This window comes from Lutra lutra, chromosome 1, assembly GCF_902655055.1.
Source record: "Lutra lutra chromosome 1, mLutLut1.2, whole genome shotgun sequence".
NCBI classification, from domain to species: Eukaryota; Metazoa; Chordata; class Mammalia; order Carnivora; family Mustelidae; genus Lutra; species Lutra lutra.
In genome coordinates, this window is record NC_062278.1 from 148,533,550 (window position 1) to 148,677,728 (window position 144,179).

The following is a 144,179-nucleotide window of genomic DNA, read 5'->3' on the forward strand; positions in this document are numbered from 1 at the left end:
ACCCTGAGATCATGACCTGAGCCGAAGGCAGCGGCTTAACCCACTGAGCCACCCAGGCGCCCCATCACCCCCTCACTTTAAACCTGGAGGTGTCTTTGGGTTTAAGATGAGTTTCTTGTAGGCAACATATAGATGGGTTTTGTTTTTTTATCCATTCTGATACCCAGTGTCTTTTGATTGGGGCATTTAGCCCATTAACATTCAGGGTAAGTATTGAGAGATATGAATTTAGTGCCATTATATTGCCTGTAAGGTGACTGTTATTGTATATTGTCTCTGTTTCTTTCTGATCTACTACTTTTAGGGTCTCTCTTTGCTTCGAGGACCCCTTTCAATATTTCCTGTAGCGCTGGTTTGGTATTTGCAAATTCTTTCAGTTTTTGTTTGTCCTGGAAGCTTTTAATCTCTCCTTCTATTTTCAATGATAGCCTAGCTGGATATAGTATTCTTGGCTGCATGTTTTTCTCATTTAGTACTCTGAATATATTATGCCAGCTCTTTCTGGCCTGCCAGGTCTCTGTGGATAAGTCTGCTGCCAATCTAATATTTTTACCATTGTATGTTACAGACTTCTTTTCCCGGGCTGCCTTCAGGATCTTTTCTTTGTCACTAAGACTTGTAAATTTTACTATTAGGTGATGGGGTGTGGACCTATTCTTATTGATTTTGAGGGGGGTTCTCTGAACCTCCTGAATTTTGATGCTTGTTCCCTTTGCCATATTGGGGAAATTCTCTCCAATAATTCTCTCCAATATACCTTCTGCTCCCCTCTCTGTTTCCTCTTCTAATGGAATCCCAATTATTCTAATGTTGTTTCGTCTTATGGTGTCACTTATCTCCCGAATTCTCCCCTCGTGGTCCAGTAGCTGTTTGTCCCTCTTTTGCTCAGCTTCTTTATTCTCTGTCATTTGGTCTTCTATATCGCTAATTCTTTCTTCTGCCTCATTTATCCTAGCAGTGAGAGTCTCCATTTTTGATTGCACCTCATTAATAGCTTTTTTGATTTCAACTTGGTTAGATTTTAGTTCTTTTATTTCTCCAGAAAGGGCTTTTATATCTCCCGAGAGGGTTGCTTTAATATCTTCCATGCCTTTTTCAAGCCCGGCTAGAACCTTAAGAATCGTCATTCTGAACTCTGTTTCTGACATATTACCAATGTCTGTATTGATTAGGTCCCTAGCCTTTGGTACTGCCTCTTGTTCTTTTTTTTGTTGTTGTGAATTTTTCCGCCTTGTCATTTTGTCCAGATAAGAGTTTATGAAGGAGCACGTAAAATACTAAAAGGGTGGCAACAACCCCAGGAAAATATGCTTTAGCCAAATCAGAAGAGATCCCAAATTGTGAGGGGGGAGAAAGGGGATAAAAAGGGGTTCAGAAAGAAAAAAAAAAAAAGAAACTATTAAAAAAAAGAAAGCCGAGGGCGCCTGGGTGGCTCAGTGGGTTGAGCCGCTGCCTTCGGCTCAGGTCATGATCTCAGGGTCCTGGGATCGAGTCCCGCATCAGGCTCTCTGCTCAGCAGGGAGCCTGCTTCCCTCTCTCTCTCTCTCTGCCTGCCTCTCCGTCTACTTGTGATCTCTCTCTGTCAAATAAATAAATAAAATCTTTAAAAAAAAAAAAAAAGAAAGAAAGCCGATAAAGAAAAAATATAAAAAGAGGAAAAATATATATATATATTAGATAAACTATTTAAAAAACGTTAAAAAAGAAAATGGTAAAAGTTAAAAAAAATTAGCAGAAGAAGAGAATAAAAAAATTGAAAAAGAAAAAAAAATTAAATTAACTGCAAGGCTAAAAAATCATGGGGAGAAAGCCATGAGTTCCATGCTTTGCTTTCTTCTCCTCTGGAATTCCGCTGCTCTCCTTGGTATTGAAACTGTACTCCTTGGTAGGTGAACTTGGTCCTGGCTGGGTTTCCCATTGATCTTCTGGGGGAGGGGCCTGTTGTAGTGATTCTCAAGCGTCTTTGCCCCAGGCAGAGTTGCACCGCCTTTACCCAGGGCCGTGCTGAGTAATCCGATCGGGTTTGCTTTCTGGAGCTTTTGTTCCCTGTGCGCTTTCCATAGAGTTCCGGAGGATGGGAATGAAGATGGCGGCCTCCCGGTCTCTGGCCTGGAGGAGCCGAGAGCCCGGTGCCCCACTCCTCAGTGCGCCCTCAGAGAACAGCGCCCAATGACTCCCATCACCCTGGCCTCCGGCCGTGCTCCGAGCTGACCGAGCCTGCGACCGGTCCAAGGCAACCCCGAGCTGAGAGTCACTCCTCGGCTCTGTCTCTGTAGCCGGCTTCCCCGTTCTAATACCGGTAACCTCTGCGACACTCAGACACCCCCGATCCTTCTGCGACCCTGGGGGACCTGAGGCCACGCTGACCCCGCCTGGGCTTCACCCCAGTTAAGCCTCTGGAGCGATGTCCCTCAGTGGAACAGACTTTTAAAAGTCCCGATTTTGCTCCGTTGCTCCGCTGCTCGCCGGGAGCCGACCCCTCCCCCCGCGGTCTATCTTCCCTTCGCTTTGGATTCAGTTTTCCGCCAGTCCTACCTTGCAGATAGTGGTTGATTTTCTGTTTCTAGAATTGCTGTTCTTCTTCTCTTCAATCTCCCGTTGGATTTGTAGGTGTTTGCAATCTTTAGATAAGCTATTTAGCTGATCTCCCGCTACCCGAAGTAGTCTCAGCCTGCTACTTCTCCGCCATCTTGACTCCTCCCTCGGCCGGTGATATTTTTAATCATTCACCGTTATTTCAAGCATTGTCCCATTATTGTTTGTGCAACTTGTTGTCTAAGTGGAGTTCTCTGCCTGGTGTTCATTACCTGCAGGAAAGAGCACTTAGTACCAAGCAGTAGAGAGTGGAAGGGTTATATATGGTCTCTGGCAGGATAAACCATGTCCAGATTAACATCTGATCTGAAATTAAGTATCTCTCTGCATGGAACTTTCAGTGTAACATGATTCCTATTCCTTCTCAGATGAAGCACAGAGAAGGGCACTGCCATTTCTGCTTTGTGCCTTATAGTATGCAGGTTTTGATTCCCTAGCTTGAAAGAAAGATTTCTCTGGCTTTCTCCTCTCTCCTGAATTAAGTACAAACCCTTTAGCCTAGGATTTGTCCATTACTGTTTTTCCAGTGCCTAGAGAAGTGTCTGTAACATAATAGGTACCCAGTAAAATATTTGCCAAATGAATTAATTCAAAGACTTTTATAAGCTTTCTAACCTCCTTCCTTCTTATAATCAAGCTATAATCCGAGTTGAATGAGTTTCTCTCCACTTCCTGAATGCTCCATGTGTTTTTCACATTTTTTTTCTTATGAAATTTCTTCTGCCTGAAATGTCCTGCCGTGAGCTCCCTTGGCAGTGCTAATTGCTCCCATGACACATGACATATACTTCCATTATGACGATCACTATAGACTACCACCAAATTGTAAATACTATCACTTGCATGTTATGAGTCACACATCACCTATAAGACCTTTCAGATCCTCTAGGTCCTTGTCCCTTGATCCAGTCACTGCTGGGTAGACCAATTCTGTGTGGGGTCAGACACACTCTAGGAGGTATTGACCTGCCAGTGCCCCATCTTATACCCATGTTTAATCCTATCTCTTCCCGCACTGTTTTCCCTATGGATGACTGGGCATTAAATACTGTAGGAACTTAGTTGGCTTCCACATTTGCAAAATACAGAACAGGGAGCACTTCAGGCCATATGGGGCAAAACTCATCAATGGAAGACAAAAACGAATATATAATTTTTTCTGGCCTTTCCTCAAGGAAAGATTCTCTTAAAAACTATCATTCAGATGACTCCCAAAAGACTGTCTTGTGAGAACAAGCAATCATTCACATTTGAAGGCAGGTAGTAACCTGCTCTGTAACAAATTCTTTTCTCTTTTCAGTGTTCCACTATGCCTTTCTTTCCTGCTTCTTGAGATTTTACTTTTTAATAAAAATGCACATAAGTCATTGCCATAGGCTTTCACTTCTGGGAAACCCATACTATGCCATAATATGTGTCAACTTACATTGCTAGGAATAAAAAAAAAAAAAAAAAATGGAGAAAAATGTAGCTCCTACCCTGAAGGATCTGACTGGGGAAAGGGAACATAAGCTATTATTATAATTAAAGGTACCCTGAGTAGTAATTGAAATATGAACAACGTACTAAATATGAACAGATGAGCTGACATCAAATTCTGCTAGTAGGCATGGGTTTCAAAGAATCCATCGAGAAGATAACATTGAATTAGCCTTCAATGAATGAAAACCATTATGCTCGGTGGGTTAAGGAAGTGAGAAAGGACAACAAAGCAAGAAAGAAAGTAGCATGAGTGAAGAGAAAAGAGCTAAAAAAGTACTTTACTGACATTTGATGTTTAATCATATTTTCCATTATTTAATTATGAGTTCTTTTTAAAAAAGGAACAGATATTATGCAACTTGGGACAATTTATACTTTCTTTCGTTCATTCAGTAAAAACTTACAAATTGGGGGCACCTGAGTGGCTCAGTGGGTTAAAGCCTCTGCCTTCAGCTCAGGTCGTGATCCCAGGGTCCTAGGATCGAGCCCCGAGTCGGGCTTTCTGCTCAGCAGGGAGCCTGCTTTCCTTCCTCTCTCTCTCTCTGCCTCTCTGCCTACTTGTGATCTCTGTCTGTCAAAAAAAAAAAAAAAAAAAAAAAAAAAAAACCTTGCAAATTGCCTCGCCCTTAATTCTTGCTTAATAGATTGGTGTTGGTTCGGTCTGAGTTCTTTTTTTTTTTTTTAAACATTTTATTTATTTATTTGAGAGAGAGAGAGACAGTGAGAGAGAGCATGAGCGAGGAGAAGGTTAAAGGGAGAAGCAGACTCCCTGTGGAGCTGGGAGCCTGATGCGGGCGGGATTCGATCCCAGGACTCCAGGATCATGACCTGAGCTGAAGGCAGTCGCTTAACCAACTGAGCCACCCAGGCACCCTCGGTCTGAGTTCTTAACCAGCTTTTCCAACCAAACAGTAATATGAATGTCCAACTGCTGTTTGTATCCAAAAGCATATAGATACCCATTGCTTTGATATTTTGACAGGGTTTTGGATTGAACCTTGAAAAAAAGTTTGTGCACACTTCCAAATATGCAAAAAAAAGTCTCTTAAGGGCAGTTGAGAGCATTTATGTGAAGAAGCATCTGTGTGCCGTGTTCCTTCAATGCAGCCAGATGATTCCAATTCTCAGCATTAGGGGGAATGATCTGAAGGATATGGAAGGTCTCAGGGGCAGAGGACGGGTAGAGAAATAAAAATGCCTTGTGTTTATTTCTTATCACCTTAGATCATTTGTAAATTTTTGGATCTGTTTTACTTACTGTTCTATGAATAAAAGGTGTATTATGCAAAAATCACTTCGCCTAACATTGTTGGGCACCTACCATTTTCCAGAACTGTGTTCAATGATTGGACAGGAAAGGCGAGTCAATTTATTCTCCTTTGCCAACATAGTAGATTGTTACAGCTGCCTGGAGCACTGGGATGAGGATTTGCAAGCCAAATTTGGGCTCAGATTTAAAAAGTTTTGAGGTCAGTAAACAATGTCTGTTCCTGATGGCAGTGTGTGTGTTGTAGTTCATTTGTCTCCTATATGCTGTATCCCTGCTCTAGGAGTACACGTTAAATGAAAATGCTGGCCTTCTTAAAACTCATAACGTAGGGGCGCCTGGGTGGCTCAGTGGGATAAGCCTCTGACTTCGGGTCAGGTCATGATCTCAGGGTCCTGGGATCAAGCCCCACATAGGGCTCTCTGTTCAGCCGGGAGTCTGCTTCCCTCTCTCTCTGCCTGACTCTGCCTACTTGTGATCTGTCAAATAAATGAATAAAATCTTAAAAAAACAAACAAACCAAACTCATAACGTAGTCACATTTGTGGGTTATAACCCATACAGTGTAACAAAGTGGTACCCGACTCTGAAGGAATATGTCTCAATAATTCACACTTTGAAAGGCAAGGTTGAAGATCTATTAAGGGAAGCTATTTTTATCTATTTTGTATCTAGTGCTTTCCTATAATATTACATTTAAAAACATTGTTACAGAATACAAAGTATGTGAAAAACATGAAGCAATCCAACCTTCCAAAAGTTATTTCCCAGAGTATTTATTTGTTTTCACTTGGACAGCCTCTGGAATGTTGGTTTTCTTTCTATGTGTACGCATTTGACCTCCCCTAGGAGAATCTGAGCTCCCCAGAGACATGGTCCACAACACCACATTCATTTCATCTCTCACCGCCCATAGGAGAGTGGTTTTGTTTTTTATTTGTTTGTTTTTCAAGGTTTTATTTATTCTTTGAGAGCGAGAGAGAGACAGCACAAGTGGGAGGGGCAGAGAGAGAAGGAGAGAGAATCCCAAGCAGATTCTGTACCCAGTGTGGAGTCCACCGTGGGGCTCAGTCTCACCACCCTGAGATCATGACCTGAGTGAAAATCAGTAGTCAAGTACTCAACCGACTGTGCCACCCAAGCACCCCGAGAGAGTGGCTTTGAATGAATCAGTGAAGAACTAAGGGGACTGAACTTTTTTGCCCCTAATATGGAGTTAGTCAGCCTCGGCAGTTGAATTCCAAAGACTGGGATAACAGAGGTGGTAAGGGAAAAAAAAAAAAAAAAAAAGTTAATTCTGGGGGCGCCTGGGTGGCTCAGTGGGTTAAAGCGTCTGCCTTCAGCTCAGGTCAGAGTCCTGGGATGGAGCAGCGGGGAGCCTGCTTCTTCCTCTCTCTCTCTCTGCCTGCCTCTCTGCCTACTTGTGATCTCTGTCTGTCAAATAAATAAATATAAATCTTAAAAAAAAAAAAATCAATTCTGTTTCAGCCTCAAGGAAATCTCATGTTAGCATTCAGCAAGGTCCTTACCTGCTGCTCCCTTGAACAGCAGTATTTTTGCCAGAGGGCCATTCAAGAACTGAGAGACTTAAATTGATTAAATTTCAGCTGCAGGGCCAATAAAATCGTGGAATACTGTGGTTATACAGGGACAGAGAAAAGCTTATTGAACTTGAACTACATGAGTAATTTAAAACAACAACAAAAGGCTCATTTTCCTTGACAGCAGGCAGAGGAATCCTCGAGCCTGGCTTCTCAGCGTTCAGGTTCACTTTGCCAGGGCCACTCAAGCAGCTTCCTGCCCTTTGTTCTACGCAGAGACTGGTGGGCTGTGTCATGCCTCCTGGCAGGGCGGGCAGGATTCTTACAATTAAGACCACCGAGCTCTCAGCTCAAGAAAGGGCAAAAACTTGGACAAACCCAACAGACAGATGATTGCCTTTGGTTTGATTCCAAATGAGAATCAATGCAGCATAGCAGCTAATGGAAAGGGACGGCGCAAAGCAGAGATACACTGATAAGATAACTACATAATTTTATAGTCATTTGGCACGTGGCCAGGCCAGCAGGAATCCCACAGTAAATTATGATTGTAAGACTGTCACTGCTTGAGAAGCATGTAAAAATTAGCATTTTCACCCAAGCTCAATAAAGGTCCTCCTCCACCACCTCCACTCCCCTCCCCTTCCCATCTCCACATATAGTGTAAGATTTTCACCAATATGTAGAACAGCCCATGTGAAAAGACTCCTTTTTCATGATGCAGGAGTCTATGTGTAAGAGAGGCATGGGATTACTTTTTGAATTCTTAAAGCTTTGGCAAAGGTGGAATAAAAGTCAAAATCTCTAAGGCTTTTAGGTTCATGCTTGAAAAATAATAAAGTCAGGAAAATTTAACACTGAACTTTGGCAAGTTTGTTGGCACTGAGTCAATGAATTCATGCTTTATGATCAAAGAGGGGCTACCCCCATCCAGTTAGGAAGAGTTAGATGGGAATACTCATCTCCCAGTGAACAGGTAGAGTATTTCTGACAAACTAACCTTAGTTGGGGAGATGGAGAGGTAGGTGAGCAGGAGGGGACATATCCAGCTGTAAGAGTTTGAAAGGAGAGAGCTGAGCAAGAGATCTATCTGTGGAACTCACTAGCAGACAGGTTGGGTTAGACTGGAAGATTCCATCACTGGCCTCATTTCTTCTCCACTCTTCTTATGGTGCCTTTGCAATGCAGTTTTACTTCCCTACTGTTTGGACTTTATGCTCAACCGTGAAACTTGCTTTGGCTAATGGGATGTCAGCCGATTTGATGCAAATGGTGAACCATTGCCTGCAGGTTCACAGCAGTCCTGTGTGTTCTGTTCCCCCATTCACCACCTCTGCCTCTTTCCAGCCTCTCTTGGTTACTCCCACATCTTAAATTTCAGAAATAAACAGTTCTTTCCAGAATCTTCATGAGAAAACTCTCTTCCCCACTTGAGCTCGGGAGTTCATAACAGGACTGGATGGTGTCGTGGAGCAACTTCAGTAGGTCCAGAACATCTTTGGGGGGGGGCATTTTGTCACATCTTCTCACATATCCTTAAAAACACAGGTCTTAATGTTGAAGTGAAATCTTCAAAGAGCAGAGTGTCCCACAACAGATCCTGTGGAATCTGAAGAAGGCAATTTTTTTCTGTAAAGGATCAGATAGTAAATATCTTAGATTTTTTAGGCCCTGTAGTCTCTGTCATAACTGTTCAGCTCTGTCTTTGTCGAGAAGAAGTAACTATAAAGGATGCATGAATAAATAGCCCTTGTTATATTTTGAAAAAAAATTTTTTTAAGGCAGTAAACAACATTTGGCAGGTGAACTACAGTTTACCAACACCTGATTTAAAGCACACCCCAGTACTTTAAAAATCCTTGACAGGGCGCCTGGGTGGCTCAGTGGTTTAAGCCGCTGCCTTCGGCTCAGGTCATGATCTCAGGATCCTGGGATCGAGTCCCACATCGGGCTCTCTGCTCAGCAGGGAGCCTGCTTCCCTCCGTCTCTCTGCCTGCCTCTCTGTCTACTTGTGATCTCTCTCTGTCAAATAAATAAATAAAATCTTTAAAAAAAAAATCCTTGACAATTCAAGTGAAACATTTACATTTTAAATGTATACAAGAAAAGTTCCGCAATAAAAAAATATATTTTCTAGAAACTATTTGGTCATTTCAAACTTCTACTCCTCTGACTGTAAGTTAATTTATGCATTTTTACACCCTTCTACTTTTGATGAATTAAAATCTTCATTATTGGGGCACCTGGGTGGCTCAAGTTAAGGGTCTGCCTTCAGCTCAGATCATGATCCCAGGGTCCTAGGATAGAACTCCACTTCAGGCTCCCTGCTGAGTGTGGAGCCTGCTTCTCCCTCTCCCTCTGCCTGCTGCTTCTTCAGCTTGTCTCTCTCTCTCTCTTTCTCTCTGTGAAATAAATAAAATCTTTAAACAAATACATAAATAAAATCATCATTATCAAGTGCAGGTTACCATAAAAGAAAACTTGAGATCTTTGAGATTCACAAAGCAATTCATTAGTCCTAATGATTGTGGCCTCATAAAAATAAAAAACATTTTGAAAGCCATCCAATTTCAGATTTATACATTTTGCCAGTATTTGTTTCACTTTTGTTTGTTTGCTTGACAGCAAGGCGTACTTAAATACTGGATCTGTTCTTGGGGATTTCACAGACTTCATTCCATGATGAAGATGGTAACTAGTTACCATGGAAATGATTACCAAAGCTCCACTGAGTGTGATTTCTGGTGGGAAAGGAGCATCAAGAACAAATGAATTTTTTATAGCACTTTTAAATTTCAGAACTAACCTTTCAGCTGACCCTATCTTATTATCACTGGGATTATCTAGTTATAATTACTTCTGCTGGTAATGAAAAGTTGTTGGATATTCATACTACAGCTGAGCTGTATGGAACACAGAATTAGACATAGCCATAGGCCATATCCTAAATTCAAACCACAGTTCTCTCTGGGGAGAAAGAGCTAGAAGAATGGCTTCTCGAGGTTCCTGAATGTGTTAGATATTTTTGTAAATGGAAGATAGGAAATAAAAATTTGAAAGTTTTCACCTCCTGACATCTGTACCGGTGATTTTCTGGGTAGACTGGTGGAAAGGAAATTGGGTTGGTAATTAAAATTAGTTTCAAGTCTCTGTTACAATATCCCTTTAGACTAAGGTTGCCACATTAAGCAAAGGAAAATACAGGATGCCCAGTTAAATTTTAATTTAAGATAAACATTGAATGCTTTTTTAGTGTCCATACATCCCACGCAATATTATACTAAAAATTACTCACTGTTTATCTGAAACTAAAACTTAACTGGGTATCCTGTATTTTATCTGGCAACCCTTTCTTAGGGAAATCACATACATAATCTTACTGAGCCTCGTATTTTCCTTTTAGGTTAATTTTTATCTAAATACATTCTAGCTTTAATAGGATTTTTCAAGGTTAAGAAAGGCCAGCCATTATAACAACTGCTCCCCACTTGTTAGTGGCTTAACACAGCACATGGTATCTTTCGCTCATATCACATCCAGTGAGTTTCAGCAGGCTGCCTTCCACGTGGTGAATCAGGGTGGTAGATTCCTCTGTTCCTCGCTTTGTCATTTTTAGAATGTGAATCACAATAAAACTAAACAATAAAACACACCTTTCCCGTGGGTAAGATCCAGTCATGGTTACCACCAAGACTCAAGGTGCTAGTGAATGTTAAAACCAATCATAGTGCCAGCAATAAGAAACAAGTTCCATGGGTCTCTAGCCGCATGCCCTCATTTTACTCCTTCATTTACTTATTCATATACCTGGTATTATTTTAGGCACTGGAGATAGAGTAGTGAATGAAATAGATAAAGTTCCTGCCTTTGCAAAGTTCTATTCTAGTGGAGGGAGATAGAAAACAAACCAACAAATAAAATTAAACATAGACTGCATCAGGGGTTCTTGGATACTCGGTCAGTTGAGTATCCGACTCATGGTTGACTTGGGTCATGATCTCATGGGTCGTGGGACGAAGACCCCGTCGGGTTTTGCACTCAGTAGGGAGTCTCCTTGAAGATTCTCTCTCTCTGCCCCTCCTTCTGTCTCTCTCTAAAATAATGAAATAAATCTTTAAAAAAATTATAGACTACATCAGGTACTATGCAGAAGAACTAAGCAATGTACAGAGATAGAGTGTTCGTGTGAGTGACTTGTTAAGACCTCTCTGATAAGGTGATATTGGAGCAGAAACCTAGAAGAAGTGAGAACATCCAGGCAAAGAGGATTCCAGACAGAAGAGGCAGAAAGTGAAAACCTTATGGCAAGCATTCACTTGTGTGAAGAACAGTGAGAAGGCTGGGGGAGTGCAGAGTAGGGTGAGCAAGACTGGAAGTGGTAGAAGTACTGGTCAGAGATAGGCCATTATTAAGAACTACAACTTTTTCCCTGAGATATGAAACCATTGGAGTGTTTTGAGCAAAGGATTGGTAAAAAGTCAAGTGTTTAAAACTTGTGCTGCTTTGTTGAGTATATACCATAGATGGCAAGGCAAGGGCTCAATCACAAAGCTGTTGTAATATTCCAAGTGAGAAATGATAGACTGGTGTAGACACAGTGAAGTTAGTAAGAATTGGATGTATTTTGGTTATATTTCAAAGGTAAAGGAGGGATTTCCTCAAGGCCCCATGTAATAAAAAAGCAAAGACTACTCTGAAGTTTTAAGCAGACCAGCTAGGAGATTAGTCTGACCTTTATTGATATAAACAGTCTATGGGAGGAGCAGGGATAGGGCTTGTGGAGATCAGGAGGTTGGATTTTAAATTAGTTAAATGTGAAATGTCTATTAGTCAGTTGGGTGGAGAAATATATCTGGCATTGAGTGGAGAAGTCGAAGCTGAAGGTATACTTGAGGTCATCACCATAGAGATTGCATTCAGGCAATTAGACTGGATGCAACTACCAAGAGAATGAAGTAGACAGAAAAGAAAAAAGAAAAAAAAAGTCTAAAGACTAAGCCCTGGAACAGTCCAACATTAAGGGGTCAGGGAGATAAGGAATAATCAGCAAAAAGAAAACACAAAAAGGTCAGAGAGGAAGGAGATGATTCAAGGACAAATTTAGTTGGAAGCCAATGAAATCAGACTTTCAATGCTGTTGGTTTGTTGAGGAAGTTGAGAATTCCCAAAGGGTCAGGGATTAAGCAATGTGGACGTCACTGGTGACCTTTCAAGGGCTAATTTGATGGAGAGATGTGGATGAAGGCTTCACTGAAGTTAGCTCAATAGAAAATGGGAGGAAGGTAGAAGCACAAGTACAGGTGACTGCTTGAGCAGTTTTACAGTAAAGTAGAGAAGATTCGTCCTTTGAAGCAACCCCAAGTTAGTCACTAATTTGTTTCCACTGATTCCTCAAAGATTTACTGCATGTTAACTATATAAAAGACATGACACTAGGTACAATGGATACAAAGATAAATGTAATATGATATGGGGCTGTCTGGATGGCTCCGTCAGTCAAGCTGACTTCACCTCCATCTTAGGTCCTCGGATGGAGCCCCAAGTTAGGCTCTGCAGTTAGCGGGGAGTCTACTTGTCCCTCTCTCTCTGCCTTTGCCCCCACTCATGTTCTCTCTATATATAGCTCTCAAATAAATGAATAACATCTTTAAAGACCTACATATACTCCAGTTTGCTGAGCACATGGTTTTGAGGTCAGATCAATGCAAATAAGAGATTACAGAGTGGGGCGCCTGGGTAGCTCAGTGGGTTAAGCCGCTGCCTTCGGCTCAGGTCATGATCTCAGGGTCCTGGGATCGAGTCCCACATCGGGCTCTCTGCTCAACAGGGGGCCTGCTTCTCTCTCTCTCTCTCTCTCTGCCTGTCTACTTGTGATCTCTCTCTGTCAAATAAATAATAAATAAAATCTTTAAAAAAAAAGAGAGAGAGATTACAGAGCAGTGTTAATAGAGGTCCAATCAGAGTGTTGGGAAAGCATGCTGAAAAGTGGCCATGATAAGTCTTGGTGGGTCAGGAAACATTTCATAGAGGCTATGGAGGGATAGATCTTTAAAAGACGATTGGGTTTTATCATATGATTAATGACCTCAGAGCATTCCTGGTGGAGGATATGGCATCTGCAGAAATCTGGAGAGCATGGTTCCCATCCCTAAGTATGGAGGATGTATAAATCTGTCCCCGTGCTCTACTAAAGGCTGGCTTTAGACATACTCCTTAATGTTTGGAATCCCTCCTTCTCCCCACCATGAGCACACCCTCCATACCTCCTCTATATCTTTGTCAGTGCCACTTGAAGTGTGGTCTTCAGAAAATAGCATCAGTATCATGAAGGAGCATTTTAATAGTACATATTCTTGACCCCCCATCCCTGACTGACTGAATCAGAAGTTCTGAGTATAGTGCCTAGGAATTTGCATTTTTACAAGACTTCTAGGTGATTCTTACGGAGTTAAAGTTGGAGAAACAAACTTAGTGTCTTCCTTAACACAGTGCCTACTGAGGCTTTCTCCTCTCTTCTTTGCCCCTCCTGGTACCCACCACTGCAAACACTTGAAATTAGGGAGATGTGTTCTCTAACTGGGTTTCCTCCTACCTTCCAGTCAGAAATGAACCTCTTCTGAGTCCCAACAGGATATTAGCAGATACTCTCAGAAAAACAACTAAGTCAATAACCAAGAATGATCTAGTGTACTGTTCTTCAGGGAGTACTTGCTTTTTAACTATGCTTTGAAAAAAAATTTTTTTTACTAAAAAAAGTTGAGGTAAGAGGTATTTGCCTATACACACAGTAAGCCTGAGAACAATCCAAAATTTAGCATCCCACATCACTGACTGTTGAATAAACCTTGACTCACTCACCAGTTTAATCACTCAACTAGTATGCCTTTACTAAGTACTGGGTTCTACTGGCTGCTGGCAAGAAAAGCACAGTCATTCTTTAAAGTTATAAGGAATTCTTGCTCATTCCTGTCATCTTTCCTGGGCCCATGTATTTGATTTTCTTTTAAGATCATCTAGGTTTAAAATAAGTTTTCTTATTTCAAATACTTCTATAAAATGTCAATTCAGAAGCTGAGCAAGATGAACTTCCATTCATTAAACGGGCTGATATTTCTTGGTCATTTAGAGATGCTTCTTTTTTTTTTTTTTAAGATTTTATTTATTTATTTGACAGACAGAGGTCACAAGTAGGCAAGAGAGACTGTCAGGGAAAGAGAGGAGGAAGCAGGCTCTCCGCGGAGCAGAGAGCCCAATGTGGGGCTCGATCCCAGGACCCTGGGATCATGACCTGAGTCGAAAGCAGAGGCTTTAACCCACTGAGCCACCCAGGCACCCCATTTAGAGATGCTTCTAAAGGGAGATCAGGTCGGCATACTCTGAAAATGTCCCCACCAAATTTGAGGAACATACAGAGCAGGACTAACCTGAGAAGTCCTAGGAGGAAGGTAAACTATTTTCAGAAGCCTACCTCTCCCTATGGTTATCCTTCTGTCCACTTTCTATCTCAAAGCATGCCATACATCTCACAGGTATCCAGAGTTCTTACGTTTCATTCCAAATTACTCTCTGGAAAGTAACAAGCAATCACAATAGCCACCGTTACCACATTTAGTATAATCCAAGTACTGAGTTAAGTGCTTTAGAAATGTTATTTCATTCAATCATTGCAATGGTCCATGAGATAATGATTATCAGACTTACTTTAAAGTCTTAGAAAAGTTGAAAGAAACTTGTCCATGCTTATCCAGATCGCATACTCAGGTCTATTGAACTCAAAAGCCATGATTCATTTCATTTCACAAATGCTGCCTCTCTGACATGTGATTGTGCTGCTTTTCCAGGGGCATCTGTGTTTAATGTAATTTATGATGACAGAATGGGTTTGCACTGCCTTGAAGGGACTGGACATTGATAAACAGGTTGAGGCCACCTGATGCAGGGACCATGGGAGCCTTTTGAGATGACACGATGGGTACATGAGTACTTGCCCTCATATGAAGGCAAGTACTATGAAGGTAAGGCTCACAGGTAAGTGTTTGGAGAAGACAGAGGCATCTTTCCTGCAAAACGAAACCTGCCTGATTTTTTTTTTTTTTAATAAATCAAGGCATATCTGAGAGACTATTAGAAACTATTAGAAACCTCCCTTTTAGAAAGAAGGAATTATTTGCATATATGCAAGTGTTGCAAGAATCCCAAATTCTACTGTTTATTTTGAAATTTTTCCCCAAAGTCTACTGTTTCTTAAAAGAAAAAAAAAAAAGGTGTGTCCCCCTTAAAAGGTCCCTGAACACTCCAGCAGTGTACACTTGCTGGGTATGAGTGAGTCTAAGCAGGTGTGAGATACCCGGGCTTTGGCACACATGTTAGTTATACATGGCATGTCAGATCATGGGAAACAAAGGTTAGACATCCAGGGGTTCAAATCCCAATTCTATAATTTACCAAGTATTTCTCTAAACCTTGGTTTCCTTATCTACATGTGAAGGTAACACATCTTAGGGTTGCCCTGAGAACTCATACCTATAATTCATACATGGATTCTGTGTTGGGAAATTTGATTATACAGGGCAGTAATGGTAGCTGGTGAGATTATGAGCGTCAATGTTGACTGAATCCAGACACCTGTAAGATGCTGAAAATCACTTCTGCATTCTTCTGGACCCAGAAAATGTATACTGTTAGGTTATAGGTAATACTGTGATGTCAATAGGTTAGCACAAAGACAATTAGGATAAGAATGATTAGCACTTTTGAACATTTACTAAAATACCAAGTCCTGTGGTAAACCCTGGACATGTGCAATATCTTATTTAAGCTTCACCATGACTATGTGACCTATTGTTATCCCCATTTCACAGATGAAGTTAATTGCCCCAGATCAGACAACCAGAAAGAGGTGGAGATAAGGTTTGAAAAATTCTATGGATACCCACTTCCCTGATAAGGTCTAAGAGAAAATATGTGTAGAAGTAATCTCTTTATTAATTTAAGGGAGATTATTATTGTCCCTTTCAGTCTTAATGTAGTTCTATAAAATAAACACTGAATATGAGCTCTCATCACTAAGATATTTTCTAGTGAGTAAAAAATCGTTACCTAGGCACTCAGAAAAAGTATAGCGTCATTTTCATTAGTTATATGGGTTGTTGAAAGCTATTACTATGAAATCATTCCCACTCCATTTAAATAGGACAGATTGTAAATGGAAGTGATCTTACTGTCTCCATTCAGATGATATCCCAGTGTTTAGTCAGGGGTAGGAGGTGAGTGGGGAGGGAGAGGGGGTACTAATGGGACCACTGTCTAAAGCTATCCTTTAACTTAGCATTTCATTGGCAGCTGAAAACACACTGGGAAAGCTCTCTGGGATGTAAATAGGTCAGGAGCGGACAGACAGCTTTTCACAAATCTGCCATTTACCTAAGAGAGGCATCTTGTGGGTTAGCCCGGAGGAATTCACTTTCCTGCTTGGTTTGCCACAGAAGGGAAACAGAGCCCTTGCGTTTGCTCAGCTGTGAGATTCCCATGAAGCAAACAGAGGTCCGCCTGGGCATACTATGTGTTTGCACAGCCCGTGGTGGCAGCTTTTTAAGACCCACCGAACTCTGGAAAGCCCGTCAGAGTCCTGGATCCATGATAAAGTAAACAGCGTGCACAGCCATGACTGCCTGGCTGTTCTCATAGCACAGGCTACGGATGTCACCAGTTGAATTAAATCTCAACAAGACCGAACATGATGCATGAGAGTTAAAGTGTTCTTGTACTTGCCAACACATTAGCTGCTTCCTCTTGCAGGACACCGACTCTCCACCGAGCTGCTGGAAATCTGATTATAAGGGCAGACGGAGAAAGATCCACTCTGCGTTCTTCTGAGGACCTTTTCTCGACCTAGTAACCATATTTTCCCTTAAGACTTCAGATCAGAGCACCTAGCAGGAAGGTATCCTGCTAGGTAGGATATAGGGCAGGCAGCACTATTACACAGCCTAGCTTTTCAAAACCACTTGCACAAGTTATTTTCTCAGTTGCCTGGAATAAGTATCATTATTATTATCTCATTTTATTCATTAGACAACTGCTGCTCAGATATGAGTGGTGGAAACAAGGTGCCTATAGTTTTGTCTCTAGGGCCTGCAATCTTTCCACCTTCCTCTATGATCCTTCTAAATGTGTGCTACTCAAGTGTGGGCCGTGGATCAGCAGCGTCCCCATCAGCTGGGCACTTGTCACTAACAGAATCTCAGGCCCTACCCGGACCTCCTGAATCCAAACCTGCATTTTTAACAAGATCTCCAGGAGACACTGAAGTTTGAGAAGCCCTGTGCTAGTGATTTATAAGCATGGCATCTCCTTTCTCCAACCAAGCAATATAATCACACACGTGACATTGACATCATATGTTAAATACCAAAGAGGTAGCAGAGATCATGCCATTTCATGAGCTATCATATGGACTTAAGCTCTATAACTTCATCTTCGCTTCTTGAAAATACCGTTTTTAATACTAATACAACTGTATCCGCAATTGCCCCTTTGCCCACCACCTCAGCGAGGAAATGATGCTGTGTGTCTCTACCTGTTTGGGTAACAATGCCCTTTTCATTAATGTGGCGGATGGGGGCGGGTAGGCCATCTGAAGCTGGAGCCAGATATTCCATTAGGGGCTTTCCAGTTGATGCAAACTTAAATTAAATGTTCAATGCCAAGTCGCCGCTTGTGAAATTGCAGCCCTCCTGCCATATGGTGTGCTGCCTAACAATGGATTATATTTGATGTTCCTAAGACAAATTATCTATTGGAAATCAATGCTATGTCCAATAGCTTTGCTGATAACCAGTTAAATGAGCCCAGATAAGGTCATTTAAATGCCTTGGTTCTTATTCTCCTTGCCTGTAATGTTAGATCAGGTAATCTCTATGTATCTTGTCCAAGTTTCAACACAGAATTGGAATTTTAAAAGTTGCTGAAGAGTTAGAGAGGCTCGAAGAACAAAGTGAATTCACAGGCAAATATCTTTCCCTCCCCCTGCATTCTTTTGTGAGTGGAATCTCCTGGGCCCTTCATTAATTACACTTAAGGTAACTATTTCTTTTCTTATCCTTAGCCTGAAGAGCTTCTCAAAGCTCAGCAGCATAGTGCAACCCAGCCCCACAGTGAAGTGTGTGATGGAATGCCAAGGAGGAGCAGAAGCTCTCCAAGGAATGCACAGTATAATCACAGGGTCAGATGCTGCTAAAGTAGGGTAGGTGGCCCGAGGAGGAGCTTGCTGGGGGCTGGGGGGTGGGGGGATCACACTACAGCAGAAGCCTGGATCCTGAGAAGTAGGTACATTTGCACTAGTCTTTTTGTCATACTATTCCTTTAACGTAAACTCTAGAATAGCCCATTCTCAATTTTTAGGTTCCTCTAGGCCCTTTTATTCTGAGACCTCCGTCTCAGTTTTTTGCCTAAACATGGCCACTTTGTGAACAGACATTTTAGACAAAACCCAGACTCCTGAGGTGAGGGGATGCTGTCCAGCTGGTGCTGGTATCCGAGGGGTCACCTGCCTTGTAACCTCAGATACCTGTCCCCTGGGACTGTCCCTTGTCCCCTGGGGCTGTAACAGAAGGAGTGCATAATTGCATGTGTGTGTGCATGTGTGTGTGTGGGGGGGGGGGGTGGGTAGCGAGCACAGCTAGAGCGAGTTTAAGCAAGAGAACACTAATCCCAAAAGTCCAGAAAACACTGGATACTGTGAAATCTAATGATACTTAGCGTTGGGCCTAAAGCATTTCAAAGGACATTTTTTCTAAATTGAAAAGCTGATGTAACTTTGTTTCAGTTACTGCCGGAGGCTCTGACTGTGCACTCATTTTAGTGAACAGGGGTGGGGTGAGCACGGGATGGTTCCAGTGCAGAGCAAGGATGGGAAGAGCTCAGGAATGCCAGGGTTGGTACAGCAGCCTCAGGAAATGGAGGCAGGGTCCTGGGACCACAGACTGGTCACATGTTCTCAGGCATTCCTGGGACCCCCCATTTCCCAGGTTTGGGGGAGCCCTGGGATTACCTACTGAGAGTCTTTTCAGTGTATAAACAGCCCTTAAGAATGAATGTTGGGGCTGCCTGGGTGGCTCAGTTGATTAAGTGGCTGACTTCAGCTCAGGTCATGATCTTGAATTCCTGGGATCGAGTCCCGTGTCGGGTTCCCTGCTTCACAGGGAAGGCTGCTTCTCCCTGTTTGTATCCTTGCTCTCTCTCGCTCTCTCTCTCTCTCTGTCAAATAAATAAAAATCTTTAAAAAAAAAGAATTTAAAAAAAAAAAAGACTGAATGTTGGTACAGACATTTGCCCATGTCAGTTGTCTTGGAATTTAAAAAAGCACAGAAGTCTCATGATTTTACATGAATCCTAAATGTCAGCCTCCCTTCTGCTCTTTTTTCCCCCAAACCCACAGTAGGAAGGTTGCTTTATATTACCTACCAGTATGCACATGCATGCATATATACAAAACTGAACCAAAGTTTCATGAGATACTGTCTCTCCTTATATGTGATGTACTCACATTTTCCTCCCTCCCTACCTGGTTAGATTCCATTTTGTTTTGAGAAGCTAGCCTATAATTTCTTGTAGGTTTGGAATGGAAGGGGGATTTTTTCATGGGTGCTCCCGGTCTGTCCACTTGGCAGGTGTTTCTGGGCATCGCGTGCTCCTTTCTTGCCACTGTCAGCCTATCTCTGAAGCCCTTTGCAGGCTCTGCTGCTGGGCTTGCTGGAAACACTCTGAATTACAGTATGGTTCAAGGCAGAACTGCTGTCACTATGCTGGTCCCATCAGAGAGATGATGTAGACAAACCCTTGTTCCCTTATCTCTGTTGAGGTCCAGCCCACAAAATAGAAACCGTACCAGTCACTTTAATAAAGAGAATGTAATATAAGGAGTTGGTTAAATTTGTACAGAGGACTAAAAAGTCAAAAAGGGAAACTGGGCCATGCAGATACAGTGACCATAGGAAGCAGCTGCCTGCCCTGCTCCTTCCCAAGGACTGGGGGGATAAAGCAAGGGAATTGGGCTTTTGGGAAGCTTGGGGTTCAGAGCTCTGAAGAGGGCACTGCCTCCAGCCCCAAGGCCTTCAGAGCTTGGAGGAAGTCCCCTACAGACTCAGAAGACAGTTCTCCAAGGTAGCAGCACCAGCCAGCGGGTACTCATATCTTTGGTAAGGGCGGAGTGTTTCCACCACGTGCTGGTTCAGGGGAAAGAAGGGGAACCCAAATGCTACTATTTAAGCCAACCATTGCTGATGGTGAGTCATTGCCCAGGTGACACAGAGGAGACAGCAAAGAGAAAGAAGGAAGCTCTTCTTCCCTTCTCCAGCCTTGCATCCTCCCTGAATTCCTCTAGGACCCCTGTTGTCAGAGGCTAACAAGGAACTAGCTGGAAAAGCAGAAATAAGGTCTCAGCTCCAGTGCCATGGAAGAAAGTAGGGTATGAAGTTAATAGATGATGGCCTGTTCACCAGCATACCCCTTTCTGCCTCATTCCTTAATTTCCTGCAGCACCACCATACAGACCATGTAAGGGTACTAGACCTATAGATGCTCCTCTGGTCCCTTGAACACTTCCAAAGATGGGCCTCCTATTATTTTGAACACTGTAAAGTATCAGAGTGTGAACATGTCCATGGTGGTAGACCACCAAAGCAGGACTGCCAAGGAGTTACCCAAGGACCAGTCTTGAGGCACAAGGGATCATCCATCTTACCCTATGAGAACTGAACTGTTAAGAACAGTTACTGTTAACTTTGGATTTGACAGTTCCTATAACTCGAGGAAAAATAATTCAGCAAAAAGTAAAATTAAATTCTTCTCCAGGCCCCCAGTTACCACAACTGGCCCTTGAATGGAGGCCCAACCTTCATTCAACTTTGTCCTCATAGAATGTCTCCTGTTAAAAAATTCCATAATGTGACACTCAGCCCCCACATTAGAGAAAACCATTGACTGTCATCAGAAAGCCTGGACCTACATTCTCTCTTCTTCTGTCCTCAACTCCCACCAGTATCATCTATAGATCACACAGCTCCCCGTGCCTCCCAGAGTGCGGTTCTGAATGTCCAAGTGAAGTCTGGAATAACACATAGGAACTGGGCTTGAGGCAAAGGGGGCACTGCAGAAGAGAAAGCAAAGTGAGCTTTGACGCTCCAACCCAACAACCAGCTTTTCAAAATCTTTCAATCATGAATCATGAAGTCGAGATATGTCTCCTCATTTTCCTGGCCTGTAAGCAGGTAGCTGTTTTACCAAACACACACACACACACACACACACACACACACACACACACACACACACACCCCACATACATGAGCACAATAAGTTTCAGAGACAATGGAGTCTAGTTCAGTGGTTCTCAACCAAGGGCAATTTTGTCCTCCAGGGGATATTGGCAATGTCCAGAGATGTTTTTGATCATCACCATTGACTTTCAGGGGCTACTGCATCTACAGGAGAGGCCGGGGACACTGCCAGACAGCCAACAATGCACACATAGGCCCAAAAAACAGAGAATGACCTAGCCCAAAATGTCATTAGTGCTGAGGTTCAGAAACCTTGGTCTAAACACATAATATAACTGGTTCTGCCAAGAATCTTTCCCTACAATGACACTAATATTTTATGTCATTTTATAGAGGGAGGTGGGACTTACAGCATAGCAACACCAATCCTCTTTAAAGAAATGTTCCCCATCATTCTGGCTGCCTCTTATCGCTTTCATAGGGTAAGATGGATGATCCCTTGTGCCTCAAGACTGGTCCTTGGGTAACTCCTTGGCAGTCCTGCTTTGGTGGTCTACCACCATGGACATGTTCACACTCTGATACTTTACAGTGTTCAAAATAATAGGAGGCCCATCTTTGGAAGTGTTCAAGGGACCAGAGGACCATCTATCAGGGACGAAAAGTAAGGAGAGTCTGTCCTGGCCTAGGATTTCCCTCCACACTCCAGGAGTTTCTGACTGCATTCATGAGACATCTGTGAAACAAAATGTGCACAAGACATTGAGTTGGAAAAAAACAGTGATCAGAGACCACAACACCATTTGACTCTTACCAAGGAAATCAAGTCTCTCTCTTCCTCGGTCCTACTCCCACAACACGGGATGATTCCCCCAGTGTCGGAGGACTTCAGCTCCTGGCTCTAAAGCAGCAGCACTGTGCACCAGAGAGCACGGTTAAGGCTTGGCAGGACTCACAGAAGGGTCTTCTGCTAAGCCTGCCTGCCTGCTGGCAGTCCCAACATTCCTGAATGTGCCCTCTCGTCCTTGCCAGTATTTCCTGGGCATTAAATCAAGAACATTTTAAGAAGGTCTTGAGAAATAGCTTTGAAACCAGTTCTGAAGAAATCCAAAGCTCGTGTCTCTTTGAGTGTGACATTCACATGAATGAACAGTATCTTGAAGGTATCTGCCTGCCTCTAGAGCAGGGAGGGGCTAATACTGTGAAACTCTGTTAGCTAGCTAGAAATCAGGAGAATCTGGGGAGGAGAGGAGCCATGGCTACATTGTAGCCCCAGGCTGCTGTCTCTTATTTTATTTCTCCAGAAAATAGTTGAGGTTGGGGTGTGTTTTGTATAGTTCCTGTAGTATTTAGTAAAGAGGGAGAAAAATGCCATACTGTAATATGTTCCTTACATGAAGGAATAAATTCTACTTTCTCTGCTTATGGGGTGGAAAGCCTGTTATATACCCTATGGGGTGACTTACCTTTGGCTTAAAACATCTAAAAGGCAATAAATTCATGTTTCATCAGGTGACTCATAGGAAAGGCACTTTCCCCTTCGCACACTACTTCTTGGGTGTGGATCATCACCACCTGAGGGACTTTGAAATACCCAGATGGTAAGTCTGGGTGTGGCCCAGGAATCTGCATTTCAGACAAGTTCCCAGGTGATGTCAATATCGCTAGTCTGGGATCACTCTTTAAGAACCATTATCCTGAATGGCATGATCAGAGATATTGTAAACCAAAGATTATTCAAATGGCTCCCTCCTTAGGAAACATCCGTGGACTCCAGCTACTTACTGAATAAAGTTCATCATCTTAGCACACCTTTCAAGATCCCTTAAAACCAACCCATTTCCCACCACTCCTTTCAAGCTCTGTTCACACTGGCTTATAGAGACACTTCCTTCCCCCAGGCTGTTGGAACCTTGCAGTGTTGTGATTCCTGACACACAATGTTTTCTTCCACCATCCTTGCCTGCATACTACAAATGTTTTAAGAAACAGGCCGAGCATCTCCTTTCCCCCTATCAAGGAGAAACCTTGGTTTGTCACACCCATCCCTCTGCCCCCTCCCCCCGCCCCCCGTAGCAGTTTGCTCCTAACAATAGCAAAGCTCTTCTCCTTTAAACACACACACACACACACACACAAACACCCTGCCTGAGACTTACTTTATGCAGGACAATGTGTCAGGCAGTACAGAGTCAACAAAGCAATGTAGAGAAAAGAGAGAAAGGAGCATGCCCTCCAGCTGGCAGAGTTCTAGTTAAACAATTCGGGTGTGCAAGACACATCACATTTCTGTACTTTTCCTAGTTTTTAAAGTTTAATTAAAGTCTAACATCAAGCTTTTACTGAAATGGAGAAGACATATAAATGCAGGCACTTCAGAGCCTTTTCTTTCTCTCTGGCTCTCCCTAGAATCTGGGAGGTTTCTAGAGAGTCTGGACAGCAGGAGCTGGACTTCTAATAGCGAGTTCCCAAATGCACTGACATCCTCCTTATCCAAGCCTCAGTGGTGGATCTCTGCTTCCATGACAGGCTTGAAATATGGGAATCATCACTGAAGCTGGAAAGTTTCTGCCCAGGGTCCTGCTTCCTTGAAGTCTATTTACCACTTTGTATAACTGCCACCGTGTAGTTCATGAGTCACTGTTGCTCTTGGAGCCCCTAGACACCTCCTTTGTTGAAACCCTTCAGAAATAAGTACAGAGAGCATCTACTTTCCTGGGTAATTTCTATATTGCTTTTTTTCTTCTTCATAAGCTCCCCAAGAAATAAAGAAGATCACCAATAGGCAGCTTCAGACTTAGCTTCTACCAGATTTGCAACCCAAGTGGAGACTGTCCCAAGGAGCATGCTCATTGGCTGACTTGAATCTTATGTTAACCTCTGAACCAATCATTGTGATTTAAGGGATTTGGTGTCCTGACTGGCCAAGCCTGGTAGATACCCCAGCCCTGGAGCCAGAAGTGGGGTCAGCTGCTCACAAGTTTCCTGGTGGACAGTGGGGGAAGGTGTGGTTCCCCAAAAGGAAGGGATGGGTTGTGTCAACAGAAGAAGGAAAGCTGGTCAGACAGAAATATACATGTCTACTACAGTGTGCCAGAACTCAAAGACTGATCAATTTATAAAATCTTGACTAGCAAAAGGGTCATAAAGAGTCAGTCTTCTCTAGGTGCAGCAGATAAAACTGTAATGCACAGAAAATTTGAGAAATTTGCCCAAACTCACACAGTCAGTTAGAAGAAGAATGGTCCCACCTTTGTGTTTTTTGTGCTTCCTGTCTAAGTCCTCCACCTTGGGGGGCTTGCCTGAGCCTGTCTTTCCTGCCCCAAAGTTCAGGACAGGTTTGTTTTACCTCTCTACAGTCCTGCTCTCTTCATCAGGATTGAAGCATTAGAGAGTTAATTTGGAAATTATTTACATGTCCATGCTTGGAAAATCTTCTCCAAAAAAGTAGCAACTAAAAGTACTTAATACAGTGATGGGCATTTCAAATGCTGTTGGCAAAGATGGTTACTTCAAAGCAGAACGTACTCTCAGTCACTACCATCCCACTACCATCCCACTACCATCCCACTACCATCCCACTACCACTGGTCATGGAGTCAACCTCTGCATAGCATCTGTTCTTGTCAAGGAAAACATTGGCATTTTGAACAAGTGGAAAAACATTCATGAAACATTATTATGTAATGTAGTATTTAATAAAATACTATTATATGATCTTATTTATACACAAGTATATGAAGATATGAGAGTATAAACACAGAAACGGAGATGTTTGGAAATATATTTTAAAATGATAATACTGTTGGGGCACCCGGGTGGCTCAGCCAGTTAAGCGGCTGCCTTCAGCTCAGGTCATGATCCCAGGGTCCTAGGATTGGACCCCATGTCAGGCTCTGCTCTCAGTGGGGAGCCTACTTCTCCCTCTGCCTCTGCCATGCTCTCTCTCTCTTGGATAAATAAAATCTTTAAAAATACATAGATAAAATATAAAAATACTGTTTACATTTGAGTGTTGAGATTATGGCTTTTTTTCTTTATACTTTTGGGGTTTTATTTTAGGAAATTTTATCATGAGCCCATATTGCTAACACAACATATGCATGCATTTCCTGAATTTTAAGACATCATTGATTATAAGAGCACCATAAAGTTAACAGCTTCTTAGTTTAAAAAAAATCACTATTATTTTATTACTATATATTATTTTTTTATCCTAACCAAATGTATAATTTGTTCTTGGAGGAAATAATAAAAACGGAGGTATTTTTGTCAATAAAAGGGCAAAGTAATAATATGAGATCATACCTTGGTTACAAGTTAATGATCATTCTCTACACAATGTGGACGTGTCAACATTTTAAAATTTTAGCTTTAAGATGGACATGTGCCATTAAAAATAAACACAAATCACTTGCCAGAGTTATAAATCCACAGACACTGAAATAAATAACCAAAAATGAATATGTTTAAACACTGAAGTCTCTCAACAATGTTCATAGACCCAAACGCCAAGTACAAATAATGTGACAAAAAATGACATCAGCAGCTAATTTCCACTTCACTTCTTCATAACATGGCTGTGTGGTAGTGCACATGGGAATTGCAAAGACTAATGACAAATCACTTATAGTAGCCAAGATCATCAACAAAGAATCTTAACGATATGTACAGAGACCAGAAAATTTCCAAGTCTGATTTTGGGTGCCAGAATTTGGTGCCCTAGAAGCAGACATGAGGCAAGAATTCAGTGTAAGTAGTTATCTGGGAGTTGCAGGGAGCACTAGTCAGCGCTTGGGGAAGTGAAAGAGGGAAGAGGGAAAGGGAAAGAGGGAAAGTGCCCATCACTTGGGCAGCAGGAGCTTAATGCCATGAGAAAACACTGGGGCTTGGAGAACACATACCTTGGAATTACATTCACTCCGGAGAGTTATGGGTTGAACGCCAGTCCTAGGAATTGTGAATTTTCTGACATTTCTCGCTTGCTACTTAAGCTTCTGGATAGAGCAGTCTTCTGTGGTTTGGAGAAAATAAGCCCTCAGGCACAAAGCTGAAGATGTTGATGAGCTATGTCATGAACAACTGGCCAGTCTGAGGCATTGTGGCTACAGCACAGATCGCGCTTGCCATAGGAAGTCCACCTTAGCTCAGGAGTACAGCAAATTGTTTTTTCACCATTTTAAGTATTTCTTACAGCATTCACCTCTTGGCTTTCCATCTCTTTACTCCACTGACCATATCGTCAGTAGTTTTCTGTGTTATAGTCAGCATCACAAATTATCTGGTAGCCACTTCCTGCCAATAAAGATTCAAAATCTCTTTGCAGCAGCTCTGGGCACATTTGGATTTGCTGGTTCACAAACTGGCCGCCGTTCACAAAGGGCAGGGAGAGATAGAAGAAAGGCTGGTCGCTCCAGATTGGTAGGCGGCACGTGGAACAAGTCAAGAAACTTATATATGACACTTGTCTTGAGTGACCACAAGATGAGTAAATGTCCCTACCCACTGCCAGGACCTTAAAAGTTTATGCAGAGGCTTTAATCAATTATGTGTGCTCTGTCATGGGTACCTTGCAGGTAGTCTCCACATCCCACTGTTCTCTCAAGGCCATGTCCTTGAAACAGCTCCCACCGCAGAAACGGTGGGCGGAATGTAGATTTCAAGGACAGAGGAGGGGTCTCCCATTGCCTGGATCCAGCCTGTGGGTCAACCAGCAGTCACGTCCTCTCGATGACCTCCAACAGGATTGCATCATCTATTCTGACATTTTAAAAATGAGTTTCTGCACGATTAATTTCTGATTGTTTTACAGAAGCCTCACTGTCTCGAAGTTCATTCCCCTTTCTTCTCTGAAATGGCCACGTTAAGGTGAGTCAGACCTGTGTTATTAGGCAGCTGGAACTCTGAACCATAGTCCGAGTGGTCCCATATTTTCATCAAGGCACAGTGTTTGAACGTGTATGTATAGATGCAGTGGCCACAGCAGACTTGTCCCAATGGTCTGCAATTGACAAGACTCCCATTAATAACCCTCTGAAGTAAGAAGTAACTATCTTCCTGGGACCGAGAATCCAGCCTGCCCCTGCTACGAAGTTCATTGGCCATTTGTGGCAGGGAGTACAAAACCAAATTTACTTTTCTTTTTGAAAAACATTATTTGAGTCATTATCACTACCTTCTAGGCCCAGACCCATATTCTTTTGTCAAAATAGTTCACTATTACTATACACACACACACCTGGATTTCAGAAATATGTAGCTCAGAATGAAAAGGGGTCAAAATCTATGCAGAGAGAGAAATGTTTTTCTTTCCTTCTTTTTCTTCTTTTTTTAAGTTTTTGCACAACAGTAGTCTTTGGGGAGAGAAGTCTCTTCATCTGGGACTTACTTGGATAAGGCTGAGTGAAACAAGAGACCGGGTGTGATGTGGATATGGCCAGATACCAAGACCACAGGAGTGGGATGAGGAAGGCGACGCTCTGTGTGATAGCAGATAGAATATGAACGCCAGAGCAGTGCAGAGGGAGGGACTGGGGAAGAAATCTGCGAAGGAAAGACGGGAGCCAAACAGATGGAGAGAGGCTGGGACTTGGTGTGGCCAGTGAAATGCCACTATGGAGGAATGATGCTTACTTGCTCCTGAAAAGCTGCTTTTGTTGCTGAAAAGCAAAGCCCTACTTTGGTGTTCTGAACTATGCTGTCCTTCCCCAGAAAAGTCTGTCATGCTCATGCATACTTTGATGTGTTTGAATTCCTTTTAGAGATTTAAAAAAATGAACTGGGATGGAAATCAAGTGGTTGTGGAAGCGGGACAGAGAAAGTATACAAGGTCCAAGGCCATGGGAGGTTGTTGTGGGGCTGAGATTATAAATTCTACCAGCAGAGCCCACAGTAGTCATGCAGTGAGGACTCTGTACCTCCTTAACCCAGGGAACCAAAGATAGTTTAAGCCAGGTGTACCTATTATTAAAGGTCCAAGTGACCTTCAACTGAAATCTGGCCTCCATGTTTCAGTGTGTGTGTGTGTGTGTGTGCGCGCGCACACGCACGCACGCGTGCGTGCTGTTTACCATATGTCTTAGAACATCAAGGCGAACCTCTTTTCTTTAAGAAAACCTGCATAAAAACACATATTATATATGGATGGCATTTAAAAATAAATATGTATGTTATATACTCCTTGGTAGTAAGGGTTATATTTTTGTCACTTTTCTCGAATTATCATGCACCTACCTTTGGCTTTTATTATTTGATGTGAGGCCAATAGCATTGAGGAAACACTGGAAGGGACGAGGAAGAAGAGAGAAGATGGTGGTCTGTTTTAATTCTTTAAACTATATGACTTCTTTATTACAAAATTAGTTGATTCCTAAAAAGAATGAAGATCTTATAACCTTGTCAACATGAAGAGTGTAGAGAGAAACCTAGATGCCAAATATAAGTCCAGTTATGGTGAAGATATTGTCTTGCTTATGGGTAATATTTATCTTTCATCTTAATTGTAAAAATGTGAGTAATGAAATGATACATTTCATAATTTAATATTATGAAACCCCCTTGTTTATGAGGAATGTCATTATTTTTGAACTATTAATAATTCATTGAGTTTTAAAAATTAAGTGGATTATTTATGATAAAAACAGTCTCACATTAATGGAAACAAGGTGAACTCGTATATATTTTGTTGTATGCCTTTCATTAATTAATCGGTTGCTTGGTTTTTTACAAAAGCACACTGTCCATATAGAGGTATAGAAAAGTTTCTAGCATGCCACTTTGTTAACAGTAATTAGTTTAGGGTGGCGAACTTCTGTATCCGTTCCTCAGTTGATGAACATTTGGGCTCTCTCCATAGTCTGGCTACTGTTGATAATGTACTAGGCGGCAAACTTTGGGATGACAATTATTGTTCCTATTTTCCTAATTTTGTTCCAATTTACAGAAGGAGAAAATTGACTGTTTGGGTTTTATCTTTGTTAGGTATGTTTTATTCAAATGTGGCATACAGGAAAATGCCCTGGTATAAGATTTAGAAGATTCGTGGTCTTGTCAATGCTGAGCAATGTAGCAGGTCACCCACCTAAACTTTCTGTGCTCTAGTTTAATCTTTTTCAAAATGCGGAATGACATTCTCAGCTTCCCATGGAAGAAAGAACTGTGCCTAGTTGTGCCTAGTTGTTTCTGTTTTTTTTTTTTTTTTTTTTTTTTTTTCACCTCTTATAGCCCTATTGCTTAGCATAGGAACAGGCTTGTGTTTAATAAGTGCTTGGTGTTCAATACATAATGATCATATGATAATCATCAAATAATGGATAGTTAATATTACTATATAATTAATACAAATAATAAAATGATATAAAATACATGCTTTGTGTCTAATAAATATTTATTAGATGGTTGAATCAAGGAATGAGGCATGAATGGTGTTTTGAATTATTCAACAAAATGTCAAACTAAGGAATAATTATTATATAGCTAGTATTGAACTTCGCCAGTAACCAGATTGTCAGGAGAATCCCTAAGTGGTCATGCCTTAATGGCAAGCAAGGCTGAATCAGCTCTTCTCTGTTAGGACTGCAAGTCTAGATCTAGAAAACTCTAAAGATTTCTCAAATTTCAAGGACTGGGGGCAGAGCGATTGACTGCTTTTATTATTTATCATTTAAATATTAGTGTACAAATAATAGTATTCATTATTTAAAATTTTTATGAGTATAGGCATAAGGAAAAAAGGTAAAAATCATCCATAGTTCCACCACCCAATGATAAATGCTGTAAAGATTTCTGTGTATCTCTGTAGATGTGTGTGCATACATGTGCACATGCAAAAAGGAGGAAGTAGATAAAGAGAATGAGATAGAAGAAGAAAGGAAATACATTTTGTATATTCTTATATAATATTTTTACTATGAAGACAGAATCGCATCAGCTATACCCCCGTTCACGATAATTTTTAAACATCTAATATACCCTAAGCATCTTTCCATCTAAACACTTTCATTTCCATCACATCGTCCTCAGTGATCCCCCTATATGGATATATCTCAGTATTACATTGTATTTAACTGATTCCTTTTAATAGGTGGTTAGTTTATTTCCCATTTCTTGCTGATATAAACAATCTAAGTTGAAAACCCTTGCACATCCATCTGGGCCTCTGATTAACCATCAGACTCTCAAATCCCTTCTTTGCACATATTTCTGTCCTTAGGCAGAGGCTCCTGCCCAGCACTACTGGCAAGCAGGGAATTGAACAGACTTCATGGCAGATGGTCTTCGATGTGTCCATACGTGGGGGTCAAATGATATTTGACTAAACTGAATGGACAATTAAATACAGAATTAGATTGGCTTTTTCCTCTCATCTATTTGATTTACTATCAATCAATATGGATTAAACAAGCAATTCTCATTTTTTATACAGACTTGGCTTTCCTTGTATCTTCCCTCTTTCCTTTCTGTGCATAAGATAGGAAATATATTTGTAAAATAAATATACTGAATATAAATTATAAATATATTGAATTATAAATCTGTTAAATATATGACATATTCAATTAAAAGTACAACTGATTAATTTGTAAATATATAATCTCAATTTTAAAAGCTCTTGAAATTTCTTTACCATTTATGGGGCATACATAACCTCTAATGACTTTCTCAAGGTCACATCGCTAATAGTGGCAAAGCAAAAAATAAAACTCCAGATTCTAAGTTTGTTGTTTTTAAAAGCAACACTACTTGTATTGCTATGAAGACAGGAGATAATGACCAAATTGTACTTAGCTTCAGAACCAAGCTCAGTTTTTATTTTGTTTCACAAAAGTACATGAGTAGCCTTACAATAAGATGTTGCTTAATTGCAGATAGCCTTTGATGTCTGCGGTGTGTGTGTGAATTCCCTTTGTAGGGGAAAAAGAATTTGTCCACATAAAAGCCTTTGTAGCCGAAAAGTGAGACTTACCACTTAAGTCTGGTTCACATCCATCTTTACTCTGGGATGATTCCTGAGGCAACAATTAACTATGTGAACCCAGAAACAACCTTGCTGCCAAGAGGGATTAAATAATTTATGAGTTGCTTCTTGTATTCTAAAACAGGTGACAAAGAAATAACGTTGTGATTTTTAAATTGAAACTAGTGGTTGAACGGGATCCCCTAGTGGGAAATGGGAGTGATTGGTGGCTTATACTCTATGCCTTTCAAGAAAACTGTGTAGTCCTGGGATGAGATAACCTCATTCATTTACTTCTCTGATTAAAAGCACAGTACAACTTCTCTTGTCTTTTTTTATCTTTACTTCTCAAGTGCTAATTAATAGAATTCAGCAGTGTCTGAAGCATAAGGGATATTCAACAAATATTTTTTTGATTGAAGAATGAATGAATATGTGAATTCACTGAGCACCAAGTATGTTCCAGACATTGTTCTATGTGCTGAGAATATAGGACTGAAAACAACAACAACCAAAAAACCCTCCACTTATCAAAAAAAAAAAAAAAAAAAAAAAAACAATAAATAAAAAGTAAAATGTATGGCAAAATGTATGGTATGTGAAATATTGATAAGGGCTTTAAAGAAAAGTAAAACTAGGAAGGTGAAAAAGTATATATGGAGGATATGGATGACATGGAAATTTTAAATAGAGTTGTCAGAAAGGGCCTATCCCTAATATTTGCAGGACTTGGAGCAAGAGTACCAATGATATCCACATGCTATATAGCTAAATATTCTAAAATTATAAATCAAAATAACAAATTTAATTAAGATATATTCCATCCTCTTACTCTGAAACACATCTTTGTAATGACAAATTTGAAAATTATATATAAAGTTATGGTTTTTATATGACAGATAATATCAAACATTACTGGATTTAATTATCAATATGGGTTTTTGTGTGTTTTATTGACTGGCTAACCATGTTTAAGTGAATGATAAAATCAAGATATATGTAATTCATAACATTTGATATGTTTATTCCAACAAATTTGTTATATTTTTCTTCATGTTGGCAAAATCTCTTTGTAAATAATCAAATTTTGACTTTTTAAAAAAGATTTATTTATTTGAGAGAGAGAGAAATCAAAGGAAAAAGAGAGTGCTCGTTCAAGCAGGAGAAGTGAGTGGTAGAGGCAGAGGGAAAGAGAGAATCTGAAGTAGACTCCCCACTGAGACTAAGAGCAGAGCTAAAAGTAGGGCTCCATCCCAGCGTCCATGAGATCATAACCTGAGCCAAAGTCACGAGTCAGAGTCTAAAGTGACTGAGAATATCCAGGTGTCCCAACACAATTTTGTTTTAAGCATCTATAGGATCAAAAATTAAATGTAATTGTATTCCAATTAAACAAACATTTTAAAAAAGATTTTATTCATTTATTTATTTGACAGACAGAGATCACAAGTAAGCAGAGAGGCAGGCAGAGAGAGGGGGGAAGCAGGATCCCCGCAGAGCAGAGAGCCAGATGTGGGGCTTGATCCCAGGACCCTGGGACCATGACCTGAGCCGAAGTAGAGGCTTTAATCCACTGAGCCACCCAGGCGCCCCCAAATAAACAAATTTAAATATTATTTCATCAAAAAAGTAAAATAAATGTAAAACTTTTAAAAATAAAATTATGCAAGTGCTTTTAAAAAGATATTTTACTCAAAAATATTAAAAATATATACTACTTTGATAAGCAAAATACAATCAGAAATCATGAACATTGATTTTACAACTGAAATTTATTTAAAGTTGAATTTTAAAAAGTATTATTGAATACAGAAGAAAATCTTTTAAAATGTTTTTTAGAAAGTAAAATTTCCTAATTCTAACATTCAATATCTGTCTAGTTTATGATGAAAATGAGTTTATCATGTTTCATATGTTTCACCTAAACCCATATACATAACAGATTTAAGAACAAGGCAAGATGGAGAGGAGAAGGGAGTTGAGGGAAATTGGAAGGGGAGGTGAACCATGAGAGACTATGGACTCTGAAAAACGATCTGAGAATTTTGAAGGGGTGGGGGGTGGGAGGTTGGGGGCACCAGGTGGTGGGTATTGTAGAGGGCACGGATTGCATGGAGCACTGGGTGTGGTGCAAAAATAATGAATACTGTTATGCTGAAAAAATAAAAAATTAATTAAAAAAAAAGAACAAGGCAAATTCTTTAATATTATAAATTGCTCATCAACTACTAAGGGCAAGCATTGTAAATATTATGCTAATTCATGAGTATCCCAGAGCCCTGTATCAGAACATAAAGAGAAACAGGGAAATGGATTTTCAACAGTATCAGGAAATGATATTTCATTAAACAAGACAATATTCCTTCCATGTTCTCTGAGAAGAAGGATTTAACAAGTTGATTAAATTATCTTTATCTTTCCCCAATATATTAATCATAACAAATACATAACAAATTGCTCAAAAACTTAGCTACTCCAAACAGCATTTATTATCTCACAATTTGGGTGGCTCAGGAATCTGGGTGTGGTTTAGCTGGATGCCTGCGGCTCAGGTCTTGCACAAGGCTGGATGATGAAGGTGTTTGTCAGGCTGCATCTCAAGGCTCACCGAGGGGGAAGAATTCCATTCCAAGCATACTTACGCGGCTGCTGTTGGCAGATCTCAGGTCCAATCTGTCCAATGGCCGGGCACATGAATTCTTGGCTCTCTCCATAGGGCTGATCACATGTCAGCTGCTTCCTTCAGAGAGATGGAGTCTTGATTTCTTTTTATAATATAATTTCCAAAGTGACATCCCATCACTTCTGTCCTACCTTATGTGTTAGAAGTTGGTCTCCAAGATCAAGCCACATTCAAGAGAAAGAAATTCCATAGGAACGTCAATACCGGAGGACTAGGACTTTTCAGGGTCTATTTGGATGCTGTTGGTCATACCCAATTTCTTCCATGGGTCCAAACCTTCACAGGTGCTGAAGCTTGTACAATTTGGAGACCCTTTTAAACTAAAAGAACACAAAATCACAAACACAAATTAGGAACAAAAGTAATTATTTAGAATAAGAAAATGAATTACAACAACCTATAAATTTAATAAGATGGGCAACTGCAGTAATGACAAAATCTAGAAAAATTAAGTATTTTTACTAATTCACTGCTTGACACTGTGTAATACTTTTTCCTTACATTTTTGACAGTAAAATATGTGATCATTTCTTTTTATGATGGCAATTTTAGTATATATCTTTTTATAGATAGAATATAAAAATAATGTAGTCTTTCGTCTGGCATGGCTGATCAAGATTTATTTTTCATTTTTTGATATTTAGAAAAGTTTTTCTCAACTTTATACAACATTTTATTGGCAAAGTCATCAAATTTGGGACATCAAATTTTAGAAAATATGTATGAAGTTTCTTTCTTGCATGAGCTGTAAGAATTGGAAGATTTTTGAAAAATATTTTATTTATTTGACACAGAGAGAGAGAGAAAGAGAGAGCCCATGCGGGCAGAGAGGAAGGCAGAGGGAGAGGGAGAAGCAGGCTCCCCGCTGAGCAGAGAGCTGGATGAGGGAGTGGAACCCAAGACCCTTGGATCATGACCCGAGTCGAAGGCCGACTCCTAACTAGACTGAGCCACCCAGGTTCCCCAAGATTTTTCTTTATATAGACTTGTTTCTAGCACTGAACATTTAAAACCCTGTTTCTGTCCTATGACCTACATATTTCTTGTGCTAGGTGTCATGAGATACCCTCACTTCATAGTACAACCTCTGGAACCTGGGCTCCTGTGTGGCACAGCTCTGGGTAAGTCAGCACAATTGAACTGGGAGTATTTCTAGAAGCCATTTCTACAATGGTACAACTATCAATAAATACATAACTATGTCAGCAAATTATATAAATATGAGTTACTAAATATCCTTTCAGTTGGAACCCCAATCTGCATCCACTTGATACAAGGGATAATATAATGGAGATGTCAGAGTAGAAAGAGACAGTGGTCTAGTTTTAGTTAAAACAGAGCACTTTTAGTGTCATGTTACAAAAACACGACTGAAGACCTGGACTTTCTGAAACCTTTCCCATCATTTTGAAAAAATCTTGAAGTTTAAGCTTCATTAGTTTCCTCATAAATCCACCTCTGTTCTTGACAAAAAGAAGCCAAGGGGGAAAAGAAATCTATATGGTAGTATACAGAGCAGATCTTTTAATTTTCAGAATTCAATAGAATTGAAGTTAGTCTTGATTTAAAAATGTAGTCACTGTGTGGATCCATCTTTCCTGAGGGAAAGAATAAGGACATGGACCGGCCTGTCCTTCCAGCCTCCTCCAGATTCTATGACCCTGTGATTCTTTCTCTAGTGCATTTGACATCCTTAGTTCATTCAACTGCTGAGGAAGACTCAAAGTTACCCACTTGAACTAGAGGAAGTTTCCCACTGTCAGAAGAGTATTGATAGTGAAGGGGAAGTTGGCTACAGTGCTAAGATCTAAATAATGCTCATGATGATGGCTCCGGCAAGAGGTTCCTGTTCGGAAAGCTGGAGCACCCATCCAGAATGGGGACTCTAACACAGGGAAACTCCTACGTCACAAGTTGGACTTAGTTTTACCTCTGAACCTCAGTTCTTCCTGTTTAATTTTATTTTCATTATTTGCCTCTGTTTAACCTGGTATTAATGGATTATTTCCGCTCAGATGGTACCATACTCCAAAAATAAAGCCTTAACTATAAGGGATAAAAGAATTCAGCCATGACATCTGTCATCGTTTAATTAATTAGAGTGCCTCTAATAAGACCCAGAAGAAGGAATAATATCACATCTGAACACAATTACATTGTATCTGCATGACGGCCTGTACTTAGCAATCGTGGGCTTCCTGTTTCTCCATATGTTACAGAAATATAGACAAATCAGAGCATGCCACAAATCTAATCCGCGTTAGATTATAGGAACCAAACCTAAAGACAGGCTTCAGAATTCAATTTTACAAATACTCAGTGGAGGGGTTTTTGCTGTTCACAGAGGTTAAAATGTCTCAGTGGAAATTGAAGTAAAGTAGTTAGGTGTAGATCAGGGAATTATTTCAATGTTTTGTAACATGATCATTTTTACTAAATCCCAGCTTATGTCCAGATTTTTTTGAACAGTCCACGTTTCAAATTTACTGTTTTATCCCCACAACCCCACCCCCTAGGGAGGTTCACGTTTGTTGCATCTCCGTGACCAAATCTTTGGTTTCGAAAATATGAACGTACAAAAGTTTGGCAAAAGAGAATGCGTGCTTTACTTCCTAGAACGATTTTCTTAATTGCTAAAGCTGCAAAGATAGAAGAAGAAGATAGAAAAGTTGACATAAATTCTGCAAATTAACAGGCAATCTGAGTATGCCTCTCTGATATGAGGATACGGCTTGCTCATCAACAGTGAAACTTGGGAAGAATCTTTAAATCAGCTTTTAAGAAATTCAATGTGGGTTGAGCCAAATGTGTGAATAACATTCAGTACAGGTTGATTTCTGCCGCTACTTTTACTGGCAAACAATGGCCACCTGCCAAAACATGGTCAACCCACACAGCTGTTTTCAATGATTCATTTCCCTTGATTTCCCAACTGACCCATTCGGAAGGAGAACAGCAGGTTTCAAGCCCAGTTGCTAGCTTCATTGCTGCTAGGAGCCCTCCCCTTCAATTGTCGGAGTATTTTAAAAGCTAGAGTGAAGGACAGTTGCCCTCGGGAACCAAGTTGTTTCCACGACTAGAGTGTAAGCAGGCAAGAAAGGTCAAGAAAAAACTGAAATGTTGATTTTATGGTGAGGTTCTCATCATAGCTCTGAATCATTATGTGCCTACCTCCAAGCTTTCTGTCACACCACACCCAGACTTCAGCACAACATTCCAACCATGCTAGCGTTTCCAAAATACAGAAAGTTCTTTGAGCCATTGGTACCGTTGCTATTCCTACTTACTGGAATGTTTTTCCCTCGTCTTTGTTTGAGAACCTTCTGCTACCTCCAAGATGGAACCCAAGTATTACAGTCTCTTGACACTTCTTGTGAACTTTCCAAGGTAGGTTAGCCCCTACATTCTTAATGGGGGGATATTGACCACGACAGGGTGAAAATTTGTTTTCAAATTTTCAAAAAGTTTTCAAAAAGACTCCTACTATTTTTATATATAAAGCACAGATATATATAGAGTACCTAAACAGGCATATAATTTATCTGTGGTATGAAATTTTCATTTTGGGAATGCATTAGAAGAAAATACCTGAAAAAGCTCCTTAAGTGGACATTAATGAAAAAAGTTTGGGAAACCCTGGGTTATAATCTCCTTTATCTCCCTCATATGTACTTTTTAGCCTGAGTCATTGATATTGGATGGTTCGCTACTCATCATTACTGCAGCAGAACCTGACTAAACACGTTTCTAAACACATCTTTCCTCCCACCCAGTCATGGTCATAATGTTCTTGAGAGCTGGGACACTGCCCTGTGTTTCACTGACCTTCAGGACAATGCACAGTGCTGGAATGTAGCAATTACTGGTCGTTTAGCAGTTGTGTCGAGATCATGGCTTCTCAGTCTGGCTCATAACCCACTGTGCTCTAGAAAGGAAGTTTCAATCCTCCTATCTGCAACACACAAAGAAGTGGTGACTAACATTTGAACTTACAGTGTGGGTATGTCCTGTTCAAACATCCAATATGTGCTTTGGCTCAGCCATTGTCTGACATGCTCTATTTCTGAAAGTGATTGTGTACACCGGGTAACCGATGTCTCTATCAAAACATTCTCATTGCAACATCAGCTGAATCAGAAGATGTACTGGGTGCCAGTTTGCAGCTTTATATAATGACACAGATCCCTATAACTGTTTTAAATTACTTAAAGGTTGGTATTGGGAGCCCTCCTTACAATGATTCGTGCATATTATTCTTTTATTTGATATAACTTTTATCAATATCCTACATTAAAATGATGATGAAGAAGAAGGTAATGATGGAGAATAGCTAAGTCTATACAGCACATCCTATGTTCTATCCATTTTGCTAGGTATGTTCCATTCACGGTTCTATAAGAACTGTATTACTCTTTCCTGATTTACAGATGAGGAAATTGATGATTAAGGCAATTAAACAATTAGTCCAAGGACTCACAGTTAGAAGTGGGAAAGCTAGAATTCAAACCCAGAAAAATCAGACTCCAGAGCCGAAGTTTTAAAAAGACTATGCCAATTAAAAAAAAAAAAAAAAAAAACCTGTCTCAAAATTACATGAAGAAAATTCTACATTCTCAAAGTATCTAAAATGATGGTGATGATGATTGCTGTTAACAAGATTAAATATATGGACAAGGCATTTCAATTTGCAAAGAAAGATGAAATCTTGGCTTGGCATATGGGCCTAATATCCCAGTTACAGGTCTATGTATAGAAAATTGCCTGTCCCCACAGGAAGGAGTTGAAACAGATTCTAAGGAAAATATTTAAATACTTTGGAGGATTTGCATAATCAAATTTGTTGTTAGTTACAATTTATAGAAAAGTATGTGTGTGTGTATGGGAGTAGTTGGTGAAAGAAAACAGAGAGGGAAGGAAGAGAGAGGGAAAAAACTAAAAGACCAAGTTCTAGTTCTCCACTCCAGTTCCTTGTATGCAGAATTTTTTTTCAAAGAAGTTGGCTTAACAGTAGAACATCAGGTCCTAAAAAAATAAAAATAAAAAGAACAACCCACATATGGAAAGGAGTTCATGGCTCAGAGACCGTGAAATAGAAGAAAACAAAACAAAACAGATCTTTCCCCTTTCTAGGAGACATCACCTTTTCCCTGTGGCAACATTTCACTTGGCCATTTTGAAAGATGCAGCCTCATTTTGTAGTGTTTCAGAGCAATATGGAGAGAGTGATATTCCTTAAACTTACATGGAATTATTATTACTATTATTATTATTGACAAATGGCTTTAAAACAGAGGGGAAGCATGATAAGAGCAAAATAGAATTCAACTCTTTAGCCAAGAAATTTCTCCCAAATGAAATTTCAGGTTTTATTTTTATCCTGAAAAGTCCTACTCCCCAAGAAGCCCCTTTGTGAGCAAAAACACTTTTGCCTAAGACTTATCACTAAGGCTGGTTTACTTCTACTCATCAGCTCTTTTGTTATCGAAAAAAAACACAGCCTAGGTAAAGGGCTGGTCTCTGGAGTATGACCCACCACTGCTGTGATCTCAGGCAGATGACTTCCCTTCTCTGACCCTCAGTGTCCACACCTAGCAAATCAGGCAATAATGTTTATTTCTCATGGTGAGGAGTTGAATGAGGAAGCATATGTAAAGTTTCAGCTCAGTATTTTCTCCCCTTTCTTCTTCTATTGTAAAATGACTGAATATTGGTTCACTGTCGTTTCTCTATGATTTTTTCCAACTTTATAGTTCTATGGTAGTTGATTCACATCATCAGAAATGTGTTTTACACTCAACTGGCTTCCCTGTTGAGTTTCCTGTAAAATTTTCATAGGTAGTGGGGAACGGGGCAAATAGGAAAGATGGCAAGGGGGAAATATCACAGTATGCTCTCTTGTACGTAGCTGAGCTCTGCTGCTTGTGGGCTGAATTAAGGAAAGCTGCATGGTCACCATTGGCACAGAAACTTTTAAAGTCACTTTGTAACTTCTAGCTAAAGAGATGTTTCTCAAGAATGCCAGTTGGAAAGAGTGATGGAAAGCTGTGAGGGACACAGAAAAATGATACTGGGGGTTATAGAGAAAAAAAGGTCCTTCATTAAACTATTTGTTTAATCAGTGAGCACCTTATCAAACATACCATGTACCTTACATTGTGTAATATTTTCAATAACATAGGATAGAAACATTTTAACCCCTTTTGCAGTTAAGAAAACTGAGGCTCTAAGATGTTGAGTCAGCTAGTAAGCAATTACCCCAGGATTCTAACCCAGTGTGGGGTCCAAATGCTGTCCTTTTTACAAGCTGAATGCCAATGATATATGAACCAGGATGTATAACTTAAATCAGTTTAAGCAAATATAGGGAATGTGTTAATTTCATGAGCAAGTCATCGGAAGGAGTAAGAAGAACCAGCTCTAACAGATACACACACAGTTGGGTTGCCCTCTGCCTTCCCTCCCACTATCCCTCCACTCCCACTCCCACCTGTGCTGTCACTTCCGCCTCTTGTCTATTTCCCAGGGAATGTTAATTTCTTCTCTGCATCATCTTTTCCCAGGTCTGAACCCATGGCCATAAGCAGCTTCAGTGTTGTATCTTACAACCCACCTGGCAAGGGAAATAGATGTCTCCTCTGCCTTCTTAAAGACAAACTATTTACGAAAGAACCCTTATTGTTTTGGTTCAGTTGCATATCCATTTCTGAAACAATAGGACGGCACCTGGATATAGTTCCAATGACTAGGTCACACACCTACACGAGTGACCAGGGGTCTGCAGCTTGGGAATTGGAAATCCCCTACAGAATCACAACCTTGGAGGAGAAGCGGCTCCCCACCCTCACCCCCCCACCCCCCTGAAAAGAAAGGAATTGTTGTTTGGGCCAGATAAAGCAACAAACGACCACTGTCTAAGGAAGGAAAAATCCCGGAATTTGGAGGTGGGTAGAAATAAGTTTTAACTCCATTCTGCTGTTTCTTGAATGTATGACATTGAACTTTAGTCAGGGTGGTAAGTGAGCTACAAAGTAACAAATCCAAGAACAATCAGTGCTAAATAACTAATTGCTAAATGAAAGAATGATAAAGTGCTAAGTAAATGCAGGTCCTCATATCAATATAACTTTGATCTGTGGTGTAAAGTTTTCCTTATCAAGTCTTATGATTTTATAACTACCCCCCCCCCCATCTCACACTGTGGCCATTTTCCCCAGACACTGTATTTAAATAGACTCTAACCTCTGAGAAAGCAAGGATGGCATTTTCTGCATCTTTAGTGTCCTCAGAACACCTGGCAAAGGTCTAGGCACAGACTTGTGTTAATAGCACTTTCTTAAGAAGTACTTTTTAACTTATGTCCTTGAAAACATTTATAGACTTACCACATTAGGAGTCCATACTCAACTTGAGCATTGGTTGTGCTCTAGATGTTCTAGATCCTGGGCAAAAAAGCATTTGAGTATAGAGTGTTAATGTTCACTTCTGTCTAAAATGTGCAAATTAGTGACATTTTATCAATTTTTCTGGCCTAAAGTTACAAGGTTATGTTAAATTGTTTTCACATTCAATAACAGTGTTGCCTTGAAAAGAAGGAATATTATGGATGTTAAGCCCTTGCAACACACTCTGCATTATGAATTCCCATTATTTAATTCTGTTCTTCTCATGATCATTTTTCATGCATTTCCATGTATTAATTATGTTCACACTGATGTTCTGAAATCACCTCAGCCAAGCTCATTATATACTTTGATGGAAAAGCACTTAAATCTAAATGACAATTTACATTTACCTTTCTAAAATAGATTTGTAATGATGTTAAAGACTTTTCCCTAAGTAGGCGCTTATTTTGAAATTCTAATTGAATTTTATATTGTGTCCCACAAAAAATAAGCACAGCATTATTTTGGCTGGGTCTCTTGCCCAATTATTCATGGCTTTGAAACATGAGCTGCTATTTCTTGTCCTTTTGTCATCCGGTAGGAAACCCTCTTCCACAAATGTCATGACCTGTGGGTGAATACCGAAGAGACATAGGCAGTCTGAGGATACCTAAGGCTTATGTGTATTGTGTGTGGAGACGTTCAAGTGTCGAAGGTGCTAGAACACTAATTTGGATGTCAACATTTATTTTGTATGGTAATGGAAGGCATGAATTTGCTAACTTGCATTGCTGATCAAACTCCAGTTGGCTTGAGTCCCTTTTCTTCTGATGACTTTTCAGTAAATCTTTTGAAGAGCTTTCTGTTATTCTAGAATACTTTCTAAATTGCTAAAGTTTGACCCGAAGGAGCTGTCGATTTTAGCCTCCCTCTATCTCTGGGGACTTAGTCACTCCCGCCATGCCCCCCCAGCCACGCCCCCAGCCACGCCCCAGCCACATTCTCCTTCAGTTGCTCTGATGAATGCGCCATGCTTCCTGCTACTTCATACAAAATGTGTTCCTGTATCTATTCTTCCTCTCTACAATGCTCGCTCCTTGCTCTCCTTTCCTGGCTATTCCCCACCTGCTCATACATTCCTGCTTAAATAGTATTTCCTCCAGACCTCCTAGACCACGTGAGAATTTTCAAAGAGCCAGTGTTTTAGTTTTAAATTTCTAAACTTAACCTTTATCATTGCTCCCATACTAATGGACAATTTTTTCTCAAGACTAGCGGGGACCAAGAAGAAAGAGCAGAAAAGCAGGAACATGTGGATTCCTTAAATGCTTTTTGTGTCCTTTTCCCAGTTCTAGTTGCCCAGAGAATGAAGTCAAGGAAATAGGAACTGAAAAGGCAAAAGCTGCAAGGATGGAGCTTGCCAAAGATGAGCCAACGAATTCAATGGCTTTCTTGGGCTATTCTGTGAGTAAGATGAATAAGGTGCTCAGGAACGCACAGCGGGGAAGTGGTCCGAGAAATGACTCCATCCAAGCAAATGATAGTCCTGACTGTCCATGGACTCTCCCCCGGCAGCTCTGAGCCCTGGGTTCCTTACTGTCAGCAGTGGTGCCTCTGGGAGCACTCTCGGTCTCTTATTTATGCTTAGCATTTTTAGCCCATGTTCTTGTCTGTCTTTTATTTTATTTTTAAAGACTTTTATTTATTTATTCGAGAGGGAGATAATGAGAGAGAGAGCATACAAAGAGAGTGAGGGGGAGAAGCAGACTCCCCACTGAGTAGGGAGCCAGATGTGGGACTTGATCCAGGACCCTGAGATGGTGAGTTGAGCTGAAGGCAGACCCTTAGCTGACTAAGCCACCCAGATGCCCTCTCTCTCTCTCTCTCTCTCTTTTTGAAGATTTTTTTATCTATTTGAGAGAGGGATCTGTCTTTATTTTAAATAGTTTACAGAAGTGAAGAGTGCATGTACATGCGTGTGTATATTCCGATGACTACAAATACACTTCAGCTTTATAGTTTTCATATACAGTATTCCATGTTCACAAATGACATTTTCCTACTGCTTCTGAAACATAACGGGTGAGGTCCCCAGAGCCCTGTGAGTAGATAAGAGGAGAGGCGAACTCTGCTGTGTTGAAGACTGACCTCAAGCTACAATTTCCTATCTACCATCCATCCCATACTTTCCTTATTGGCAGCATCCCAGCAATTAATTATTTTTTTAAATTATTTGACGTCTCCTCCCAATAGTCTGTGTACTTCATGATGTTTGGTACTGTCTTTTTTCTTCATTGCTCGAAGAAAGCTCAGTTCCTTCATTGAACATAGCAGATACTGGGTAAGTACCAAATGAGTGAATGAGAGACTCAGGTGGGAAGAGGAAAAGGAGACCACAAAAGCAGATTCTAATTTTGTGTTTCCATTCCAGCTCTGGGCCTCAACATTCTGTGCTCCTGAAAGGCCTCTTACTTTCTTCTTGCTCTTCATGTTCGAATGTGAGTTTTAATTCCCTTATCATGTACTTATTTAAATGCTCTATCACTGAAGGAAATAAGTCATTCATTTTTGCGACTATGGAGGAACCACTTTGTAATTGATCCTAGTTTTCACATTTGGTTAAATCTTGCTGAAATCTGTAGGGATACAAGATCTTTCAGAACAAGTTCTAAAATCTTTGTTGTTGACATTGTTTCTCATACCCAGGTCAGAAAAGTTGATTGTGAGTCGTCATTATTTTATTTGCATATAGTGAAAGAGTCATTCCATATATATTTCAAATAATACAGTGGCCAGGTACTTCTTTGAAATGAAGAGTAAAAGGTAAATACTGTCTTGCACTAGAAAAATTACGTATGACCACAGAGATTCACTTAATGAGACCGCAGACTACACAGTTCGGTTTTCTTTCAAGATGAGGAAAAGAAAAAACAGAGTGAGCAAACAGCATATTACAGAAAACTTCTGATTAGCTGGTGACAGAGAATAATATCATATCACTGGGCTTATTCTGAGTTAAGCTAGTCTGAAACTGCGAAAAAGATAGTCAAAAACATCCAAATGAGTTGCCAAGAGACACTCTAATAGAGGTCTAAAAATTAAGCACAGGAAATGGGTAAACTGTGTGAGAGGCAATGTTCATTCTAGCTGACTGCTCCATATCAGAAGAAGTGCTCTGTGTGAGTGGACAAGGAAGGATCCAGACAGGGGCCAAGAAAGGGCTGTGGGTCACCTCCCACTCTCCCCCGTGGGTGGGCAACTTTGTGCAGTGCACAAACCATACAACCAGAAGCTGCAGCCTTGCTTCTGGTTTTAGCAAGACACGAAACAAGTGGACAGAGGTTGGTGGGAAAGATCCCTTTTGTACCCTGGTACCATCTTTACACATTTATTTTCTTTTAATTAGCATGACAGGCACTTTAACAGAATGAACAAAGACTCAGGCTTTGACATGAGAGAAAACTGCAGGATAAATCCCAAGTTTATCCCCCAAGAGTTCAGTGACCTTTTACACTCCTCTCTGAACCTGGATCACTTTATTTTTTTAATTATTATTTTTCTTTTTTTAAAGATTTTATTTATTTATTTGACAGAGAGAAACACGGCAAGAGAGGAAACACAAGCGGGGGAGTGGGAGAGGGAGATGAAGGCTCCCTACTGAGCAGGGAACCTGATGTGGGACTTGATCCCAGGACCTTGGGGTCATGACCTGAGCTGAAGGCAGACACTTAAGGACTGAGTCACCTAAGCACCCCTAGTCTGGATCACTTTAACTATAATATTGAAAGGATAGTGTCTTCATTAGTAATTTGTTGTAAGGACTAAATTGAGGTCTACATTGTGTCTAGAACACTCTTTGGTATATAGTAGGTGCTCCATAAATCATTTTGCTGCTGTATTATTTAGGGTTTTGGTTTTTTTGTTTTGTTTTGTTTTTAGGGTAGGATTTCATTGGGAGCCTTGTTTAAGGGAAGGACGCTTATCTTGATCTGAGTAAAAAAACAAAGATTGTCTTGTTCTGGGCCACCGTAATAATTGCTGGCAATATATCAACATGTCAAATTAAGTTCAAACATTTCCTTGGAATACTTAACTATGAACAAATAATAATGACGATTGAATGAATTGGAGCTCTTGGTTGATCTCTGACAATACCAAAAGGTATAACAAATTGTCCTTATTCATGAAGCGACCTAGATACCAATGGATCATAAAAATGCAAAATATGCTCATTTCTAGGAAGGGATATAGTCTATGCCCACAGAGGTGTCCACTTGGCTTACACAACCGAGCCAGTGTTATGACTGCTTTTGTTTAAAAATACATATCATACGGGGCTCCTGGGTGGCTCTGTGGGTTAGACCTCTGCCTTCAGCTCAGGTCATGATCCCAGGGTCCTGGGATCAAGCCCCGCTTCGGGCTCTCTGCTCAGCAGGGAGCCTGCTTCCCCCTCACTCTTTCTCTGTGTGCTGCTCTGCCTACTTGTAATCTCTCTCTCTGTGTCAAATAAATAAATAAAATATTTAAAATATATACATATATATATCATAAAAATAAATAAAATTAAAATGTATTTAATCATATCCTCATTTTTTTTCCATGACTTAAAGAAGTTTGTCTCTCTCTCTCTCTCATACACACACACACACAGACACACACATACATGCACACACACACTGCTTGTGTGAAGAGAGCAGAGCACACACATTGCAGAGGTGAGAGGATGTGGGGTTGGTACTTTATATTTCAGTCCTAGCTTCCCAAGTAGTGATTTTGCACATGGATTTCAAAAAATAATTGCATTAATCAAAACTGTATTTGTTCCTCTGCATCAGTATTGATTTCACCTACACTCACCAAATTTATATTCAGTCTCTTTAATTGCCTGCGTCCTACTGCTTCTCCTTTTCCTGGGCTAAGGGGCACCCATGGATCTTCATATCACAGATACACTTAGCCTTGTCCTTTGAAATAAGATGTCTCTGAAACTCAGATACAAAGAAGCAGGAATTAGGTTCATTCTCTTCCTACCTTTGTTTCTCATCAGACTGCCTCCTGACATTCTTTGGTTGACCCTTGTGTTTAATTTACATTTGTTGGATAAGCAAGTGATGATTGCATTCCATTTAGTTCTCCGAAAATGGGTAAATTACCTCATTTTTGCCATGGCATTTTAGACTACAAAAATTAAATGGCAACTCAAATTTTTAGCAGCAACTTAGAAAGCTAATATTAAAATGGTATGAGAGATCAACATTGAGTGTCTTATTCAAAGAAAGAGAAAAAAATAAATAACAAATGTAATAAAGGTTAACATTGCAGAAACATGAACAGAAAATAAACAGTAATTCTCACCTTATTATTGTTAGAAATTATTTCAAAATTTAAAAATTTGAAAAGACAATGCCAGATAAAGATTTGAAATAACGATGACCCAAGACCATGTCAGGTGGGGACTATGTGGTGTGATTTTGCAGAACGGGCGTAATTAATGAGACCCACAGGTAAAGTACACAGTATGAGCCCATTAGATAACATCCTGCACCAGAGCTCAGTCACCTGTAAGACACATTCATCTCAGCTTAGTAAATCCTGGTCAAGATCTTAACCATTTCAGAAATCCAACACTAGTCTTCCAAGTCACCACCAGCAAAATAAAATAAGATAAAACACAAAATAAAATAAAATTTGAAGGCTTTTGAATAAAGTTTGCTTTGAACATAATTCCAGCCAATATTAAATACCCTTGCTTCCCAGTACCAAAGAATAGACCGAAAAAAAGCAACCCAATTTCCAAGCCATACACTGGCAACCGCATCCATATCATATCTGTGATCAAAGTCTTCTGTTGTTTTTGTTTGTTTGCTTGTTTCCTAGTTGCTGGGCCTTTTAATTACCTCAGTGGCCTCTAGGAAACCTGCCAGGCATCCAGCACCCACAGCGCTGCCATCCATTCACCCCTCTCCCTGAAGAACAAAGCCATCTACACGGAAAACATGGCATTGCGCAGTAATGTGCTTGGGAAATAAGTGTGCCCTCTGCAGAGTCTCTTAATCCTTTATTCACTTCAAAATCATGACATGTTATGGCCTCCCTCGAGAGACAATTCCAATTATTTTCACAGTTTATCTAGGTTTCTGGAAAAACCTGTTTGAAATTTGCCTCCTTACCCCATCTCCCCTGACGGTAGGCTTACTAAGGAATGCCTATTGCCTTTACATTTTTATTTCTGAGGAGAAACTGCTCACTGGACGTTTGTTTTCCATATGGCTCCCCGAGAGAGACACACACAAACAGGAAGACTGTAAAATAGAAAAGGATAAATCGGGACACCAAGATAAACATGCACTTCAGTTCTGAGGTCCTGACCTATTTTTAAAAGCTAAGGAAAGAACAAGATCTGTTCCTCCTCCTAAGAAATTCCATGGGAATTCTCTCAGTGCTGTAGTAATGTAGAGCATAAAGTAGCTCTCCCTATTCCTGGAAGGGAAGTTCAGCTTTTTGAATTTCCAAAAGAAATGACTGTCACTCTTTACCTCTCAGCAACTATCTCTTTTTGGTAGCTCAGTGATGGCAGCTGTCAGAGCTTGGACTCAAACACTAGTATAAGCACTAAATGCCCAAGATTCCTTAATTTTCAGAGTTTTCAGTTCAGAATGTTTTGGGAAAAAAGTCAAAAAACAAACAAACAAAAAACCCAGAGTTTGAAAGGTCAAGTGTCCATTGCCTGATTATATAGAATGGCGTCTTTTGGGGAACAGAAACTGGGAATCACTTGGAACATGATTTCATCATCCTGATGGGAATACAATGAAATTTATTCCAAAGAACACATTGAACTGGAGACCTGTCAATTATAGTCAATCCCAGATTACCCATGAACACTGCGGACAGAGAGGACAGAGCCAATGAGATTCCAGGATTATCTGAAACCACCTTTTGCTCCTTTCTTCTTGCTCCCCATGTTCCTTCCTGCCATAGGGTCTTTGAATATGCTGTTCCCTATTGCATACAATAAAGCTGTATCCAAGTTTGCCTTTTCCTTATTTCTGTTCTTGTACATGTGTTTAAGTATAATCCAAAGGAATATATAAAGGATTATAATCCTTTGGATTATACTTAAACAGCAGAAGGGACCTTTACAAATTCAACAACTATTTATGTGGCCAACAACGGGCAGTACTTTCTTGGCATTTGTATAGGAATGAATAAGGTAAAGACTTTGCAGTCAGCAAAGGAGACACAGCCATGATCCTTATTCTAGCTGGGTCAGCGCTCTGGCAGAGGCACGAATGGTATGGGAAGTGACATAACACGGCGGTTAAGAACTGGTGTTCTGGAGCGACACTGCCTGAGTTTAGTGCTACTCTGTCACTTCATAGCTGCGTGACCTCAGACAAGTTATCTACCCTCTTGGGGCCTCAGTGTCATCACCTAAAAAATGCAGTTGATGATCACATGGTATCTACCTCAAATGGTTGCTTTAGTGTTTAAATAAAGTATAAAATGTACTTAGAAGAGCACCTGCATGGAATAGGGTTTGTTCTTCTTAGCAGCACTATAGGAGTTCGGAGGAGTATGTGACTAACTCTACACAGAGACTTTTCAGGAGACTTCGCATCAGACCTACATTTTTAAGAGCACAGCAGTTTAGAAAGCATAGACTTCTCTTTCAAACATCCTGACAACACCGGAAAGCGCTTCCAGATGGCAGAGAGCCAGCTCGTGACAGCTATGTAGGCTCTAAGTCTCAACCTCACTCTTGGCCTCGAGTTCTTTTCCCAACTCTTTGAAGAATTCATTCTTTTCTATTTTGAACAAATGTCACAAAACCATCTCAGAATTCCCTCACGAAGGATCCTCGTTTTGGAGAGAGTATTTTCAACCACAATAACCAAAGGTGTTGCATGGTGAGACATCTGGAATGTGTATCCAAAATTTCCCTGGACTCCAGCTGGGCTTCAAAGGAAAGGAAGCTGGTGACCTAACTCTGCTTGGGACATTCTGGAAGAGGCCACTGGGTCAAACGAGTTAGGAGACACTTGCTGAGAACGAAATGGGTCTGGCTGAACTTGCCATTATTACTCCCTCCGTATACTCAAGTATCTCAGACCATCGACTAATAATTGTAAGTGACTTCTGGTCACATCCAGCCAAAAAGTTATACCTTGTGTATCAAAAAGAAGACAAACCTTAAATTGGTGAGTTCCTTTTTCCTGGATGGTATCTGTGCCATATGATACATGAAAGATTAAAAGAAAACATTCTGAAGGTTGGAGCTGCCTTAAGTTTCTGTAGAATGTAAACATGACAAAATAAACTGAAAACTCCTAATATTTAAAGTGTTAAGCTTACATTGGGATTTAAAGAAATTGAAACTATACATATGCTTTGTTTGGCATAAAAAGCAGCCTTGATAAGAGGGGGAATGGCATAAAGTGATCCGGCCTGGGACAACAGAATAAATGGGAACCCAGTTAGTTCCCTATAGAAATATTCAAAATCAGGGTGCCTGGGTGGCTCAGTCATTAAGTGTCTGCCTTCAGCTCAGGTCATGATCCCAGGGTCCTAAGATGGAGCCTGCTCAGCAGGAAACTTGCTTCTCCCTTTCCCACTCCCCCTGCTTGTGTTCCCTCTCTCGCTGTGTCTCTCTGTCAAATAAATAAATAAAATCTTTAAAAAAAAAAACATTAAAAATCAAAGCAATACTGTGCACTTTTTATATTCCCATAAGCTGATAGCCTTTGAAATTATTTCTGTACATTTATGAACTTTCCCAAATACCACTTAAAATGTTTAAAAAGACTAATTAAAATGTGGCCCTGGGGATGGCAGCATAAAAGTGCATTAATTGTTTTGTGATAAAAAAATAAATAAAAGGAATTTGAATTAGTGTCAAGTGAATGAAGACTTTTGACAAGATAGCAAGTGGTCAACCCAGAGATCCATTTATTTTTCGTTCACTCAAGAAGCACACTCATTAGGGCCCAGTATATGGTAGGGTTTTGTTTTTGTTGTTGTTGTTTAATATAAGGTAGATTTTTAGAGAGAGAAGGGGAGCTCACATGAGCACAAACAGGAGGAAGAGCAGAGGGGGAGGGTAGAGGGGAAGGGAAAGAATCTCGAGCAGACTTCCCACTGAGCACAGAGCAGGACATGGGCCTTGATCACATGGTCCTAAGATCACAACCTGAGCCAACAAGAAGAGTCAGTTGCTTGACCAACTGAGCCACTGGGGGGTAAGGCAGATTTCTTTCAGTCCTCAGGTGCTGTGCCAGGAGGCAGATGAGAAATTGGTGGATGTGACCCAGCTTAAGAAATGCCAAATGGAGACAGGTGCTATGGGGACCCTGGAGGCACCTAACTCAACACAGATGGGACAGAAAGGTGGTGTGAAAAAGAGTCCCGCAGAAGGCAATTCTGAGCTCCTACTCGGCTTGATGGTTGAGGCAGCATCAGTAGAGGGGGTCTTGGGAATGGTCTCCAGGCATGAGGAAAAGCAAAGGAGCCAAGTCCCAGAGCAGTGATTCCAGGACACATTCCAGAAAGAAACAGTTACTTCTGCTGAGAGTAGTCTGGAAATGCAGTATTAAATGCAGGGCGAGGCCAGGAGGTTGGAATTCTAGATCTAGCCTGGGGCCAGGTCTATAATCGCTTTAGGAATGTAGATTCCATCCTTCAGGGCAAAGAGGGCTGTGGAAGAGGATGGGAAATAACAGGAAGGAATGAGAAAGATCCCTCTGGGCACAGTGAAAAAAGAATTGGAGAACAGGACATGGAGAGGAAAAACAGTAGGACTTTTTTTTTTTTTTACTTTAATTAAAATACTATTTTTTTCCTTTGGAATAATGATATATTCACAAATAGCAGCAAAAATATTAGACAGAACCCATGTATCCTTAACCCAGCTTTTCCTAATAGCAACAACTTACTGAACTATACAGTATCAAACCAGGAAACTGACATTGCACAAGACTGTTAACTAGATATAGACTTTACTCAAATTTTGTCAACTTTTGCATATCTGTAGTTTTATGAATTTTTATCACATATATAGATTCATATAATGGCCGCCACAATTACAATGAAATCTGAGTGAGTTTTGGTAAGGACTTGGGCAACAAAAAATGTAGAATAGGGGAGAGATTCAAAAACTAGTTAGAAGATAAACTCTAATAGTTTAGAGCATGGATTCTGGAGCCAGACTGCCTGAAGGCGGTATCCCAGCTCTAGCACTTTCTAGCTTTGTGACTTGGGATGCTGTGTTTCAGTTCTCTTGTCTGCAAAATGAAGATAATTGCAGTGATTTCTAGAAATGTAATAAGAAGTAAGTAAGTTAGTGTTTGTAATAATCATAGAACCTGAGTTGGCATATGGTAAGTGCTATGAATATGTTATCCATTACTGATAAGTAGAATCTAGAGATGGATGGGATGTGAAGGTAAAGAAAAAGTCAAGAAAAAAACAGAACATGGGCTTACGTTAGCTGGTAAATGGCATTGGTATCCACTGAGATAAAAGGATAGATTGGGGAAGAGTGGAGTGGGTAAAATTTGAAGTGTCTTTTTTATTCAAGTAATGAAATACAAGAGTGAGTTCAGTATTCATAATAGAGCTGAGGTTTAGTATAATGTTTGTTTTAAATTTTTATTCCCTACGAAGTATAGCATGAAGATCATCTAGAAAGAAATATATCTTTCCTTCTGTAATAAGTGCTTTTTATATATACAAATATATATATTTAAATTTAAATAATTTCTATAATATTTACTATTATATAACTATGATGTTAATATATTTAATACATTATAATATATTACATATTATAATTTATAATTATATATTATATATTCATATATTATATAAATATAAGTTTATATTTATAAATATAAATATTATATATATTTATATATCTATGCAGAGAATTCTCATCAAAATAAAAATTGGTAACTAAATGTCCAAGAAAATGATCATTTGCTGAAAAAAAAATAGGTACAGCAATGTACTAGAATATTATACAACTATTAAAAATAGTGATAATATATGTATATTTACTAACTAGAAATGAATGCCATAAAATATTCAGTAGAAGAAACAAGTATAAAAATATAGTATTGGTCTAATTTTCATAATGTAGCATGATTATATAAATGTGAGTAGGCATGGAAACGTGTGTATATGGGTGTACATGTAGCTGGAGAAAGATGTTTGAAAGGATACATGTCACATTCCAGAAAATGGAGATTATTTCTGGATGATGGGACCATGCCTCCTTTTTATTTTCATCTTTACTTTATATTGTTTATATAACCTCCCATACATGTTATTTATGATTGGATTTTTTTGGAAACATGAGGTATCTCCTCTTATGCAGAAGTCAATATGTATTTTCTTCGGCAACACGGGCACATTTTTCCCACAGTTGTTTTATAGAGCAGGAAAGACATTTGAATATATAATATGTTCAGAAATATCTTGTATAGGTTAAGGATGTTGAACCCAAGGCCTTATATGTGTCATAAATAGGGAAGTAGCACTCATATTAGTTTTCTATGGTTGCTGTAACAAATGAACACAAACTCAGTGGTTTTAAACAACAGAAACTTATTCTTTCATAGTTTCAGATATCAGAAGCCCAAAGTTACTATCTCTGGGCTGAATTCAAGGACCTACACTCCCTCCTAAAGTTCTAGAGGGGCATTTGTTTCTTGCCTCTTCCAACTTCTGGTGGTCACCAGCATTCCTTGGCTTGTGGCCATCTTCCTCCTTATAAGTTCATATCACCCTACAGTAAAAATCTCCCCCCTCCCTCTCTCTCATATGGATATTTTGATTACATTTAGAGTCCACCAAGATAATCCAGGATACTCTCCCCATCTCAAGGTCATTAACTTAATCCCAGCTGCAAAGACCCTTTCTTGACATAAAGTAACTTTTCCAAATATCAAGGATAAGAACCTGATATCTCAGGGACACATTTTTTTATCCTACTACAACATGCTATCCTAAAAATAAGAATCCCTGAATTTGACATATATTGATTAATATTAACCAAAATGAGATCCTGTTGCCACCACCGTGCCGATATGCATATGGTCTATGAGGTAGCCTAAATGTTTAATGCAAGAGGACAGATCTGACACCTGATTTATAAACCCAGTGCTTCTAGTGTCCAAGAGAGGCTTCAGCCTCTTCCCTTTTCTGAGATCCCTAGTTTATTGAAAAATTAGGAAATCCCAAACAGGGGCCACTGGATGGTTCAGTTGGTTAAGCGTCTGCCTTCGGCTCAGGTCATGATCCCAGAGACATGGGATGGAGTCCCAGATAGGGCTCCCTGTTCTGCAGTCGGCTCTCGCTCTGACCCACTCCCCCTCATTCTCTCAATCTTCATTGCTCTCTCTCTCTCAAATAAATAAAAAAAAATCTTTTTTAAAAAGAAAGAAAAAATGGAAATCCTGGGACACCTGGGTAGCTTAGTTGATTAAATGTCTGACTCTTGGTTTCTGCTCAGGTCATAATCTCAGGGTCATGAGATCATGCCCCACACTGGGCTCTGCACTCAGTGGACAGACTGCTTGGGTTCTTTCTCCCTCTCACTCTGCCCCTCCCCCTGCTCTCTCAAATAAATAAATAAATCTTAAAAAAAGAAAAAGAAATCCCAAATAGCATTAGAAAAATTGGTATATAGTACCTCTACTCCCTGATCCTCCTAAGAAATTCTGCTAGGAGCTCTGTATTTTTGGAATTGGCCATCCAGCTTTCATACCATCATCTTACTCATAACCCAGTACAGTGAGCATTTTCTTTTTGGTCCATTTAATGTCATCCATAGCCAAGGCTGTCATGCTGTCATATGAGACCATAACTAACCTGGCCATTGTGCATCTCCAAGATGCCACAGCTGTCTAGAGTCTAGGAGAGGAAACCATAAACGGGTGAAACTGTGTCCAAGGCATCCTAAATATAGAGCTGAATGAGTACAACAGGAAGCTGAGGATAAGCCAGACCTAGGACAGATGAGGAAGGGACAGAGCATGTATGAGGTCTAGGCTGTTACAGAAACTAAGTTCAAGTCAACAGAAAGTTCAACCTGGATGTTCGAGCAGAGTTGTCAGCTCAGGATGTGAGGTTAAGAGGCAGAACCTGGAGAAAGTTCCTGGAGCTGGAATATCTAACACTTTTTACTTTGTACCCATCACTGTGGCTCAGTGCTTTATACTCATTCTATCACGCAACCTTAAATGACCTTACAAGATAGACATGACGATCTTTATATTACAGATGATGGAGCTGAGGCTAAGAGAGGTAAAGTAAACTTTTCAAAGTTATCTTGGGACAGAGACTAACCCACAAGTGGAGAGGGAGATGTTCGGGAGAGCCAAGTTGGCTCCAATAATTAGAATACTCTTAACTCCTTTCCCTGGGCCTCCCTAAATTTATGTTCAAATTACTACCCAGTCATGCAAAATGGGTGATAATTGGCCATCACACATTGGGAGAAAAGCAAATAAGTGACAAATTAGCTAATTTTGTATCTGAGAATAGAAACAGCCTCTAATTGTGAGCTGTCTAGGTTTGTCCTGGCTCTTTGTCTCCATAGCCACAAACTCTACTTTCTAACTCTTAACCCAAAGGAATCCTATGCACCACTTCCCTATGGTTTCCCTGCCAATAAAGCTGTAGATACTCCTAGAGCGTGTCCCCTCCTCTGAACATTTGTTTGATCTCCCCAAGGCTCTACCCTCTTTGGTTTTCTCAAGTTTCTGACCTGAAATGGTTCTCTTAGCCACGCCAACCCCAACCCTCCCAGGTAGGATTCTACTCCCTCCTTCTAAGCCTCAGGACCTCATGTTCAGCTCTGCCCTATTGTAATCACCCACACCAGCAACGTAGTCCTTCTTGAGGAAGGAACACTATCAAGAACTACCATGGTAGAAAATAGCCCCCACCTCTTTTCCAAAGCAATAGGAAACTCTGTACCCATTGGTCTGTCTCTGCGAGCACATAGGAACTAATTTCTACAATCCTGTTGATGGATAGCAAAAGCAAGGGAGATTTTAAAAGGTCACATCCAAATTTAAATGGGCTGAAAGCAAGAATGATTCCAAAACTCTGACCAAGAGCATGGGATAGAAATGGCAGGTGGAAAAAAAAAAAAAAAAGAAAAGAAAAAAGAAATGGCAGGTGGGTCTCGAGGGGGCTCCTGGGACACGGACAGAAGGCTTTGTGTGCAGTATTTCAGGACAAGCATGTGCAATGGGGTGGGGGTAGGTAAGGTCACTGTGCTGATTTGGACAAAGAGAAATCTAGGACCAAGAATAATGCAAACTTCTTGTGTGACTTCATTCCAAGGTCTGTGGTCTGAGTCACCAAGTAGCCTTTCTGCATGCCACGCTGCTGTTCATCTCTTGTTGGAGGTGAATGCAGTAAGGTTACAGAAATTCTTTATAGGAGCAGAATTGCTACTCCAGGCAAGTGCACGATGAAGTAACACTTCCAGGAGGTGTATATTGCAGGCTTTTTGCCAATCCCTGAAGTATTTTAGCTATAGAACATTCACTGGGGCCACAAGAATGTGTCTGGTTAAGGCCCATTAAAATAGAGAAAAAAAAATGAAAAAACTAAGAATACCTGATCCTCTGAAGAATGTATTCAACAGACAGAACAGTCTATTGGAAGGAGAGTAGAGCCATTCAAAGCCACCTTTGTTAAATCCTTTTGCAGTGTCCTTGTTTTTAATGCAGCCGATGGACGCCATCACATCGTTTTTTATGTTTGTTGGCTTACGAGAAGCACGCCGGCCCACTGACAGCATGTCTAGTGGATATAATTTTGACCAGTCTGTCTTCTTTCTTCCTTAACACAAACCTGAAGGTTGACTTTTTGCCTTTCAAGTCCAGACATTTTTTAAGATGTTGTCATGCCGCTTGAGAACATCCAGAGGAAACAGTACCCCTGGGAGGCGTGCATGTCCTCCAGGCAGGGATGCAGAGCGGTCTCCTTGGAGCACTTGTCCTCTTTGATTGGCCGAGCACTTCTCCGGTCAGAAAGAGAGGGCAGAGGTCTGCGGCCACCATGGGAGCCCCCACTCCCTCAGAGCAGGGAAAAGGAAATGCTTTTCTCACAGAGATTTGGCTGAGAAGTCTCAATCCAAGTCAGGTCGATGGCTGCCACTTTTCTGTTCCCTAAATGCTTCTTCAAAGACAAAAAATGGTCTTATGCTTCTGCCTGTAATTTCAAATTTAAAAGAACACCTGGCCCTTCTGCCGAGGTTGACTCAGACAGCTGGTACAGCCATCGAGAAGCCGAGCCAGGAGCTGGCGGGACTCCAGTGCTTGCTTCCTTCTCAGCTCGCTCCACACTTTCTGGGGGTAATCGGAGTATCCCTACGAGTGAAGAACGGTCTGCACTTTCTTCACCCTTCTGAAGTGCTTACTGTGCTTTCTACAAATGGCAAATAGAGGTGCAAGTACTTAAGAAAGTGTTCTGTGTTCCTAGATGTCTTAGGTGAAAGCCTTTCCTCACGTAATAATGGGATGGCAGCGTGGTTCTCCTGGCTTGGCCACCTCGCTGCTTCAGTCTCACAGGCACAGTCGTGATTTGGGATAAATATTCTCACCCCTGGGTTTTGTTATTTAAACATAGCCCCTGAGCATTGCAAGAATTCTGTTTGGAAAGAGTTCTTGATTCCTTTCACTTCCTGTTTTTCTAAAGTCAGAAACAACCAGTAATTAAAAGGAAAAAAAAAAGTTTCAGTTTCTACTTAAGATGGAAATGATGGCTTCCTCAAATTCCTGCCTCAGAGAATGTTCTGTGAGATTGGCAGCCTGATGCATGCCAGTTTTTCCGGGAGGTTTGAAGAGTGGAATACACTCTCTAGGACAATACCCAGGTTCCGGCATTTTGAGAAAAAAAATATTTTATTATATTTGAATTTTTTTAAAGATTTTTATTTATTTATTCATGAGAGTCAGAGAGAGAGAGAGAGGGAGGCAGAGGGAGAAGCAGACTCCCTGTGGAGCAGGGACTGCAAAGCAGGACTTGTTCTCAGGACCCTGGGATCTCTACCAGAGCCAAAGGCAGCTGCTTAACCGAGGAGCCACACAGGTGCCCCATACCAAGTTGAATTGTTATCTGTATTTCCATCTCGGTCCTCCCGATGGATGAAGACACCCCAGAGAGCAGGACTGTTGATTACTTGACTCATAGATCAGAAAATTACACAGAACCTAGGTTACTGCAGATGGGCACTAAAGTTCTTACATAAAAATAGAAGAGAATTGTAGAAAATATCTCTGGGAATGTCTTATACATACACATTCCCTGGAAAGACAAAGGCAATTGGGATGCTTAAATCAGGAGTCAGCCAGCTACAATCTTTAGAATTGAATCCAGCAGCTGTCTTTATTTTTAATAAAGTTTTATTGACACATAGCCACGTTTATTTGTTTACATAATGTCTATGGCCACTTTCATACCACAACAGTGCTTGAGTGGTTGTGACAGGGACTGTGTGGGCCACAAAGCCAAAGATATTTAACATCTGGCCCTTGATTTAGGAAAAAGGTGGCTAACCTCTGACTGAAGTGGAAAAACAAATGTAGCACACAAGTAAGTAAGTAACAAGTAATTACTGAATGCTTGTCATGTGCTTAATATTATTGCAGGATTTGCAATAGACACGGCAAGATGTATCTTACTTTTCTGAGTAACAGATACTTTAACCGTTTGAGGGCATTGATTTTAGCAGCTGAGCCAGTAAAGAAGAGAAGGCATCATCCATGAGTTGGAGTGAAATGGAACTCGTTGAGATGGGACAGCTGGTAAATCAAAGAGGGGGTGGGCAGAGGGGACAAAGCAAGTGCACAAGTAGAAATTACTTTGAAGGCAGCATTGACAACAGCAACCAAAAGAACACAACCATCCTCCAATCTTTCCCATCCCTGTTTTCCTGGAAGAATAGGGAGGAAGCATTGCATTCTGCATTTTCTGTATAAAGTTCCATAGTATGAAAACTGGAACAATTTTCCTTGGATATTGAATGAAAAGTGATTTCAGAAGGATGAAAAACCTGGTGACAAGTTGCAGATTTTTGATCTCTACCAAATGTAGTTATAATCTTTTTAAATTTTACTGAAGACCAACTATGAATCAAAGGGCCATGCTAAGTGCTTTATATGAGTTACCGTACAGTTTGTGTGGGAACCTTATTATTTCTGTTGTATAACATCAATATCTTCATAGAAACCTCCTAAGCTGCACAGTGTATGAGTCAGAGTAGGCCAGATTATGCTTCAGTAACAAACAGTTCCCACACCTCAATGGCTTAGCATGACATTTATTTATTTCCTTTTTACGTTACATGTTTGCCATAGGTCAGCAGGGGTCACTGCCTTCTGTAGTAACTTAAGGAACCAAAGTGGTAGAGGGTCCATTTTGACCACCTTGCCCGGGCAAAAGAGCATGACAGCATCTCCTACTATCTACAATATGCCTTGTCCAGAAATGACACAAATCATTTTTGCTCGCATTTCATTATCAGGATTGAAACCCACTTCTATCTGACTCCAGAACCCATTATCGTTCTACCAGTGTTCATAGTTATACAATATGTCCATATTAATAAAATACTGTGTCTCCTGGATCTTTTTCACCCAATCTCTAAATTTACACAGGCATGTGCTGACATTTACTCATTTAAGAAATATTTATCAATGTCTCCTAGGAGCCATACATTATCTTAGCTAGTAGGAATGCAGGATAAAACAAAGTGGACATAACCGTCCTCTTGCATTCTACCAGGGAGAGAAAATAAACACATTAAACTGATGACTTAGTAAATAAAACAGTAAAACATGTATGATGGTTGGTGATGAGTGTTACTGAGAAAGTAGGGCCTGGCAGGAGGTAAACAATGCTGGAGGCTAGGAGCTGAGATGCTCCCCCACCCTACACAGCCCTTTAGTATTTATGCCTGAGCATGCCACATGCCCTAGGGATTCTAGAAATCTGCTGCTTGATGGGAACTGATGTAAGAGGCCAATCTGTATTATTTCTGGCAGTCTGCAGTCCCATACACATCCTGAGGCCCTATGTGGTAGAGAAGTGGGGTGAGGAGTTGTGGTCTTTCAGGGACATCTAGTTTTCTGAGGCCCCTTCCAGATAGAGGTGAGGAGGTTGTGGGAGGGACAGTTGTAGGACAATATTCAAAACTTGGACTCTTCTATGCCTCCTTAAATAAAATATAATTGTGGCCAAGAGAATAAGGATCCATAAAGAAAGTCTTCATGGGATATGCTAAAGAGAGGAGGGGGGGTGGCCAGTTTGGAATTTAAAAAAAAAATCTGAGCATGCGCCTTAGGTGCGTGTGAACAGAGGTTAGATCTATGCCAGCTTTGGGCTTGGCTGGTAGAGGCATGCAATATTTCTCTTTATTTGTAATGAATGACATGTTTGTAATGAATTTTCCTAGCCCAAATTTGGCTCCTTGTTTTCCTTTTCCTAAAATAACTCTCCTATTTGCTCCATTCCACTACAGCGCCCTCTGGCCTGTTCAGTGTTTTAAAACCAAATAATACTTGTTACGTTCAGCAATGCCTTTCTCTTTTCCCCTGCAATTTTTCCAACTTGCTATCAATCTTCATGTAAAGGTTTCCAGCAAAGTGTGTGGATAAAGAATATCCTCTTTATAAGCGGCTTTTTCTATTAACCTGGCTCATCCCACCTTGTCAAAACACTTAGCTTGGAGATAGTAACTCCCTCAAAGTCCCAGCTCGGATTTCAATTTGCCAGTGACCTTGGGTGGATGAATCACTTTGCCATCGTGACAAAGAAGGCTCCTTGGGGAATATAGGATTATTCATTTTCTGCTCAGCTACAGAGTCAGAATTTGAGGATTTCTTAATATTTGACCAGTGCCCTGTAGTTGAAAAGAATGATACAGACATCCTATTTGATTACATTGATCAGGTAGAGATATGGGGGAAGCTGGTGTCCAGCACACCCTCAGAGCTCAACATTGTTTCCAAAGACCAGAGCACCACTGTAGCTTCTCAACTGCACCATTTTCTTAGGCCAGCATCTCACCCCCGACCCCCACCCTCTAACCCGCGGACTAGGACTACCTCCCTCTCTCCCTTACCCGCTCTAATCTAATCCACAACGAAAATATGAGTCCTCTCTTACTGAATGCTTATGGTGTGCCAACCACTGTACCATATTGCATAAAGAGTCACAATTATTCACCCCTCTATGTTTCCATGGTTTCCATGACCTTTGCCACATGACTTTGCAGTTCCTCTCTTGGACGTAGGATGTCCCTCCTCTGTTGATATTGGGTTTAGTCATATGACTTGCTCTGATGGGTAGAATATGGTATAAGTAATGTACCACTTCCATGCTTCAGTCTCAAGAAGCCCTGAATATATTCACTTTATCTCTGAAACCTCTGTCTCTGCTATGAGAAAAGACTGAGCCAAGCACCTGGAAAATGAGAGATAGGTGCCCCAGTTACCTGAATCACTTCATTGGTCAGCCAACATCTGGTAAATCTCCTGGCTTGTGAACAAGGCCATCTAGACCAGCCAGCTGCCAGCTGACTACAGGTATGTGGGTGAACCAAGTAACATCAACCAAGCTTGGTACAGGCAGCAGCAATGTCAAGCTCACGCATAGTCTCAGGAGAAATAAGAACTAGTTTTTTTTCTTTTAATCCATGTGTGTCAGGATGTTTGTCATGCAGCAATAGCTAACTGGCAAGCATTTTACAAAGATTAGTTTATTTAATCATAATAATGCTCTTATACAGTAGAGTCTATTACTATTCCCGTTTTACAGGAGAGGAAACTGAGACCCTGAAAGTTTTAAGGTCACACAGTCATGAAGTAGCAGATTCAGGCTTGCAAACCCAAGTGTCTAATAATTCAAAATCTGACCTGTTTCACCATATATCCCTGTGGACCCCCTCTCCTTGTTTGTTTCGCTCTTACTCATTTTGGAAGGGAAGGGCTTCATTCTAACCAACCGAAGTTTGCTAAAAACTCAGGATTTTCCTTTCAGGATGAATTCCTTTTCCTTAGACTCAAAATGAAAGCTTCAGGTAACTGACTTTTCTTGGAGTCTCTGTTGTCTTGTGAAGTTCCTCTGAAGATGGTGCTGGTAAAGAAAAAGACACAGGGCATTTCTGAACAAGTACAGAAACGTTTTTCTTATGGTAATAACTTGTTTATGCAAATAACACCATTGTATACTCTAAAATTGCCTAATGCCCTTTCCCCATAAGTTAACATAATTGGTGGATCCAATCACTCAGTCAGAAATATGTTTGTTCCTGTCCTGAATAACTAATTAAACAGGTCAATACATACATGATTGTCAGGGACAGCTTTGTGAGAAGGGAGAAATCCTTGCTGGAAATTACTTAAATTTCATGTAGGTAGTGACATGAGTTTTGACACATTTCTTTGGACTAACTCCTCTGATTCTCTACAAAGTTGCTTTCAATCCATACACCTTTCATAGAATAGAACAATGAAATGATTATTCTCTATTCTTGTATGATACACATAAGAAATGCTTTCACTCTCTAGAAACATAAATTGGTTTTATTCTTTAGATTTCAATACATAGCCTGTTCTCTTAAGCACTCATCTGCTGTTAATTTGCTTTTCTTATTTGCAAATTCAGAATGAAGACTTCCTTTATTTCAAGCAGTTTTTGTTTTAAACACTCCATAGTTGCTCTTCCATCTTGTTTGAACATTTTGTAGAAGTGCAGACAAGAAGTTTCAACATTTCTAGTGTGTCATGGAGCTTTTCTATGGCTTAAAGAGAACAAGGAAAACAGCTACTATCTCTTTGCTCATAGCCAGTAAATCCGTTCTATTACACATTGCTATAATTACTTTCCAAACACACAGCTGAGAGTGCGAAAAAGTTGAATGCTTGTGATTCAGAATCATTCAGACCCTTCGTGTTTGTTCCGTTGGCAATGACAATTGCATGACATTTTTCTGATTTTTCATTCTATAAAAAGTTGGATAAGTTGACATTCTTCTTCTTCTTCTTTTTTTTTTTTTTTTGACATTCTTCTTTTGACTCATTCTCACAAAATGGGAATGGTTCCTCAATAGGACTTCTTCACAGACTTAGGCTGATATATATTTAAATAAGTGAAAATTAAATACAATTCATTTTGTAAAAAAATACAATTACCAGAAGCTATCTTGTTTAATGTTGAGAATACTAATCTGCCAGATAATCCTGTAAGGATTAGAAGCATGATGTAATTTAGACTTTTTTTTTTCTGCCTCACATTATTACTTAACTTTAAAAATATATTTTGATTCAAAACGAATATAACATTCTTTCTAAGGTATTTAGCTAACACACTCTCTTGTGATGGTAGTATTTTTGTCAATCATTTTCCATTCACTTAATTATTTAAAAGCTCTTAATAATATTTGGCATGTGACATTAACAATTTCCAAAATCATTACTAATTATTGTAGCATTTTATGACTGAACGAATAAATGTACATTTATATGCAAATGACTGCTATGTTTATCATAAAAAGAACATGAGGGGCGCCTAGGTGGCTCAGTGGGTTAAAGCCTCTGCCTTCAGCTCAGGTCATGATCCCAGGGTCCTGGGATCGAGCCCCGCATCGGGCTCTCTGCTCCGCGGGGAGCCTGCTTCCTCCTCTCTCTCTCTGCCTGCCTCTCTGCCTACTTGTGATCTCTGTCTGTCAAATAAATAAATAAAACCTTTAAAAAAAAAAAGGACATGAGAAGCTTTTTCACTTCAAGGTACATCTGAAAAATGTACTTATATTTGGAAGTGAGTATTCATATATGAACAGTGAATTGGAATGCAATTCCTCTCTCTTTTTCTGCTCTGATTATATGCTCTTTAGAGATGATGGTAAACTTGTCATCCCATGGGTCTACCACATGTTTAAGGATACCAGAAAAGGTATGAAATTGCACATGAATTTTCGGGCTGAATCTTTCAAATTCCGATGGTAAGGCTGAAGCTAATGAGCACATTTTGGCTAAATATCCAGGTCAGAGCTAAATACTGATGCATCCCTACATAGTTTCCATTGAGAGATGGATATATTTTAAGACATAGGAGGGTATATTTTCCCAAAACATTTTGGATTTCTCTTTTATATTTGGGTGCAGTTCAGAAAACATTAGATTCTTTCTTCACTCAGTTCCACCAAATTTGAAAGGCAGCAGTTAGCAAATACCAACCATGATTTGGTCTCGTAAATCACGCCCTTTGCCTATGGGTAAAATGACTGACATTCAAGAAAGAACAAAAAGAATGACATAGAATGGAGCATGAAAAACACCCAGAAATGAGGACTTAGGGGCAAGATGAAACAGTTAAGCAAGGCCAAGACCGTCTCAGTCCTTAGGATCTAGAGTTTAGAGTTTGGGCAATCAGACATTTGTGGTCTGGGGTCACACAGGATCTTAAGATGATTGTCTGTGACAAAGTTTGGCAAATGGAAGTAGACCAGATTTGACCCCAATTCTGCCTCCTTGGGCTTGAGTTCTTGGACAGTGATAGGTAAAGGGTACTACCTGGAGCTAAACACTATAGAAATACAAAAAGAGGTGTATTGTGCCATTTTGAAGGGTTAGAAGGATTCTGAAGAAAGTATCTTTAACCTGACTTGTTTGTCTGCAGGCAGGACCAGCAACTAAGTCCTGAAGTGGACATAGATACAAAGGAAATGCTCTGGCAGTTCAATATGCCCCTTTAAATTTTCAAAATTAATTTATTTTGTGAATATTTGGGAGTGTGAATGACAAATTCATATACCAACTCCAGAACAGAAGCCCAAGTTGATGTCACTCAAATTGTCACTGAAACAGTATGTACCCTATATTATAAATCAAGATGATTAAGTCAAACAGAATCTCACGTCTCTGACTTACTAGCTTTTTTATATTGCCCAAATTATGGAGATTCCTTTAATTTCAGTATAGTCTGCTCTGAAATGAGAATAGTAATAGTTTCTGGAATGTTTAAATGAGATAATACATGAAGAGAAGGGTCACAGTTCAGTACAATACAACCTGGAAGGTACATGGAATTCAGATTCTCTATTTCTATAACAAGTACAATTTTTTTTTTTTTTGCCATTCTTATATCCACTGAATGCAGAAGTAACAGTAAACTTTCCAATTACAAGTAATAAAGTTTCTTCTATTGTAAGCAGTTTCGTTCGGGGGTAAAATAACATTAGCATGTGTCTTTCCAAAAGAGCTCTTCATCTCCCACCTTCTTCCAAAGATGGCACCTAAACAGGGAGAGAGTTCACATAGGGAGTCTTCTTCCTCAGTTCTGTGTTTCCTGATGGCTTCTATTGACCCACAGGTGAAGTGCGGCTACTTATGCCTGTTCTCTAGGCATTAGGTCCTGCCTTCCTTGTATCCACTGCAGAAGTGTTCCCAAATGCTGCAACTCATGGGCTGGCCTCTTGGCACCATAAAGACTTGGTTTCCCCACATCACTGCTTTGGTACGACTTCAGCTCTTTCTTATGACACAGACTGTCAGGGATTCAGCAGTCACTTCATTCCTCACCATGACCATCCTCGCAGCCACTGCCCATTTGGTCCTCAGCTTACTTCTCAATGTATCAGGAGCCCATGAGAGGGAGCACCCTATTACTGAGTCTCGGTCTTTATCTTTCCTTCATATCGTCCTTCCAAATCTCTTTCCGCCTCCCATCTGAACAGGTGCTATTTGCTTTTCCTCTCTGAGAACTCTCCCTGAATAGTACCATCCTTGGTGCTTTATTCTAAGGTTAACCCCCTTTTCTTTTCTTGGCACGAGAGTATTCATGACTGAGGTGTACACTTGCGAAGGGGTGCAGAAGAAGGAAACAAAAGGATGATCAAAAATCCATCAAAAGGTATTGCATAAATATTACTCCATCATATGAAAAAGTACTGAGAACATTAATGTATAACAAATAATAAATAAAAGCCATTATTTAAGGTTAAAATAGCACAGTACAGCCAAAGCTCTGAATCTTCCCTTTCTTATAACTCAAGAGGAAAAATCAAGCAAGCAAAGAAATCCAATTAAAATAGACTAGTAGCAGTCATAAGAATATAGAATAAGTTGGTGGCCAGTAAGAAAGATTCAATGTATTAACAATCAGCAAGGCTGAATATGATAGACAGGATTATAAAAGGGCTTCCCAAATTCCCAGCCCCTGATGTACATGCATGCCTCTTATAATGACTCCCATCCCCTTAAGTAAGTATGGGTGGAACCTATAAATATCGTGGAATAGCACACCTGCGGTTAGGTTACTAACCGGCTGACTCAGAATTAATCAAAAGACAGATTACCCTGGACCTGATTTAATCTAGCGGAAGAAGGGGAAGCATCAGAAAAGAGAGCTCCTACTGGCCTGAGGAAAAGGAGCAGCCACACTACAACCTATCTACAGAGCTTCGGGCCTGAGAGTAACTTCTGGTTTCTAAGAGGAGTCCCTGGCTGGGAGCTACTAAAAAAGGGGGAGGTCAGTCATAGAACCACAAAGAAATTAAGTCTGTCAATTTATCAATAAAATGAGCATTTTTCAAGATCACCAGTGGTGAACGGTAGATCCAGCAAAGCCCTGGTTCCCGGGGCATGGAAACTGTAAGAAACCAAACACGAATGTTTGTAATATTTAATTATTCAGTAAAAGACAGCTAATATACTGGACCTGGAAAGCATCCAACCAATTCGAAAGTCTGACTTCCACAGAAGCCATGCAAAGGGCAGTGTAAGATGAAGGGAAGGTAAAGGTAAACATATCCCTCCCTCTTCCCCTAACACACACATCCACGCTCACACAAACACATGAAACTCTTAAAACACATTTCCAACTTGGAAAGAAGTGGAAGGACGGTTACTGCTGTCAGTTCCAGAAGGAGAAGTAACAATTTCCACAAAAACTCCACCCTGACCACCTCTGAGTCCTAGCAGAGCCAAGGACAAGCTTTGGAGGTTTTAATTTTAGAGGAAAGAGAGGAAATTAGAAAGGCAAAAGGATTATTTAACTTCCCAATCTAGTTGTCTCTGGCAATTATATAGAGATTTAATTTAATAATCTATTCTCATGGTGGTATGAGCATGCTCCAGCCCCCCACTGCTTTCCACACTATTCTACCCCTTGGGCTACATAAACAATACCTTTAAATTTTAAGTTATAAAACAATAAAACAGTTTTCAACTGAATTGGAAAGGGAGCCACTGAGACAGAAAAGGGAGGGGTGTATAATGCATCTCTGCAAGCATGTGTAGTAAAATAAATAATGAGGGATAGACCTACAGTGTGGCAAAAGTTGATGAAGAATCTGTTCTAGAAGAAAATATAAGCCCTCATAAAAAAGGAAAATTTCCTAGAAGTGCTTTGGGCTATAAATAAACTAAATAAGACCACGAATTTAAGAAATAAGGGCTCAAAAATAAGAGGAAATACAGAGAAAGAAAAAAATGAACCAGATTAAGAGATTAAGATGAAGAGTTCAGTGTTGGAGAAAAAAACCTGAGGACAAAAATTTCACAATTACAGATAGATACATATTTTTGGACAAACAAATAAATAAGCATGAATGATAACCTAACTGTTGACAAAGAGAAAAAAACTAATAATAAAATAAAAATGCAGAGAAAAAAATTGATATATTAATAATTACGAAAAAGAAAATAGATATCATAGTGGGTACAGGTGTCCACCAAAAACGTAACTAGAGTCCTTAAAAAAGAAAACTCAAAAAAAAAAAAAAAAACGGGGGGGGGGGGAATATCATAAGTGTCATAATAGAATATATGCCCAAAATGAGTGGAAAACTAAATAAGTAAATTAAAAGGAAAACTGAGGGGTGCCTAGGCGGCTGTCAGCTAAGCATCTGCCTTCAGCTCTGGTCATGATCCCAGGGTCCTGGGATCAAGCCCCATGTCAGGCTCTCTGCTCAGCAGGGAATCTACTTCTCTCCCTCCCTCTCTGCCATTGACCCTGCTTGTGCTTTCTTGCTTGCACTCTCTCTATGATAAACAAACAAACAAACAAGTAAATAAGTAAATAAAATCTTTTAAATAAATAAATACAAAGAAAACTGATGTGAACAACTGACGTGAAGACATATTCTGGGCTAGTATTGACAACACCACGTGCTGGTGAGGCTGTGGAGCAACTGGAACTCTCTTTCATAGCTGGTGAGAATACCAAATGGTACAGTTGCTTTGAAGAGAGTTTGGAAGTTTCTTACAAAACTAAAGATATTCTTACACAATCCAGCAATTTCACTCCTTGGTATTTACTCAAATGACCTGAGAACTTATGTCCATACAAAAACCTGCACCTGGATGTTTATAAAAGCTTTATTCATATTTGCCAAAATTTGGAAGCATCATAGATGTCCTTCAGGGGGTGAGCTGATCAACCGGAAAGCTGAGACAATGAAACATCTTTCAGCACTAGAAAGAAATGAGCTGTCAAGCCAAGAAGAGAGATGAAAGAAACTTAAATACATATTGCTAAGTGAAAAAAGCCAATCCGAAAAGGCTCCTTACTGTGTAATTTTAACCATATGATATTCTGGAAAAGGTACGCTGTTGACTGTGAAAATACAGTTATTGCCAAGAGTTAGAGGGGAGGGAGGGATAACTAGGAAGAACACAGGGCATTTATAGAGCACTGAGACATGATACCACAATAGTGGATACATATCATTATGCATTTGTCAAAATTCACAGTTTATACAACACCAAGAGTGAACACTAATATAAACTATGGGCTTCAGGTGATAATGACGTGTCAGTGTAGGTTCACAGATTGTACAGATGTAGCATTGTAGAGCACGATGTTGGTAATGGAGCAGCCGATACTTTCTGCTTAATATTACTATTAACCTAAAACTGCTCTGAAAATAGTCTACTTAAAACAAAACACAATTATAGTGGTAGATATATTATTGAAATATTCATTCTTGAGCCTGGGTGGCTCAGTGGGTTAAAGCCTCTGCCTTCGGCTCAGGTCATGATACCAGAGTCCTGGGATCAAGCACTGCTTAGAGAGGAGCCTGTTTCGCTGCCCCCCCCACCCCTCCCACCTGCCTCTCTGCCTACTTGTGATCTCTGTCTGTCAAATAAATAAATAATATCTTTTAAAAAAAACCTCATTCTCTCAGATCATGAACAGATTTATGCCAGGAGAGAGAATAAGATGTGTTTATGAATTGTAGAAAATACTGTCTTCCATAGTTCACCAAAAGACAAATTGATTCTAGTGGGTAATAATGGATATATGAATGAGCCCTTCTTTTAATAAAGGCATTTCAAGAGTAGAGGGCACAGTGTGTGCCTTTGGAATTGGATGATGTCTCCATTGTCTTCCTCACCGGATCTTTAATTTCCTTTTATGGTTTAACAATACATAGGTTTCCCCTCCTCAAGACTGAACCCATTACAGACTTACACATTCAGAGTTTTGTTCTAATAGAAATATCTATTTCCAGATAATATTAAGAATTCTATATCCTTACTCAAATAAGAGATTCTTAATAAGACAACACCAGATTAAGAAGGAAATACAAGTCCAGGGGCATCTGGGTGGCTCAGTCAGTTAAGTGTCTGACTCTTGATTTCAGCTCGTCATGATCTCAGGGTCCGGGGATTGAGCCCCACATCAGGCTCCCTGCTCAGATTCATTCTCCACCCCTCCGACCCCCCACGCTTCTTGCACTTTCTCTAAAAATGAAACAAAACAAAACAAAAAAGGAAATGTAAATCCAAGTAGTCAATGGGGTAAACACCGAGCAAGGGTTTTCAATACTGTGTCTCAGGTTTTGGCACCAGCCTTAAGAAATGTTCTCAGATTTAGAGAAATCACTGTATTTCTATATAAGAAGCTCCATTTAATGTAACATGAAAATATGAGTATCCCCTCTCCACTTGCAGCTAAAGTGCAATCTAAATAACAAAAACTCATTTTTATTGATTTTTTTCTGAGTGGGAGGCATTGTGTTAAGAACTTTACAGGTGTTCATACTATTTAATTCTCTTAACCTACAAAATTAATAATTAATCCCAACTTTTTTTTCTAGATGAGGATACTGTAGATCAGAGATGGTAAGTAACCTGCCCAGGGTTGCACAACAAGTATGTAAAAGAGCCATGATTTGAAACCAGTCGTGCCTAAATCAAAAATATCTGTCCCTCACTTTATTACTCTTCTATTTGTTTTGTTTTTATTTTTTTTTTAAGATTTTGCTTATTTATTTGACAGAGACAGAAAGATCACAAGTAGGCAGAGAGGCAGGCAGAGAGAGGAAGGGAAGCAAGCTCCCCACTGAACAGAGAGCCCAATGCGGGCCTCTGGGATCATGGGACCCTGGGATCATGACCTGAGCTGAAGACAGAGGCTTAACCCACTGAGCCACCCAGGCGCCCCTCTTCTACTTGTTTTAGATTCTTCTTCTCCTTTTTTTTTTTTTGTTTAAATTTAATCTCCACAATAATTTTGTGAGAAAATTGAATTATTTTGATTTGCAGTTGAAAAAAATAAATCTTTTAGGCTTAGGTGCTGACTAAATGAAATTTGTCTGAGATAACTTTCCTTGTGATTTGATCTGGGCCTTGCTTGTTTATTCTCACTTTTAAATATTGTTTCACATCATGTTTAAAAAGGGTGACACTAAGTTTCAAGCTACGACATGTAATTTCTAAGGCAAAGGTGCTAATATGGGATTTATTAAATAATTAAATAGGGGCGCCTGGGTGGCTCAGTGGGTTAAGCCTCTGCCTTCAGCTCAGGTCATGATCTCAGGGTCCTGGGATCGAGCCCCGCGTCAGGCTCTCTGCTCAGCGGGGAACCTGCTTTCCCCCCACCTCTCTGCCTGCCTCTCTATCTCTTTCTCTCTGCCAAATAAATAAATTCTTAAAAAAATAATAATCAGGGGCGCCTGGGTGGCTCAGTGGGTTAAAGCCTCTGCCTTCAACTCAGGTCATGATCCCAGGGTCCTGGGATCGAGCCCCGCATTGGGCTCTCTGGGCAGCGGGGAGCCTGCTTCCTCTTCTCTCTCTCTCTCTCTGCCTGCCTCTCTGCCTACTTGTGATCTCTGTCTGTCAAATAAATAAATAAAATCTTTAAAAAAATAGTAATAATTAAATAATTTGTTATCTTGCTTTCTCAGAAAAACCATACTTTTCCTCTTCTGCCTCTAAAATGCAGGGACAAATGAACAACATTAATATAAAATGCCCCCAGGAATCAGCACCAAAACTCCCTTTCAGGAACTGTCAGAAGTTCAAAAATGGTGGCAGGCCAGCAAAATGCAATTCTTTTAAAATCTTACCTCGGAGTCTAAGAAATTCTTCACAACTTTGAAACCTTCAAGAGAAAGGGCTTTGAGGGATAGTTTCAATTGTGGCAAGATTGTTACTTCCCCATCATCAGACCCCCGTCCAAAATGAAGGGCTTCACAGGTGTAATGAAAATTCTCTGAGTCTGGCTGCTTTAGACTCTAGCACAGACTTGAAAATAATTAGTGAACTACCCTAGCCATGATGCACTCCTTTCTGCCAGCAAAGCTCTTCAGAGGCAATAATTTGTCTCTCCTCAGGAACATCAAACTCTTCAACTGAATAACGATGGGCTGGAAATAATACGGGTCTGAACTAGATCAGTGAGAGTGCGATTCTTGAAACCTGTAATCCCATTTTACTACTTAGAAAGTGAAAGGGCTGTGAGAGTAATGAAACTACACGCCACAGCCCTGATGTGGCCTCCTCACAGCAAAAGCACAGGAGATAATTCAGGCCTCGTTCGACAGCTGGAGCCCTCTGGCTAGGAACCCCCTTCTGCTCCCTTTACCCCATTGGCAAAAATATCCTACTGTCCTATGCTCCTCCTTTCTAGAGGCCTGTGCTTTGGAATTTCTGGAAATCACCATCCTCATTAATATGAGACGCCTAGTCTGTTAGATGAACAACACTTTGGTCGACTTTGCTTTGTGCAGAAATTATTAAAACAATCCATGTTCACTGTAGAAAATCCCGAAAATATGAACACAACTATATAGAGGTAAAACAGCCTAATATAAAAATCAGAGAGTAGCCCTCTCAGGGTTGTAGAGGAATGTAGGGGGTGGTCTTGACGAAAAGAGAAACAATGGAAACTTCTGGGTTGCTTAGCATGTCTTATATCTTGATCTGGATGATGGTGACATGGGGAACACATGTTCAAAATATGAATTAAGTGACACAGTTTGCTATATATTCTACCTCAATAAAAAAGAAAGCATTTGAAATCATTGATCACCTCAAACTTAGAGCCACCTTTACATTTTAGAATATTTCCTTTATATCTATCCATATCTACATACATACATATGGTATGTAGCATGCACTTTTTGCTCTTGGTCTGGAATTCTTCATTTTTACCTAAAATACGTCCCTCTACTTAGTAACATTCAACTTGCAAATATTTGTAGAGAAAGCAAAGCTCTGTGCAGAACAAGTGGAAACGACCTCTGCTCTCACCAACAGAGAGCTTTTAGGTCTTTGTTCAATGATTCTATTCTAGGGAACCTCCCCACCCCTTCTTTTTATTTTTTTCTTTCCTTTTTTTTTTAGTCTGCAAGATCTCTGCTATGTGTTTATTTCTAAGGTATTTCACAAAGTCTGTGACTCCATTTTCTCCAATAATTCAAAAGTCACTGAGAGTGTTGAAATTATCAGCAGGAAGAGGGGAATGATGTGGATGGAAGGAAAGGACCAGAAGCACATGGAAGTGGGGCTCAACTCATGCAGAGATGGTTGGCCAGGCTTCACTTTCTCAGGACTTGGACTTGGGGTTCAAGCCAAGTTTAACCTAATTTCCCTGTGCAGCAGGCTTCAGGTGACATCTGGTTTGTGTCAGCAATTACCTTTTCTTCCTAGCCTGTAACAGCCTGTAACTTCATATAGAAATCCCTAAATCAGTAACCTAAAAATGAATTGAATTTTGTGGGAGCATCCCGTTTTTGTAGCAGAATGGGCTTGCTTTTGAAACTGGCATTCAATTATCCAGAGATCTCCAACACTGGATTCTTAGCAAGTGGAAACATTCCATTGTCATCATATCACCCCCGGGCCAGTTCTAAATGTGCCTCTCCCTGGTGGATATTTGTGTCCAATCCAGTTCTCGAGATGCAGTCTTTGAGACATGCACTTGTGTACTGGTGGCTTATTAAGGAAGCTTCTAGGAGAAATTAGTAAGGGCAGCAGGGAGCAGAACAGGGAAAGGAAGAGTCCAAGTGAGGACATGACTTCAGGCAAAGCCCCAGCCTCAACCTAAGCCTGCAGGAACACTGGAGACCAAGGTAGAGAACACTGTTGGCTGGCCTCCAGGCAGGAGAGGTAGGCTTTCATACAACTGCAAGAGTCAATCCTAGGTGGGGATCTTCTCTAGAGATTATCCTCTCCTAAACACCTCCAAATTTCCAAGCAAAGTGGAAAAATGGCACCATTATCCTAAGGGCCATCCTCGGAAGGGAGATGTAGGAGCTCCCCATCGGGAGCAAGGGCACAAGGAAGCTGGAGCAAGGATGTCAAGTAAAAGGGATCCTGGGGGTATGGGTGGAGTGTGGTGTATCTGGGGCAGTGACTATGAAACTTCCCTGTGTTAACTCTGTCACAGCTCACCCCACAGGACAAGGGACCTGCCCTCCCTTCAGTCACCCCAGTGCTCTCTTTTGTGTTCTCATTTTTAATGACCAAGTCATGTCATCATTTCCATGAGTGATGTCACCTCCAGGTTGAGGGCACGTTGCTGTTTTTTAAAGACTTCATCTCTATAGAACAACCCAGAGGAGCCTTGGAGCTAAGTTTTCTTATTCTCATTTTACAGCTGAAAGAAACTAAGTCTCACATATGAAAACTGTTTCTTCCTTGTGTTCTTAGTCTGTGTGTTGAAGAGAGACATCTAAGGTCCCCGGGCACCTGCACGGTGCTGACTGAGTACTGTCTTATTCCTGGAGGCACCATTTCCCCAGGCTATGCTGTGCGTGGCACCACTTGAACGTGTGTAACTCCCCATGTTATATTCTACTCCCAAACTACTAGCATCAATATGGAGTTTCCTTGGGAAGAGGAAAGATGAATTTTGGTGCTGCTTATTTTTTTCGTGTTTGAAGCCCCAAACATCTTGACCAATATTTCAACTGTTTTAACCTATTTGCTCAATTAAAAAACCTCAGACCTCCCCCTTCAAATCTTACAGTACAGCCTCCTAAAGGGGCTATATTCTTATTTTGGAATCATTGTGTCTTCTCTGACTCTCCATCAAGAAAATATTTTCTATTTTATGTTAGGAAAGCATTTGGGGGGCATTGAATCTCCTTTCACACATTTTGAACATATATTCTAAAACTGCACACTTTTTACCTCAGAAATATGTATGTGTCTCCTCTCCTAATATTTCTGAGATTTTAGGAAGTAGCCAGATCCTGTTTTCTATGTCATATGTCAGCACGTACTCTTAAGAGTTCCTTCAGTGATTGTCTTATCTGAGTCATAATGACAGAAAATTAGGCAGTGTGGTGATAATTTTATATTTAAATTATATATTTAAAAAAATCATATATTTAAAAAACCACCTCGGTGGTTCAGGCAGTTAACTGTCGAACTCTTGGTCTGGGCTCAAGTCCTGATCTCAGAGACCTGAGATCGAGCTCTGCTCAGGGTCCATGTTCAGTGTGAAGTCTGCTAGAGTTTCCCTCTCTCCCTCTCCCACTCGTTCTCTCTCTCTCTGTCTCTCTCCTTAAAACAAACAAACAAATAAGTATTTTTTAAAAACCAGAAATCTGAGAATTTTGGAGATGCCTTCAGAAAGCATGCTACATGCCGCAGACTACTCAGAGCTCCATTCTCTGACATAGGACAGCCCCTTGCCAGCCCAGCTCTGGGGTGACCTGCGGCAATGACTGAAGTTTCTGTATCCCACTTTCTTTCTGTAGAATAGGGAAAGAATGCCTACTTCTCAGGGTTCTTGAAAGAGTTCGATGTGATCATGTTTGTGAAGCTTTGACTCACTGCCTGCATGGAAAGAAATTATCACAACCATATATGTACGCTTGCAGGTTTGTATGTCCGTATGTAGAGACAAGGGCACAGGAAGGCCCATTGCACAGCGAGCCAGGGACACTGTGTTCTACTGGCTGTTCTACTCCTTACAAAGAGCTTGCCATGAACACAAACAAGCCCTTTTTATCCACAGATTGCAGTTTTCTCATCTGTCACATTACATGGTTGGATGAGCTTACAAAAAAGTCTTCTTCAGGACCTAAAACCTTTTTTTCTCTATGTTTCCACAGATCCAAGTGTCCGTTCATGCCCATGATACCTTTCAACTAAATGAACAACTAGATGATAAGTGTACCTAAATGAAATCTCTCCTTCCTTGTTCTATGCCAAAGATCATAAAAAATAGACATGTTTCCTCCTAAATGATCAGAAGACATCCAGAGTACCTGATTCCAAAGTCTTACGATCTCAGGTAGTGTTGTTAAGGTAGTGGACTCCACAAAAGAAATCATAGCAATTTAATAGAGGTGGATTTAACTAATAAGGCTCACTGCTGCTGGCAACATCTCATCGCTAATTCCAGGAAGGAGACTTACCTAGACTCAGATATATTTAGCATTAGCAACAATATTATACTATTGCAGAATTTTGTACGCCACTAGATATGCTCTTATGTGTGCATGCCCAAGGCAAGAAATAGTTCATGGTGTGCCGAATAAATGTTTATTGTTAATTTTTACTTACTTTATTGTCCATCCTATGTTTTGAGCTCCTTGAGGGCCAGTACCTTGTCTCACATCTATTAAAAAAATTACTGCCTATTAAAGTGGTATACATATATTAACATATTTTACCTGTACAACACAGAAAAGAAATACAAAGAACACGATTAGGCATACATGCGTGCTCTGAGGCATGGATGCCAGGAATCTGGGAACATTCCAATTTTCTGCTTTACCATCTCCGTGTGTGTCTTCCATTCTCAAGATCAGCCCATGGTTTAGTATGGCTGCTAGAGTTCCAGCTATTATGTTCATTTTCCAGAAGGAAAGAGAAAAGAAGGGAAAGGGGATCTAACTCCCAATTGTGTCAGAAACTTTAAAGACCCTTTTCAGAAGTTAGGAAGAACACTTAGGCTAAAATCTTATTGGTGAGAACCTAGTTACAAGGAGGCAAAGGAGCACATTTATTCCTGGAGACAATGTCCTGACCTGTAACCAAAGGGAAGAGTGATATTTAATAGGCCACTGATGTCAATGTCATCTCCATGTTACAGATGCAGACATTAAGACTTATTGTGGTTAAAAAGTTGTGCACAATCATGAGCCATTCCAGCTAGTGATCTGCCTCATCCCTAAGCCAATGCACTTCTCACAATGTAACACCTCCATCCATGTGACCCTGCAGAGTAGTCAGGTCAGAGATAGTCAATACCCATTTGTGCAGCAAGGCACAAATGAGCACCTTGGACCATCAGCAGTAAAATGGTGAAAAGCACGGGCTCCTGAGCTGTTCTTGCCAAACTTTCGCACACACATGATTATCCTGCCTATCTCATGAAAAGGAAGACACTGATTTGGTAGAAATGGGGTAAATCTGAGAGCCCGAATTTCTAACAAGCTTGCGGGTAATAGCTGTGCTGTGGGTCCATGGAACACTCTTTGAGAAGGAGAGAATTACATTCTCCAGTGTGCTTGAAATGTGGCTACTCTGAATTGAGATGTGCTGTACAGTACATGTAAAATACGCAGTGGACATCAATGACTTAATATGAAAAAAATGCAAAATATCTCGTTAATATTTTAAATAGATTTCATATTATAATTATAGTATTTTGGTCATACTGGATTAAATAAAATACACTATTAAAATTAAATTAATTTCACTTCTTTCTTTAAAAAAAATTTTTTTATTTATTTATTTATTGGAGAGAAAGACAGAGATAGAGCACAAACAGTGGGAACAACAGGCAGAAGGAGAAGCAGGGAGCCAAGCAGGGAGCCTGATGTGGGACCCAGTCCCAGGACCCTGGGATCATGACCTGAGCTGAAGTCAGACTCTCAACCAACTGAGCCACCCACGCGTCCCAATTTCACTTACTTCTTTTTACTTTTTAAATGTGGCTACCTGTAAACATAAAATTACGTACATGTCTCCTATTCTCTTTTTATTGGACAGTGCTGGACTAGACTGAGCCTTGCCACTTTGTTCAAATTCTGAATCCCTATGTATTAGCAAAAAAATTATGATCAGATTAACTTCACTAAGTTCAATTTTCCCTCATAAACTAGGAGTAATGAAAGTGTTTTCCTTCTAGAGTTGTTGTGATGACTGAGTGAGAGAACCAAATAAAATGCTTAAAACCTGGTACCTCTGAAGTTGAGCTCCAGAGCTGGGATTTCAGTAAGGACCACCAAACAAACAAAAATCGTGCGATGCTGCATATTTTTAAAGTTTTTTAAATGCTTATTTCTTTTTTAGAGAGAGAGAGAGTGAACAAGAGGTTGGGGGGAAAGGACAGAGGGAGAGAGAATCTTAAGCAGTCCTTATGCCCAGGACAGCACTGGATGTAGGGCTCAACCTCACAACCCCGAGATCATGAGTAGGACACTCAAAAGACTGAGCCATCCAGGTGTCCCTGATATTTCATATTTTTTTTAATTTTATTTTTTATAAACATATAATATATTTTTATCCCCAGGGGTACAGGTCTGTGAATCGCCAGGTTTACACACTTCACAGCACTCACCATAGCACATACCCTCCCCAATATCCATAACCCCACCCCCCCTCTCCCAACCCCCCTTCCCCCATCAACCCTCAGTTTGTTTTGTGAGATTAAGAGTCACTTATGGTTTGTCTCCCTCCCAATCCCATCTCGTTTCATTACTCTTCTCCTACCCCCTCAACCCCCCATGTTGCATCTCCTCTCCCTCATATCAGGGAGATCATATGATAGTTGTCTTTCTCCGATTGACTTATTTCGCTAAGCATGATACCCTCTAGTTCCATCCATGTCATCGCAAATGGCAAGATTTCATTTCTTTTGATGGCTGCATAGTATTCCAATGTGTATATATACCACATCTTCTTTATCCATTCGTCTGTTGATGGACATCTAGGTTCTTTCCATAGTTTGGCTATTGTAGACATTGCTGCTATAAACATTCCGGTGCATGTGCCCCTTCAGATCACTACGTTTGTATCTTTAGGGTAAATACCCAGCAGTGCAATGGCTGGGTCATAGGGTAGTTCTATTTTCAACATTTTGAGGAACCTCCATGCTGTTTTCCAGAGTGGTTGCACCAGCTTGCATTCCCACCAACAGTGTAGGAGGGTTCCCCTTTCTCCACATCCTCGCCAGCATCTGTCATTTCCTGACTTGTTCATTTTAGCCATTCTGACTGGTGTGAGGTGATATTTCATTGTGGTTTTGATTTGTATTTCCCTGATGCCGAGTGATGTGGAGCACTTTTTCATGTGTCTGTTGGCCATCTGGATGTCTTCTTTGCAGAAATGTCTGTTCATGTCCTCTGCCCATTTGTTGATTGGATTATTTGTTCTTTGGGTGTTGAGTTTGCTAAGTTCTTTATAGATTTTGGAGACTAGCCCTTTATCTGATATGTCGTTTGCAAATATCTTCTCCCATTCTGTCAGTTGTCTTTTGGTTTTGTTCACTGTTTCCTTTGCTGTGCAAAAGCTTTTGATCTTGATAAAATCCCAATAGTTCATCTTTGCCCTTGCTTCCCTTGCCTTTGGCGATGTTCCTAGGAAGATGTTGCTGCGGCTGAGGTCGAAGAGGTTGCTGCCTGTGTTCTCCTCAAGGATTTTGATGGATTCCTTTCTCACATTGAGATCCTTCATCCATTTTGAGTCTATTTTCGTGTGTGGTGTAAGGAAATGATCCTATTTCATTTTTCTGCATGTGGCTGTCCAATTTTCCCAACACCATTTATGATATTTCATATTTTTAAAATATGCCAAACATATTAAAAAAGTACTTTCATAATCTTTCTCGCCAATCATTTGAAAAATGATTTTGGCCAAACACATCACAGAAATTTTGCTATGCTCATTCTCCTTATTTCCTAAGTGTGATAAAATTGGTGAGGTTCCCAGTGAACACAGGGCTATCGAGTCGAGGTCTATCATCAGTATCCGATATAACTAGGGCACCTATCTTTCCAGGCTGGGGATCACCTGAGCCATGACAATCTTGTTTGCACAGAACTACATTTTACTGTCGGTCTCCAGAGCAATTTACATAAAAAAATTATCTCTTCCAAATTCCAAATTCCATGTTTTCACCAGTCTATCTCTTCTCAGAACACCCAGGGTCTAGATGAATTCACTAGAAATCTATTTGCTGAGTGGACAGTTTGCCTAAATCCAATTAGTGGAAAGACTAATTTGCCAAATGACTGATACATCAAAATCACTTATACCTTTCAACTATTTAGCTATGGTTCATGGGTTTTGATTTTGTCCTCATTGCAACATTTCAAGGCATGCTTAATTTGTTTTTGTCACAGTCCCCACTGCTCTTGATGGAGCCAAAGGGCAAAGAGAGGAAGAGGCCAAAGAAATGGCAGGGGATGAGAACTGAGGAGGGGAAGCTATGGGAAAGAAGAGAAACACTGCAGAGGTAAGAGGCACATAATTATAAGATGACATTCTCAAATAGGGATCATTCTTATGAATATATTTTTCAAGAGTATATCATTAATCATGCAAACAGACAATGGTAGTAGTCCCTGATATGCAAGAAAATATTCCAGAATGCATGTTTTTTGAGTATGTGGAGAATCCTTACCAATATAATGTCTTTGGGCATAGCCATTTTCATATTCAATCATTATCCCTGTGAAATACCTTCCTTATGCCCCAGTCTCCATGTCTCTCTGTTTCTTTCATTCTCCAGCTGGTAGTAACAAGAAGCAGGGGCAAAAATGGAAAGCGGTTCATCAGAAATAGCTTTTGAAAATGGAAGCTGGGTGGATCGGTCACCCTGAACACATTTGCCTTGGGTATCCAGTGAATCAACTTCTGGAAGCTGGCTTGCCTCTAGATGTACCAGGAAGTTGACAATGGGTGAGTTAAGGGGGGAAAAGGGAAGCCCCCAAAACTAAAGATGTTGCTCCACTTTTGTAAGAAAAAGGTTTAGAAAAACAATGATCAGAAATGTACTTTTTTGTTTAAGTTCCCAAGCTATAGTGATCTAACGCAGTATCAACAAATGTTTGACCCTCAACCAGCACCCTGAGCCCTACCCAGCAACTCACCAACCCTCACTTAACAACCATGCTGCTCCTTCCTACTTAAGTGGATGTGATTGGAGAACCTTCTGACATACTCCTTGGTCACTGCACTTGGGGTATGTGATAATCAGAAATCGAATTGCCATCTTGAGTCTCCCAACTTTATTAGCACAGAATTGTGAACAGAGGTGTGCTTAGAGATTAGTAAAGAAATATACCACTGTCTTAATGAGAGTATAATTCAAAGATGAGCAAAACACTAGACCCACTGAAGTCTTAGTATAACACAAGAATGAGTCAGGGAACAGGGGCACAGAGAGATCTGAAAGGTCACACCGTCAGTGCTCAACTCAGATAGAGAATGCTCCTTGTGGGGGCGCCTAGGTAGCTCAGTTGGTTGAGTGCCTGCCTTCGGCTCAGGTCATGAATAGGTCCTGGGATTGAGCCCCAGAGTCGGGCTCCCTGTTCAGTGGGGAGTCTGCTTCTCCCTCTCCTCTCCTCCACCCCTTGCTTGTGCTCTCTCTCGATCAAATAAATACATAAAATCTTTTAAAAAAATAATAATGTTCTGGGGCACCTGGGTGGCTCAGTGGGTTAAGCCTCTGCCTTCAGCTCAGGTCGTGATCTCAGAGTCCTGGGATCAAGCCCCACATCTGGCTCTCTGCCCAGCAGGGAGCCTGCTTCCCCCTTGCTCTCTGCCTGCCTCTCTGCCTACTTGTGATCTCTCTCTCTGTCAAATAAATAAATAAAATCTAAAAATAATAATAATAATAATGTTCCTTCTGCCTCTCTATACCTGTGTGGTCCTAGATGCAGGCATATTCATCTCATGAGATGAGAACCTGAGGTCATCAAACCTGCCTGATGCAAAAGTTGCTTACTAGATTAGATTGTCTCTACTCTTCAGTGTTTGCACAACAAAGTTTCTAAATATACTTTGGTTCACATGAGTTACAAGTTATGAGTTTCTGAGTCTCTTAGCAGATACTGTTTTTTTCTATAAATTCTGCTTTATAATCATTTCCAGGATAATCAAAGCAGCAAATTTGCTCCATCTTTTCTGCTAAATGTATGTGTGTATATATGAGCCTATTAGGTCTTTACAATTACATTCTGGGATAGATATTTGAATACTTGTTTATAAAGGAAATAACAAAATCTCAAACATGTAAGGAATATACTCAGGGTATCGCAGCTGTTCAAAAAACTTGGACACAGGGGCGCCTGGGTGGCTCAGTGGGTTAGGCCGCTGCCTTCGGCTCAGGTCATGATCCCAGGTCCTGGGTTCGAGCCCCACATAGGGCTTTCTGCTCAGCAGGGAGCCTGCTTCCTCCTCTCTCTCTGCCTGCCTCTATGCTTACTTGTGATCTCTCTCTGTCAAGTGGATAAATAAAATCTTTAAAAAAAAAAAAAAAAAACTTGGACACATATATTTGACTCCAAAGTCTCTGGGACACAACCTTTGCAGACTACAAACTTCGAAGAGTCACTAACAAGTCACTCTTGGGAGGTGACAGATGTGATCTGAGCCTGATTCTGAATTATGGAAAATCCACGCTTTGTCAGGCAGTCTTTTCTGAACAGTAATGTCATAATCGCATCAACTACTTGCAAGTTCCTGGTTTTATCCTTTTGAAAGGTAAATTATTGTGAACAGTAAGAGCTATATTGAAGTGCTTTCTGTTTTCTGTTTTTCTCATATGTAATTCATATTTTGATTATTGAAGTAGGAAAAAGCTGGCACTATTTTTTGTTTGTTTTTTTTTTGTTGTTGTTGTTGTTGCTGTTGTTGTTGTTTGTTTTTTGTTTTGTCTATAAAACACCCATTAATGGGTGCCTGGGTGGCTCAGTGGGTTAGGTCTCTGCCTCCGGCTCAGGTCATGATCTCAGGGTCCTGGGATCGAGCCCCACATAGGTCTCTCTGCTCAGCGGGGAACCTGCTTCCTCCTCTCTCTCTGCCTATTTGTGACCTCTCTCTCTCTGTGTCAAATAAATTAATAAAATCTTAAAAAAAGAAAAACACCCATTAACTTCTCACAGAGTAACAGCACTCTCAGGTGAGCACAGGAGATTATTGATAAGGTGACTAGACTCTAGAAATAAACCTTTGGGTCAGCATCAGCTTTGGGCTGAGGTAAGGAGTTATGCCTTACCTACCACAAAAAAAAAAAAAAAAAAAAGGAATAAAAATAAGGCCAACCAAAAACTGACTAACACAGGAGTCCAGTCAATAGTGAAAACCAGAAATTCTAGAGTTGACAAAAGCAAACATTAAGATAAAAGTCAAAAGCAAAAAAAGAAAAAAAATTCACAAAAAACTAAACCAAACCAAACCAAACAAACAAAATAGGGTCAAAGCAGAAATAGCTCTAGGAATTAACACATCAGAATAACCTGGAAAATGCTCAATCATCAAAGTTTCCTTCTTTTCCCTGTGTTATAAATACTTGTCTTTCACAATTTATGAATCCTTGAGTTAGTACTTGGATCCCTTGGGAGACAGTGAAGACAGACCAAGGATTTACCACTTTCTCAGTGGAGAGAGTAGAAGGCTTCACAATGGGATCCTTGATAGGTACATATGATAATTCTCAGAATATTAAGTTTATCAGGACATCCTGTTCTTTGGTAAAATAAGGTTTTCCTGATACAAATGTTCCTGACCTTGGGAAAGTATTTATGATTGTTATGTACAAAAGGATGTGTTTTTGTATTTGCATCTGTGAAATGAGAGCAATGAATGATGCTAGGAAATTGTGGGAACACAATTCATTGGTGGGAGCGCTTCCAATATTTTAAAAGGCTCAAACTGGCATTAGAGGATAACATGAGAATTTACCTTAACGCCACTTAAGCCTTAACAAAGGAAGAATGACAACTAACATAGGAAAAAAGAGTTTCTTTCAGAACACAGGAAACTGAGTCAGAGAAAAATCTGGATCTCAGATTCCAAGTTCCAATTTTGGCACGAATGAGGTCATTAGGAAGTAAGGGCATGTGAATGACAAACTTTCATTTGAGGGAAAGGCAGTGATAAGATGGGTAAATGAAGCCTGTATAATTCAACCAACAATCCTACTAGTTATTGAAGTCTCAAAAAAAAAAAAAAAGGAAAGGGAAGGGAAGAAAGATAGAATGAGAGAGAGAAAGAAAGAAAGAAAGGGAGGAAGGAAGGAAGGAAGGAAGGGGCAAAATATCCAGCAAACAGACAAAAAACTGAAAACCATGTAAAGGCCTAGTTCTAAACATAGAGTGGGATCAAAATAACCCTCAAGACATTCCTTGGCAGACAATGAAGAAACAAGAACACAGTAGTAGGTGACAAGCCTGAGACCTACAGGATCATATCTACAAAAGCATCAGCCAAATGTGAGCCTCTCTGGGTACATATTGACTGTGATTCGGCTGGACTCTTTTGACTCAGAAATGGGAAGTTAATGTGGAAGGTGCATCTGTTTGTATGGACTATACACCTTTGCCAAAGAAAAGCTCTCACGTGGGGCCCTTGGAAGATGGTTAAATCAATGGGAAAAACAAACAAACAAACAAACAACTAAACCAGCTTTTGCTTTACAATGATTCTGTATTACAGTTAAATTTCCTAAAATATATTGTTTTGTATTAAGCCAGTTGTGTCATTCAAAATCATCATGCCTTTTTGGGTCCATATCAGTAACTTCCAACTGTTGGTGGTACTCTTTCTCAACCATCATGACCAGGTTGCAATGAAACAAATCAAAGAACAAATTATTTCACACATAGAAACATTTAGTATCAAACACGTATAACAGTCTATACACTAGTGAGTAAACTTAAGTAGTGCCAGCCCTCTGTCCTTCCAAGTGCTCTGACGGCACATACCAGAAAGATCCCCCAGGACAAACGCACCAGTGTTTCACTAGCAAGAGTCAGGCAACAAAGAAACCTGGAATCTACTCTGCCTTTGGGATAATTTGGATCTATCTATCACCTATATCTATCTATCTATCTATCTATCTATCTATCTATCTATCTATCTATCATCTATCTATCATCTATCAATCTATCATCCACCTACCTATCTACCTATCATCTATCTTTTAGAATCTAAGATTTGTTTATTTATTTGTTTATTTATGTATTTGAGACAGAGAGTGTGTGTGTGTGTGTGTGTGTGTGAGAGAGAGAGAGAGAGAGAGAGAGAGAGAGAGAGAGAGAGAGACAGAGATCATAAGCCAGGGCAGAGTGGGAGAGGGAGGGTCAGACTCCTTGCTGAGCAGGGAGCCTGATGCAGAACTTGATCCCAGGGCCCTGAGATCATGACCTGAGTCAAAGGCAGACCCTTAAATGACTGAGCCACCCAGGTGTGTCCCAATCTTATAGAATCTAAAGTTCCATTCTGAAGCATACAATGCAGGTTTATTAGATTCTTGTACCCTATGCATGTCAGCTTGGAAATGCCTATAAAATGTGCCATATGCTAAGATGTAGAATAAAGACACCCAGTGCTAAAGTATATAGACCATATTCTCTCAACCGAAGTGCTAATTGCCAAATGTAATCTGAATCACTGAATTCTCTCAACAACTTCATAACATGGATTTACCATTATTCTTATTCTATCAGTGAGGAAACCAATGCCAGAGAGGCTGAGTATTTTGTCCAATGTCACAGCCTAGCAGTGGCAGTGGAGGTCATTAGACCCTAGTGTTTTTGGGGGTGTTTTTTTTTTGTTTTTTAACGCGAGAGTTTTCCTGGCACCATCATCAGAGCTCTGCATGACTCCTGTGTTCCTAAAAGCAAGAGGAGGAAACTGTTAGAGAAAAATTATTAAAAGGTAATACTTCATCCCGAGATGAAGTAAAGGGCAAAGGGAGAAAAGAATGGCATTGATTTCCAGTGACAGACCTTTATCAAATGTGTCCCCTTCCATGGGGGTCTCAGAAGGATTTAATTGCTGTCAAACCAAACGAAAATTATGAAACAGACTCTCTCTCTCTCTTTTTTCCCTGCGTTGTAATAAATGACCTCTCCTGCCAATTTCGGATTGCTAGACAATATTTCTTGTTCATTAGAAGGACGTCAATTCTGGTAGGGGATGACTCAGCTGATTGAGTCAACATGATTTTACACTGCTTGGTTTAATTACAGTTTTGTTCTTTCACAGGATGTTTTACCAAAATTACTTCTAAAACCTCTGATTAATATTACAATTCAATCTATAAAAAATAAAATCAAGTTCAATCTTTTTTTTTTTTCCCAAAGCGTGGTAAATTTCTTCTTAAAGAGTAGAGCATGGGAAAACATTCAAAAAAAGAAAAGATCTCACCATTTCCTTTATTTATTCTCACTTCATATGTACTAAACTATCTTCAAGTTGAAGGAATTCCCAAGAAACTAAGCAAGCAAGCACACTGCTCAGACCAGTTCTGGCATGCCCAGTTCTTTGTGAGCCAATGGCAATCCTCAGTTCCACACTTCTCTGAGGAAAAGATTATAATTGAATATTACCATGGAAGCATATGCTTGTGATGGCTTTAAAGATGTATTTTTAAAAGGTTTGGATTTTAGGGCTAGGCTGAAATAAAGACAGGTGCCTTTCTCTGCCTTTCTTTGCCTTGTCTTCTGCACTCCCCTTCTTGTATGTACAGATCAAATGTTCGTTCACACCCCCACACATATTCAACATTTTGAACCAAACTGCACATCCATGGGGACAATTGAACAGTATTGGAAACTTTGCTGCCCCCCCCAATAGGCAGTGTTGAACTGACAATTTATGCTTGCAGGTGGCTGCTTGCAAATGCAATTAGGCCCTGCTCCCACTGGGAGGGCTCAAATGCACCTCATTAACTGGCCTGAGACTGTATTAATACTAGTAATTTTCCACCTGCAAGAAAAATGGAGAGCTTACCCCAAAGGAAGTGAAATATATGGTCAGGCATCTAGGCCACGTGGCCAGTGTGATTTTGTAAAGACAAGTATTCAAGCCTTGGGCCCTTATGTTTGCATTGAGTTGGATCATCTTGGGCTCATTAAGAAAGATCTTTCTCAACAGAAAAAGAAACTCCTGCTCCTGCTTGGGGAGTTTTGAAAAATACAACATGTGGTCTCCAAAGTAAGGTGTTTACAGTTTAGTGGAAGAAACACAGGCTTTGTTTTTTTTTTGTTTTTTTTTTTTAATATTTAATTTTTTATTTATAAACATATATTTTTATCCTCAGGGGTACAGGTCTGCGAATCGCCAGTTTACACACTTCACAGCACTCACCATAGCACATACCCTCCCCAATATCCATAACCCCACCCCCCCTCTCCCAGTCCCCCTCCCCCCCATCAACCCTCAGTTTGTTTTGTGAGATTAAGAGTCACTTATGGTTTCTCTCCCTCTCAATCCCATCTTGTTTCATTTATTCTTCTCCTACCCCCTCAACCCCCCATGTTGCATCTCCTCTCCCTCATATCAGGGAGATCATATGACAGTTGTCTTTCTCCGATTGACTTATTTCACTAAGCATGATACCCTCTAGTTCCATCCACGTCGTCGCAAATGGCAAGATTTCATTTCTTTTGATGGCTGCATAGTATTCCATTGCGTATATATACCACATCTTCTTTATCCATTCGTCTGTTGATGGACATCTAGGTTCTTTCCATAGTTTGGCTATTGTAGACATTGCTGCTATAAACATTCGGGTGCATGTGCCCCTTCAGATCACCACGTTTGTATCTTTAGGGTAAATACCCAGCAGTGCAATGGCTGGGTCATAGGGTAGTTCTATTTTCAACATTTTGAGGAACCTCCATGCTGTTTTCCAGAGTGGTTGCACCAGCTTGCATTCCCACCAACAGTGTAGGAGGGTTCCCCTTTCTCCGCATCCTCGCCAGCATCTGTCATTTCCTGACTTGTTAATTTTAGCCATTCTGACTGGTGTGAGGTGATATCTCATGGTGGTTTTGATTTGTATTTCCCTGATGCCGAGTGATATGGAGCACTTTTTCATGTGTCTGCTGGCCATCTGGATGTCTTCTTTGCAGAAATGTCTGTTCATGTCCTCTGCCCATTTCTTGATTGGATTATTTGTTCTTTGGGTGTTGAGTTTGCTAAGTTCTTTATAGATTTTGGACACTAGCCCTTTATCTGATATGTCGTTTGCAAATATCTTCTCCCATTCTGTCAGTTGTCTTTTGGTTTTGTTCACTGTTTCCTTTGCTGTGCAAAAGCTTTTGATCTTGATAAAATCCCAATAGTTCATTTTTGCCCTTGCTTCCCTTGCCTTTGGCGATGTTCCTAGGAAGATGTTGCTGCAGCTGAGGTTGAAGAGGTTGCTGCCTGTGTTCTCCTCAAGGATTTTGATGGATTCCTTTCTCACATTGAGATCCTTCATCCATTTTGAGTCTATTTTCATGTGTGGTGTAAGGAAATGATCCAATTTCATTTTTCTGCATGTGGCTGTCCAATTTTCCCAACACCATTTATTGAAGAGGCTGTCTTTTTTCCATTGGACATTCTTTCCTGCTTTGTCAAAGATGAGTTGACCATAGAGTTGAGGGTCTATTTCTGGGCTCTCTATTCTGTTCCATTGATCTATGTGTCTGTTTTTGTGCCAGTACCATGCTGTCTTGATGATGACAGCTTTGTAATAGAGCTTGAAGTCCGGAATTGTGATCAGGCTTTGTTTTTTTGTTTTTTTTTTTTGTTTTTTTTTTTTAAAGATTTTATTTATTTATTTGAGAGAGAGACAGTGAGAGAAAGCATGAGCAAGGAGAAGGTCAGAGGGAGAAGCAGACTCCCCTTGGAGCTGGGGGCCCGATGCGGGACTCAATCCTGGAATTCCAGCATCATGACCTGAGCCGAAGGCAGTCGTCCAACCAACTGAGCCACCCACGTATCCCGAAACACAGGCTTTGTTTGGAATAAGACCAACCTACGTTCTGATCATATCTTGAAGATGTGAGCAGACTGATGAGTCACAGAATCCGAATTTGAACATGGATTGCTTCATGCTAGTCTCATGGTCTTTCGTAAAGTACTCAGGGTCCAGGACATAAAACCAAATGAATGAATGTCCTGTCCTAGGAAATCAATAATGAAGGCCTTCGTCAGTTTCAGTTAATCATTTACAAAACACAGGTTTATAAAGGCAGCTTATGTTATTTTGAAATAACATTTTAGATCTTTCTGGGATTATGATAGACCATGGGACATCATTCTCAGATGCAACAGAAAGCATGTTTCTTATGATTTGTGGATTGTTGAAGCTGTATATTTCTGTTAGTCAGGAAATAAAACTTAAAATAAAAACACTGGGCTATTAATTTCAGGTGATTCCTAATGTGAGTCAGAAAAAAAAGCAGGTGGTTTTGAGGGTAAGAGAGGAGGCAAGAATTGAATTCTTACAGTCTAGTAGCCCAAGCGGGAGAAAAGAGTTCCAAGAGTAATGAGGACTATGGAGGGGAGGAGAGAGGATGGTGACTCACTCTACCCCACAGCCACATCCAGGACATGAGTGTGCTGTGTGACAAATAAGCAGTCATTGCTAGGACCATGCAATTTCAGATCTATCTGCTTTAGAATAATAGGCTATCAAGTTTTCTGGTAAGGTGGCGTATTAGCATATTTAAGAGTTCAGTCTCCAGATTTGGAGCATCAGGAGTTGAATCCTTGTTTCTATCACCTACTGACTGTGTCTTTTGCAAGTTACCTGATCCATTAAAGCCTCAAATAGACACATTAATATTATCTCTCTTGCAAGTTGATTACAGAGGTTAAATGGGAAAATCCATGTACTGTGCTTGGCAGAGAATAGGTACTCAACTTGTTAGCTCTGAGTATTAAGTCTTGGACATCACTCTCACTCTTTGCTCTGATCCATAGCTTGGTTTACAAAAACACCACTAGGCACTGTTCCAACATGTTCCAAAACAAGAAAAAGATGATATAGAACTATCAATAAAAAATGAAACAAGTGTTCTTGGTCCAGCCAATGCCATGTGCTCCTTTAAACCTTTATCTACCAACCATTTAAGGATCAACTCAACTCGATCTTAATAAGTTTCTACCAACCATTTAAGGATCAACTCAACTCGATCTTAATAAGTTCCAACCCCCCCAAATCAGATGAATCATTCCTCCTCTCTTCAAATTGCCAAAATGCATGGTGTCTACCCCTAGTTACATCAGTTAGTTCTTTCTGCTTGGTACAGTGGTTAATTGTATGACTGTCTCACCAACTAATTTAGGAAATACTTGAGGACTCATCTCTGATTCCAAATAGAGGCTAATGCTTTCAACATAGCAAATAATGCTATCAATGCCTATTTAATTAATATTGAGACCAAAAAATATTTTCATGAACAATTGAGACACTGAACATACACACATGCACACACACACACATAACCTATTGTAGTTCACTAACTTTGTCTCAAAAGTGACAATGTACACATAGCCTCCCTGTACAATGTGATATTTGGAGGGGAACAATGCATTTTTCTAATCAATGAAAGATCTGAAGGCAGCTCTACCCTCTCCTCAACGTGGTAGCCTTAATTAACCTCACAGAAAAGATCAAGGAAAGAAAACAGACCAATAGTCCTGCACATAGAATTGTATTATTGAGAGAAAATTCCTGTAGCTCTTTGTTGTTCTCTGTAATGAATGAAAGGAAAGACGGGAACCCACCTGAAAAAGACAGTTGGAACACAGAGTTAATGACAAATTTCCTTGTAATTGCAAAGACATGTATTTTAATACATATTTATATTAAATATATATTTATATTTATATTTATATTCTATAAAAATATTTTGTGTTATGTTTTATAAAAATATTTTATTATATATAAATATACAAAATATGTTTATATATCATAATAAATATATTTATTAAATATATGATATATTTATATATTATAACAAATCTATTATATGTATTAAATATATTATATTAAAAATATCTAAAATAAATATATTTTATAAAATATTTATATGTAATATATATTTAAAATTATATATGACTCATATACATAATATATTTATATATTTTATATTTATATATATGTACATATATATACATATACATATTTAAAAATTTCTCACAAATGTTATTGTTACAAACCAGGGAGCCTGAGTCTAGGACCCTCCCCATACAAATAATTCCTGTATAGAGACATTTATTTATTTATTTATATTATTGAGGTGTAGTTAACAGTGTTAATTAGTTTCAGGTGGACAACATAGTGACTGAACAGTCTTGTACATTACTCAGTGCCCACCATGATAAGTACAGTCACAGTCACTGTCTGTTACAATGCCACATGATTAAAATATAATTAACCATATTCCCTATGCTGTACTTTTCATCTTTTCATCCCGGGGACTTATTTATTTTATAACTGGAGGTTTCTACTTGTTACTCCCCTTCACCTATTTGCCCACCCCACCCCCACCTTCCCTCTGGCAACCACCAGTTTGTTTTTTATATTTAGGTCTCTTTGAGAGATCATTTTTAATTAAATTATGTTTAAGTACCCAGTACAGTTTCTTATCAAAACCCTGAGTGCCTCAACCAACACCTACAAATTCCCAGGTTACTTAAAACAAGAAAGTAGGGGCCCCTGTATGGCTCAGTGGATTAAAGCCTCTGCCTTCAAGTCAGGTCATGATCCCAGGGTCCTGGGATTGAGCCCCGCATCGGGCTCTCTGCTTAGCCGGGAGCCTGCTTCCTCCTCTCTCTCTGCCTGCCTCTCTGCCTACTTGTGATCTCTCTCTGTCAAATAAATAAAATCTAAAACAAAACAAAGCAAAACAAACAAACAAACAAACAAGAAATGTAGGTCTGTTGTTTGAAAAAAATGTTTCAAACTCTCTTTCTCTTTCTCTCTCTCTCTCACACACACACACACACACACTATATTTTGAGAGCACAGAGTGATCCAAAATGTGCCACCAATCACCACCAGCATAGCTCTTTCCCTTGCTGTGTAAGAGGAATTCAGATTATTTTTTTAAGTCACTGTTTGGATCCAGAAAGCCTTTTCTTTTTAGTCTAAGAAACACAACAATCAATTCCTTTAAGAGAGAAAAATGTGTTTTTCCCAAATATGTTGCACAGAAAAGATAAGGTGGCTTCTCCCTAGGGAGATGGGAAGAACAAACAGTGTTGTCAACACAGGAAGGCCGCTGCAGAGGTGGACACATCCCCCTGCCACCCTGATTAGAGAAAGCCAGGAAGTAAAGGGCTGTTTACTTGGGAACTGCCATGAGAACCAGCCTGCAGCCCCCACCCCAAGGGAGGAAGAGGATAAACAGCCCAATCTGGGAAAGCCTGGGATCCCAACAGAGCCTTCTTCTCCCATCCTCTGCGGGGTGATCTGTGTCTGAACTTGGGACTGGGGTGCCAACGAAGAAGCCACCATGCCTGCTCTCCCCGGGACAGAACTGGGAAGAGGGCCAGAGAAACCCGACAAGGCTTTAGGATGGGAAGAAGAGCTCTAAGACTCCTGACTTCAGACTGTCTCTAGGGAAAAAAAGAGCTCTGGAGGATAATCTATGTCACATGGATGCCGTGTCAATTTCGCTAAGCAGGAACTCGGTCTGTCAGGATTCCTTCCATTGCATAATCCCACGTTATCATGGGCCACGAGAAACTTACATGGTGGCATATGGAAATCTAGCATAAATCATTTGATTTTAAAGCTCTGAAGGTCAGTGCACACGCAAGTAGGCATGCGCAGAAGAAGTCAGGCACGCAGGTCCTTCCGCTCCCCAGTGAAGGCCCCCTCCGGGGTTCCAGCGCCCAAGCCTGTGCATGCTTGCTTAGCACTGTGATGTAGCATACATTTCTCCGGCAGGTAACTCTCATCATTGACGCTGGAGGCTCCAAAACACAGGCTGCTGGGTCTTCCAGTTTGTCCCTGTGGGTTTTAGATCGTCCTCCTGCATTTGTCTTTTTTCCCCCCCTCTCCTACTTCACATCTGTCTTTCCTTCTCCACCACCTGCCCCGCTGACTTCAGACTCTAGCTTCAGCTTTAGAGACAACAGCCATACATCAACCCCTTAACCACCTTCCATAACTGTGAAAGGTTACATTTCTGTAAAAAAAAAACAGTTTATTCTTTATCTGGTTCTCTTTCTCTGGTGGAAGTCTGCCTGATACCATCTAAATTCCAGAAAAGAATTTGCCAGTGTTCTTGGTACTGGGGTTGACATAGTTATTTACCACATGATTTGATATAAGGCAAAATGGAGCTCTTGAGATTGCTGATAAAATTAACTCATGAAAACATAATTGTAAAGTTGAAGAATGGGACAGGAGCAGATGGCAATAAACACCATTCCAAAGCAATGAAACTGACAGCTGAAAACCTTGAGAATTTTGGATTAGATAATGTTTCAAGGAATATATGTTCATTTTATATGCATAGATCTATGTATATTTATATATACACATGTAAGTTTGTGTACTAACAGAGAGTAAGAAAAACAACATGTTAGCTAGCAAACACCTCCATGGGACTCATTTCTTAAAATAAACATGAATTAATAGTCTGCCAAAGGAATACTGAAATGTGAACCTTTAATCCAGGCTGGTTTGGAGAACATAACATTGCTCTCTGTAAGGAGAAATAAAAATGACTGGCTACAGTGCTTCATATATTACTTCTTTACACTTCAACTCATTTCCAAAAGTGCTTCAGGTAGCATGCAAAATATGTACACAAAAACAAAATAAAGTAAAATAAAAGTAAGTAAGTAAAATAAAATAAAATCAACGATTGATGAACAAAGGTAAAATAGGACTAAAAATATAAAACAGAGCTGGTTTAATGAGAATTCAGCAAAATGTAGAAATTTAAAAGAACACAAGCAATTAATTCCTGTGCAGTTGAATGTAACAGGTACCAGCAGCATGAAGACCTGAAAAACTAATGTAGTGTTAAACTAAATTAATCAAAATTTAGTATCCTGTATATGGAAACTGATCATTTAATTTTACCCTTTACTAATCAAGTCCTTTCTATAGTATTTATTCAATTTATGGTTCCAAGTCCTTAAAGATTTAGACAATCAGGAAAATGTTCAGTAAAGATTAACAAAATAGTGAAAAGACTTAAAATGCCTTGGGAAGAGTGGTTAAAGGACCTGAGTAGTTTTAACCTAGAGAAGAAGGATTTTATGAGACAGAATAACTTTTCAATTTAAAGGACTCCCATGTAGAATAGGGCACATTTGAAATATATTGCCTGGAGAAAAATATAAAGTCAAGAGTTAGAGGTAGAGTAAATAAATGTAAGCTGAATGTAATATTCATATCCATACAAATGTAAATATGATATAAAATGTTTTGAGTGATTTTGAGCTGAGGTCTTCAAGGAAGCGAGGCTCCTCCTTGTTGGAGATGTCCCCAAAAGAGGCAAACACTGGGCGTGAGCCTGGAAAGAGATGATGTCAACAGTCATTTCCTGTCTTAATCCATATCATAAACACCATCCCAGGACTGGTAGTACACCCTTTTTCCAAAAATCAGAGGTCAAGTACTTGCAGTTTAAGAAACAGAACAGAGCCCTAAAATGTGAATACTTTGGTGCTTTGTTCATTTTCCTGGGGAGCTAACATGTGAAAAATACCCATACCTGAGACATACCTATTACCCGGTGATACCCTGTCCACTCTCCTTGATTTCTCCTTCTACAGTTTATAACCTTTCCAATCTCCCTCTTGGAATTATAAACCAGAGGTTACAGGAACCAGTTCCAGCCTACAGATAAATATGTTTAACCCTACATGGAGTTTAAAGTTTTAAAATTAGTTTCCAACATTTAAAAACAAGGAAAATTCACAGGAAATGACAGACTGAAAACTGGTCTTGTAAAATAGAAAGATCTGGAACTACTAAGCTTTCTTCCCTGCATGGCATTATCATGATCGAAGCTGAATTTTATTTTTTCTTTTTAGTGAAACCTAAGTCCCCAGTTTGCCACCACTCTTCATTGTCTCCTGATGTATGTTATCTAACTGGCCTTGCTGAATTTGCAGTCCTTGCCATGTATTCTGAGCACATTGACTGTTAGACAACATTTTTTTTTTTTGACTGGGAAACCTTTAGTAAATGTTTATATATATTCTTAAGAATGTCTTAGCTGAGTTCCCTAGAGATTAGAGCTTGAGGCAAGGATTAGGTGTCGGTGCTTTACTTGGGATGTGCAAACCGAAAGCAATAAGAGTACAGAAAGAAGAAAGTGAGAGAGGAAATCAGAGGAATCAATTGCTTGGAGATATATAATGTCGCTGGGCACAGTGCTGCACATGGCCAATGCAAACACCAGCCCAGTGGGATGTCTCAGGACAGTTTGTAGAAGAAACTGTATTACCATGGACAGATAGATTAGCTCCCTCCCTCTACTGCTTCCTACGGGTCTAAGTTTGCCCCATTGGAAGTTAACCTCTCTATGCTTCTGGTTTGCATGATCCAGTCCCTTCCATGACTTCTATGATGTCAGATTTACATCCTGAAGTGCAGGTTTTTCACCCTATTCTCAAAATGGGAGGCGGAGACAAAAGTTCTGGGTGTATGACTGCTGAGGCTAGCTGTCAGTAGCAGCCAAGGGCATTGCAAATAGGTGCTCAGCCCCCAGTGCTGGAACTTGCCACAGACAGGTCTGAATGGAATCAGTCGGCCTCTGAGGAAAAGCAGGTGAACGAGAGGCATTGGTCATGATGTTGAGGAAGTCAAAGGCAAGGGTCAGCCAAATATGTGTGGCCTGCAGGCCCAATCTGGTCTGCCACTTATTATTATTATTATTATTATTATTATTATTATTTTTACATCCCATGAGCTAACCATGATTTTACATTTTTATTTTTTTTAATTTTTTTAAAAAAGATTTTATTTATTTATTTGAGAGAGAGACAGTGAGAGAGAGCATGATCGAGGAGAAGGTCAGAGAGAGAAGCAGACTTCCCACGGAGCTGGGAGCCCGATGCGGGACTCGATCCCGGGACTCCCAGGATCATGACCTGAGCCAAAGGCAGTCGTCCAACCAACTGAGCCACCCAGGCGTCCCTGATTTTACATTTTTAAATGGTTAAAAAAAATCAAAGGGAGAATAATATTTCACAACACATGCAAATTATGTGAACTCCCAACATCAGTGACCATAAATAAAGTTTTATTGGAACACAGACACGGTCATTCATTATGGATTGTCTATGTCTGCTCTCATGAACAGAGACTGTGCAAGCTGCACAGATAAAATATTTACCTAGAGGCTTTTCAGAAAAAGTTTGCCAATCTCTGGTCTAAGGAAGCCCATTTATTATATCAGAATCAAGAAGCAAAATGGAACATTCTCAGCAAAATGCAATAGGGCTATAATTGCTCAAAAATTATGTTAAAAGCTATTACAATTTATACACGCCAACTTACATTCTCATAATTGTGAATGTAATCACAGTCCCATGTGCCATCCAAAGAGCTCTCTGTGGTTAATGTCCCATGTATGTATGGAATCACCTACAAAAAAGACAAAATAACTTTTCTGGCTTTAACCCAAAGAGCAATAGTCACTCTCCTCCAGATAAAAATAATCTCAGAGCATTATTCAGACATATAAGAGAGCAAGAAAAAGAGGTGGTATTAGTAATTAAGTTTCCAATTCAAGTTGCATGTTCTGAATTTAAAAATCCTACATGGGGAAAAAAAAAAAAAGATGGGCATACCCAGAGAAGCCACATCCCCAAGCATGTTCCTCTGCCCTAGTGGGCACCTGATTTTCTGGGGTTATCCTTTGAGTTGAGTTGAAGGTCCACAGTGAGCCCACACGGTGCCAGGTGAGAGGATTTGCAGCCATTTCAGTAATAGGACCAATTTTGCTGGCAGCTAGAATCACAGAAGCAGTCTCTGTGACTGACTATATTAAGAACTCCGCGGGGCGCCTGGGTGGCTCAGTGGGTTAAGCCGCTGCCTTCGGCTCAGGTCATGATCTCAGGGTCCTGGGATTGAGTCCCATATCGGGCTCTCTGCTCAGCAAGAAGCCTGCTTCCCTCTCTCTCTCTCTCTGCCTGCCTCTCCGTCTACTTGTGATCTCTCTCTGTCAAAAAAAAAAAAAAAAAAACAAAAAAACTCCGGACAAAGAAAGATTTTGAGCATTTAGAGGCTATCTTTTATTTGGGGATTAACGAAATGCTGTTTATTTATTCACTCGGAAAGCATCTGCTAAGAGCCTATTATGTACAAAGTGCTAGGGATACTCACACAAACAGGACACCGTGTCTGCCCTGGCCCTTGGGATAGGATCCAGCGACACTCCGGCCCCTATGACTGGATGCCGTAAACTATGCATTTGCTCCCAGAATAGCCCTCTCCGGGGACCTGGGCTCCCAGTGGAACAGCATCTAACTATTCTTGGCTCCCCTTTCCAAGACGAGCCTGACCTTTCGTGGCTGCTGGAGAACAGGAGTGGCTGGAGTCATGCAAGCCTCATCCAGGACATGCTCCCCCAAGCCAAGCTTCTCCAGGACCTGGGCTCCAGGAGGCCTCCTCTACTCCGTCAGCCTCTCATATGCCAGCCTAGCTTAGGATAACCAGACATTCTTCTGATCTGTTTAAATGTGGATCTTCCTTGGGAGTCTTAGAGGGCTTTGGGCTATGAAGCTGGGCCTGATTTATTCACGTGCCTTAGGAGCACTGAGCTTCTTCTTTCTGGATAGCATCAACAAAGCCTGGGGAGGGGTCTCTTGGAAACAGCCTCTTGGTCATGCTCCGTGCATATGCTAAAATGTTCTCAGTACTGACTCCTAAGAAACAGCATTTTTGAAAGTAGTTTGCCATGAGGCAGCGAGGGGTAGAAGAACACACATATGTTCTCCTTGATTACTTTCCACCATTTTTGGCCATTACATGTACATCGCTAAGTTCTACAGTTCCACCCAAAGGGGCAGGAAAGCTGTATTTCTGGATGTAGAGTAAGAATTCTGTCTCTTGAATGCCTCAAAAGCAGTTTATCTTGTTATTTCATAATCTTAAAGAAGTTACGGTCATGACATTCTGGAAAAGGCAAAACTATGGGGACAGTAAAAAGATCAGTGGTTGCCAGGGCTTAGGGAAGAAGGAGGATGAATAGGCAGAGAGCACAGAGGAGTGTTAGGGGAGTGAAAAATACCTCCATGACAGTGGGATGGTGAATAGATGCAGTTATACATTTGTCCAGACCCATAGCCTGTACCACGCCAAGAATGATTGCCACGTAAACTTGGACTCTGGGTGACGACGACATGTCAGTGTAAGGTCATCAGTTATAACAAATGCGCCACCAGGAGGGGGAGGCCGAGGAGGCTGAGCATGTGTGGGGGGAGGGAGTGCATGAGAAATTCTTCGTATGCTCCTCTCCATTAGGCTGGGAATCTAAAACTGCTCCAAATTATTAAAAATAAAAAAAAAGTCTTTGAAAAATGGTGGTAACAGAGAACACTTGATGGTATCGAAGAAATGTAAACAGATGGTTCCATGTAAAAATATAAAAGCAAACTCTTTCTTTCAAAGACAAAGTCTTTGCCTTCGGCTGTGCGTTGGTGTCCTGCATGTAACTGGACAAGTTTAGACCACCTTGAGCTTCAGTGTCCTGGTTTCTAAAATGACAAGGTAGGGCAAGGCTACTTGTCTATGAATTTTTGAAAGCTAGAAGAGCATAAAAATTTGGCTTATTGTTAATTTAATTTATTGAACTTAATCCAGCTCTAATCTTCTATGGCGGCTCTTTTATGTGATTCCAGAATAATCTAGGCTAAGCTAGAATGTTTTTTCAGTTGACCATTGTGCATGGCTTGCCTGCTGGCCTGAACTCTTGTCCTTCTGCATCTCCATCTTCCCTTACCCCCTCAGCCCCTCTGCCCACCTGCAGTCCCAGCTCACCAGGCTTCTGCCCCATCTCAGATGCAGAATTTCAGAAAAGGCCACGATCTTGAGTCTAAAGAAAGGATTTTGAGGAAAATATTTCCCAGTGTTTTTACAAGGATTCTACACACATTCCGCAAAGTGTTGGATTAAGCTTTAACACAGAGTCCCCTGGGAGCAGGAGGACCCTGAGAGGAGAATGAGAGCATTGTTCTTTCCCACATCGTGCCATGAGTGTTAGGGGCAAGGCCTTCAGATGAGCCTTTGGGAGAATATATAAGTAAAAACCTAAAAACATTTACTACAGATTCATATTTTATACCAATGGGTAGGCTCTAAACAATAAGACAAAAATCATGTATAGTCAAACTAACAGCAGAAAATACCCAAGAGTTCTCATCTTCTAGTATCCTAGTATCGTATAAATGTAAATGATGTCCTCCACCTCCAGCCCTTTCTTCCCCAGAACTGAAATAAAATAAATAAATAAATAAAATCCTTTCTATAGTTGAATGCCAGAGTAGACAATTGGCTTGCATTTAGGGGCTGGGTTATATATAAATATGTATATTATTTTTAAAAGCAGAATCATAATTAGTACAACAAGTTTACGTTATGGGATGTGGGCTTATCCTGGGTCTTACACCTATTTAGTGGAATGGCAAAGGGAAAATTAGCTGTTTTCTTCATTTTCTCTTTCTTTGCTGACCTCTAATAGTTGGGGTTTTGTGTTAAAAGTTTGCATTATGACATTGCCTTGTATCTATAGGAAATTCAACATCAGGCCTCAGCAGAGTCAGTGCACAGGACCAACTGGAAGGAAAGATTTCTGGGGCAGCCTTAGAGTAGGCAGAACCCTTATAGGATGATAGGTTCTGAGAGAGGGAAAAGAGCTGTTGAGGCAGGAGATAATGAATGATGGGTGCTGGGCTCATGCTTCAAGGGAGCATAGGTCATTGTCTCAGAAGGTCTGGCTCCGGATCCAGGAAGGTATGACACTGGGCCCGGGGTAGAGCAAGAGGGTCCCTAACTGCAGAGGGCATGAGTATGAGAGATGGGCAGGCCCCCGTGGCATCACAGTGCATCCTTAAGTGAATTAGAGCAAGGTACTCCTTTGGCAAACAGCCCTGTCCCAAGGTGCACACCTTGGCACCAGCCTCTCAACTGAACTCCTGCCCCACCCCTCCACCTCTGCCCAGCACTTTTTAATAGTGCTCAGACTGTGCAACACAGTGGCCTAGATGAGGAGAGCTTCACCACAGGGGGAGCGTGGTGGTCTCAGGGCTTGGGGCGTCCCAACAGGTGGGGGCTGCCGAATGCAGAGGAAGGCAGCCAGGTCTCTGATTCTGTGCACTGTGCTCCAGAACAATCCTTTAATCCCAACAACAATCCCTGCAACAAGAAACACTGATTCTCCTTTTATTTAATTAGAGGACTGTTTTCTCATGAGCATTCTGCCTGATTTATGAATACCTATTGTTCAACACGTAATTGCGGATTCAGCACTGCTCAAGGGAAGTGGGACTATGTAGGCTCGTGCTGCTTACTTTACATTTTTCAAAGCTTATACTTAAATGTAGATGATTCATTTTATTATGATGCTTAGAATCAAGGCATTCCAGGAGGCACTCACTCCACGAGTATGTGTTATTTTTGATAGACATGTGGAGAAGGCTGCGCCAGACCAGTCAGAACCCCGTCAGGCTTACTCAAAAAGTCTTGCCATTTGGAGTCGTGAGCAGGCTAAGGCTGAGTCTTCAAGATGCACCCCACCTTCAGACATTAACCCAATAAACAGGAGATCCATTTTGAATGAATGAAAGATTGAGTTGTACTTTCAAGGACTTACTACCACACAACGGCAATCAGGTACATTTTTCCGCAGATATCTTGATGTTCCCTAGACACCCACATGCATTTTAGAGAAAAGTTTGCAGGTTTGGGGAAAATTGTACATGGTAGTGTCTGCTACCATGGGGTAGCTACCATGGGGCCAGTTCATTTCAGTGTCCTTCCCTGCGGCATTAGGAGCTGGAACTCGACATGCAGGCATGTGTGAGCTCAAACGAAAGCTCTAGCGTCATCATTTGATGTTTAATGTCACGCATTCGTCTTACCCTAACTTTATGATTTCTACCATCTTCCATCATTAACTCCCTCCCTTCCCCTCACCCCTGCCCATCAGCCAAAAGGAACTCCTTACTAACTCTTCCCCACACAGAGCCAGGCTGTTCCACACCCTTGCCTTTGGCCATGTTGTTTTTTTCTGCCTCATCTCTGTTCCCAAGGCAACAAGAATGACAAAAATGTCCAGGAGGCTAAGACTTATTTACAATTGCAACACTACATTGAATAGACATGAAGTAAGAGTGTTGGCCACACCCTACACTCCTCTCAGAGAGCAAAATATTCAAATATACATTTACTCTTTCTCAACAGCTATTTACCTAGCACCTAAAATGTCCTAGACATTGTTCTGAGCACTGGAGATATAGCAGTAAAAACAAACTAAAACCCTTTCATTCACAAGGGCTCCCAAATAAATCTCTTAACTGCTTTATTCTCAGAAATATATTTGGTTCCCCATTCTAATTAAAAAAAAAATACATGAAGTTACACAATTAACCTGAAATTATTCCATTAATATCTGGAAACTATTTATAGTTGGCATTCTAGTCATATATTTATGACTAGAGGGTGTTTGCACAATGTTCTACAAAGTTCTAGTTGAATAGTCAACATTGCTTTCCATTGTCTGTAGGATAATTGCATACATTTATAGTTGGGGGAAAAAAAGTTCTGGTTTTAAAAACTGACTGAGTTTTAGAAAAATTTTCACTACTTAAAATTTTAAATTAAAGTTTTCATGTTAGTTTTTTAATAAAACACATATACAGAAAAGTACACAGAACATAATTGTGACGTTCAGTGAATCACATGAAGAATTTCTCAGAGCAGACCTCCATGTTACCACCACTCAGATGTAGAAGGAAAATATTACTGACACCCCCAGAAATATTGCTTGTCTTTTAGAAGTCAAAACACCCACCCTTCTCCCCAAAGTTAACATCTAATAATCTTGTTAAGTTTGACTTAGTTTTGAACTCCATATAAATGGTATTTAAAAATCTGTATTCTTACATGTCTGGCTTTCTTTGACACAACATGATGTTGTGAGATTTGCCCATATTACGGTACGTGGCTGTATGCTAGTGTGTGAATATGCCACAGCTGATTTACCTGTTCTATTCGTAATGAAACTTTCTGCTTCACTCTAACCCTTACTTGTATAGAATTCATCTTTCAAACTTGAAATCTACACAAAGACCTATTTTCATCATCTTATTCGTATTCTGGTCTCTTGATGACATCGATCAAAGAATGAGTCTCTTCAGCTCTGGTATGTCAATTAAGCCTCTGTCTCTACAATGAAATCGTGAAAGTATGGTGTGTGTATGGATTTTAGCCACCCTCGAATAGACTTTGCCAAACATTTTCCCTAAACATGGTAAATTTCCTTCATCACCTCGTCCTGTAACTCTCAGAAGTCTATTCCCGTGCTAGATTACATAGTTCAGGCTGATTTGGAATACGCTTCCACCTGAAAAGGGGTCCCATTTGTGGTTTCTAAATATCATTGATTCTCATCCTCTCTTAGAGACCTGCCCTTGTGGACTTGCAAATCACTAACATTCCACCTGTTTTTATAAAGTCACCGTCTATAGATCAGCTTATGTTACAGGGATTTTTGCCTGGTCAGCACTGAGTGGAAGGGAAAAAAAAAAAAAAAGTCACCTCAACAGGCTAATGATGAAACAAATAGGATGGTCCTTAGCCAGCTGTACCTGCCAAAGCTACAGGAGTGGATTTCTGAAATCTGTTGACTTGACAAAGAAGTTGGTCATTGCCTCCTGGGGTTTTCTTTATGTAGCACCCTGAGGAGAAGTCCCTGTCAGAGCTTTTTTCCAAAATCCGCTCTACTTCCCTGAGCAATTATACTGTTTTTACCTCAAAGAGCTTAAAAATGTTAAAATAAGGTTTTCAGAATATGCAAAGCCAGATTCATGACTCAAAGGCACATTTTTCATTTTATCCCCGCTCATATCTTAACCTCACTATCTCTTTTCTTTTGCCCATTTTTTCCCTTTTATACATTTTTAACTTGCAATCTTGAGTGGCATTGTTACCTGAAATAATATCTGAAACAAAGTAGAGGAGATAGTTACTAACACATGAATTGTGTTATTACTGGTTTGGTTACTGACTGTTCTTGTGATTCAGAAGCACCACCATTTTGATCAAGACACGCAGATGAGAAAATGAAAAGCCATACTATTTGTCAAATTTACTGGGTTCAAAACATACTATAATTATTTTCTAAATTTATCATAATCTCTCAAATTTTAAAATTCTATTTTTTTCTCTTTGAGGGATTACTTGATAACTTAGGAGAAAAATTACTGAGAGGCAGTTTTTCTGGAAACATTTTCATGCTTCTGCCTATCATTCTACATTATTGTCTGGTACAGAAAGATTTTTAAGATATTCTATTTAAAAAAGAAAAGTAGTACCCTATATTTTTATTCCCTTGAATAAGCATAAAGTATCCCTAGGAAGATACACAAGCAACTGATAACAAGGGTTACCTGTTTGCAGGCTGGTAACTGACTGAATGGAAGAACAGATAAGGGTGAAATATTTCAATGACTTTGTATTTTTTTTTAGATTTTATTTATTTGCTTATTTGACAAAGAGTGAGCACAAACAGAGGGAGCATCAGAGGGACAAGGCGAAGCAGGCTTCCCCCTGAGAAGGGTTCGATCCCAGAACCCTGAGATCATGACCTGAGCCAGAGGCAGGTTGGTTAACTGAGCCACTCAGGCACCCCTCACTGATGCTGTCTTTACTGAGTTTTGGCACACGTTGACATGTTACAAAATCAAGAACTTAAATAAACAAACAAAAAAAATCATACAGAAAAAGTTTTCAAAACAAAAGCAACTCTACCCCAGTAAAACCAGGACAATTATCATAACAGGTATTTCTATGTAGCAGTGTTTTTATATAGTTATGATGATGAGGCTTGAGAAGTCAATTAAATGCAATTATGTCAACATGCCAAAAATCTAATAGAGTAATTTATCTATGTATATGTATGTGTATATATGCATATATATATGTGTGTGTGTGTGTATTTATTTATTTATTTATTTTTACTGTGATCTTCAAAGGGAAGGGTACAAATTTGCTGCTGGCCATTATAGAACAAGTTGGACTAGGCTGAGCAAAATAAAAACTAGACAACTGGAAAAAATACACGTAACACTTTTTAAACATTGAGCTACAGGACAAAGTAGGACATGATCCGTATCGAGAACCTGATGTGGGACTCGATCCCAAGACCCTGAGATCATGACCTGAGCCGAAGGCAGCGGCTAAGCCACTGAGCCACCCAGGCGCCCTTTTTTTTTTGTTTTGTTTTGTTTTAATTGTTCTTTTTTTTTTTTAAGATTTTATTTATTTATTTGACAGAGATCACAAGTAGGCAGAGAAGCAGGCAGAGAGAGAGAGGAGGAAGCAGGCTCCCTGCTGAGCACAGAGCCCGATGCGGGAAAAAATACATGTAACATTTTTTAAACATTGAGCTACAGGACAAAGTAGGACATGATCCTTGAGATAAGGAAACTAATGTGGGGAGCCCTAGAATTAACCCCACTTTCTGCCTCAAAGCATACTCCAGACCACAGTGCAGTAAGGGAAACCAAGTCTCTGGTGGCATATGAACTGAGCTAAGGAAACGGCGATCAGAGTCAAGGGAGGCTGGGGCAGCCGGAATCTGTGGGACAGACTGGAAAGGAGGAAGCCACGTGGAGAAATAGCTCTGGAGATTGACATTAGGGTCTTGAGTGTGTTGCTGAATTCTAGGCTGCATAATGTAGGATAAAAATACACGAGGCGGGGCACCTGGGTGGCTCAGTGGGTTAAGCCGCTGCCTTCCGCTCAGGTCATGATCTCAGGGTCCTGGGATCGAGCCCCGCATCAGGCTCTCTGTTCAGCAGGGAGCCTGTTTCCCTTCCTCTCTCTCTGTCTGCCTCTCTGCCTGCTTGTGATCTCTCTCTGTCAAATAAATAAATAAAATCTTAAAAAAAAATCCACGAGGCTGGGAAAAATGATTGGAGATCTGTAATCTGATCATTTTCCAGAGATCTCATGGAGCTGGCAGAAGTTTGCATCCTGGTAAGCCAGTGGGGAGAGTCCTCAGTGAATGCCAGAGCACTCAGTAGAGACCCCAGAAGAGTAAATGGTATGGAAATAGGACTAAACCAGTCCTAGAATAAAAGCAACTTGAAGCCAGCTCTTTCCTATAGAACTTGCTACATTTATGGAAATGGGTTGCATTTGTGTTGTGCAAGACACTTGCCACAAGACACATGTGGCTTCTGAGTACTCAAAGTGTGGCCAGTGTGACTACTGAAATTAACTTTTAATTGTCTTTAGCATTTGCTAACAAATTTAAATAGCCATATGTGGCTAAAAGCTACGTGTTACCCCTAACTTTAGACTCACTATAGCAACATTAAAAAACTTAAAAACAAGCTTCAGAAGATCAAGCTGATTCCCAAATAACAACTACCTTTGAGAATAAAGTAATTACTTTTTTTTTAAAGATTTTATTTATTTGACAGAGATCACAAGTGGGCAGGGAGGCAGAGAGAGAGAGAGGAGGAAGCAGGCTCCCTGTGGAGTAGAGAGCCCGATTCAGGATTCAATCCCAGGACCCTGAGATCATGACCTGAGCCGAAGGCAGAGGCCCAACCCACTGAGCCACCCAAGTGCCCCCAGTAATTACTTTTTATAAAAGAAAACAAAGGGCATCTGGGTGGCTTTGCCAGTTAAGCATACATATGACACTTTTTCTTTTCTTTCTTTTTTTTTAAATTTTATTTTTTATAAACATATAATATATTTTTATCCCCAGGGGTACAAGTCTGTGAATCGCCAGGTTTACACACTTCACAGCACTCACCATAGCACATAACCTCCCCAATGTCCATAACCTCAACCCCCTCTCTGAACCCCCTCCCCACATCAACCCTCAGTTTGTTTTGTGAGATTAAGAGTCACTTATGGTTTGTCTCCCTCCCAATCCCATCTTGTTTCATTAAATCTTCTCCTGCCCCCTTAACCCCCCATGTTGCCTCTCCTCTCCCTCATATCAGGGAGATCATATGATAGTTGTCTTTCTCCGATTGACTTATTTCACTAAGCATGATACCCTCTAGTTCCATCCACGTCGTCGCAAATGGCAAGATTTCATTTCTTTTGATGGCTGCATAGTATTCCATTGCGTATATATACCACATCTTCTTTATCCATTCGTCTGTTGATGGACATCTAGGTTCTTTCCATAGTTTGGCTATTGTAGACATTGCTGCTATAAACATTCGGGTGCACGTGCCCCTTCGGATCACTACGTTTGTATCTTTAGGGTAAATACCCAGCAGTGCAATGGCTGGGTCATAGGGTAGTTCTATTTTCAACATTTTGAGGAACCTCCATGCTGTTTTCCAGAGTGGTTGCACCAGCTTGCATTCCCACCAACAGTGTAGGAGGGTTCCCCTTTCTCCACATCCTCGCCAGCATCTGTCATTTCCTGACTTGTTCATTTTAGCCACTCTGACTGGTGTGAGGTGATATTTCATTGTAGTTTTGATTTGTATTTCCCTGATGCCAAGTGATATGGAGCACTTTTTCATGTGTCTGTTGGCCATCTGGATGTCTTCTTTGCAGAAATGTCTGTTCATATCTTCTGCCCATTTCTTGATTGGATTATTTGTTCGTTGGGTGTTGAGTTTGCTAAGTTCTTTATAGATTTTGGACACTAGCCCTTTATCTGATATGTCGTTTGCAAATATCTTCTCCCATTCTGTCAGTTGTCTTTTGGTTTTGTTCACTGTTTCCTTTGCTGTGCAAAAGCTTTTGATCTTGATAAAATCCCAATAGTTCATTTTTGCCCTTGCCCTTGCCTTTGGCGATGTTCCTAGGAAGATGTTGCTGTGGCTGAGGTCGAAGAGGTTGCTGCCTGTGTTCTCCTCGAGGATTTTGATGGATTCCTTTCTCACATTGAGGTCCCTCATCCATTTTGAGTCTATTTTCACGTGTGGTGTAAGGAAATGATCCAATTTCATTTTTCTGTATGTGGCTGTCCAATTTTCCCAACACCATTTATTGAAGAGGCTGTCTTTTTTCCATTGGACATTCTTTCCTGCTTTGTCAAAGATTAGTTGACCATAGAGTTGAGGGTCTATTTCTGGGCTCTCTATTCTGTTCCATTGATCTATGTGTCTGTTTTTGTGCCAGTACCATGCTGTCTTGATGATGACAGCTTTGTAAGAGAGCTTGAAGTCCGGAATTGTGATGCCACCAACTTTGGCTTTCTTTTTCAATATTCCTTTGGCTATTCGAGGTCTTTTCTGGTTCCATAGAAATTTTAGGATTATTTGGTCCACTTCTTTGAAAAAAATGGATGGTACTTTGATAGGAATTGCATTAAATGTGTAGATTGCTTTAGGTAGCATAGACATTTTCACAATATTTATTCTTCCAATCCAGGAGCATGGAAATTTTCCATTTCTTCGTGTCTTCCTCAATTTCTTTCATGAGTACTTTATAGTTTTCTGTGTATAGATTCTTAGTCTCTTTGGTTAGGTTTATTCCTAGGTATCTTATAGTTTTGGGTGCAATTGTAAATGGGATTGCCTCCTTAATTTCTCTTTCTTCTGACTTGATGTTGGTGTAGAGAAATGCAACTGATTTCTGTGCATCGATTTTATATCCTGACACTTTACTGAATTCCTATACAAGTTCTAGCAGTTTTGGAGTGGAGTCTTTTGGGTTTTCCACATATAGTATCATATCACCTGCGAGGAGTGATAGTTTGACTTCTTCTTTGCCGATTTGGATGCCTTTAATTTCCTTTTGTTGTCTGATTGCTGAGGCTAGGACTTCTAGTACTATGTTGAATAGCAGTGGTGATAACGGTCATCCCTGCCGTGTTCCTGCCCTTAGCGGAAAAGCTTTCAGTTTTTCTCCATTGAGAATGATATTTGCGGTGGGTTTTTCATAGATGGCTTTGATAATATTGAGGTATGTGCTGTCTATCCCTACGCTTTGAAGGGTTTTGATCAGGAAGGGATGCTGTACTTTGTCAAAGGCTTTTTCAGCATCTATTGAGAGTATCATATGGTTCTTGTTCTTTCTTTTATTAATGTGTTGTATCACATTGATTGATTTGTGGATGTTGAACCAACCTTGCAGCCCTGGAATAAATCCCACTTGGTCGTGGTGAATAATCCTTTTAATGTACTGTTGAATCCTATTGGCTAATATTTTGGTGAGAATTTTTGCATCTGTGTTCATCAAGGATATTGGTCTGTAGTTCTCTTTCTTGATGGGATCCTTGTCTGGTTTTGGGATCAAGGTGATTCTGGCCTCATAAAATGAGTTTGGAAGTTTTCCTTCTATTTCTATTTTTTGGAACAGTTTCAGGAGAATAGGAATTAGTTCTTCTTTAAATGTTTGGTAGAATTCCCCCGGGTAGCGATCTGGCAATGGGCTTTTGTTTGTTTGGAGATTTTTGATGACTGTTTCAATCTCCTTACTGGTTATGGGTCTGTTCAGGCTTTCTATTTCTTCCTGGTGCAGTTGTGGTAGTTTATATGTCTCTAGGAATGCATCCATTTCTTCCAGATTGTCAAATTTGTTGGCGTAGAGTTGCTCATAGTATGTTCTTATAATTGTCTGTATTTCTTTGGTGTTAGTTGTTATCTCTCCTCTTTCATTCATGATTTTATGTATTTGGGTCCTTTCTCTTTTCTTTTTGATAAGTCTGGCCAGGGGTTTATCAATCTTATTAATTCTTTCAAAGAACCAGCTCCTCGTTTCGTTGATTTGTTCTATTGTTTTTTTTGGTTTCTATTCCATTGATTTCTGCTCTGATCTTTATGATTTCTCTTCTCCTGCTGGGTTTAGGGTTTCTTTCTTGTTCTTTCTCCAGCTCCTTTAGGTGTAGGGTTAGGTTGTGTACCTGAGACCTTTCTTGTTTCTTGAGAAAGGCTTGTACCGCTATATATTTTCCTCACAGGACTGCCTTTGTTGTGTCCCACAGATTTTGAACTGTTGTGTTTTCATTATCATTTGTTTCCATGAATTTTTTCAATTCTTCTTTAATTTCCTGGTTGACCCATTCATTCTTTCGAAGGATGCTGCTTAGTCTCCATGTATTTGGGTTCTTTCCAAATTTCCTCTTGTGATTGAGTTCTAACTTCAGAGCACTGTGGTCTGAAAATATGCAGGGAATGATCCCAATCTTTTGATACCGGTTGAGACCTGATTTAGGACCAAGAATGTGATCTATTCTGGAGAATGTTCCATGTGCACTAGAGAAGAATGTGTATTCTGTTGCTTTGGGATGAAATGTTCTGAATATATCTGTGATGTCCATCTGGTCCAGTGTGTCATTTAAGGCTTTTATTTCCTTGTTGATCTTTTGCTTGGATGATCTGTCCATTTCAGTGAGGGGAGTGTTAAAATCCCCTACTATTATTGTATTATTGTTGATGTGTTTCTTTGATTTTGTTATTAATTGGTTTATATAGTTGGCTGCTCCCCTGTTAGGGGCATAGATATTTAAAATTGTTACATCTACTTGTTGGACAGTTCCTTTGAGTATGATAAAGTGTCCTTCCTCATGTCTTATTATAGTCTTTGGCTTAAAATCTAATTGATCTGATATAAGGATTGCCACTCCTGCTTTCTTCTGATGTCCATTAGCATGGTAAATTCTTTTCCACCCCCTCACTTTAAATCTGGAGGTGTCTTCGGGTCTAAAATGAGTTTCTTGTAGGCAACATATAGACGGGTTTTGTTTTTTGATCCATTCTGATACCCTGTGTCTTTTGATTGGGGCATTTAGCCCATTAACATTCAGGGTAAGCATTGAGAGATATGAATTTAGTGCCATTGTATTGCCTGTAAGGTGACTGTTATTGTATATTGTTTCTGTTCCTTTCTGATCTACTAGTTTTTGGGTCTCTCTTTGCTTAGAGGACCCCTTTCAATATTTCCTGTAGAGCTGGTTTGGTGTTCGCAAATTCTTTCAGTTTTTGTTTGTCCTGGAAGCTTTTAATCTCTCCTTCTATTTTCAATGATAGCCTAGCTGGATATAGTATTCTTGGCTGCATGTTTTTCTCGTTTAGTGCTCTGAATATATCATGCCAGCTCTTTCTGGCCTGCCAGGTCTCTGTGGATAAGTCTGCTGCCAATCTAATATTTTTACCATTGTATGTTACAGACTTCTTCTCCCGGGCTGCTTTCAGGATTTTCTCTTTGTCACTAAGACTTATAAATTTTACTATTAGGTGACGGGGTGTGGACCTATTCTTATTGATTTTCAGGGGGGTTCTCTGAACCTCCTGGATTTTGATGCTTGTTCCCTTTGCCATATTGGGGAAATTCTCTCCAATATACCTTCTGCTCCCCTCTCTCTTTCTTCTTCTTCTGGAACCCCAATTATTCTAATGTTGTTTCGTCTTATGGTGTCACTTATCTCTCGAATTCTCCCCTCGTTGTCCAGTAGCTGTTTGTCCCTCTTTTGCTCAGCTTCTTTATTCTGTGTCATTTGGTCTTCTATATCGCTAATTCTTTCTTCTGCCTCATTTATCCTAGCAGTGAGAGCCTCCATTTTTGATTGCACCTCATTAATAGCTTTTTTTATTTCAACTTGGTTAGATTTTAGTTCTTTTATTTCTCCGGAAAGGGCTTTTATATCTCCCGAGAGGGTTTCTCTAATATCTTCCATGCCTTTTTCAAGCCCAGTTACAACCTTGAGAATCGTCATTCTGAACTCTAGATCTGATGTATTACCAATGTCTGTATTGATTAGGTCCCTAGCCTTTGGTACTGCCTCTTGTTCTTTTTTTTTTTTTGTGATGAATTTTTCTGCCTTGTCATTTTGTCCAGATAAGAGTATATGAAGGAGCAAGTAAAATACTAAAAGGGTGGCAACAACCCCAGGAGTATATGCTTTAACCAAATCAGAAGAGATCCCAAATCGTGAGGGGGGAGAAAGGGGATAAAAAGAGGTTCAGAAAGAAAAAAAAAAAAAAAGGAACAATTAAAAAAAGAAAACAAATAAAGAAAAAATATAAAAAAGAAAAATATATATATATATATATTAGATAAACTAGTTAAAAAAACGTTAAAAAAGAAAAGGGTAAAAGTTTAAAAAAATTTGGCAGAAGAAGAGAAAAAAAAATTAAATTAACTGCAAGGCTAAAGAATCATGGGGAGAAAGCCATGAGTTCTGTGCTCTGCTTTCTCCTCTGCTGGAATTCCGCTGCTCTCCTTGGTATTGAAACGGCACTCCTTGGTAGGTGAACTTGGTTTTGGTTTCTTGTTGATCTTCTGGGGGAGGTGCCTGTTGTAGTGATTCTCACATGTCTTTGCCCCAGGCGGAATTGTACCGCCTTTACCAGGGGCCAGGCTGAGTAATCCGCTCTGGTTCATTTTTGGGAGCTTTTGTTCCCTGAGCGCTTTCCGTAGAGTTCCCAAGGCCGGGAATGAAGATGGCGGCCTCCCAGTCTCCGGCCCGGAGGAGCCGAGAGCCCGGGACCCCACTCCTCAGTGTGCCCTCAGAGAACAGCGCCCAATTACTCCCGTCACCCTGTCCTCTGGCCGCACTCCGTGCTGACCGAGCCTGCGACTGGTTCAAGGTAACCCCGAGTTTAGTGCTCACTCCTCGGGCTTTGTCTCTGTAGCCGGCTTCCCCGTTCTAATACCTGTAAGCTCGGCGACACTCAGACATCCCCGATACTTTTGTGACCCTGCGGGACCTGAGCCCACGCTGACCACCCCATGGGCTTCACCCCAGTTAAGCCTCTGGAGTGATGTCCCTCAGTGGAACAGACATTTAAAAGTCCTGATTATGTGCTCCATTGCTCTGTTGCTCCGCCGCTTGCTGGGAGCCGGCCCCTCCCCCCGTGGTCTATCTTCCCATCGCTTTGGATTCACTTTTCCACCAGTCCTACCATTCAGAAAGTGGTTGATTTTCTGTTTCTAGAATTGCTGTTCTTCTTCTCTTCGCTCTCCCATTGGATTTGTAGGTGTTTGCAATCTTTAGATAAGCTATCTAGCTGATCTCCAGCTACCTGAAGTAGTCTCAGCCTGCTACTTCTCTGCCATCTTGACTCCTCCTCCTACATATGAGTCTTGATCTCAACACAGGTCTCAGTCTCAGGGTTGTGAGTTCAAGTCCTGTATTGAGTTCCATTCTGGGTATGGAACCTACATTAAAAAAATGAAAAACAAAAGAAAGAAACAAAAAGAAAACAAAATATTTGCTCCTGGGTCAACCACGTGACAAATAGCAGACTATAGAAGTAACAGTGTTTGACTTCTAAGACCAGATCAGAAAGGCATTGGAGCTACCATCTTAGTCTCTTAAACCTTGATAAGAAAAGCCATCTGCGATGTTGGGGAAACTGAGCAACCCCTCCTCAATCCTCCCTGCCTCGCCAAAAACTAGAACCAGATTGCCAGCCATGTGGATGAACTATGTTGGAAACAGATCCTCTGACCCCTGTCACTCCATCAGTTAACTGCAGCATCAGGGACTTCTAACCACAACCTGATGACAAACTCTGAACTAGAACCAGTCAAACCACTCCTGCATTTCTGGATGGCAGACAAGATTAGAGGGTATAAAAAATATGTCATTGCTCCTTCATACAATTATGTCTGGAGACATCTTTACAAACACAGTATTAGATAACTAAGGTGATAGGGAATTATTTAATAACAGTAAATTTGACAAACCTAAATGAAAAAATACAAATTCCTCCAAACATACTAATTATCACAACTGACACAAGAAAAACTAGAATATATGAATAGCTTGATATCTATGAAAGAAAAGGAATTTGTCATTAAAATGTTCCCACAAACAAATTCCAGGCTCTGATGACTCACTTCACTGGTGAATTCTACCAAAGTGTTAAGAGAAAAGAAAATTATATGACTTCCTCCAAACTCTTCCAGAAAATAGAGGAGGAAAAAACATATCTAAACTCATTTTACAAGGCCAGCATAACTCAGATACCATATCCAGGAAAGACATTAAAGAAAAGAAAGCCACAGACTAATATTCCTCAGGAACATAAACTCAAATATCCCTAAGAAAATACTAGCAAATTGAATCCACTTATAAATAGAATAATGCATCATGACCAAGTGAATTTTTCTCAGGATTACAAAATTGGATTAACATTTAAAAATCAATTAATGGAAAATGTTCTGAAATTAAATATTGATAATGGTTGCAAAACCTAATGAATATACTAAAAATCACTGAATTGTATACTTGAAAATGACAAACTTTAATGGTATGTGAATTATATCTCAGTAAAGCTATTACAAAACTTTCAATTAGTATAAGTCATCAAATTAAGAGAAAAAGAAGGAAAATTCATGATTGCCTTAAAAGATGAATAAGAAGTACTTAACAAAATTCATCTCCTACTCATGATAAAAACTCAGAGAAAGTTAGAAACTTAGCCTGATAAAGAAAATCTAAGAAAACAAACTGCAGATAACATCATCCTTGAAGGTGAAATGCTGAATGCTTTCTTCCTAAGATCAGGAACAAGGCAAGGATATCCACTCTCACCATTTCTATTCATCATTGTGCTAGAGATCATAGATAAGGCAAGAAAAATAAATAGAAGGACAAAGCAAAACTGTCTTTATCTATTGACAACATAAGGGTCTGTAGAAAAAGCCCTAATATAATCTAAAAAAAAAAAAAAAAAAAAAAAAAAAGCTGTGCTAACCAATGAGTTTAGCTATTTTGCAAAATGAAAAACCAACTCACAAAAATCTATTGGGTTTTTATATATTAACAATGAACAACTGGAAATTGAAATTGAAAAATAAAACAATTTTGTTTACAAAAGCAAAGACATCCATTTTTAGCCAAGATGGAATAACAGGGACCAGATGTACCCTTCTGCCTAAAATGGTTTTTTTAAAAAGGACAAAATATATGGAACAAAAGTTTTCAAGATCCTAGATACCAGATAAAGAAGGCCGGTGATTCCTGAGAGACAGAAAACAAACAAGGTGAGTCATCCAATTGCTTCATACTGTCATGAGACAGTTTCCAGGCTGTGGTGAAGGGAGGGGGGGGCTGGGAGGGTCCCCAGGGAAAGGACTCCCTGAGTTGAGGAGATGAACTTAGGCATCCAGAAGGACCATGGTAGACCGAATTTACCAGACAACCTACTGAGAAGAGATAACTGAATACAGAGAGAACGTGGGATTTCGGCAGGGTGTGTAACAGAATACTGCTCAGTGCATGAATGGGAAGAAATTACCAGAGCCCACAGAAAGAATTAGAGGTAATAGTTCCCAGCACTCACACAGGTCTAGAAACCATACCATTATCCACCTACCGGAGTGGAAACCCTCCTGATTCATTGGGCAAGGGGTAGACGGCCAATGTGTCTCGTCCAAGTAGTGCCTGACAAAACTTGAAAGCAAGACTCTAAAAAATCAAACTGTTTCCAAACGACTTCACTGCAATCCTAGCACCAATCTTAAGGATATTTATAGTAATACAAAAATATCCAGCTCTAACAACACAAGTTTCACAGCAGTGGAAGGTCAATAAAGAATTACCATGCGTAATAATACAATAATAACATAAGGGAACACTATGCAGCTGTGAAAAATGTAAAGATGAAGAAAATCTCTCTGAAATAATATGGAATGATTTCCAAGACAGTTTACAGTGAAAAAAATGCTAAGCCCTCAAAAATTGTCTAAAATTGTTTGTTACACTTTTTTAAATTAAATTTTATTTATTTGTCAGAAAGAGAGAGAAAAAGAGCACGAATAGAGGGAGCAGCAGACAGAGGGAGAAACAGGCTCCCTGCTGAAAAAGGAACCCAATTTGGGACTTGATTCCAGACCCCTCTAGGATCATGACCTGAGCCAAAGGCAGGTGCTCAGTTGACTGAGCCACCCAGGCATCCCAATATATTAGGCTTTATAGAAGAAAGGAATATAAAATCGTACACCTGTATCTGCTTATTTGTCTAACAATGATTCTCTCCTGTCTACATTCCTGAAGAAGGAATTCTGGAAAGATAAACTGGAGACTAAGAAAATGGTTAGCCACAGAGGTTTGTGGGAAAAGGTTGGGAATAAAGAGATGAGGGAATAAGGTACCAGGGTTGAAAGGGGAGTATACTTCCTTGAATATAACTTTTGAGCTAACTCTGACTCCTAAAACTGTAGTAACATTTCATACATCCTTCACATACCCCAAAATTACACAAATAATTAAAAGCAATCAGGACACGAGGGTAACTCAAAATGGAATACAAACCCTAGCAAGTGAACCTGACTGTACTACAGATAAATAACATACCCACACCTAAGGGTATGGGAAGGAAAGAACTATGCAAAGTCACTCTGGAAACCTGTGTCTTGACTGGATACTCTAAGGCTAAAGACAAAAATAAACATTATAATCTAGTTAACTAATTTTTTGTTTTTGTTTTTAAACAAAGGTAATGTCTAGGGATTTGGAAATTACCTTATCTTTATAATAAAAAAAATAGATCATAGATAATGAGAGCCAGGGTTTCTTAATGTTAAAAAAGGAATTTATAAAGAAGGAAAGAGGGAGGCCTAAAATAACCTTCATGGTAAATAGAGATAGCAGTATTAACTCATGACTTTTTTTAGTATTAACTCATGATTTTTAATATATGCCTATAGACAGACAAAATATATATGTACATATGGATGAGTATACATACATAAAATAATTAGCTGTTTTTGTCTGAAGGTCAGAGCAATGATAGCCCAATAACCATGAAACCACTTAACATTCAGATACTGGCTCTAAATACTTAATTCAAATAAAAGCAACCAGGGCTCCATCGAGAAGTGATTAATTCTAGGGCTGGAGCATTGTAAATGTAAAGTGAACCAGAAAAGATTTAAAAAATGATATATAAGTAAAAGAAAATGAACTAGGAACATGATGTGAGGCCAGAAAGTTAGAAAATATTAAAAAGTTGGGGGGAGTCTTGATAAAAGAACACAGGAGCCCACCTGAAGTCCTTAATCGCCCAAACTGGAAAAATGTAAGCAACAAAATTTTAAGAACGAATCTGGATTTTAATTCATGAACAAACATCCATGAGTCCTTATTGATATAGATAGATAATGAAACACATAAGGAAATATAGGAGAAGAGATAGTTCTTCCTCACAAATAGTATACAAATTGGTAAATGGAGAAAGGAGGAAAGAATCATTATTATAAATACACCACAGAAATAAATGATGCAGACAATATTTGGGGAATGTTGGTTGCTACTCACTCCAGTATAATTTCCATACAGTAAAATGCTCCATTTTATGTAGATGGCTCAATGACATTTGACAAATATATACACCTATGTATCCATCACAAAAATCATGATTTGGAATACCTTCATCTTTTGAAAAAGTTAAAGTTCCCAGCATGCCCCTTGCAGTTTATCTGTCCCATCCCTGGGTCTAGACCACCACCGATCTGCTGTCACTGTACATTAGTTTGGCTTTCTCTAAATTTTTTTTTTTTTTTAATTTTTTTTATTTTTTCAGCATAACAGTATTCATTATTTTTGCACCACACCCAGTGCTCCATGCAATCTGTCTCTAAAATTTTATATTATATTACTCTAAAAGCATTCTGACCTAAGCTGTAAAGTCAATCAACAAACTCTAAAGAGAATACAAAGGTTTTCTTGTTTTTCTTATGTTCTCTGTAAACATACCATATAATCTCTAGGCCTCAAGCTGGGCTTCATTTGGAAGGAAATGCTCCCTATGTTAGTGAAGGTTCAGAGAGGAAAAAACAGAGCCTATGTCATGTTGTGCAACAGATGAAATTTAATATTTCAGGAATATTTAATATTCCAGCTCTGGGGCTGGAAGGACAATAGAAGGAGATGTTGTAGCACAGCTGGCTTGAAACCCCATCCAATGCTAGAGTTGCCTGGAGAGACTGGAACCAGGCAGGAGGGCTGCTTTCCTCTCCTAACTTTCAGTCCCTCCAGGGTGTCCTGTTGGTTGAGCATTGGTGGAAGCAGGTGGCAGAGGAGCCTGGAAAAGGCGGTGTGGCAGGAGCAGCCCCTGCGGTGCTAGCTAGGTCAAGCAGGGGAAGACCAGGAAAGGGGTTTCAGGGCAAACGGGCAAACAACCAACCCCCTTCCCAACGTGAAAGGCTTCTTTACCTTCCATTTTTTGGGGGAAAAACTGAAGGGAAAAATGGGGTGGTATGGGAGGTTCGAGGTTCTAAATATTTTATCTTGACCTTCTCAAGGAAGGTGAAAGGGGACAGGTCATTTCATCTGAAAACACCTCCCTGGGGTGTTTTGTAAAATAATGAAAATACGCCAAGAACGAATCACAGAACCAGAGCCAGATGAACACGAAGAATTCTCTGTGCTTCAAATCTTACCTTGGAGGGTCATTCCATCTTGAGTAGAAAATGAAACAAATCGTAAGTGAAAAGAGAACAAATATTTTAACATCTGAGCATTCCTCTTTGTAAAATTAAATAAAGCAGAGAGACTGATAGAACAACAGCCAAGACATTTATCTTTTAGAAACGCTGAAGTATCACTAAGCAAATAATAAGCCAGAGAAAGCAAACATTCATTTTCCTGCTATTTCAGGGTGTGATCCTAATTCCTTCAATTCAGCATATTTGTGAACAGCCTTGCCCTCTTTCCTGCATTCTCTTGAGTCTTCCGTCCTTGCAGGATGCCAGGGTGCCGTTCCTTCACACATGTTGTTCTTTCTTAATAAAGTAATAGCCGGCACAATCCGCCCTCTACAGTGTAATTATGTTAGCCTGGTGTTATTGATTTTGTTGCTAAGGTCTGAGAGTCCGCTAATGCTCCACGGAGGGGAGAGTAGGAAGTGGGGGAGGGAAGAGCCTGTTCTTATAATTTTCCCATAAACCAGATGTTTTCTTTAACTCTTACATCTTTAAAATATTTTCTCTTGAGAGAGAGAAAAAAAAAGGATTAGAACAAGTTTCAGATGCCAATTCTTATTTTCTCAGCATACCACAAGTACACGCCCAGATAACTGAGTGTGCAGAATTCATGCCTGTGGGTACTCATGTATCTGCCCTCATTTGATAAGCTACCCGTGTAATGCAAGTAAAACCTGTCTCTTTGGTCAACTAGATATTCCTCTCATTTCCTGGTAATTCTGTTTCAAGTGCCTTTGCTGCATTATGCCCCCCTATTCAACTTAGTGGGGTAAAACAACAACTTATTATTTCACAGGTTTTATAGGTTGAGAATTTGGCTATCACCTGGGCTCAGCTGGGAGGGTTCACCCAGAATATTACCCTTCCAACGATGGCTGTTTGGGGTAATTAGATTTCCATAGCAATGGGTGTCTCCCAGAACAAGTGTCCCAAGAGAACCAGAATGCTGAGTGGCCTTTCATGACCCAGCTTTAGAGGTCCTATAACTTCATTTCCTCCACATTCTATCACAGTGGCTCTCAACCAGGGGCAATTTTGCTCCCCACAGAAAGTTTTCCAATGTCTGAATCTACTTTTGGTTTGTACAACTGAGGGACAGTGGGGGATAGGCTAGAAGCATCTAGCGCCTCCAGCCCCGGGTGCTGGTACATATTTTACAAGGCACAGGATAGCCCCCAATAGCAAAGAATCTGTGGCTCAAGGTGCTGACAGCAGTGAGTTTGAGAAACCCTGCTTCGTTGGGGAGACAGCCACAGCCTGCCAGAGCTGTGGAGAGGAGAGGGATCATGGGGCCTGAGTCTCAATGAGAGGAGAGTAAAAAATTTGTGGGCAGTTTTATTTTTATTTACTTTTGTTTGCTTTTAAAGATTTTGTTTTTTGGATTTTGGAGTCAAGATGGTGGAGAAGTAGCAGCTGAGACGACTTCAGGTAGTGGGAGATCAGCTAAATAGCTTATCTAAAGACTGCAAACACCTACAAATCCAACGGGAGATTGAAGAGAAGAAGAACAGCAATTCTAGAAACAGAAAATCAACCACTATCTGAAAGGTAGGACTGACGGAGAAGTGAATCCAAAGCGACGGGAAGATAGACTGCAGGGGGCGGAGCCGGCTCCCGGCGAGCTGCGGAGCAATGGAGCACAAAATCAGGACTTTTAAAAGTCTGTTCTACCGAGGGACATCACTCCAGAGGCTTAACTGGGGTGAAGCCCAGGCGGGGTCAGCGCAGCCTCAGGTCCCACAGGGTCACAGAAGGATCGGGGGTGTCTGAGTGTCGCAGAGCTTACCGGTATTAGAACAGGGAAGCTGGCTACAGAGACAGAGCCGAGGAGTGACTCTCAGCTCGGGGTTACCTTGAACTGGTCGCAGGCTCGGTCAGCTCGGAGCGCGGCCGGAGGCCAGGGTGACGGGAGTAATTGGGCGCTGTTCTCTGAGGGTGCACTGAGGAGTGGGGTCCCGGGCTCTCGGCTACTCCGGGCCGGAGACCGGGAGGCCGCCATCTTCATTCCCGTCTTCCAGAACTCTAAAGAAAGCGCTCAGGGAACAAAAGCTCCCGAAAGCAAACCCAGCAAACTCAAGCGGATTAATAAGCCTGGCCCCAGGTAAGGGTGGTACAATTCCGCCTGACGCTTGAGAATCACTACAACAGGCCCCTCCCCCAGAAGATCAGCAAGAAACCCAGCCAGGACCAAGTTCACCTACCAAGGAGTGCAGTTTCAATACCAAGGAGAGCGGCGGAATTCCAGAGGAGAAGAAAGCAAAGCCCAGAACTCATGGCTTTCTCCCCATGATTCTTTAGCCTTGCAGTTAATTTAATTTTTTTTTCTTTTTCAACTTTTTTCTCTTCTTCTGCTAAATTTTTTTAACTTTTACCGTTTTCTTTTTTAATGTTTTTAAAATAGTTTATCTAATATATATATATATATTTTTCCTTTTTAAATTTTTTGTTTATCGGCTTTCTTTTAATAGTTTCTTTTCTTTTTTTTTTTTTTTTTCTTTCTGGACACCTTTTTATCCCCTTTCTCCCCCCTCACGATTTGGGATCTCTTCTGATTTGGCTAAAGCATATTTTCCTGGGGTTATTGCCACCCTTTTAGTATTTTACTTGCTCCTTCATATACTCTTATCTGGACAAAATGACAAGGCAGAAAAATTCATCACAAAAAAAAAAGAACAAGAGGCAATACCAAAGGCTAGGGACCTAATCAATACAGACATTGGTAATACATCAGATCTAGAGTTCAGAATGACGATTCTCAAGGTTGTAACTGGGCTTGAAAAAGGCATGGAAGATATTAGAGAAACCCTCTCGGGAGATATAAAAGCCCTTTCCGGAGAAATAAAAGAACTAAAATCTAACCAACTTGAAGTCAAAAAAGCTATTAATGAGGTGCAATCAAAAATGGAGGCTCTCACTGCTAGGATAAATGAGGCAGAAGAAAGAATTAGCGATATAGAAGACCAAATGACACAGAATAAAGAAGCAGAGCAAAAGAGGGACAAACAGCTACTGGACCACGAGGGGAGAATTCGAGAGATAAGTGACACCATAAGACGAAACAACATTAGAATAATTGGGGTTCCAGAAGAAGAAGAAAGAGAGAGGGGAGCAGAAGGTATATTGGAGAGAATTTCCCCAATATGGCAAAGGGAACAAGCATCAAAATCCAGGAGGTTCAGAGAACCCCCCTGAAAATCAATAAGAATAGGTCCACACCCCGTCACCTAATAGTAAAATTTATAAGTCTTAGTGACAAAGAGAAGATCCTGAAAGCAGCCCGGGAGAAGAAGTCTGTAACATACAATGGTAAAAATATTAGATTGGCAGCAGACTTATCCACAGAGACCTGGCAGGCCAGAAAGAGCTGGCATGATATATTCAGAGCACTAAACGAGAAAAACATGCAGCCAAGAATACTATATCCAGCTAGGCTATCATTGAAAATAGAAGGAGAGATTAAAAGCTTCCAGGACAAACAAAAACTGAAAGAATTTGCGAACACCAAACCAGCTCTACAGGAAATATTGAAAGGGATCCTCTAAGCAAAGAGAAACCCAAAAACTAGTAGATCAGAAAGGAACAGAAACAATATACAATAACAGTCACCTTACAGGCAATACAATGGCACTAAATTCATATCTTTCAATAGTTACCCTGAATGTTAATGGGCTAAATGCCCCAACCAAAAGACACAGGGTATCAGAATGGATCAAAAAAACAAAACCCATCTATATGTTGGCTACAAGAAACTCATTTTAGACCTGAAGACACCTCCAGATTTAAAGTGAGGGGGTGGAAAAGAATTTACCATGCTAATGGACATCAGAAGAAAGCAGGAGTGGCAATCCTTATATCAGATCAATTAGATTTTAAGCCAAAGACTATAATAAGACATGAGGAACGACACTATATCATACTCAAAGGAACTGTCCAACAAGAAGATCTAACAATTTTAAATATCTATGCCCCTAACGTGGGAGCAGCCAACTATATAAACCAATTGATAACAAAATCAAAGAAACACATTGACAAGAATACAATAATAGTAGGGGATTTTAACACTCCCCTCACTGAAATGGACAGATCATCCAAGCAAAAGATCAACAAGGAAATCAAGGCCTTAAATGAAACACTGGACCAGATGGACATCACAGATCTATTCAGAACATTTCATCCCAAAGCAACAGAATACACATTCTTCTCTAGTGCACATGGAACATTCTCCAGAATAGATCACATCCTCGGTCCTAAATCCAGTCTCAACTGGTATCAAAAGATTGGGATCATTCCCTGCATATTTTCAGACCACAATGCTCTGAAGCTAGAACTCAATCACAAGAGGAAATTTGGAAAAAACCCAAATACATGGAGACTAAGCAGCATCCTTCGAAAGAATGAATGGGTCAACCAGGAAATTAAAGAAGAATTGAAAAAATTCATGGAAACAAATGATAATGAAAACACAACGGTTCAAAATCTGTGGGACACAACAAAGGCAGTCCTGCGAGGAAAATATATAGCGGTACAAGCCTTTCTCAAGAAACAAGAAAGGTCTCAGGTACACAACCTAACCCTACACCTAAAGGAGCTGGAGAAAGAACAAGAAAGAAACCCTAAACCCAGCAGGAGAAGAGAAATCCTAAAGATCAGAGCAGAAATCAATGAAATAGAAACCAAAAAAACAATAGAACAAATCAATGAAACGAGGAGCTGGTTCTTTGAAAGAATTAATAAGATTGATAAACCCCTGGCCAGACTTATCAAAAAGAAAAGAGAAAGGATCCAAATACATAAAATCATGAATGAAAGAGGAGAGATCACAACGAACACCAAAGAAATACAGACATACAGACATACAGACATAAGAACATACTATGAACAACTCTACGCCAACAAATTTGACAATCTGGAAGACATGGATGCATTCCTAGAGACATATAAACTACCACAACTGAACCAGGAAGAAATAGCCTGAACAAACCCATAACCACTAAGGAGATTGAGACAGTCATCAAAAATCTCCAAACAAACAAAAGCCCATTGCCAGATGGCTTCCCGGGGGAATTCTACCAAACATTTAAAGAAGAACTAATTCCTATTCTCCTGAAACTGTTCCAAAAAATAGAAATGGAAGGAAAACTTCCAAACTCATTTTATGAGGCCAGCATCACCTTGATCCCAAAACCAGACAAGGATCCCATCAAGAAAGAGAACTACAGACCAATATCCTTGATGAACACAGATGCAAAAATTCTCACCAAAATATTAGCCAATAGGATTCAACAGTACATTAAAAGGATTATTCACCATGACCAAGTGGGATTTATTCCAGGGCTGCAAGGTTGGTTCAACATCCGCAAATCAATCAATGTGATACAACACATTAATAAAAGAAAGAACAAGAACCGTATGATACTCTCAATAGATGCTGAAAAAGCCTTTGACAAAGTACAGCATCCCTTCCTGATCAAAACTCTTCAAAGCGTAGGGATAGACGGCACATACCTCAATATTATCAAAGCCATCTATGAAAAACCCACCGCAAATATCATTCGCAATGGAGAAAAATGGAAAACTTTTCTGCTAAGGTCAGGAACACGGCAGGGATGTCCGTTATCACCACTGCTATTCAACATAGTACTAGAAGTCCTAGCCTCAGCAATCAGACAACAAAAGGAAATTAAAGGCATCCAAATCAGCAAAGAAGTCAAACTATCACTCTTCGCAGATGATATGATACTATATGTGGAAACCCAAAAGACTCCACTCCAAAACTGCTAGAACTTGTACAGGAATTCAGTAAAGTGTCAGGATATAAAATCAATGCACAGAAATCAGTTGCATTTCTCTACACCAACCACAAGACAGAAGAAAGAGAAATTAAGGAGTCCATCCCATTTACAATTGCACCCAAAACTATAAGATACCTAGGAATAAACCTAACCAAAGAGATTAAGAATCTATACACAGAAAACTATAAAGTACTCATGAAAGAAATTGAGGAAGACACGAAGAAATGGAAAAATGTTCCATGCTCCTGGATTGGAAGAATAAATATTGTGAAAATGTCTATGCTACCTAAAGCAATCTACACATTTAATGCAATTCCTATCAAAGTACCATCCATTTTTTTCAAAGAAGTGGACCAAATAATCCTAAAATTTCTATGGAACCAGAAAAGACCTCGAATAGCCAAAGGAATATTGAAAAAGAAAGCCAAAGTTGGTGGCATCACAATTCCGGACTTCAAGCTCTCTTACAAAGCTGTCATCATCAAGACAGCATGGTACTGGCACAAAAACAGACACATAGATCAATGGAACAGAATAGAGAGCCCAGAAATAGACCCTCAACTCTATGGTCAACTCATCTTTGACAAAGCAGGAAAGAATGTCCAATGGAAAAAAGACAGCCTCTTCAATAAATGGTGTTGGGAAAATTGGACAGCCACATGCAGAAAAATGAAATTGGATCATTTCCTTACACCACACACGAAAATAGACTCAAAATGGATGAAGGACCTCAATGTGAGAAAGGAATCCATCAAATCCTTGAGGAGAACACAGGCAGCAAACTCTTCGACCTCAGTCGCAGCAACATCTTCCTAGGAACATCGCCAAAGGCAAGGGAAGCAAGGGCAAAAATGAACTTTTGGGATTTTATCAAGATCAAAAGCTTTTGCACAGCAAAGGAAACAGTGAACAAAACCAAAAGACAACTGACAGAATGGGAGAAGATATTTGCAAACGACATATCAGATAAAGGGCTAGTGTCCAAAATCTATAAAGAACTTAGCAAACTCAACACCCAAAGAACAAATAATCCAATCAACAAATGGGCAGAAGATATGAACAGACATTTCTGCAAAGAAGACATCCAGATGGCCAACAGACACATGAAAAAGTGCACCATATCACTCAGCATCAGGGAAATACAAATCAAAACCACCATGAGATATCACCTCACACCAGTTAGAATGGCTAAAATGAACAAGTCAGGAAATGACAGATGCTGGCCAGGATGCGGAGAAAGGGGAACCCTCCTACACTGTTGGTGGGAATGCAAGCTGGTGCAACCACTCTGGAAAACAGCATGGAGGTTCCTCAAAATGTTGAAAATAGAACTACCCTATGACCCAGCCATTGCACTGCTGGGTATTTACCCTAAAGATACAAACGTAGTGATCCGAAGGGGCACGTGCACCCGAATGTTTATAGCAGCAATGTCTACAATAGCCAAACTATGGAAAGAACCTAGATGTCCATCAACAGACGAATGGATAAAGAAGATGTGGTATATATACGCAATGGAATACTATGCAGCTATCAAAAGAAATGAAATCTTGCCATTTGCGACGACGTGGATGGAACTAGAGGGTATCATGCTTAGTGAAATAAGTCAATCGGAGAAAGACAACTATCATATGATCTCCCTGATATGAGGGAGAGGAGATGCAACATGGGGGGTTAAGGGGGTAGGAGAAGAGTAAATGAAACAAGATGGGATTGGGAGGGAGACAAACCATAAGTGACTCTTAATCTCACAAAACAAACTGAGGGTTGATGGGGGGAGGGGGGTTGGAAGAGTGGGGGTGGGGTTATGGATATTGGGGAGGGTATATGCTATGGTGAGTGCTATGAAAGTGTGTAAACCTGGTGATTCGCAGACCTGTACCCCTGGGGATAAAAATATATGTTTATAAAAAATAAAATTAAAAAAAAAAGATTTTGTTTATTTATTTGCAGAGAGATAGAGCTCAAGTAGGCAGAGTGGAAGGCAGAAGCAGGCTCCCCGCTGAGTGGGGAGCCTGACCATGGGCTCAATCCCAGGACCCTGGGGATCATGAGCCAAGCATGACTCTGCTCAACTGACCAAACCACCCAGGCACCCCTGTGGATGGTTTTAAAAACCACCACAAAGTTGTTAGTTTCCTTTTTTTTTTCTAACTGAGAGACCAAGTTTTCTAACAATTCGAAGTATTGGAGATAAGTTCCAAAATGAAAGCAGAAAGCTGAAATTGGTTCAAAGCCATGTAAATGCAAAAAATGCCAGTACCTAGATCAAGTGACAGAGCCAAACAGGAGAGCCTAGGTGCAGCTATCCGTTCTATACTTTGACGTTTGCTTTTTTTTTTTTTTTTTAAAGATTTTATTTATTTGAGAACAAGAAAGAATGAGAGAGAACAGGAGGAGGGGGAATGGCAGGCAGCGGGAGAGGGAGAAGTAGGCTCCCCACTGACAGGGAGCCAATATAGGGCTCGATCCCAGGTCCCTGGGATCATGACCGGAGCTGAAGGCAGACACTTAACCGACTGAGCCACCTAGGCGCCCTGACGTTATTTGCTCTTGACTTTCACGTTTCTACTTCTTTTCACTTGTTCCAATATTGTCCAGCTTCAGATGGATGTTATTTTTAGACTTTAGTGTGGTTATATTTAAACATAATTTCCAGCCGGCCTGCCTGAAATGTAGAGCACATTTTTAAGCCCCAGGGCTCCAAGGAGAGGAAAATAGCATCACTGGATATCAGGGCGATGCGTGCCCAGACATCAGCAGCCCCACTATCTGTGGACAGTTTTTCTCTCTGTCTCTTCCTGTTGAGGAATGGCTGACTCAGCGAGGAGAGAGCCTTCCTTGAGACTGCTCCTAGAACAGGGGTAACATGTGTGGTGGCGGTAGCAGGAGGCAGCAGATGCTACTGAGCCTGCCGACTAGTTTCCTATCATGGGAAATAAGAATTTAAGACAGCTCATTGTTGGGGTACCTGGGTGGCTCAGTCGGTTAGGTGTCCAACACTTGATCTCAACTCAAGTCTTCATCTCATGGTGGTGAGTTTCATCTGTGTGATGAGAGAGAGAGGGGGAGATAATCACACCAACAGCTTTGTATTTTTTCTTGTTTTCCTTTTACTGTTTTCTAAAGAATGTGTACAGACATTCCTTCATTTGTTTGAACATTCTAACCATCTTTCCTATTATCTCCATATAAAGCACCTGACTTCTTATTTCATTTGCTTCAGATGATAAAAGAAGGAGATAATCTGGTTTTGTTCCAGTGCTCATCAGATATTTCTGGAGCAACTCTTTATGTTCCATGTTCTGTTCTGAGTATTGGACAGACAGACACAAACTCGCTGATGGAACCTGGGGAATCACGTGACCCAATATGGTCTAGTGGGAGATAAGCCCAACTGATACTTATATATAATAATATTATATGGTAATGTAGATCTTATTCTGATGTATAACTCAAACATAAATCCATATTTGTATGAATTACAAATAAGGAAAGAATCTATCAATGCTTAAAGAGTCCGGAAGCCTTTCTGGAGTCAAATAAATCTAAATCAAGAGTGAATTAGAGTGAATATTACTATAATATTTGAGTGAATATTACGCCTCCATGGGAAAGGATAAATACCCAACTTTTGTATCAACATAGACAGGACTGGAGGAGATTATGGTGAGTGAAATAAGTCAAGCAGAGAAAGTCAAGTATCATGGTTTCACTTACTTGTGGACCATAAGGAATAACACGGAGGACATTGGGAGAAGGAGAGGAGAAGTGAGTTGGGGGAAATCGCAAGGGGAAACAAACCGTGAGAGACTGTGGACTCTGAGAAACAAACAGGGTTTTGGAGGGATGGGGGTGGGGGGTTGTGTGAGCCTGGTGGTGGGTATTAAGAAGGGCATGTATTGCAGGGAGCACTGGGTGCGGTGCATAAACAATGAATCTTGGAACACTGAAAAAATTAAATTTAAAAAAAAATTTAAAAAAGTGAATTAGATGCAAAACTGTTGGGGTGAAGTAGGGAGTGGGAATAAAGCAAAGTAGATAAAGTCTTCTTTTTAGGTTCAACATTGTTGTTTTTGTGTTTTGATCTATCATTAGATTTTCTACCTGTTTGTATACAAATTAAAGATGGTAGACACAAATTCACAAATCTTTATACAAAAGTGTCAAGTAATTTAGAATAGCTGTGGGGTATTTGCTCCGTACACCTTAATTTTACTGCGTGTGGGTATGTGCCATTATAATATTATATCCTTTTTATCTGTTTTGCCCTGTTTTATACAATCCAGGAACAATTCATCTTATTCCTCTTCATCTCAGGTGTTTCTTTGTTTGTTTGTAAAGATTTTATTTATTCATTTGACAGAGAGAGATCACAAGTAGGCAGAGAGGCAGGCAGAGAGAGAGGGGGGAAACAGGTTCCCCGCTGAGCAGAGAGCCCGATGCTGGCTCTATCCCAGGACCCCGGGACTATGACCTGAGCTGAAGGCAAAGGTTTTAACCCACTGAGCCAACCAGGCACCCCCTATTTGTTTGTTTTTAAGATCAGCCATAGATCACGCTCACAAGAGATCTAAGGTGCTCCTTTAACCAAGCTCCAGAAGCTGACCTCATGCAGTAAACACAGCTATCACTTCTAACAGCTCCATATTTGCCTCAAAAAAGCTGCAAATCTGCTTTAATTTTCATCTCTGGGTAGTCTCCTGAATAACAAACACATCTGTTAGTAATGTGAACAATGGCAAGTTTGCTAATTGCCTTCACTATTCAAACACTGCCTGACTGAACTGGGCTTTGTTTTCCAGAAAAATGGGTTCTCTACCTTTTTGCCATACTTAATAAGATGCTCCAAGCCGTAATGCCAGTTAGACAGAGACAGCCTTCCAAACTGCAGACATCAGTGCTTGGTGGATCATCTGGGGGGAAAAGGAAGGTTTTAAATGAGAAGGAAAGATACAACAGGACTCTAAAAATAATAATTGGGGTTTTCAATATACCACTCTTTTCCTCTCCACACCCAAGCAAGCAGAGTGAGAATCAGTAAGGGCCTAGTTAAACCCAGTTTTGGGGGGGCCCCATGGTCTAGCCCAGGGCTATTGCTCTACACTCTCTCCTAGGGTTGCTCACAGACCAGTCTTTGATCTGACGCCTGAGCTCCCACCACATTCTCACCTCTCACTCACTCTCCAATTTTTGTTTTATCCTCCTGACTTCTGTTCTCATTTTTTGCTCCATTTTTTGCCCCTACCTCATGTTTCGACTTGATTGATTACGATGTAATCATAGGTATAGACTTATCTTCAGAACTATCAAGTCTTCAGCCCAGGTTCAAGCTCATGGCCTCACGCTCCTTACCCTCAGGATTCCTGATCCTAACACTGCCTCAACCAAACGTAGAGCCTTAATATGTCTCACGTGGACCCCAAAAGTGGAAATTTATCTGGAAACAATATGATGTCCTGGTTAAGATCGCGGAATGTGGAGACAGACATCCTTAGATTTAAATATCAGCTCTGTGAATTACCAGTTATGTAACATTTACAAGTTCAGTCACAATCCTTTAGATTTAATTTCTTCTTTAAGGGTTGATGTTGATAGTATCTACCTCCTGGGTTTATAAGAACTAAAGATAAAAATAGAAAATGATTTTCCTATAGGCAAATAGATACCATTATTAATGTCATTATTAGCATTATTGGCAGCACCATACAAGCAATAATTAATTATAATAAGGGGCTTTTAAAATTATCTTGTGTTTTTTATAATTCCCACAGTAATAATCACATTAGTACCCTCTCCTCTAGGGTGCACACTCAGTAAACACAAGCAGATTGATCGGATGTTCATAGTGAGGTCATTTCAAACTGGGAAAACAATTTTTGGCAATGTCACAAATTGTTGCCATTTAAGATATTTATCTGAAGTGGAAACAATGCCATTACTTAACAATTCTCTTTGTTATAAGGGTTTCCCAAATATTTCATTTGACACTACAAATGAGGAAATCATCATTTAATAAAAAATTCAAACTGTTTTCTATCTTTACAATCATGCACTGTTTCCTAAATCAGCAAGTCTCAAACTTCAATTTGCCTCAGGGTTCCTAGAACCTGCCCCCAGACAGATTGGTGTGTCATGAGCCAGGAATCTGCATTTTTAACAAGTATCCCATATTATTCTTTTTTTTTCCTAAGATTTATTTATTTATTTATTTGACAGACAGAGATCACAAGTAGGCAGAGAGGCAGGCAGAGAGAGAGGAGGAAGCATCATGACCCAAGCCAAAGGCAGAGGTTTTAACCCACTGAGCCACCCAGGCAGCCCCATATTATTCTTACTATGGTGCTGCCCAGACCTCAAACTCGAGGACAATTATTTTGAATAGACAAGGTCAGAAAAAAAATCTTAAACTCACTTGTTATTCTTTTTAATTGAGATATAATTCAGTTATTAATTTCAGGTTTATGACATAATTCAATATTTGCATATACTGAATAATCGGCATGGTAAGTCTGATTAATATAAATGACTATATGTAAGTACAAACTTTTTTCCTTGTGTTGATAACTTTTAAGATCTACTTTCTTAGCAACTTTCAAATACACACAGCAGTTTTACTAACCAAAGTCACCGCCTTGTATATTACACATGCTCATTAGTTTTACAATGGAAGCTTAGACATTTTGACTCTTTTCACTCCCCCAGCACCCTCCTCTGACAACCACCAATCTATCCTCTGTTATCTGTAAGTTTGATGATTTAAAAAAGCATGCTTGATTACAAAGTCTTGCAACCGATTTATCTTAGTAATTGCTGCATTCTCCATTTGCTCTCTCCGTGTAGATAAACAAAAGGGTTGGCCAATGGCAGAAAGAGGTATTTTGTTGCTTCCATTCACGAGTTAGTTTAAAAAGTCATTTTTGACTTAAAGTGTTTAAGTGTTTGATTTAAACAAAGTGACCTCCTTGGGCTTGTGTTATATCTAAGACATGGGTTAGAATGGCAGTCCCTGTCAGGACTGAGACCCACATGTTTCCCAATAGGTGCCATTTCCTGCCGTTATCGCCCAAGTGCATGTCCAAATCCCATACTCAGAACCAGGTCATTGTCCACCATGTAACATCCTACTCCAGGCAGCTGGCTTCCCTATGTAAGAAACTGAAATAAAGAAAAATATGTCTCTACAAATTCCCAGAAAAGTTTTCTGTTTTGGGCAACAGATAGGCCCCCAGGAGAAAAAAATGAGCAAGAACCCATGTGTGTCCACAGTCCATATTTTAAGAACCTAATTAGTTTGGTTGACACTTTATCGATGATACTGAGTTCTCTGGAGGCCACCAGCTATCCATCTAGTGCCTCTGTCTGATCAGTGCACTAAGGAAACTTCCTTACTGAACGGTAAGCTTAGGAATAAAGCAGAAGCGTAGTCTTAGATGAAGCAGAGATACATTTAGGAAGGAGTTAATAATATTTTTCTTTTTTGGTGCCTCAGCCAAAAGATTCTTTAAAATGTAAAAAGGAGGGACGCCTGGGTGGCTCAGTTGGTTAAGCAGCTGCCTTTGGCTCAGGTCATGATCCCAGCGTCCTGGGATCGAGTCCCACATCAGGCTCCTTGCTTGTCAGGGAGCCTGCTTCTCCCTCTGCCTCTGCCTGCCATTCTGTCTGCCTGTGCTCGCTCTCTCTCCCTCTCTCTCTCTCTGACAAATAAATAAATAAAATCTTTAAAAAAAAATAATCATTTAAAAAAAAAATGTAAAAAGGAGTAGATGCCACAAATGGGAAATGTATGGAGGTGCTCTCATCCTGATCTCTCCCAGGGCTCTCACATTTCCCAAAAAATGTTCCTAAGAGGTAGGACTATATGTAGTAAATAGGTTAAAGCGAAAATATGCAGGCCCATCTCAGCCCTGAGGATTTGTTGGCGCGAAGTGAATAAAGGCTCTTGGTGCCACAGTGATGTAATCTTTATGTAGATGAACTTCTACATGCTGAATTTATTACACATGTAATTACATGCTCATTGACAGATGTCTTTATCATCTGGGGATTAGCTGGTATTATTCGAGTGGAGGCACAGCCAGACCTAGAGCATAACCCACATTCTCCTGATATTTACCTGCCAGAGGGTAACGATCATTAATTTTTAATATCTAGCGAGCATGCTAGTCACTGGAATAATACATGTTTTTTCCCCCCTTCCTTTGGAAAATAAATCATTTTCTGTGAACATAAGAGGGCCTTGAGGGAAAGAGTAACAAAGACTTCTTTAGGTAATTAAAACAAATGTTTCAACCATTGTGCTAGACTGAATAATGGCCTCTCAACAATGTCCACGCCTTTGATCCCAAAACCTATGTAAGTATGTTAGGCTGTGTGGCAACAAGAGCTTTGCTGCTGTGAATAAATGAAGGATATTAAGATGGGAAATTACCCTGGATTATCCAGAGGAGGCTTATTTAATAATCACAGGGGTCCTTCTAAGAGGGAGTCAAGGAGATTAAGATCAGAGACAGGAGATGTAATGACAGAAGTAGAGACGTTGGGGTGATTAGCTTTGAAGATGGAGCACAGGGCCACAAGCCAAGGAATTCAGGATGCCTCTAGAAGCTTGAAAAAGACAAACAGATTCTTTCCAAGAGATTCCAGAAGGAATGGTGACACTTGATTTTAGGCCTATGAGACTATTTTGAACTTCACACCTCCAGAACTGTGAGATAATAATAATCTATGTAGTTTTAAGCCTTGGCATTTGTAGCAATCTGTTATAGCAGCAACAGGAAAGGAGTGCAGGCAGTGTACCTTAAATTGAGACTTGCATGGCCTGGTGTGTTAATTAATATCCATAAGATATTAATATCTGTAAGATATTAATATCCATAAGATCCTGTTCTGGTTAACAAACTTTAGAAGGAATCACCATAATGCAAGGTAATGCCAATTGACATATGCATGTAAACAGAAATGAGGTGAACACAGCACAGGTAAGTAAAATACAGAGAGTTATTGACAAACAACAACCAGATAGAGCCAAGAATAATAAAAGTAGTTTAGAAAAAAGAGGAGTTTATTACAAGTGTTATTGGATGGAAGTTCTCCAGCTGCACCACTATGAAAACTGGGGCACAGAGAAAACTCACCCACTATTACACAGTTGGTCAACGGAAACCAGAATTTTCACCCAGAAGATCTGGCTTCGGAGCCTGTGCTCTTAGTTTCTCTGCTCTACCATCTCCCTCATTATTCTAGTGGGCAAGTTTCCTTAACACACCAAAGTCTAAAGAACAGTGTTGAGATCCTTGGCTGCACAGGAGGGCATTAGCCAAAGATGGCAAACAAGAGCAGGAGAGACAAAGGAAGACAAGGAAAACAAGCAGTGATCTGGACCCAAGACATGTCATCAGTGCATCCGAACTAGCAGAGTGGGAGAGAGTAGTCAGATGGCAGAGATGAAGGCAATGAAAATGCTCTAGAAAGGCAGAGGGTCAGAAGAGCGGGAACACAATTAGGAGCCCAATTTAACCCAAAGAAGCCTCTACCTACCTCAAAAAGGATAATGAAGACAGCCCCTGTGATTGGATCCAAGTGTTCTGCGTAACTCTAAGCATATGGGAAATGTCTTAAGAGTGGATGTTAGGAATCACTGGGGAATCTGTGTGGACATGTATCATGTGTGCACCAAAAATAATGTACAATAATATTCATGGGAACACTTTTGATAATGGCATTTATAATGGAAACTACCAACTGTACATTAACAGCAGAATGCATAAATAAATGGTGGCATTTTTACACTATGAAACACTATTCAGCAATGTGAATAGAAGACTTACAGGCATACCTGAAAACATGATTGAATCTTATAAATACGAGGACATGGGAGGGAAAAGAGACATTTGAAAGATCTCAAGATTCTATTTAAATGAAGCTCAAAAACAAGCAAAAGCAACTAAAAGGATTTAAAGTCATGAGAGCTGTTGCCCTTATAGGGGGTGGGCAGGGAGGGTCTGGAGGGAAATAGAGGTAGCAGAGTTTCCAGAGGACAACTATCCTGGGTTTTGAGCATAGGTGTGTTCAATCTGTGAAGAGTCAATGATTTGTATACTTGTCTGTGAGCTTTTCTGTATAATTTTATACTATAATGAAAAAAAATATATAGATAGATCTCTGGGGTGATAGATGTTGAAAAAATACATTTGTATCTGAATTAAGAATTAATCAAACTGTGCTTGCATATTTAATTCACGATGTGGAAAAAATTTTCATAGCTGGTTGAGAAGAATCAGTACCCTGTCTGTGCTTTTCTCAACTGAGCTTTACTTAACACTGTTTGGAGCCTATAAGCTTATTGGTTTATTAAGGGATAAATCCTTAGTGTTTGCTATTTCTAATTACTAGCCAGAGATCAGTTTACTTCTTATGTCTGACATAGATTACCTATTTTTTTTTTGATGAATGGTTGGTTCATTCATATCTGTGAATGATTCAAATCACACATGTCCTAAAAAGTAATCCCCATCAGTACAAGGGATGGTGGGTTTTCAGCTGAGTGAAATAACCCAGTATCTGTATTTAACCGTTCAGTGACTTGTATAAACATTCTGTCATCTGGGTACATGTCTCTTTCCTCTCCTGTTTTAGCATATTCACTACTTCCCTGTTGTGCCTGAGATCACCTTGTCTAAATTTTGATCTGTGCTGGAGATCACCTTGTCTAAAAAAATTTTTTTAACAGTATGTCACTAGGGCAGTCAATTAAATATGTATCTATATTTTATAATGGGGAAACATCTACTAGGCAGTGTGGCTGAACACAAAAGGCAGCCGTAGGAATGTGTCTAAATCTACACTCAATTCCAGCCAGTTCTAAGTCATGCAGAGTTTGGATTTATAAAAAACTAAAGGTCAAAAATCTGAATTGTCTAATTTTTAAAAGTTGTCGACAAATTTGAAAAATTTTTAAGCTTTCTACAAGACAAACCCATATTTATGGGTAGGATTCAGCTCACACATTGCCAATTTGAGCCTTCTAAAAGTATGATTTTCTTCATTCCTCACAAATACCCTAGGAGGTGGGCATGGAACAGAGAGGGAAACTGAGGCACATGGAAGTGAAGTGTGATTGTCAAATTTACACAGCTATTAAGGGGTCCCGCCAGAGTAAAATTCAAGTCTAATATGCAAGTTACTATTCTTTTCCCCAATGAGAAAAGTTTTGTTTCTGCGCACTGATATTTGGGCTACCAATCAAATTGCTTTTTTACTTACAGTGAGTGAAAATGTGGAAAATATATTTGCATTATTTGCTAAGAAATTTATTTTTTAAAACTTCCTTTGAAATACTATACTACTAATAGAAATATATTACCCAGTAAAAGATCCTTCATAATTATTCTGGCAAAAATGTTCATTATAAAGATACAGCAAATAAGCCAATCACTTAGCTTTGATATTTCAGTGAATACAAAGAGATGTGGTTTAAAATTATATCTGAATAACAAGTGACAAATGTCCTCTAGTGGAATGGATTTGTGGGGCATCAGAATGCCCTTCTTTGGGTTTGGATTATACGAATCCTTCCAAACCCTCAAGGTAGTTTTCCAGACCAAAGTCTTAAATCAGTGTCAATTAGTCCAAGTTTACACGCAGTTTACCTGAAAGCACTTCCTCTTCATCAAATAAAGTAAAAGGAAAAAATTTATCCAGAGAACAGAAAACATAGAATTGCTAAGAAATGTTTCTTGCTTTGTCCTGCATGTGGGAAATGGACATGAAATTCATCTTGTCTTTGAATAAAAGTGAACACATTTGCAAGTATAATGAAACAGGGCTGATAAAAATAAATGTGAGGAGAAAAGTTGGTCTATTTATTTAAAATGATTCTTTCAGTTTTTATTTTCTTTAACATGGAAAGTTGCATGTTATGTTGCACCCAGGGCGAGGAGGGGTGTCCTTCCTCCTCAGATTGTAATTCTGGGACTAGCTTTCCCCATTTCTACACATCACAGTACAGGTTCTTTTAAAACGAAATGCTTGTTTGCTTCACACCTTGTTATGGCTTTGGCTATTTTGGTTATAATGTAGCATTTGTTAAGTTATTTGGTTAACATGTATGGGAAAGTGGGAAATACGTTAGTATGGTTCTCCACATGTTTCCTATTCAGCAAGCCACGTGGAACTGTGTTGAATGCACATTTATTTTCAAACCCTACTAACCAATGAGATATTGCTTTTTCCTTCCTTTAGTTTTACTTGTTAGCCTTTCCAACTTTTCATAAATGCTTTCAGAGAGACCTTGTTGTATACACCGCCTTCCTTCCCCTGACTCAGGCCTTGACAGTAAATCAAGAATGTTAATTATGTTCCCTTCACATTGTTTATACATGAGTTGGCTTAGACTCAAACATAAAGATATTTACTAGAGCATAGCTTCAACTTTACTCTAGACATTCTATAGTCCCAGGGGCAGAGAATACCAGGCATTTAATCCTAAAAAATAAAAACAGACCCTCGAAGGAGCTTATACTAAGGGAAACCATTCAATATATTCGCCAATTCAAAACTCATTACTATAATGGGAGTTGAAAGGAAAAATTAAAAAGTATACATTTTAGTCTTTAGTAATATATTATTGATACACTACTATAATTTAACAACATATATTATGTATGTTTACATATATATATATACATATAAATATATATGTGATATCCTCACTATGTTTAGGAGATTTACAATCTGTAAATAAACTTGATGAAATAAAAAGAGTATAAAACCATTTTAATTGCATGTGTATTTTACTTAGATTTTTACTTAAAATAGCCCGTGATAATATTAGCACACTCTGACACAACTTTGGAAACTAAGTAAATGTAGGTAGGTGGTACAGTTAGATAATTTCCAAGAATGTGTTATCTGCCTATTTCATAGAGCTTTTAATCCGGTACATGTCAATTTAAAAAAGTAGTAGAACAAGGAACGTTCCTACATAAGGGCAAATTGTAAAAATACTTACTTTGTTAATAAGAGACGTGTACTAATTACAGAATCAAAGGCCATTCTAGCGTCTCTTCATCTTTGCCAATCCAGAATTTTGTTGTTTTTTAAATAGTTAACATACACTCAAATAATGTGCCAAATGCTATGCTAGGTTCACAGGGGAATCACAACGATAAATGGTAGTCTCCACCCTTAATGAAACCCCTTATCCAAATGGGAAACACGATTGTAAATAAAATGTAAGTAGATCCCATTTGGTGGGAGGAGATGCTAAGAGCTTCACTGTCCAATCTATTAATTCTAAATTAGACCTTCCCTTATGGTAGTGGCTGCTTTCAGATCCTGTCTCTGCCGCCATGCCATGGGAAACAGCTGCAAACATTAATCATTAAAATATATACACTACAACTACATGTCAAAGTTTCAAAACAAATTAAATTTATGCATCTATATATCTTTGGGTTTTGCTCCAAATGCAGTGCCCTCTTCCAATATTGTATCCTTATTGACCCTTTGGTCAATTGCTGATTCCAATCCTTTGCTCACATTTCTACTGGCCTTTTTATCCTTTCTCCTGTTGCTTAGAATATTCTTGAAATATTTGGACTAACAACAGCCTTTTTATTTTTTTTGGAAATATCATCTTCCAGTATGATATGTCTGTCTACTTTGTTTGTTGTGTCCTGCACTAAACATCAACTTGCTGTAGTAGTAATTTTGATTAGTCAAGTTCATTAATCTTTGCCTTCCTATGGTTTTTTGTTGTCTTTGTTAAGTTAGTTCCTAAATATTGTAGTGCATTGAGAATAGTATCTTTTTTTTTATTTCTTGTAGATTATTACTGTGAAAAGAACACTATCAGTCTCTGTTTAGCTTATCTTCTGCAACCTTGCTAACTTTCATATTGATTCGAATAATCTTTTAATCTTGCAGTGTTCTATGTAGACAACTAAGTCATCTGCAAACAAATAAGTTTTGTCTTTTCCTGTGCTTGCAACATTTAGTACTTTAATTGGACAGACTCTTCAAAACCATGTTGAACAGTAATGGTGATATAAGAGTCTTTGTCTTTTTCTGGATTTTAGAAGAAAGTACATCTAATGCTCCTCTTTTATATTTGATATTTGTCTAAGTTTTGGATGTATAGCTTTTATGAATGAAAAGTAGTTCCTTATCATCATTTTCTAAAAGTCTCTCATATAAATTGGTTGAGATTTAATGCTGCTTATATAGCAGATATGAATCTTTTCTTCAATCCCAAACATGGTCATCAGAGTCAGGACTAAAGAAGGCAAGCTAGAGTGTAGGACACAAAATAAAAGGAGGCTCTCAGTCTGAGCTTGCATGCCCACTTAAATAGTTCACCCTAGATGTCTCACCCTCCTCACTGTGATCCCAAACTCAGAGGTGATTAAGAAAATTAGATCTTCTAATGCTAAACTTTCTTTCCACTCATTGAATAAGCCCTAGTTTATCATGATGCATTTTTCATACTTTATTAGCTTCAATTAATATTTTATTTATTTTTTCATCTATTATCATAAGTGAAGTGAGCTGTAATTTTCTTTCTTTTATAATCCTCACCCAGTTTTGGAATTCTAGCACCTTAAAAGAAAAGGGGTAATTTTCCTTGTATTCTTATTTTTTGGAAGAATTAGTACATGACAGATATCTGTGCTTCTAGTCCTTTCTAACTCTGGAAGATATTATGTGCGGTGAGTTTGTACAAGTCATTTTATCTCTCTAAACATCAATTTTCATTGTCTGCAAAATGGAGGTAATGAAACCCATGAAACCTGTCCAGTGTATTTGTGAGGAGTATAAAAGGGAATTTTTTTAAAAGTACAGAGCAGTGAGCCTGACCCAAAACAGATGCTTCTCTAGGTTTACATTATACTGTTGGTCATTTTCTTGAATCTACTTTCATTTCACTTGTGCCTGTGTTCTCTTCCATTTACAACCACTGTCCAACCTTGACTCTGTATGGCTAATTCCTGTATGTTGGGATGTGGTGGAATAATATTTTTGAAAAAATTAACCAATGTGCTTCTCATATCACAGATTTCTTATGATTTCATGATCCTTCTTATGCAGAAGTTTAAAGATATCTATGGTCACTGCCTCAAGCAACGGTGGAAATGTTAACAGATAAAGTAAAGAAGTATTACACATTTTTTCTTTCAAAAGTTTAGATTTTCAAGAGAAAAAAAATTATATGTGTAAAATACACAGTAGAATTGGGACTGAAGATGGACTTTCAGAGAATGAGAGTCAGGTTACGCTACCCTCCCCAATCTAAAACCAACATGATGAAGTGGAAGAGAGGTTTGAAAGAGTTAACAAGGGGTGGAAAGAGAATACAAACCATGGAAATATGGGTTGGGTTGGAACCTGCCCTTTTTGGCATCAGTTTGGTGTACAGAGATATGCGAGGAACCTTAGGTAATTTTGGTGATTCCAGAGCCAGGGAAACCTATGCTCCCTTTCACAGACCAAACCCAAGGTAATAGTAGCAAGATGTCTGGATAGAAGTGACTGTCCAGGTACACAGCACTGACAGCCTCAGCAGCAGCCTGCTGCTCAGTGTAACATAGGCAAAATTGATATGTAAGAGCATCCAAGAGGAACATGGAAACAAGAAAGGGAGAGCCATAGGTGGTCAAACCAACTTTCTTAATCACAGGGTAGCCTGGTTTTGGAGAATGATTCCAAATCCCAAAAACATTCTGCGAATGAAAGGAGAGAGCGCTAGAACCCAGAATCTGGCTATTGGGGTTGAGCCTGGTTATTATGACCAACTCAAGAAGGATCTGCCTGGATCAGCACCCAGGGACAGGAAGGAATGAAGCCATCTTGGTATGTGCCAGCCTGGACACCTGACAGCCCAGGCTGTGTGTTTCCTTCAAGCATTGGCTTGAAGGAACTATACAAGCCCACCAGAACTTAGACACCATTCCAAGCAATAGGCAAGAGAGAAAGAATTGACCAAAATAAATTTCTGCCACTTCAAGGAAAGGGCAAAGAGGAGGAATCCAGAATTGACTGAGCTAACATACCTACCAACAGAACAGACGGAGGATTTACAGTGGAAATCGTGTTCTGTACAAAAAACAGAAGTTGTGCTTCTTTCACACCTGTGCTTGGGAAATGAAGTTCCTACCCACTGCACACCTGTATCTCCAAATTAAGAAAAAAATTCTTGGAGATCCTGGGTGGTTTATTTGGTTAAGTGCTCACTCTTGATTTCAGCTCTGGTTATGAACTCAGGGTCCTGGGATAGAGTCCCATGTCAGGCTCTGCTCTAAGTGGGAAGTGTGCTTGGGAATCTCACTCTTCCTCTACCTCACCCTCCATTTAGCTCTCTCTCTCTCTCTCTCAAATAAATAAATATTTTTTAAAAAGGGAAAAAAAATGCTTGCCAGATATGTTGTCACAACCTCTAACAAATTATTTATTGAACTCTCTCTGCCTCAGTCTCCATATCTGTGGATGGGAATGTGGGCTTTATTGTACCTTGTTTAATAAGGAAATGAAATGAGTTTCACAGTGCCTAGCATCTAATTAGCATTCAGTGTTTATAATTTAGCTTCCCAACTCCAATTCCAGAGAGAAAACCTGGGGAAAAGAGCTATAGAAATTAAATAGAAAAACAAAGAGCTGGGGGAAGGTGTTTGTCAGAAGATTATTAATGCTGTTACTGCTAATTATGAGACGGGGTGTGCAGTTCCCAGACAGAGACTGCAATCAGCAAAATTTGCAGTTTGACACTCACTACAATTAGCAAGACCAGGCCTGTTGATTAGCCACAACTCCCCAAATCTTGCCAGCCTTTTTAATCCTCGGTAGCATCTAAGCCATCAGCTATGTAAGACGATGCCCTTTATATCTTCTCCAAAGGATGCCCATCATATTTGTTGTTCATTTAAAGGAAAGAAGAAAACCTCCTAGATCTATGCTAGTGGCAATAGGCATTTCCTATAATGTGTCATCACAAATTCATTCCCGTGAAAACAAGATCTGGGTTTACGTGCTCACTCTTTCAGTCCCTCTGAGATTCTGAACAGAAAAATTATAGGAAGTTGTTTTCTTCTATGTGCCAAGTGGCATTCATGATTCAATATTATGCCTATAATTAAATATCATGTGATATTTGCTCACCTGTGTTCAGAATTTTATCAGCTGAGATTTATTCTTCTAAGTCCTCTATAGTATTCCAATGTCAAGAGTTCCTTCTGGAAATGTAGTAGAAAAACTCTTTGCTCTTACAAGCTTAATGCCTTATGACAATTTGTGAATGACAGCATGGAAGTTGGTCCTGGAAACACAAAGTAGTGCAGCCTTGGGCAGTGTCTGAGGGCTTTGCCTTTCTGATCCATAAAATGAAGTGTGAAGTCAAGTTATCTCTGGTTATGATGCTGGTAAGCTGGGTCCGAGGACCTAGATAGGATTTTCACAGGACCAGCCAAGAGGATCCTTGGCTTCATGAACGTTGAAAATCAGATATGCAAGACAGCAGGAGGTGGTAGCAGTTTTTTTTTTTTTTTTCAAGACACCTAGAAAAGAGAGATACTCAGAGCATCTGGAAGACTTGGAAAGGAAAACAGGGGGTGTTGCCTTTGTTCAGGGTCTGGGGGGTTTTATTGAGGATGTTGATCCTTTCAAGCATCCAGGAACCAGTTAGAATGAAGATGAGGACCCAGGTGTTATTTCTTGGAGCCAGGAGGCCTTGGTACAGAGATATCTAGCTCAGGTGGTCTGGAATTCACATAGGATAGCTTCTTCCTGTCATTCTCACCTGGTCCTTCCTTAGATGTTATTCTGGAGAATCATTAATTCCTTGTCCTTTACAAGGAGTAACTATGCTATTCACATCACAAAACATGTGCAAAGTAGGGTATGGGTGCAGGTCATAGCAAAAACAGAAGCAGGAAAAGAAGCAAAAACAGATATGGATGGAGTCCTTCAGTTTCATTGTCTCAGGGACGTGGAACATACATCATGTATTTTCTGGAATAGACTCTTTCAAACAAACATCCTGTACTTTTTTGTTCCACTAGTGGATTCATTCCTTTTAGACCAAGCGTTCAAAAAAGATTCTCAATTTACTCTAAAGATTATTGCTGATCAAAATTTCTGATTCTGTTGGAGAACGAAAATGAAGAGCCTTGGGAACAGAAAAGAGAATAAGCATCTTAGGGGTAAAGGGAGAAAGTTAGAAGGTAAAACATTTCAGAATGAACACTGGAAGGGAAGCAGGAAAGACACCAAAGGCAGCCTCCATTTCTTCACAATTTTGCTTAGACTCCCCTGGTTACTCTACAGCAGACGGGAGCAGATAAATGCTTATTGACTCAAAGATCCGGGCAACAGGATCCTTTCTGTCTATTTCCTTGTGTGTTAAAATCTAAACACTTTGGTAAATATTGTCAATACAAACGGGAGTATTCAGTGTTCTCCAGATCAATGGGATATTCAAACTGCCTGTGATAAAGAATGGCCACCATTCAATGAAACACTGTCTATAAACAATCACTTTGCATCAGGTTCTGTGCTTGTCTATGGGACCACAGAGATGAGTAAAGCCCAGGCTCTGTTCTTAAAGATCTTGGAGTCTAGAGGAATAAATGAATTTATAAGTACAATAGAAATATAAATAAACATCGAAGGGAACTCAAAGAAAGTGAGTAACTTTTAGAGGGAAATATTAAAAAAGTAATTCCTGGATAAGGGGACATTTGAGCTGAATGCAGATGAATAACAGTCTCTCTGGAGAGATAAACCAGAATGTTGGTAGAAATAACAGTACCTGTAAATGCATTTTTTTAAAAGATTTATTTATTTATTTATTTGACAGAGAGAGATCACAAGTAGACAGAGAGGCAGCCAGAGAGAAAGAGAGAGGGAAGCAGGATCCCTGCCGAGTGGAGAGCCCGATGTGGGACTCGATCCCAGGACCCTGAGATCACGACCTGAGCCGAAGGCAGTGGCTTAACCCACTGAGCCACCCAGGCACCCCTCTGTAAATGCATTTAACCCATGGTATAGAAATTTTGTTTGGGATAGTATAAGAGGCTTGATATTTTTAGAGCATAATATGCAAGATGGGGAAGGGTGGTGGGGGATCATAGGAAATATAAGCTAAGATAGGCCATGAATGCACAATAGTTGCATGTCAGGAACCTCTTACAGTATTTGAGCAAGGCCTAAATGCCTCTGAGGTGTCAGTGAGGTACTTGAAGCAGAAGCAAGTAGGTCTGGGTTTGCCAGCAGGGTTCTAAGTTGATGCCAAGATGAGCAGATGATAGACACAGGCAGATGTTCTCTGAGTATATAGAATTTGCACAGCTGAAAGATAAGCAGGTCTTATCTAAGACAATAGGAGTGAGAAAAGAAACAACAGCTTAACTTAAGAGGTGACCAAGAAATATCCAATAGAATATGGTGATGTCGATGTGGGACTCTGAGAGGCTTCAATTCTGTGGCCCATATAACTGAGTGAATTTTGTTGTCATCAGTTAAAAAGGAAAATAAGAAGGGGGGTCACGTTGGATTTAGTGGGCCAGTAGACATCCAGATATCCAGAGATAATTGGAGAATAGGTGCAAAGAGCATAGGAGAAATAATTGGTATCAAGATATGGAAAGTACCAAATTCTATCACTTATTGCTCACTGTCTGCCACATAATAGTCACAAAACTAGACCCAGTGGATAAGATGTAAGATGTCTCTACCCTCAAAAGTATCAGAATCTAGGGAATTTACATGAAGGCAAATATAGTAGAAGATATTTATGCTATTGGAGGAAATATGAGGTATGACAAGAACATAAAAGGGTTAAAAATAGAGCTACCTTATGACCCAGCAATGAAAACGAAGGGACACCTGCACCCCAATGTTCACAGCAGCAATGTCCACAATAGCCTAATTGTAGAAGGACCTGAGATGTCCTTTAACAGATGAACGGATAAAGAAGATGTGGTCCATATATACACACAATGGAATATGACTCAGCCATCAGAAAGAATGAATACCTACCTTTTGCATCAACATGGGTGGAACTGGAGGATATTATGTTAAGTGAAATAAGTCAATCAGAGAAAGACAATTATCTTATGACTTCACTCATATGTGGAATATAAAAATAGGGGAGGGTCATAGGGGAAGGGAGGGAAAACTGAATGGGAAGAAATCAGAGAGGTAGACAAACCATGAGAGACCCTTGACTCTGGGAAAAAACAAACAAACAAACAAACAAACCTGAAGGTTGCTGGAGGGGAGGTGAGTGGGGAGATGGGGTGATTGGGTGATGGGCATTAAGGAGGGCATGTGATGTGATGAGCACTGGGTATTATATGCAACTGATGAATTACTAAACACTACATCAAAAACTAAGGATGGACTACATGTTGGCTAATTGAACTTGAGTAAAAAAAGGGGGTTCATAATAAAACATAGGTCTCCTGATGGCATGGTGGGAGGTGTATGGGGCAGGAACCAAGTCCAAGAGCAGAATGGCAGGAGCTGAGACTGGGGAAGTTAGCTCAAGCGCCATTATGGGGAAAAACTGCTTTATAGAATTACAACTTTATCCAGTGTGCAAAACTTTGTCCAGTATGCAAGAGAAACGCACTTAAGGATTTTTAGCAGGGTAGTGATACAAATCAGATTTATATTTTAAAAAACTCACTCCAGCTACTGTACAGAAAAGGAGATGTTCATTAAAATAGTGAGCCTGCAGGTGATTACTTACGGCAAAGACCACAATTCAATTCAACCTGCTAATGTGCCCTGGCCTGCGGAGTGCTGTTTCTTTGTTTTGTTTTGTTTTGGTTTGGTTTGGGTTTTTTGTTTTAAATTCTGAATTAGTTGTGAGCATTTAAAAATTGGAAGCTCTCATAAAAGCAAGGTTACGGACTGCTTTTGAAAATCGAAGGACCTGGCAAGTCTGGGTCCACATTCCCAAGCTGTCGACAATTGACTGGTGCTTGGGGTATCTAGAAGTGACTCTTTTGGACAAGGTGGGTGTTCTCCTGCATGCCACCGTCTAATGGAAGCATTTAGTTTGATTTTATCACTCCTGCTTTACCTGGAGAGATCATGGAGACAGAAAGATGAAATGCTGTGCGTGTCTATCTAAAATCAAACTCATGTAACAGATCCCTTACTTGTGGAATTTGTCCCAGCCATTCTCTACTTTCTCATCAGATTTTCCTCCTCTACTGGATCATCGCCATTGGAAAAACCTGTTGTTATTCTGTCTTAGAAATAAATTTTGCAGTCCACTTTCTTACACTTAGAGAGATTGCGCTCAAACCCAGCCTCCTGTAACGTTGTCAGGAGTCAGCAGTTGGCCTATCTAGCAAATTATAGTAAACATCTATGACCTCCACTGAGCCAGCTTGATGCCTAAGGATCTGCTTATCCTTACTGAAACGACGGTCTTCTCACGCCCTATAAGAAGGAGGACAGGTCCCTCCTCTTAGGGCTAATCCAGCTGCTTCCTTCAAGCACATTCCTTTATAGAAGACCTAGGAACTGGGAAACTATACACCTCCTGACCTTCTATCACTGATATCACTTGAGCCCTTTGCACATCAGTCTTGGCCCTTTTTCTCATATTCTCCTGACTCTCCCTTCAAAGCCATAGTAGATCACTTCTCACTCTTCCACTGCTACCATGCTATTCCCAGCCATGATCACCTTGTACTTGGAATACAGCAATAACATCTGTATTAGTTATCTGTTGCTGGATCATGAATTTCCCCCAAACCTTAGTGCTTAAAACAACAGCGTTGATTATCTCACCATCTCTGTAGGTCAGGAATACAAGTGTGGCTTAGCTGACATCTCTACCTCCCAGTCTCCTCCAGACTCCAAGGTGTCAGTTGGGCCGACATATCTTGCCACAAAGGTGGAAGGATCCACTTCCAAGTTCATTCATAAGGTTGCTGGTAGCATGCCTTCCCTGTGGCTTAGAGGATTGAGGGTGTCAGCAACTCAATGGCTACTGAGCAGAGGCCTCCTGTAACTTTTTGTTACAGGAACCTGTCTGGAGAGTGGCTCAGAATATGCCACCTTGCTTCATCAGAGCAAATGAGAAGAACCAGAGAGAAGTCATCTAATCTGGGAGGAGATATTCATTATTTTTCCATAGTCTACTCATCAGATCCAGCCCACAGTCAAGGGTAGGAGACTCCATGAAAAATGTGAATTCTAGGACAGAGGAGTCACTGGGGGCTTTCTCAGAAGTCTGCCTGACACAGCTTCCTCTCTGGTCAACCTGCTGCTGTCAATGATTCTTGGCAGCCTGTCTGTGATACAGCAGCCAGAGTGACTCTGTTAAGTCAAGTCATGTCAGTCCTTTTGTAGAAC

General features: G+C 40.0%; 2 long non-coding RNA genes across 2 annotated transcripts; one reads left to right on the forward strand and one right to left on the reverse strand.

Moving 5' to 3' along the window:
* The first annotated feature begins 18,127 nt into the window (after positions 1-18,127).
* On the forward strand, positions 18,128-74,610 carry LOC125105436 (uncharacterized). Its single transcript, XR_007128901.1, has 3 exons — positions 18,128-18,213; positions 26,977-27,032; positions 74,558-74,610. It is a non-coding gene; the product is annotated as an uncharacterized LOC125105436 (long non-coding RNA).
* A 14,490-nt stretch (positions 74,611-89,100) lies between these two features.
* On the reverse strand, positions 89,101-95,470 carry LOC125105431 (uncharacterized). The gene is made up of 3 exons (XR_007128900.1): positions 95,229-95,470; positions 94,936-95,022; positions 89,101-89,189 (listed from the first exon to the last, which is right to left on the reverse strand). It is a non-coding gene; the product is annotated as an uncharacterized LOC125105431 (long non-coding RNA).
* Positions 95,471-144,179: the final 48,709 nt, after the last annotated feature.